The 144179-nt window shown below is 44.9% G+C and overlaps 1 long non-coding RNA gene across 1 annotated transcript; it reads left to right on the top strand.

The window, feature by feature from the left end:
- The first annotated feature begins 89486 nt into the window (after nt 1–89486).
- LOC117095288 lies at nt 89487–132890 on the top strand. The gene is made up of 5 exons (XR_004441898.1): nt 89487–89723; nt 125194–125379; nt 128498–128592; nt 129119–129183; nt 132434–132890. It is a non-coding gene; the product is annotated as an uncharacterized LOC117095288 (long non-coding RNA).
- The last annotated feature ends 11289 nt before the right edge of the window (nt 132891–144179 follow it).

Here is a 144179-nt window from a genome sequence, read left to right as displayed (position 1 = left end):
GAGAGACTGCACCGTTCTGTACCCTCTGGGACTGGCATTAGTCCAATGCAGAATTTCCTAAACTTGGTTCTGTTGAACGGTCTTCTGGGATCCATCAACAGATGGCTTCTCCACTGTCACTACTTAACTCACATGCAAAGGATCCTTGTGGTCAAACAAGTCTGGAAACGGGATGTTCCATTTACCTCCCTCAGCTTGACTGTGCTCATTAGCACACTGAAAGCTTACAGCAATCCTGCAGCGAAGTGTTTACCTTTCGGTTACAGGAGCCTTCTCGAACTTTTCAGAGCCAACATACTGTTTTCCATAGCACCACAGTGAGCATCAACTCTTCTGCAGACTCCAGTGTGGGAAACACTGTTGGAACGCAATCCATGTTCCACTCCCGTGTCCTAAAAATGTTGTTTCTCCCATGAAATCTAGTCTCTTTTTCTTTTTAGGGTATATTAGTTTCAACTGGGTGAAAGCCTGGAGTTTCTTGGCATTTGATAATTTTTAATTTGTTCAATATTTTACTTTAAACAGCATATTACTTTTTATGCTCCTATTCACTTATTGGGAAAATACAATTGTCCTTGTTATTTCATGGGGAACACACAGTTCATTGCTGAATGAAATAAACTCATCTTTGTTAATCTATCAGACACTACCACCGCGATGACAATAGTTTTTTTGTTGTTGTTGTAGTTGTTGTTGTTTTGAGACAGAGTCTCGCTCTGTCACCCAGGCTGGAGTGCAGTGGCCTGATCTAGGCTCACTGCAACCTCCACCTCCCGGGTTCAAACAATCCTTCCGCCTCAGCCTCCCAAGTAGCTGGGACTGCAGGTGTGCACCACCACGGTGGGCTAATTTTTTTATTTTTAGTAGAGATGGGGTTTTGCTATGTTGGCCAGGTTGGTCTTGAACTCCTGGCCTCAAATGATCCATCCACCCCCTCGGCCTCCCAAAGTGCAGGGATTACAGGTGTGAGTCACTGCACTGGGCCTGATAATAGTTTTCAGTCAGCTGGAAATCTGTGTTTAGGGGCATGCTTGCGAGGGGGCTTGTGCTATTGTAGGCACAGGGAGGGAGGGCTGGCTGGGCAGGCATTTGGAGCCCCCTAAGAGTGAACAGCACACACCGGTGTGGAGCTGATTCCGGCCTGGCCTTCCCTGCTGAGCCCCGAGGCACCTGTCCATGGTGAAGTCTAAGAATGCCTAATAGTGGCAGAAGGGGTGGCTGAGGGTTAATAAAAGAGGCCCAGGACTACACAGTGCAGAGGAAGATGGCGATTTGGGACAGGGGGAGGAGCGCTTGGTGACTGCTTCCTCCCCCCAGGTGCCCACTGCCATCTCTGCTTCCCCAGGCTCTGCGTGGAGCCGGGCATACAGTTGATTAAACTAATGTGCGGATCATCAGTGCAGTGCCGTGGGTAGAAATACAACTTTTTAAGCCAGACAGACCTGGGTTTGAACAGACAGTTCCCCACAGTGAGACCCTGGGTGAGGTCATGGGACCATGTGTAGCTCTGTTTCGGCATTTACAGCAAGTGATAACTTCTGCCTTGCAGGTTATTGTGAGGAGGAAATGGATGTTACAAGCCTGGGCGTCGTGATGATGGGGCACACGGCAAGACTGACTATGTGGCATCTCTTCAGGCTGGGGCCTTGGGGAGGGTTTTCCCTAGAACATCCTTGCCTCCTGCTTGGCCTCCTCCTGGGCAGGGACAACAACCAGGCTTTGAAATTCCTACCCTTGGTCAGTGCCTCTGGCTGCTCAGTTTATGGATCAAACATGGGATTGTTGGGCCCAGAGGAGACAGTTGTTCAGCCCAGCACGGGCCATTACCTCTTCTTTCAGTTGGAAAAGTGCTCCTGGGTTTAATTAGGGCTGACATTGAATATTACTCAGAGACGGGTATGAGGAAGGTTAAGCACAAATGATGGCACATCAACTACTTCACCAAAGGCAGAAAGGCCTTGGAATCCGGGGACTGGCGCCCCTCCCCGGCTCCACTGCTGATGGGCAGGAGACCAGGCTGAGGCCGCCTGTCTCCTTAGGACCATCCAGGACCTGAGCACATGTCACCAACCTTTTGATTTTATTTTTAGCTGATTTCTAATTGCTTTTATGTCGCCCCAGTTCTGTGTGTATTTAGAAGTGTCCGTAGGAATGACACGGCTGCTATTTTTGGAGGGCTGGTTTGGCTTTGGGTGTGACGTCCTTCACCATCACAGTGGCCAGGCACAGTAGTGGCTCCCCCATTTGACAGAGGAGACTGTGGCTCAGGTACACATGCCAGGAAGTGGCAGAGCCAGGGCTCGACCCAACTTGGAGATCATTGAATGCCTAGAATATTGACCACTGCCTGTAGCAGAGGTTCTTGGCCTGCACTGCGCAAGAGAGTGGCCTTCCTGGATGCTCCCCACATGGGGAGCTCCATGCTCTTCCGGTGACCAGCGGTGGTGCTGGCAGTGCCAAGGGTGAGGGGGTACTGAGGGGCCAGGGCCAGGACCTGTCCACCCAGACGCCAGGGAGAAGGCAATGAGGCTGAGCTGGCTCTCAAGGGCGCTGGCCCTGAGGAGGGGAAAGCCACGCCAGCCTCGGGGATGGTGAGTACCGTCAAAATGCCCCATGCACCTGGAGAGCATGTGCAGGGACCTGGCCATGCCCAAAGGGGGTCCCTCTCCGGGACGACTTCATGTGGCCACAGGACACCTTCTTCAGGTGGGATCTCAGGTAGACGTCTCTCCTTTCCCACTTGAAGTACAGAGTGAGGGGCTGGAGCCCCATCCATCAGCTTAGGCAGATTCCGACACTCTCCCGACCAGGGATGCATGTGCGGTGTGTTTGAGATGTGTGTGAGTGTGATGTGTGTGGTATATGTAGTATGTGTGCTATGGGTGTGTGCATGATGTGTGTGTAGTATGTGATGTGTGTGGTGTATGCAGTGTGTATGGGATATGTGGTGTGTGTGTGTGATGGGTTGTGTGTTGTGTGTATGTTTTGTGTGTTCTGTATATGTTGTGTGTGTGGGATGGGTGTGGGTGTGGAGGGGTGTGCATGCATGAAGGGGGTGTGTGGTGGGGAGTCCTCCAGATACTACACAGAAGCCCTCAGGCCCCAACAAGCAGCCATATTTGCTGTGCTGAGAGGCCATGGAAGCTGCGGGATCCAAGGCTGTGAGCGATTATTCTATTCAATATTAACTTTTTTTCTAGAGTTTTCCAAAGTAGAATCTTACTCTTTTATAAACGAAAAGGCCCCTCTGTTACTCATATTCTTTTGTGTTCTTCCCCTCCTCTTACTAGATGAAGCTCAGAGGGTGCTCGCCGGGGCAGCGGCCGGATGCCCAGCGCGTCGCCTTCCTTGTCAATCAGTTCGCCCTTCCTAGACGTTGGTCACGGCAGATCCTTACCGGTACGCATTACATTCATTTTTGTATACATTTTACACATATATCACTCAATGTATATTTTAGATATTGGTAAAGCTTAATTTCTTGTTTGTAAAAACCTAATATTTTTCCCATACCCTGGAGAGTTACCTTGTGCCTGAAGGGTGTTGCTTCTTATTTGGGGGCCACTGGCCCAGGAACTCAACTTGTCCCGTGTTGTTGCTTCTAATTACATCACCTTAGATTCATGTGCACTGAATTTTCACCTCCCAGCCAGCAGTAAATATTGTTAAGTAAAATGCAAATAACATATCTCAGTCCAGACTATTATTAAAAAAACCTACAGTAAAAATCACCCTGGCCGAATCCTTTGAGTCTAACGGCTTCAGAATCGAGCTCTCCAGCTCTGGGGAGTTGGCTGTCACAGAGACACCTGCAGCTCCTGGGAAGGTCACATCACCACCTCCTCCTGCCCTCTGTGCATTCTCCTCCTTAGTGGATGAGACGCTCGGCTAAGAGGGACCCTAAGCTCTTTCTCCTTCCTCATTCCCTCTGTCTGGTTAACCACTGAGTCCTGATTAATTTACTGCCTCGATATTCTTCAGGTGACCCCATCATTACCAGCATGACGTTAGTTTCAGATGCCAGTGGTTCTAGCCTGGGTACCCAATGCCCCAGAATCCTCCATTTGTGGACAGAACCAGCTGGTTTACAGAGTTTTCTCCAAGAGCCGACACGACTTTCCAGCTGTGCTGGGGTCCCCTCTAACAGCAGAGAGTGACTGTGACCATTCACAATGCAGGGAGGCCCCACAAACTCCACTGTTTTGGACAGATGACCCTGGAGCCATCAGATTTGCATCATAGAGCTCGGTGCCAGGAAGGGACTCTTGGAGACTGGTGGATGTGACCAGAGGGAGGAGGGGCCGAGGTTGCCCCTCCAATGAGAGTCATGTCTCCCAGCTCGTCCCATTCCCCCTCCATCGTGGCAGCACTACGAGTGCTGGAAGGAGGGCACATAGTGGTTTCATCCCACAGACATGGACGGGGCATCTTTAATGTCCTTCCCCAGAGTAAAGAGTCAGGTGGTTTTTGTGTTGACTGATTCCGTTTGGAGGGAAGAGCTCCTTTGGGCCTGAGACAGCACACACTGAGAGGCCGGGCGGGCACAGGCATGGGGGCACCTTGCAGTGAGCAAACAGAGAGGTGAAGCCATTTGTCTGGGCCCACGTGGGATAAAGGCCCTGCCAAGGCTACCATCTTGGGTAACCATGCCAACCCACCCTCCCTCTTCTGAGGGCAGCGCAAAGGCAACCCAGCCTCCTGTGGGCTCCGTTCTCTCTTGGGCCTGCATTCACGTCCAGCTGGAGAGTGGGTCAAATGCAGACACCTGGCGTTTTGGGGAGTCCCCAGTGTTTGGATGCAGCTCAGTACTTTCACATGAGTTTGGAGAACGGGGTCTTTTTGTAAACTTTTACTTTAGGTTCAGGGGTACACGTGAAGGTTTGTTACATAAGTAAGCTCGTGTCTGGGGGTTTGTTACATAAGTAAGCTCGCGTCATGGGGGTTTGTTGTACAGATGATTTCATCACCCAGGTATGAAGCCCAGTACCCAACAGTTCTCATTTCTGCTCCTCTCCCTCCTCCCACCCTCTGCTCTCAAGTAGACCCCAGTGCCGGGAGAACGCTGTGTTTACAAACTTGATGTGTGCCTGGCAGGCATTAGTGCTTTCTTTCTCTCTCCGCTTTCCCCAGCCGAAATGCTGACCTGGAAAACATCAGCCTTGCTCTCACAGAAAGCATCTTTTCCAGGACTGACATACAAAGCTCTGATGTAGAAATTGAAATTTCACACTCTGGAGGGCCCGAGTGGCTTCAGAGGTCAGTGGGCGGCTGGACCCACTGGTGAGTCATGGGGAGAGATGCCACCCCAAATTACCATCAGCAGACACTGTGCGTCAGAGGTTCTGTGCACTCAAAACGTTTGGTTGACATCTGTGTCCCCCGCAACCACCCACCCCAGCACACACTCAACTCTTTTAGGCCGAGGGGCACGTCCCACTCATCTGGTGAATACATCAGCTGAATGCAATCTGCTCGCACAAACAGATGTCCCAGGAGGGTGGGGGTGAGGGGGCACAGTGAACACTGGTGAGAAGTTGCTGGAAGGCTTTTTATGAGGTTCTTGTTTTGTGGGGTGGGGAGTAGCATGGCCAGAGAATTTACTTTAATTGAAACACACCTAATTTGGGTGCTTGAGCTAGGTATCTAAAAATGTTTTTCAAGTCCTCATCCACAAGCAGGGTTTCTGTTTCCCATCTGCTTATTTTCTCTGTCTTCCTGAAAAGACCAGGAAGAATTGGAGCAGGATCAACATGTGACCCTGGCCAGCCTGACAGGCGAGGCCAGGCCCACGGCTCATGGGACCCTCTGAGGGAGCTCAACTCCACGCACGCGCATGGAGCTACTGCAGCCACTGTAGACGGAGAACACTGCCATGTGGCATGGCGGCTGCTTGCTTATCCCTGCCTGTTGGTTCCTGTTTTGTTTCAGGCCTGCAGGTGTAACAGCTACACTGTGTGAGCGATACACACAGCATTGGCATGTGGTGACAGTGGCCAGGCTGCAGCAGGGACATCTGCTCCCCAGTGGAGGCAGCCAGTGGTTTCCCGGACGCTTGCTTTATTGCTCACATTCTTTCTGTGTTAGCAACTTTCCCCTCCTTTCTACGAATCTCAGATGTCTCAGAGGAATGTTTAAATTATTATCAGATCCCAGGAGAGATTGCTATTTCCTATGCAACTTTCCCCTGCCTTGCATGACTCCCATGTAACGCATCTCCCTCCAGGAGCGCCCAGCTGAGCCTCCCGTGACTGTCATTATCCATGCAGATGTGCAGCAGAACAAGTGACACAAATCTTAGCCCTCCATAATATCTCTATCAGTTTAGAGCTTTCAGAAAGCAAAGTATTGGGACCCGGAATGAGCGATGTGCTGTAGCTGAGAAGGGACAAATGGTGCTGGCTTGGAAATGATGGAGAATACCGACTCGTCTCTTTTGGCAGGAGGCAAAGTGACATTGAATTAGAGATACGGCAGTAGTGCTTCTTTAGAGGGGTGCGATAGAAGGGGGTGCTTAGATTTCAATCCCAACTTTGACTCCAACAAGATCTATGAGCTGTAACAGGTGCTTTCACTCCCATTAGCTTCAGTCCTCCTGTCTAGATGGAGGGGGCGGACTCCATCACTTCCCAGGCCCCTCCAACTTTCCGGGTATAACTCTGTGGTCTTTGAGAGCTTGTATTCCAGAACACCCGTCAACCAGGAAACACCCAGAAGACCGATGAAACCACCGAGAATACCTCATCCAGGAAGAACGGTGTGGTGGGTGTGCCCTAGGGTGCCCCTGGTCCCTGCCTCCTTGTGTGATCTCCTGTGCTGGGGGGTGAGGGTGACCTGCAGCTTGCTTCTGACCCACAGATATGGCACAGGGTTGGCAGGCGCCTTCCTCTTGTTTCTTCCATGAGACTCTGCCATAGCTGACTTCTGGGAGATGTTCACCTGCCAACCTGGAAGAAGGAAGCCACCACATTGTGGGGTGTCTATGGAGAGGGCCATGTGGCACAAGCCATGCCCATCCTCTGGGAGATGTGCCTGCACTCCTAGACCAAAGGAACTGTGAGACAAGTGTGTGTTGTTTAACGCCATTGAGGTTGTGGTGATTTGTTACTCAGCAAAAAATCCCACTGATCCAATGGACACTTGGTCATGCCCACAGTGGCCCTAGTCCAGTGGCAGCCTGGGCAGAGAGCCACTCTCTCAGGTGCACTTCATCAGGAGGGCTTATGCGGTTCAGATTGAAAAGGACATCACCGGCCAGGCGCAGTGGCTCAAGCCTGTAATCCCAGCACTTTGGGAGGCCGAGGTGGTGGATCACAAGTTCAGGCAATCGAGAGCATCCTGGCTAACACAGTGAAACCCCGTCTCTACTAAAAATACAAAAATTAGCCAGGCGTGGTGGCAGGTGCCTGTAGTCCCAGCTACTTGGGAGGCTGAGGCAAGAGAATGGCGTGAACCCAGGAGGCGGAGCTTGCAGTGAGCCGAGATAGTGCCACTGCACTCCAGCCTGGGTGACAGAGCGAGACTCTGTCCCAAAAAAAAAAAAAAAAAAAAAAGAAAGAAAAGAAAAGAAAAGGACATCACCGAAGCTCCTGCCATGTTGAAGGCAAGGTGTGGAGATGGGAGCAAAAGAATGACGTCCCCACAGGGCACGTACGCCAGAGGACTGGTTATTGTATTGGCCGAAAGTGGGGACCACGATGGATTGCTCCTGGGGCAGCGAGGGCAGCCTGCTCCTCGGGCAAGCCCTGAAGCAGAGGGGGTCGGGGGTGGCACAGATCATCCACACATTGGCAACAATAGCCCGGGGGTCAGGCAAGGGGACAAGGTTGAACCTGGGAGGAGGGACTGCAGGGGAGTTCTGGGACACCAGGAGTAAGGGACTAAAGCAGGAAAATGGAGTCGCCTGGAATTGAGGTGCACATTTGGAGGGCAAGCGCTGAGCCTGGGGCACAGAATGGCCTTTGCACCCAGCTGCCAGACCCAGGGACACCCAGGATCCCACATCAAGGGTGGAAGAGGTGTCTTGAGGTGGGTGCCCCAAGTCCCGCCAGCAAGAGTCAAAGTCCAGTGGTGTCCAGTGGGGCAAGAGGAAAATCAAGATGACTGTCAGAGAGTGCCCCACACACTCGGTCAAGTGAGAATGGATTGGAAAGACATTGACCGCCTGCCCATGGATCATTCTGCCTCTGGCCGTGCCCATGTGCGCAGGCAGCCGAGAAGCCAGGGCAGCTCCCCTAACAGGTCTACACGGGACACAGCAGTGTCATGGGCAGTTTGTTTCCAGGATGAGCTTTGGGTGAGGAGCAGTGGACAAAATGCTGCCTGATGGCCATGGTGCTTTAATTTTTATGTCTAAATTACTTAAATCTACAGACACACCTGTGTGAGAGGTGTCTTGGCTCTAGAATTCTACCTGCACTCGCAGTGCTTTACTGAGTGTGTCTGTGGTCGTGATTCACAAAATCGCATTGTCTGTCTGTGGGTTTGTCCCTGGCATGAGGCCGTGTCGCTGCAGGTGGTTAAGCCTGGTCTACCGCTGCTTGACCTGCATTCTAAGAAAAGCAGAGCCTGCAAGGCTGGAATTTCCTTTTCTCCAATTGAGCTTCCAAATACATTCAAGTCATTCAATATAAAAAAAAATGAAAAGAAACCCCAGAGGATCTTTTTGTGGTCCAAGTCGCAATTCTCCAGGCCTTTCACCTACAGCGCCCTGTGTGAGTCCCTTGCTAGCCTGGTGGGCCGGTCTTATCCTGGGAGACTAGAGCCTGAGGCTCAGACCAGTAACTTGCCCAGGGTCTCAGAGGCAGGCAGTGGCGCCCCAAGACGACCTCTGCAGCCCAGTGTGTTTCGGTTCATTTTGGGCCCACATACTGCTTTATGGTAAAGCCGTGTGGCATGGATGAAAATACACATCCCGCTTGGCATTCCGTGTGAGATGGGCACAGAAGCAGCACACTTGACTTTCGAAGACTTTGGAAATCTGTCCCCTGAGCCCTTTTTGTACTGACAATGGTCACTTGGACATGTGACAGTCATAGGTGGATGTGAGTAAGTGTGATTTAGGCAGCGCTTGATTGATAGGCTCGATGGTCTGTAGCTGGTGCTGCCTGCCTCAGTGACCTTTGAACGTCTTCGGTCTTTGGAGAGCTGACCCCCCGCGAAGGAAGGGCGGCTGTGAAATATCAGGAGACAGCACTGGGCGCTGTGTGTTGGGGATCACAAAGACGGTGTGGTTTCTCTGGGGAAGCTGCAGGCACCACGACGCAAGGTGTCACAACCTGTGAGCAAAGGAGTTTCCAGCTCAGCCAGGAGACATTTGACAGGCGGGATCCAGGACGTGGCCCTCCCCTGGGTGCAGGACTTGCTTCTGCCCGAGGGCAGGGCTGTCTGGCAGGTCCCAGGGAAGGGGTGGGCAGCATCCTCTATGTGTTGCCTTCACTGTGGGTTGGAGCCTACATATCTGAAGGCCGGAAGAATGCCCGTTGTGAGAGACCGTGGCTGCAGATGCCTCACAGCCTGCAGTCAAGTGCTGTTGCTGGGTCCGGGAGCCTTTAGCCAGAGCAGCGTTTGCCAAGGGTCGTGGCGGCTGCATTCCGTGGTGAGTCCATGCGCAGATGCAGCGTCGCTGGTGCCACACAGCGAAGGAAGGTGTTCACCCACTCTGCACCTCAGTCCACGCCTCACCTGAGGCGACTCATGGGTGCTGATGGTTCCAGAATGACTATGCCGTGACTCTGCGGGTGAGGAAGAGGGGCCCAGAGATGAAACAAACGGCATCGCCAGATGGCTTAAGCAAGAAAAGCAACATTTCCGTCCCCACTGGAAGGACAGCTTTCCCATTCTTTTGAGAAGCTCTGAGCATATTAGGAACAGTTCAGAGCTGCCTTCGGATTACCTGCTTTTCCTTGCCTGAGGCCTCTGGCAAATCTTCCCTTTGAGGCTCAAATTTTCTATACTTGATCTCACTCAGCGGTGAATTTTCTTCAATTTTCTGTTTGTCTGAATGAGATGTGCTCAGCTTCGTGGTGCAATTGAGAATAAGAACAAAGCATCTCTTTGTCTTCAGAGCGCTTTCCCTGGCAGCTCTTGACAGCTCAGGTTCTGAATATTAACTTTTCCCAATGCTTCAGTTGTTATTAAAGTAGAATTCTTGGTCCATCTCCACCTTGAATCTAATGTTTGTGGAAAGATTCATGTTAGCCCACGTGTACAACTTGATTTATAGGCAAGAGACCTTGAAACTCTTTGAATTCAAATGTTGGAAGCCTTCAATGAAATGGAAGAAAAAAGTGAGGACATTCTTTTTTTTTGAGACGGAGTTTAGCTCTTGTTGCACAGGGGCTGGAGTGAAATGGCACGACCTTGGCTCACTGCCACCTCCGTGTCCCAGGTTCAAGCGATTCTCCTGCCTCAGCCTCCTGAGTAGCTGGGATTATAGGCACCCACCACCACACCTGGCTAATTTTTTGTATTTTTCGTAGAGATGGAGTTTCGCCACGTTGGCCAGGCTGGTCTCGAACTCCTGACCTCAGGTGATCCACCCGCCTTGGTCTTCCAAAGTGTTGGGATTACAGGTGTGAGCCACCGTGCCAGGCCAAAAGTCAGTACATTCTGTTTTTAGGAGAAAGAAGAAGAGCATGAGGAATCAAATTTATCTTGAGGATTCATTAAAAGAAAGAAAACTCTGACACGTTTAGTCCAATGTCTACATCTCTGTAGCTGCCTGGCTGGTGCTGTGGGAATGTTTCTTTCCCTAGTTCTCTGGGACCACTCAAGATATGTGATTATAAAATAAATCCTTTCCTTTACAAATCAAGGCAGAAAAGTGAATTAAAATATTTTAAATGAGAAAGTTGAAAAAAAAAAGTTTTCTGGGTAGCTCCACTTTTCCAGAAAATTCTATCAATCTGTGACCCGCATGTCCCCAGGCACTGTGCTTTCTGGCACATTTGTCCATCTGTGGTTGGCTTGCAGTCGTGAGCCTAAGGACGTGGAAGATTTTCATGGTCTTCCTGAGCGTCTGGGGTCTCTCTAGTGATGCATGGGATGCTCTTGGCTTCCTTACCAGACTGGTCAGTTTTGGTGCTTAGAACTGGATGGGTCTGTCCTTAGAGCCCTGCCTGGAATGAGGTGCAGGGGAAGGGCACCACTGAATCCCAGGAGCCTGCCCCTCGGATCACCTTCCAGATGCAACATCCCGACAAAACGCCACTAAGGTGGTTGTTTCCTAAAAGCCAGGAAGCATAACTTGCTCTTTGTGGTCATCCCACTTCTGGTCGGTCACGTCGTGCTAAGTACTGAGTAGAAAAGTAGACAGTTTTTTTCAACACATATGCCCCTTAAAAAAATTCTCAGCAAACAAGAACACATGGAACATCTTAGAAAATTAATTAATTCACCTCAAATCCTCCTCCTCCGATGCATATGTAACACTGAGCACCAGTTGCTAAAAATCAGACGAATGCACATGTTGAAGATATAAACCAGTAGGAGACAACTTTGGGGAAAAATTTTAAAACAAAACATATTCTGATGTGTTTGAATTATGCATTGTGAAGATATTCAGACTTTCCATGACTGAGGTAGCCATGATTGCTGTTTGTTTTTAAGGGCAACACACATGTTTCAAAGATTGTGTTTTGTTTTGTTTGTTTTTTCTACAGAGCTAGGATTTGCAAGACAAATATGGCTTATACTTTAAAGGAATGGGATTTGAAGATGGAGAAATAAAATGCCAAAATCACAAACAATTTATGAATGTCATTTCTTTCTGATTTCATGATAATTCTCATTACAATAAAAATAATCCATGAGATGATTCCATTTCTGGTGAGCGGAAAGTACCAAGCAACTCTCCCTCTGGAGGAAGGTTGAGGTACAAGGGCAAGCTTCTGTACTTGGATTTAAAAGAGAAGTTCTAGTTTTAAATTCTGGGTCTGCTGTTAACCAACTGTAAATGTTGGGAAGTCATTTTCTTCATCTGTAAAACGCTTAAAAGGAATACTTGTCTTACAGGGTTTTTGCACTTTGAAATCCAACTATGCAACTCATTATTTCTTTCAACTGTGGCCACATTCAGGATCCCACAGTGTACTAAAATCTCTTTGAATCAGAAAGCAAAGAAGAAGGAAGAAACATTGGCGTTTTCCCTGTCCCCAGCATGGCTACAGGATGCAGAGTGATTGAAAATGGACATTTATTAAGATGATTAATGTGTGCCTTCGGTTCTACCAGATTGTCTGTATAAATTGTCTTTCCCTATTCAGTCTTTGTAATTTGTGCCTTCTCTATTTTTCGGTAGGTATTTTTACATTTGGGGAGGTTTATTTTATTTTTTTGTAAAGTTTGCCTTTATACTAAGACTTTCATACAATACATTTGTATTAGACGAAGGCCTAGTCATGAGAAAAATCACATCCATTAACTGACCAGGGAGCATTTACTCTAATTATTAACTCGGAAAAGAGATGAGCTCCTAATAGATAAAGAGCGCACGGAACAGCAGTGCAGGGGGCAAGTACTGCCACCAGGGCTGAGGCAGGGCCCTGGGGAAGGAACACACTGAGGAAAAGCACCCCGCTACTGGTACCCCTCGGAAGGGATGTGGCCCAGGGCCACTGCATATTCTGTTCTTAGAGGCCAAATCAACTTGCATGTAAAAATACATTGGAGGGGCCAGGCGCGGTGGCTCACACCTGTAATCTCAGCAGTTTGGGAGGCCAATGTGGGTGGATCACCTGAGGTCAGGAGTTCTAGACTAGCCTGGCCAACATGGTGAAACCCCATCTCTACTAAAAATACAAAATTAGTCGGGCATGGTGGCAGGCGCCTGTAATTCCAGCTACTCTGGAGGCTCAGGCAGGAGAATTGCCTGAACCTGGGAGGCAGAGGTTGCGGTGAACCGGGATCACACCACAGCACTTTAGTCTGGGTGGCAGACTCAGACACTGTCTCAAAGAAAAAAAAAAAATACAGGAAGGAGAGAAAAAGAAAATGGTTAGGACATCTAAATAAAAACACACAGAGAAGAAAACATACGCAAAACTACTTGTTTCTGTATTGGTTATGAGGCCATAGTTGACATATTTGGCTTCCTTTGTCAATGGCTTGTTCTGCATTTCCCCAGCTTTAGCTAGAAACTCCACTCGTGCGGTCCTTTGCCTAGTGTAGTGACCCTAACATTCATTCATAAAGTGTCTGGATCTTTGATCCTGCTGCCTCTTCTTTGGTTGCTGTAATTTTATATCACCCTTTGCTGCAGGGCATGGAAGTGCTAAGAGGCACGCTAGAGAGCATCCTGGGCTCCAGACATGGTCCCTCTACTCGCTGGAGAGAGAGTTTTTCACCGAGATGTGATGGGGCTGCTGCCCCATGGTGGGCACGCAGGTGTCATTAAGTTAGGAGTTTTCCAGTGAGACCACCCTGTGCAGGGAGGACTGGACACCAAGGCCTGGATCTGGGTTTAGGAGGAGAGGCAGCCACTCTGTGAAAGCCCCCAGCAGAGCCGCTTGTTCCAAGGCTGCTTCACCAAAGCCACGCTGCTACGGGGTGGGGGGGCCTCATTTCCACTGCTCCTGCTTCCGGGGGTCTATCTTGCTGAGAAGCCTCCCAGATGCACAGTGTCTGGCAAGGTGGTGTCGGGGATCCCTGCTTGTGGGGAGCGCCACCCCACTGAGGGCCGGAGTCAGGAAGTGCCGATGGCCTGTCTTGTTCCAGGTTGCTTCTCAGAATCGGAACTTTCATTCCATGTGCAGTTGTAGATACCTGTGGATGCCCGAAACCTCCGAGAGTACCAAACCCTACGTGTACTGTGCTTTTTCCTATATGCACATATACCTACGATAAGCTTAATTTATAAATAGGTACGGTAAGGGATTAACCATAACTAATAATAAAATAGAATAATTATAACAATGGCCAGCACCATCACTCTTGTGTTTTAGGGCGATTATGAAGTAAAATAAGGGCCGCTTGACAATCTGATCACTGAGACACCTGCTAAGTGGGATCTAGAGTGTGGAAGAGCTGGGCGACGGGACCATTCCTGTCCGGGGGATGGAGTGGGCGGGGTGAGATTTCATGACACTGCTCAGCATGGAATACCATTGAAAACACAGGAACTGTCCATCTCCGGCATTTTCCATTTACTCTTTTCAGGCCTTGGTTTACCGTGGGTAACGGAAACCTCAGAAAGTGAAACTGTGGATGAGGGCTGCTGCTGTGGAAGGCAAGGTTCCACTGGGGTTTGGGGGGACTCTTAGAAGCCAGTGATGATGTGGACTTGCTCATTGATTTTTTTTTTTTTTTTTTTGTAAACTGAAAGCTACGAAGAGCCACAAATGAAGTCGACTGAGACAAATACGGGACAGTCCACCTCAGGAGGCTTGGCACGTTGGGCCTCTGAGTGCCCCTGGAGGGAGACTCCCTTCTCTGTGGGGTTTGCTCTGAGTGGTTAATAATCCGGGTAGAAAATCCGCTGGTAGTGGTAGTGCAAGATGGGAAGAGACCTAGGCAGGAGACTTTGGTCCAGGTCCTAGAGCAGGTTCCAGTGTGACTCCAGGAGACAGATATCCAGGGGCCATCCCAGACTATGCTTCCTGAAGTCTACTTAGCAGCCTCCTCACTCATTGGATAAGGAGAACAGTGGTTTCCTCCTCACTGAGCTCTCACCGGTGCCTTAGGCTCCACTGTTGGAGATCTAGTTGTTTTAGTCATTCTGTTGTCTCATGCTGGAGAGAAGCGACCCTTCACGTGGGAGTTAGTCACTTGTCTACGGTGAGTCGGATGCTATCAGCTGCCCTTGGTGACAGGAGGCTATGGATGGATATTAATGGCTGGGAGGAGGGTCAGGAGGGCGCCAGCAAGCTGAAGAGAGGGGCTTGGAGAGGTGGCAGTAAGTCCTAGAAGGAGAGATGAGCCTGGGAATGTCTGACTCCATCGGCTGACAGGGCTGACCTGCTCCGCACCTGCCGCATGAAAGGTACATTAGTCTGTCAGGTCCCGCAGGGCCCAAGCACTCACATGGACTTCCTGTTACTAGGGCTGCAAAGAGCTGCTGCTTCCAACTGGAAGGGGCTCTGACCACATTCACAGCCCTGGACCAGTCTTTCTGTTTGGCTTGTAGCAAACTTGCACATTCCTGTGATGGTAAACAAGATTTATTTCTCACTGAAACATTCGCAGAAGAATCAGATTCAGTAATTATTCCCAACTTCACTTCTCTTTTACTCTGAATTGCTTCACAAAGACGCACACACACGCACACACAAATGAGTCATATGTTAAGCTTTCTGAAAGTCAAAGAGAATAAGCAGATGCCGCAGAGGAGATGGAAAACTGGCATTGTTTTAATAAAAACTGTGAAGACAAAGGAAGGAACAGAAACTTAGAGATTTAAAAGAGCAAATCCCAATGGTGGGCGATTCAAACATCTTTCCAATTCCCACTCCCACCCCAGGAAATGCTCCCTAAGCATGAAGGAGGGAGGTGTCTGCAAGCTTCTTACTGACATGGCCCAGGACAGGCAGAGTCCAAGAACAAAGGACTGGCTAAGAAAAGCATGCAGATCTAAAATACTTAAAAATATGCATGGGGCCGGGCGCGGCGGCTCAAGCCTGTAATCCCAGCACTTTGGGAGGCCGAGACGGGTGGATCACGAGGTCAGGAGATCGAGACCATCCTGGTCTACACGGTGAAACCCCGTCTCTACTAAAAAATACAAAAAACTAGTCGGGCGAGATGGCGGGCGCCTGTAGTCCCAGCTACTCGGGAGGCTGAGGCAGGAGAATGGCGTAAACCCGGGAGGCGGAGCTTGCAGTGAGCCGAGATCCCGCCACTGCACTCCATCCTGGGCGACAGAGCGAGACTCCGTATCAAAAAAAAATTAAAAAAAAAAAATGCATGGGTATGAAAAGGGTTAGACGGCTAGACAACAAAATGCAAAATGTCACCTCTGAGTAGTGAAGTTCTGGAAGATTTTTATTTGCCTTATTTTATATACAATTTATAACAGGGGTCCCCAACCCCTGGGCCATGGACTGGCACCGGTACCTGTCTGTGGCCTGTAAGGAACCGGGCCTCACCGGGCCTCACGGCAGGAAGTGAGTATTGGGCAAGTGAGCAAAGCTTCATCTGTATTTACAGCTACTTCCCATCACTCCCATTCTCACCTGAGCTCTACCTCCTGTCAGATCAGTCACAGCATTAGATTCTCTCAGGAGCATGAGCCCTACTGTGAGCTGCGCATGTGAGGGATCTAGGTTGCATGCTCCTTATAAGAATCTAATGCCTGATGATTTGTCACTGTCTCCCATCACTCCCAGATGGGACCGTCTAGCTGAAAAGAAACCAGCTCCCACTGAATCTACATTATGGTGAGTTGTATAATTATTTCATGATATATTACAATGTAATAATAATAGAAAGAAAGTGCACAATAAATGTAATGTACCTGAATCATCCTGAAACCATCCCCCTTCCCCAGGTCTGCGGAAAAATTGTCTTCCACAAAACCTGTCCCTGGTGCCAGAAAAGGTTGGGGACTGCTGTTTTATAATATACCAGGATTGCTTTGTTCATCAGAAAAATGTACAGATTATTTAATAAACAGCTAGATCACCAGCCTCATTTGACCACACAGTGTAAGTAAACAACTTACCCTAGGTCATCCAGTGGGCACACCAGTCAGGCTGGTGCCAATTTTGTGCTTTGTCTGCTGTACCATCCATCGTAAGTGCCACCACCCTCACCCAAAGATGATGAGCTTTGCCAGCCAGAGGGGAGAAAAATCACTTGAAATGATTTTTACAACAATTTATTGAGGTGAAATTCACATGAAATAAAACTAACAATGCTTACAATTCAGTGGCAGGGAGTACAGTCACAATGCTGCACAGCTACCCCCTCTACCTGGTTCTAAAACATTTCCATCGCTCCACAGAAAAACCTGTTACGCATTAAGCAGTTTCTTCCTATTCCTAATGGCAACCACCAATCTGCATTCTGTTGATAGGATTTTTCTTTTTAAAGTAAACATGTTAACCTTTCTTTTGCAAAATAATTTTGGAAATGACTCATACTCTGTTTCAACCTCTGTAGAGGGAAATATTCTGCCATAGTCCAAAAGTGATGGGATTTATGAGCGACATTTTCTGTGTACAGTCTCTTTGGTGTTGGTGGGATTTCTGGCTGTCGGAGGCCAGAGCCCTGAGTCCAGAGCCCAGCAGAAGCCTGGTCTGCCAAGCTTGTCACAAGCACAGGCTGTAGCACTCTCTATTATATTTACTTTTGCAGGAAACCTCTGGATTATTTAGCTCTGAAACGCTCACTGGTGAGTTCAGCACTAACAATCACTCCTAAGACAGTTTGCGCATGTCAGACCATGGTTAAAAACGGACAGTGCTAACAATTTTTAGGGTTCTGTCATATCCCCAAGAAAGGCTTCAGTGTGGACCATTTCACTCCAGACAGGCTCCAAGGGGTTTGGAAACACCATCAAGAGGACATTGCATGTGAGGAATTTTTGAACCAACTGAAGGACTTTGAAAGTGAAATTTCCTGACAGATTTAAACTTCCACATCAAACATTAGCATCTTCAGTAATTTCAGACAATGGGACTATAAAGTTTGCAGCTGGCTTTGGAAGGAATAAAGTGAAACAAGTTCATCTTAGCAATTGAGGGAGAGGGGAGCAGGGAGGCGGGAGTGAAAGCGGTGGGTCCAGGAAGAGACAGGTGGGGCTGGCAGCCCTCATGCCAGGTAGTAAGCCTGAGAGCCTCCAGGTCTGGAAGCCTGAAGTACACGGGGGTTCCACTAGATGCTTGCTATATCCTTATGGCCTCACCACATCTCCACCAGTCAGGTGAGAACTGTATTATCTCTGCTTTAGGGATAGACACCAAGACTTGGAAGGGTCTACGATGTTCTCATAATTTAGACTGCACCCTTGCTTGGATTTCTTGTCCATCAGTCCTTCCACAACACCATGATCGACAATTTCAAAATGCTTTCCAAAGCCCAATTTGAGTACATCGTCTATCTAGTACCCTTCAGCCCCATTCCCTCTCTCCCCACTTAGGCCATCACAAGACCACCATCTTGGCAAGAGTCGAGTTGCTACTGAGTACAAAGTGTACATGTTGGACTTTTTATTTCAATGTTTTAAAGAAGAAGAAAAGATGTACCAAAAAGAGAAGAAAAAGCAGGCTCCAAGCTGCTAAACCTTGACCTGGGGACTTGTGTGTCTAGTATGATCTGTGGGCATGGCAACGGACTCACGCTTTGCTTGTTAGTTGTCTAAAAGGAGTAAAGCAGAATCATTATAGAAGACTTGGAAAATGCAGAAAGATTATAAAGATTTATGAGGATAGCTATGAATACTTTGGGGAATCTCTACTGGTCTTTTTTCTGTGAATATAATAGTAATGTATATATTTTTACATTTTCTGAAAATGGGAAGTTATATTTTATGTTATGTTATAGGTTATGTTATGTTTAGATTTACATTATGTTTCTTGGTGACTACCATTTTTACTAAGAGAACTATTCTGAGCATTAATGATGATTTGAAATATTCTCCCAAATCAAATTTTAAAAAATGATTCTATACAGTTCTATCACCTGAATTTACCAAAATTAATTATTTAATCCTTTATGTCTAGATATTTTGGTTGGTTTTGTACATGCATCTTTCCTTTCAACCTTTAGTGCTGTATCTGGGGATTTTTATATCCAAAAATGTTATTATTGAATTTCATAGCATAAGCAACCTGTTTTCCAAGAATAATTGTAATAATTTTATTACTTCTAATAAATATTCTAATGGTATTTATTTAAACTCATCCATTTTTGAAAATTGCTTTTATTGATCTCCATTTTTTAACTTTTCCGTATTTTTGAACTCTCAATATTGAATCTTTTTTATTCAACTATGAAAATGTTTAAGTAATCTTTAGAGTACGTATATATATGTGTGTATAGATAGTTTTTGAGTCTCCATAACCAAAAGTGTCTTCATACTATCCTCATACTTGGTGGAAAGATTCTCTGGTCACAACTTTTTCCCTCAAAGGTTTTAAAAAAAATCTGAGAGTGTAAAAATTTCAGGCACTTAAGTGATATTAATCAGGAAAAGTCTCAGGTAGCTTGATTTTTTCTTTTCTTTTGAAAAACACTTTCTAGTTAAAATATGCAAATACTTGGTTTAAAAACTCAAACAAGGCCAGGTGTGGTGGCTCACGCCTGTAATCCAAGCACTTCGGGAGGCTGAGGCAGGTGGATCACCTGAGGTCAGGAGTTCACGACCAGCCTGGCCAACATGGCAAAACCCTGTCTCTACTAAAAATACAAAAATTAGCCAGGCATGGTGGTATGTACCTGTAGTCTCAGCTACTCAGGAGGCTGAGACAGGAGAATCGCTTGAACCCGGGAAGCAGAGGTTACAGTGAGCAGAGATCACGTGACTGCACTCCAGCCTGGGCAACAGAGTGAGACTCTGTCTCAAAAAAAAAAAGTCAAACAAGATTGTTCTACTTTTTCCATCGCTCATTCCTGCACCCAGAGTTTTTGGGTTTTGGGCTGTTTTGAGCTGTTTTCTTTTTGCAGAAAGATTATAAAGATTTACAAGGATAACTATAAATACTTTGGGGAATCTGTTCTGGTCTTGTTTCTGTGAATATAATAATGTATATATTTTTACATTTTCTGAAAATGGGAAGTTATATTTTATGTTATTTTATAGGTGGAATTAAAATTTCAGGCATTTAAGTGATATTAATTAGGAAAACTCTCAGGTAGCTTGATTTTTTCTTTTATTTTTAAAAACACTTTCTAGTTAAAATATGCACATACTTGGTTTAAAAAGTCAAACAAGGCCTGGCGCGGTGGCTCACGTCTGGAATACAAGCCCTTGGGAGGCTGAGGCGGGCAGATCTTTTCTGTTTGAAAAGTTTTTTTGTGTTTTCTTCGATGCTAACCCCATAGTTCTAAGTGACATGCTCATGGCTTTTCTCTTCTGGCTTCGACTGATTTCCTACTGTGGAAGAGAATGAGTCTCCTTCTATTACGCCCCATGCCCACCTGCCCACACATCCCGTCACCACTAAGTACTCCCCACTGAGTCATTTCATAATTGTTGGCTAAATCAATATTCGGTGTTTTTTATTACTATCGTATAAATATTTTTCACAGTTAAGGCACATATTGTACCAAAAACATGTAACCGTTTTTTGGGAAGTCAACTCTGATTTTCCTGAAACTTTCCTTTCTCTTTGAAAATACGTTTGTCTATTTACCTATTTTTAAATTCCACCTCAAACTTTACAACAAACCTAAACCCCTTTCAATGTCACATTCTGTGACTTTCTGTTTTGGGATCATCCCTCCTAGTGTCCTCCAGCTCCTGCCTTAGGCTGGGCACCCCAGGCCACTGCACAGTGGTGACCCCGGGCTTCTCCTCACCATCACCCTGGGAATTCCTTGTGCTTTTCCACTGGGTGCAATTCTGTTTTCTGGATTTCCTATCTTCTTTCTTTGAGGATGAATTCCTTATTTGACCATGGAAGACGTCCTTCAATATTACGTAAGAAAGGGTCCACGTGAAGTGAGCTCTCTGATGTCTGAAAGTTTCTTTGCTCTGTTCCCATAAGTGATTAAAATGTGGTTGGGCATAGACTTCTAGGTGGGAAGTCATGCCATCTTGCATCTGGTCTCAGGCCACTCTTAATTCCAACCTGCCCATGGGCATGGGTGGGCAGTCAGGTAAGGTCTGGAGAGAGGTGGTTCAGTGTGAATGGATGGCAAAAGTGCTTGGTCAGGGGACCAGGGCAGGCCAGCTTCCCTCGCGAGGAACAGAGCCAGGCTCCATGTGCGGCTTCCGGCATCCTGGTGGAGCGGGCAGCTGGCTGAGGGGTTCCAAGAGATGATGTGGGGCTGCCACTGGGGCCAGTGTATCCAGGCCTTGTACCCCACAGGATCAGCTAGGGACTGAGCAGGAAACAAGGCTCAACCCGGGGTCCAGCGAGGATTCCTGTAGGAAGGGCAGGGTTAAGGGGGCCCACAGGGAAGTTGAGGCACCCAGGGACTGGCAACAGTGGGGAGGTGCTGCATCCCCAGGGCTGAGGCCACAAGGAGAAGTCTCCTGGCAGAAGCTATAGCTTGGGTGGGGGAGGTTAGTGCAGCACCAAAGCAGGACGGTATGAGAGAAACATCCACCCTTCTGCTCCTGCTATGCCTTCCCCAAGCACAACCCAAGGCGAGCAGCCCCAAGGGAAAGGGGGACAAACAGGGTAGGGGCATGGGCTGAAGAATGTGCATTGTCCTCAGGACCTCAGGACCCCAGAATGCATTCCTGTCCTTTGTTCAGATGGAGAAACTCCCAGTCCCCTCCCAGGAGACACCAAGGCTCACTGGTCATCCCATCATTGTGAGATGATGTTAGGCAGTTGTTCCTCTGCCCAAACCTGACACCTGGTTCCACTGGTGCCCATCATGTAGGATGTAGCAAAGAACAGGATGAAAGAAAAAAATGCATGCCTGTCCGCTCCAGCCACCCCCATAGCTGGCCATCTTCCTCTGATAGCTGGGGAACCCCTTACTCCCTGCCATAGCTGGCCTTCTCCTAGCTCCCACCATAGCTGGTCGTCAAGTCAACATATATCATCATAGCTCCCTCCTTCTATCACTCACTCCTGGAAACCTGTGACTGCCACTCACAGCCCCAGACCCCTCATGAGGTTCAATCTTGGCCTTCTGTCTTTGTGGCCTCTCGTGGTCAATGTGTTGTGCCCTGAGGGTGGGCAGTGCCAGGAGAGGTCTGCCCGGCAGAGGAGTGTGTTATCACTGCTATGTTGTGGATCTGCCATCACATGGCCATAGTACAAAGCAGACTGCATCAGTTTTATTCTTATTCTAAATTATCTGCCAAAAAAACCACTCCCTTGTTGTGTGCACCCAGCATGGGAAACTCCCACCGTCCCTGCCTCCATCCATCCCTGATGATAACTGGACTTGCTTCACCTCTGGGGTGAAGCTCCCATTAGTGAACCCACCATTGTCGGAGGGATCAAGCCTGGCAGCCTCACCCTCTTTGCCCACCACCTGCATGCCATCCCATGCCAACTCAACAATTAGGGTGACTGTGACCCCACTGCCTGCCCAGGTTTCCTGGATCCTATTTTCCCCGGTAAAGGGTCATCTGTGCCTTCATCAAGGATCTGAGTAGCCTGGCCCCAGAAGCCCATTTTGGGGGTCTGTTTTTGGATGCTTCCAGCTAGTTCCCAGAAGATATCAGAATTCATCTCTGCCGTAGTCTGTTTTGTGTTGCTACAAAGGGACACCTGAGGCTGGACAGCTGATAAAGAAAAGAGGTTTATTTGGCTCACGTTTCTGCAGGCTGTACAAGAAGCATGGCACCAGTACCTTCTCCTGGCGAGCCCTCAGGCTACCTGTGCTCATGGCAGAAAGCCCACGGTGTAAGCGAGTGTAGAAATCACACCACAAGACAGGACACAAGAGGAGAGGAGGGGCCAGGGTCTTTCTAACAACCAGTTCTCACCAGAACTAAGTGGGAGCTCACTTGTCACTACAAGGAGTGCGCTAAGCCACTCATGAGGGCTCCACTTCCATGACCCAGACACCTCCCACCAGGCCTCACCTCCAACACTGGGGATAAATTTCCACTTGAGACTTGGTGAAGTCAAACAAACCGTATCCAAACCATCGCAGGCCCCAGGGGTTCAAACGAGGAGACTCTGATGACACAGTCACTGGAGAGGAGTGGGCAGTGTTTCCGGACCACAGGCTGGTGCACACCACTGACTAGCAACAGTGGGGAGCCATTTCCACCCTGGAGCTACAGCACAGGGCCAGGGACTAGGGAGAGCACTCTGCCTTGGAGAGCTGCAGCCCTGTGGGAGCTGGGGCACCTCTGCTTCTCCTCATGGCTCCCTGTGGTTGAGTCTAACCTGAACAGAGCCTGTGGTGGAGAAGAACCAGCACAGCTGCCATATGAAGGAGTCTCAGCTTTACCTTCTGGGTAGTGGGGCGCCTAGAGAGAGACACAGTCAGCTCAGTCGTGGGAAACCTCTGTGATGGGACTGGGGGTTGCCCAGATGCGGGGGAGCAGTCAGGAGACTACCACCAATGTAAACAATGAAATTCACTTCCTGAGCCCTGGCGGATGGCCGTCACCAGCTGCCATTCATGGGCGGGGAAGCTGAGAGGTTAAGGTAGAGTGACCTTCAGTCTGCCTGGCCCAGGACTGTCCTGGTTTATGCCGATGTCCTGGTGTCATTATTGATGATGCCCTTTTCGTTTTCAAAAGTGGCCCAGTTTGGGAGATACATGATGGGGTCTCCCAGGTTACTGAATCAGCAGTAGTGGTGATTCAGGGGATTCTCACCTGGCCAAAGACTGGGCAGTGGCAACAGCGGGGAGGAGAGAAGTCATCTTTGAGATGTGAATCTTGATAGAAGGGAGAGGTCATGTGCTGGAGGCTGGGGGAGGGGAAGAGCACAGAAGGAACAGACCCTGTGGGGAGAGAACAAGCTGCTTGGGGCACATTTACACATTCATGGTCCTTGCAGGTCCCAGGATGCAGAAGAGCATCCTGCTGGGAATGGGCAGGTTTGTCCTGTGGTCAAACGGGCTGCCTCTGTGGCTGTGGCACGTCATTGGTCCTGGCCCATGCTGCCACGGGCTGCCTCTCTGACCGTGGTGTGTCACTGGTCCTCTGGTCCATTGCAGAACCAGTGACCTGACATGGCAAGGGGAGATTGCAGATGTGATTCACTTAAGGATCTTGAGATGAGAGATTATCCTGGGTTACTCAGGTGACCCAAGGTCATCCCAGGGTCCTTGAAAGTGGAGAGAGAGAGCAATGGGAGAAGAGTAGAGAGAAGTGACATGATGTGATATGGGAGGCTTCAACGCCATGCTGCTTGTTCTGAGATCCATGGGGCAGGCGTCTGACAGCCAGCAGGGTGACAGGCCTCAATCCTGCACCTGCCTGGAGCTGAGTTCTGTCAACCCCTGAATGAACAGGAAGTAGATTTTCCCCTGGGGCCTGCAGAAGGAACACAGCCAGATTTTAGCCCAATGCGAGTGACCCTCTCACTCTTCTGACCTCTGGAACTGTAAGGCAGTTGGTGAGACAGTAGGAATTTATCACGGCAGCCTTAAGACACCAATGCACTTGTGCTGTCTAAATTCGTCTACGGGCACCAGAGAGGTCACCTGTGTCTGCTCAGATGACACACCGCAGAGGCAAACCTTCAAAGGGCCATCCTGCACCTCTTGAAGCAAGGAGGAAGCCATCAGGTGACTGTGGGTGGGGGGAGGATGGGAGCCTCTGGTCATGGCAGTCTTCAAATCTCTCCCTCTACCCATGATGGCACTGGGTGCTCGAGCTCTGCCAGGCAGTGATGGTGATGGCTCTGGCCTGCTCTTCTTCCATGCAGCCTGGGGCTTCTGTGGGTTGCACACAGCTGTGTGGTGTGGGGGCAGCCCGTGTCTGGGGGATGCTGGCTAAATAGCGAATGCCTTCTCCCCACGGTATTGCCACAGGGTTGCAATCAAGGACTTTATTTCTCTTCTGACCCGCCGTTGTTTTGTTTTTTTCATTTTCCTTGTGAAATAAGGTCTAAAGTAATCAAACTTACTTTACAAAAACCTCTGACAACCAAATGAAACTGCCCAGGCTTGATGCCCTGGCCAACGATTTATATGTAGAGTACAGCTGAGCTTTCCTTTCAGCAGCCCCTTCTTCCACCTCCACCAGCCCCCATTACACTCCCCAAACCCTCACTGTTTGCAGCCAAAGTTGCTTTCTGTTGGCCACCCTGTCCTGCCTGCAGGGAAGCTGCCCGGCCCTGGGGTTTTGGTTATGGTAAAGGAGTGGACGTATCTAATTAAACTGTGTTCATTTCCTTACCTTTAGAAAAAGGAGTAAATGCATGAGAAAGAAGCTGACTTTCAAATTGTTTCCCAATTGAATTTCAACATTCACATTTTTTAGTAACAATTTCTTGGCCCCAGGAACCACGTGGGGGTTGGGATGTGGCAATGCATTGGAAGCAAAGGCGAGCTGGTGGGGCATCTGTGACATATGAGCCCTCCACTGGCTCACCTACTGGGGTCCTGTGCCTGTGCCTCTCCCCCATTCCCATGCCAGCCCCCAAGTGACTTGGTTCAGACCAGAGGGTGTTTTCCCAAAGGAAGACCAAGGATGAATGAGGGTCCGCCCCTCTGCCAGAAACACTAATGTAAACCCAGGACAGCCCACCCTTCTGCCCTCAGCCCAGGGATTTCCTGATAAAGATTCTGAAGGAAAATCTGGAGGCAATTCAGGATGCTCTGGCATCAAAGAAAGCTCCTACTGGGCTTCTTTTCCATGTTTACCAAAGCTTGGAAAGGAATCACACAGTTTTATAAGATTTCCAATAGCAAAGATCAAGACAAAAGAGGACTGGTTTCACCTTTTTGTCAGAACATTCAGATAATGAGAATGCAGCCTCCCCTGAGGACCAGTTAATTGAGAGTTTGCTCTTCCTCAGGGCCTCTCGACTTCTTGAGAGCAGCCTGCAGGGCCCCACGTTTGGCTGTTCTCTCTGCTGTAAGCCATGGCCAACTAGCAGTCACTTGTTCTCCACCATGCCCATGTGGGGACAGGCGTGCTGGGTTTTGCCCCAGGAAGCAGCCACGGTTTGCATGTTTCCTCTCATCTCATCCTCCAGGGAACCTGATACTCCCTACTGCCCATCTGGACTTCAGGTTTGAACAGCTTGTTTCTAGCACTGTCCCTCTTCAAGGGGCAGCAGGGGCCTATGACTATCAGGATTACTTTTCACTAAACACCCATAAGGTGCAAGAAGCCTAGAGCTGGGTTTTGAGGTCTCGCCAATCAGCTTCAGCAATGCATATTTTAGAAATATGTAAGCACTCTATGAGGCACATTGGCTTCTAACTCCTATCAAGAGTCCTAAAAACCAGACCAAAAGATGACCTCTGAATCCTTAGCCATGCTCATTCGTTGAACAGATGAGACTCTGAGACACACAGGGATTAAATCGCTTGGAGAAGGTCACCAGTAGACCAGTTCCTAGTTCCTGTGTGACAACTGTCTACTACATTATACACCCTGGCACCTCACTCTTGTTCTTTGCCTATTCTGTGAAGTTGGTGTGCTTTAACTGCTTCATTCCCTGTGAGGACCTGGGTTTACCGTTGTGGGGGAAGACCCACAGTGTCACAGAGAATGGCAAGGAGAAACAAGACCTCAGAAGAGGAGTGTAAGGCAGCCACAGGTTGCCTTCTGTAACTCCTCCAGCACCAAAAATAGACAGGAACACTCAGGCATGCGGGCACAGCAAGTGGTAACAGCATCAGTAGGGCGCCACTGGTTTCTGGCCCCAAAGTCAAACTCAAGAGTGGACATTCATTTGCTCATGTAATTCGTCAAACACAAAAGCCAAATGCTTTAGGGTTTCCCCATTGCTAGGGGTGGCTAAGTCAACCAACAGTGATTGTGCAGCATTCATATGGGTGTTGGTGGTGCCTGGGGCTTTGAAGGCAGCTGAGACTACTGCCCCAAAGATTTAGAATCATTCTGGAGTGATGATGCAATCACATAGGAAGCTGAAACAAAGAAACTGATAACCCAGTAAAGAACATGGGATGTTTAATAAAGTTAGAATGATTCCTTGATGTGCAAATAAAATGTAGTGAAAAGGCTCCACTGAGACCAGCTGTGTTCTCTGGGCCTGCCCTGCTCTGGCCTCATCTCCCAGCCTGTGGGTACAAATTCCTCCCTCCTGGCGTTCCTGCAGTCTTTGCCTGTAACCTGTCTCTCTGTTCACCTGCCCCACCCCCAACTAGACCAGGAGCTCCTCAAGGGCAGAGACCTCATAGACCATGTACCTGGAGATTGAGCCCTCAGTATGGGCCTGCCCCAGAGCGGGTACACCACGAATGTAATTTGAATGAACTTGAAGGTGTCAGAGACACATAAAAGCCAATAAGCACAGACCCGGAGACACCCAAAAGCCAATCAGGACAGACCCAGAGACACACAAGAGCCAATGAGCAGAAACCCAGAGACACGCAAGAGCCAATCAGGACAGATCCAGAAACATACAAGGGCTGATGAGGACAGACTTTCCACAAAACTCATGGAAAGGAGTTTGAAAGAGAGAAATGTCATGGGTGGATTGGCAAAAGGTGAGGAGAGGGTCTTAACTTTGCCTCCTTCTTAACTTGACTTCATAATTAGAATGCATTTGGCTGGGTTTTCCATGACAGACCCTCAAAATGAAAATCCATAAAACCTTAAGTCCATTTTCTTCAAAGACGCATACTTTCACCTGCCATCCTTCTCTATTAGTGTGTGTGGAATATGCATTGTCAGGCCTGTGACTACCCATGTGGCACTGTGGTCTGAGTGGGTCACTGTGGGGAGAGAAAAGCCAGGGAGACACTGACATGTCTACTGCGGGAAGGTCTGCTTCTCTGTTCATGGTGCAAGAGCTTCACAATTAAAGTCCGTTATGTTTCCTACATTTAAAAAGGTTCTAGAGAAGCACATGTCTCCAAGTGTCATTTGATTTAATAGTTCAGCACAAATGGCCTTGTATTCTACATGGTTATGTAATCTGGTAACCAGCATGCACACAGGCAATGAAGTCAATATTAAAGTATTTGTTGATGAATAGATTTTATTTTTAGCTGAGAAGTTGGCCAAGTGGGAGGCCACATGGAGGAGATTAAGGTTTCACAGGAGCCATCTCATCAGACTGTTGCAGAAAATGATTATGAATGCTAATAGGAATCCCATGCGTGCCTGTGAGATGTGGGGCTTTCCCTGGAAGGATTTTACAGTTTGAGAATAAATCTCTTTGGTCTTAATAATTTGGAACAAACAAATGTGTCTTTCCATCTTCCAGGCTTCAGCCAGCTCAGCTGGAACCTCCTGAGTGTTTGCCGAAATCTCTTCGCCCCGTCTCTGGCCCTGTGACATCCCCATGTTCTGAATTCCTTGTTATAGCAGAGCTCTTCCCACTGTGAGCACAGAGACTCACATCACATTGGCAGAAGCTCTTCCAGCAGAGGGCCCAGGTGGGAGGCTGTGGGCTGGATGGGATCAGGGTTCTCACTTTGGTGATCTCCTCTCTGCATGACCCTACTGCCTGAATTGTCTCCATTGTTACACCTTAGAACTTCCAGAGTTTTAGGTCTCTTTCAAGTAGCCCTTGCAGGGAAGACCTTGAGCCTCCATCAGCCCACACAGGCCGGGAGAGGCTCCGTACAGCACCAGGGAGCCCAGTCACTCTGTGTGCCAGGTCATAGGTGCCCCATTGACTTGTGCAATGCAACAGCCCTGCCTGGGGAGGACTCAGAGTAAATGGGACGAGAGTTAAAGGGACACTTTGTGCTTCCGATGATGCGAGGGGGACTGAGAGAGATGATGACGAAACGGGCCTTGGAGAGGCAGCTTGTGCACTTCTCCTTTTGCTGTGTTGTTCCGGGCTTAGTTGCTTCCACACAGGTCGCAGGAGGAGCTTCAGATGGTCGATCACTCTCTTTGCAGGACAGCTGGCACACGGAGAGCTCCGGTGACTTTTTGTGTCCTTGCAAAGGGGACCTGAAACATGTCTCACATCGAAAACAACTTTGGGTGCTGCGGGAGGGCCCTCTTCTCCCTGGAGACTGGAACATTTGAATGTGCACCCCAGAAGTGCTTGCATCTATCATAGCGGGCTGGCAGCTTGCTCTGTTTGTCTCCTGCGGGTTGAAGGCAGGGGTTACAAGAAGAGAAAGGTGCTGATTATGCAGGAGGAAAAAGTGCCCAAGACACTTGGGGCCCAGGAACGAGGAGGGCACCATTTAAGTGGTAGGACCAGATCCAGGGTTCTAATTTATGAGGTCTAGGATTGAGCACAGGCAACGGCACATACTGCGCTTCATGCAGTCTCTCCTAGGATGGTTCTCCAACCAGGCTGGCTGACTCTACCGACGAGTGTCTGTCCTTTCAAAGCTCCACAGAAACTAGCTAGGACAGGGTGAGGAGACTTTCTGAGTTCACCTGTGAAAGGAGGTTGTTCGGGAGCCTGGGTTGGCTGCTTCCGTGTTCCTCCTGTGGCCTCCATAGCATGCTCTCCTGGACACACTGGGCCTCACCACCTACCCCAGCTGCCCCCACCCTGACAGCCCTGTCACCTCCAGGTCCCCTCCCCTCCATGCCAGCTTTCAGACCCTCCTTGCCTTCTAGCTTTCTTTCTTTCACACCCAATGCCCAACTTCAAACTCTCTTACTAGCTCCCTAATTCCAAGGCTTCTCCCAGGCGTGGGTGAGAATCCACACCCAGGTCAATCCTGGCCGTTCTCATGGTGGACGTGCCGGGAGAACTGAGTTCTGTTGGAGAAAGTAGCCTCACTTGACTGACTGGTGCCTCCACCACTGTTTTCTCACATCCTCTGGGCCTGGCTGCAGTCCATCCATTGGGGTCTTGATCCTGGTCACGTTCCTCATGGGTGCTGTGCTGAAACATCACCCCTTTCTTTGAGAACTTGCTTCATCCCTTCCTTCTGGCCCTCAGGAGGTGTGGTGCCCTCTTCTGAATAATGAAGACAGTTGTTGGGAAAAGGGCTTGTGTGGTGCCTCCATAAACTAGCCATAAAAATATGGGACAATAAGTTGTGGAAAGCCACAAGAGGCCTCTGATGAGGAAAGCCTTTTTATGGCCATTATGTTCCCATGCTCTGAGCGAGGCTTGCTCTCTTAACCATAAACACTGTGTTCAAGGAGAAAGACACTCCTTTGAAGCACTGGAATATGGCCAGACATGCAGGCTCCTAGTTAAGCCCCCTCCCACTAGCTACTCTCCAATAAGTTAAAGATACACTGCTTGAGCACAAAGGAAATTCATTTAAACCGCCACTACTATAGATTATACGTGTGACGCACTGTCTCCATTTCACGGTTTCACCCTGAACTTCTGCTTCTTAGGTCTAAGTGACTGTACTCAATAAATAGTGTGGAGACCAGAGCTCTGGGTCTTTTGCAGCTTCCATTGTGCAACTGGCCCCCTGGCTCCCACCTTTATGCACTCTTAACCTGTCTCTTCTCATTCCTTTGTCACCACCGGACTCCGGGTTCCCTACGGGAGATGTTGAGGCTGGTCCCCAACAACAGCAGTTTAAAAAAATAGCTAAAGATTGGCAGTTTCCTTGAAATGAATCTGAAGCTGGACAGGAGGGTGTGTTCTAAGGCTGGTTGGATGGCCAGTTGCCTGTACGTGTTGTGCATTTTATGGCTTGCTTGGAAAATCTTCCCTGCTCTACAATCCAGATTATATTCCATATTTTGTTGTAGAATTTTTAAAGTTTTGGTTTCACTTGTCGTTTGTTGATCCATTTGAAAATGATATTTTTCAGGATTATAATGATACTTTGGTGAGTGGTATAAGGAAGAGATCTATTGTTTTCCTTCAATATTCCCGTCACCATCATTGAATAACAGCCTATTCTATCCCCATTGATAGGAAAATGATATCTTCATGCTAAGTTTTCAGATATAGGAAGTTCTGTTTCTGGCTTTTCTCTTCTGTCCTCACATCAGTTCATCTATCCTGGTACTAATACTACAGTCTCCATGTTTCCAAATCAGCCCTGAGATCTGGCAGGACATATCTCTTCTCTTCGTTATTCTTTTAAATAGTCGTGGCTGTTCTTAAACTTTGGTTCATCTTTGCCCTTGTTACGTTCCAGGAACAACCTGCAAATTTTTAGGAAAAAAAAACTCTTTGGGATTTTGGTAGAAAGTGCATTTAATGTACAGATTAATTTCTGGAAAACTGATATCTTTGTGATATCATGTCTTCTTATTCATGAATATGGTGATACTCATTTAAATCCTCTTGTGTCTTTCAGCAAAATGTTATACTTTTCTTTGTGTAAATCTTGCACCAATTTTGCTAGATTTTTTCTTTATACTTTTATTGCTATTTTGAATAGCATGCTTTGATTTTTATAGCTTTTAATTGGTTGCTGCTTATGCATAAGAAACTGTTAATTTGTATTGGTTTTGCATTCTTAGATTTTTCTATATATAAAACCATATATGGAATCATATTACATGTGAAAAATATTTTCTTTTACAACTCTCATTTATCTTATTTATTTTTCTTGTCTTATTGGATTAGACCTACACTCAGAACATTGTTCAGTAGATGCACAGGAGGTATTTCCTTATTTTGTTCATTTAAAGATAAGAAAACATCTCCTAATTTTGAGCCACTTTTAAAACCTCAGAAAAGTGAAAGAATGAACACATACAAACGTTTTACCTAGATTAATCTATTTTTAACATTTGACTTTTTGTTCTCTCTTATTATTTTTAACCACTGAGGAATAAGTTGCAGACATTGTGATATTTCATCCTAAATATTTCAGTAATTATAGACAAGAAAAAAGGCATTTTTCTTCTATGTAAACAGGATTGAGAAATTTAACAATGATAATACTATTATTTATTATGCCATATGTATTCAAATTTTATCAACTGTCCTAACAAAATTATCTATTAGCTGTTTTTTTTTCTTGATCTAGGATCCTGTCAAGGATCACACATTGCATGTAGTTGTCATACTTCAATCTCCTTTAATTGAGAATAGTTCCCTAGACCCCACTTTCTTCTTCTTTGTTTATTTGGGATCTTTTCGAAGAATCTAGGGCAGTGATTTTTTTTTGTGGTGTGACTCTCAATTTGTATTTTTAAAGAGAACACATTATTGTGCCCCCATTAGAATATCTCTTGAAGATTTTCATTATATATCTATTAATAAACTACAAAATTACTTTCTATTCCTATGTTGTAAGAATTCTTTTCTATAGGTTTTTGGCATTCATTTAGATGAGCATATGATTTTTAAAATCTGTTTTCATGGCAAGCTGCATTACTAGATTTGCTAATATTAAGCCATCCTTGCATTCCTAGGATACATTTAACTTGGACTTATATTTATTTCCCACGCATTTTAGGATTCTATTTGCTAGTATTTTATTTAAGATTTTTGACTCTGTGCTCATAATTTTCCGTTTTTTTTTTCCTGCCTTACCTTGTTTTGTTACCAGAGGTATGCCATAGGAAAAAGGAGATAGTTTCCCTTCCTTTTCTAGTCTTTAGAACTTAATAGATCAAATAGAAGCTTCAGTAATTTAATTTTTAGGAAAATCACTTATTGTAAATACAATTTCAAATATATTAGTCCAAAAATTGTTCATTTATTTTTGTTTCTTAATCACTATTTATAAGTAATTATTTTTATTTAATTTTGAATATACTTTATTCATGTATTTTTTCTTGATAAACCAAGAAAATAAGAAGTTTGTCTTTTTTTATCAGTTCTTTGTAAAGAATCAACTTTTGATTTTTTTATTTCTCCCTATTGCTTTTTTGTTTACTATCTCAATAATTTTAACTTTTCTGCCAGCCATGGTGGCTCACACATGTAACCTTAGCACTGTGGGAGGCTGAGGTAGGAGGATCCTTTGAGCATGTGAGTTTGAGACCAGCCCGGGCAACAAAGCAAAACCCCATCTCTACAAAAAATGAAAAATAAAAATTATGCAAGTGAGGTGGTACTTGCTTATAGTCCCAGCTACTCAGGAGACTGAGGTGGGAGGATCACTTGATCCTGGGGGATTGAGGCTGCAGTGAGCTATGATCATGCCACTGCAGTTCAGTTTAAGTGACAGCAAGACCTTGTCTCAAAAAACTTTTTTGAAAAAGCTTTTCTTTTTTTTTTTTCTTTGGCTTTACACTAATTTATTTATCTAACTTTAACTTCTTAAATTGAATTTTTAGCTTATTAATTTAAAATCTTTTTGTTTTCTAATACGTGCATATATTTACTATTTTAAATTCCCCGTAATATGCCCTTCATGTACAATCCACAGCTTTTGTGCATAGTTCTTTTGTTGTCCTTCAGTTCTCAGTGCTTATAATTGCCATTACAATTTCTTCCAGACCCATGAATTATTTAACAGTATTATTTAGTTTCCAAATGTATGGGTGAATTTTAGCTGACTTTAAAATTTTATTTCTAAATTCACTGTGGGCCGCATGGTTTTGAATCTTTGGATGTTTTCAAGACGTCTTTTGTGATCCATGATGTATGTGGCCAATTAGAAAAATACTCTGTGTTTGAAACAAATATGTAGTCTGTATTTGTGGGAGCCTGGGGATATATGTATATATATATATGAAATGGTATTTTTATATTTTTTCTTCTTCCTGATATTTTGAAAGCTTAATTTGTCTGTTAGCAGGAGATGTGAGCTACAATTTCTTCCCCTGATTATGGTTATTTCAACTTCTTATAGTTGTGTCAAATTTTTCTTTGTGTGTGTTGAGGCTATACTGGGAGATGTGCGTAGGTTGAGGACTATTAATCTTCCTAGAGAGTTATTGCTTTTATCATTAAAAATGGCCTTTTTCATTCCTACCAAGACTTTTTGCCTTAAAACCTATTTTGTCTAATATTCATAAAGCCATCTAAATTTTCTTTTGCTGAGCAATTGACAATATCTTTTTCTGTCTCTTTACTTTCTTTTTTTTTTTTTTTTTTTTTTTTTTGTTGAGACGGAGTCTCGCTCTGTCGCCCAGGCTGGAGTGCAGTGGCCGGATCTCAGCTCACTGCAAGCTCCGCCTCCCGGGTTTACGCCATTCTCTCGCCTCAGCCTCCCGAGTAGCTGGGACTACAGGCGCCCGCCATCTCGCCCGGCTAATTTTTTGTATTTTTTTTAGTAGAGACGGGGTTTCACCGTGTTAGCCAGGATGGTCTCGATCTCCTGACCTCGTGATCCGCCCGTCTCGGCCTCCCAAAGTGCTGGGACTACAGGCTTGAGCCACCGCGCCCGGCCTCTGTCTCTTTACTTTCAGTCCCTCTTTCCTTGTGTTTGGGGTGTATCTCTATTCATAAAGTGTCTACAGCCGAGTGTTGTATAACTAGTATGTGGAGTGAACACAATTCACGCTGTAATTAAAGCATGACTTAATTTCTGTTCTCTGCCTCTTTAAAGTCCATTCATCGGTGGTAATATTGCTCAGTTTGGGCTTGGACAGGTCCCAGCCTCACCCCAGATTACCGCCTGACATCCTTAAACATATCTCAGTTCAGAAATCAAATAGGGTGTAGCCTGAACCATTAATCGAAACGTCTTATTTATTTACCATCTCCTTCCCACACTAGCTAAGCCTGTGGCTGGTGAGGCTACAGCCCTCAGGGAGGCTCTATCTCCAGCCTAGCTGGCTGACAAGGGCTTCTGTCCTGGTCCCGCAGGGCTGGATGTGAAGAGGAGAGAGGAATGGGTAGGTGTTTCTGCCCTGCAGGCCTAGCAGATGTTTTTAACTGACTTTCTCGTGGGCCACTTTGGAGTCTTTCAGAGTTGCTTGTGCTCTTATAGGTACCCTTGGGCTGTGCCTTGGGGGGTCCATTCCCCTGGTTACTCTGCCTCGGAGCCGGGATCTCAGGGACCTGCTCTCTGAAGGTTCTTCTACTTAGAGTCCTTAGCCCATTCAGGTGGTCCTCTGGGGCAGGACCTAAAACGTCTTTCTGTGTGTTTGTGTGTGATCTGTTTCTTGTCTGTATCTTGTCTCAGTCTCTTTTCCACCCTCTGGTTCTATCTTTTTTATGTGGCCCATATCTGGTGCAGGAAAACCTCTCTGGCTTCCTCATGCCTGACCAAAGCAATCTCTATGTAGCATTCTTTAAGGAGCATCCCTCTTTTTCCACACCTGACAAAGCAGCTAACCAACCCCTCTTTTTAGGGCAGGATGAAGTCATCAGCCTAGAGTGATACCTCACAGCATCAAATCTATATCAGACTCTTTTTTTTTTTTTGAGATGGAGTCTCACACTGTCACCTGGGCTGGAGTGCAGTGGCGTGATCTCGGCTCACTGCAACCTCCACCTCCTAGGTTCAAGCTATTCTGTTGTCTCAGCCTTCCAAGTAGCTGGGATTACAGGTGCCCGCCACCAAGCCCAGCTAATTTTTTGTATTTTTAGTAGAGACAGGGTTTCATTATATTGGCCAGGCTGGTCTTAAACTCCTGACCTTGTGATCCACCCGCCTCAGCCTCCCAAAGTGCTGGGATTACAGGTTATATCAGGCTCTTCCAGGGCTAGAGCTGAACTCATTTGCTTGAGGTAAAGGAGATCTGGCCCCTCTCACTCTTCCTTCTCTGGAGGGCTTGAGATATAAGCAACACTTTCACCAAAGACACCTCCACAATTTCATGCTCTGTCTACTCTTGTAATTCTATCTTCTTGAATGAGTGCAGGTTCAAAGGCAGGAGACAGATTCTTAACCATTTCCTTTGTAAATCTGGCACTTCGTTTAGCATTTTTACATACCTTTAAATTGGATTCAAAACTTCAATTTTAGGATCTGTGGTAGTTAAAAAAATCTGTGCCTTAATAAAGGTAAATTTAATTCATTTACATTTATTGTGATTGTTAATACATTTGAACTTACTTTTAGCATTTTTTTGTTTTTTGATCATTATTTTCCTTGTTTCTTTTTTCTTTCCTGATTTTGCTAGACTGAAAGTTTTCTTTATTTCTCTGCTCTACCATTTAAGAATTAAACATTTTTTATCTGTTCATTTAGTGTTCACCGCTAACTGTTCATGTACTCTGAATTCTTTTAATAAAGGAGATAGGAATCTACAAACACTTTAATTTCCCTCTGAACTTCCTACTCCCATGAGTTGGTTCCATTAACTGTGCCTTACTGCAATAGATTTTAGTCAAGTGTTTTATACTTTTTATTTAAAAGCTCACGTTACCTGGGAGTGCACTAAGGACCTTGAGCAAATTTGTGTGTAATTCTGTAATTAAAGAAAAAGGAAAGTTGTAAACAAACACCAGTGAAAGATGAAGGTTAATATCTAATGTCTTCATTGAGAGAATGGCTCATGCAAGTAGATAAAGAAGTGAGTCCCCAAGAAATTCAAAGGGTCACAGACAGAGCATGTATTGCAGAAAATGTTTAATAAACAACCAAATTATTTAACCTCACTGAGTCAAGAATTGCAAATTAACTTAAGACAACAAGGAATACTTTTTATACCCATTAAATTACAAAAAATGAAGCAATGATAGTATTTAATGTGGGTGAAGGTTTATGATACCAGCACTCTTACTGCTGGTGGGAGTTTAGCTTTTCAAGATAGCAATCTAACAATGTAATAATGCCAAGGACGGACTTACTGAGCACTTACTATGTGTTGAGCTAAGTACATTATTGGCATTACACATATCTATCAAGAGCCAAAAATGTTTCATCTTGGTGAATTTTATAAATGTTCAACAAAAGGAGGCTGGTTACTTAAACTAGAATACATTTTGTTTCTGAAGAGTTTTCTTGGTGGGAAATGCTCCTGAAATACAGAATTTTAAAACAAAACAAGTGGCCTCTTAATAATGACAAAATGTGTGTAGAATATCAACTGGACAGAAATTTCTGTGTGTGTCAAGAGCAATTTCTTTGATGGTAAGATTGGGGCAGATCATTTTTATGTCTTTTTGTACTTTTATGAACTTATCACATTTTCCACAATGTGACATTATGACTATAATTAATATAGAAATGTTAAGTAATGGAAGGCAGGGCTTTCAGCAGTAAATGTTCTGTGGAAAGGCAACATTTTTTGCATGCCCATGCCAGTCATCTGACCTGAGGCATAACTAGGTGCCATCCTAGCCCTTCTTCCACCTGCTGCTGGCAGCCTTGCTACCTCCGCATCAATCTGTCCTGGGTGGTTTCTGACTCTTCTCTTGCACACATCTCAGGCAACTAGTTCCATCAGGCAGCTCTGTCTGTTAGGAGGTTCTTCTTTAAACAACTTTGCAAGTGTATTTGGTGATATTGATTATTGGATTTATTGTAAAACTGTCTTTGAAGTCTTCCTGGCTCTGATGACAGCAGGTGCTGTCTGCATTCAAATCTGAAATGCACAGCCAATGTCCAACTACATGCTTACCTGTGTGGTTTTGGCTGCTAGAGGACATTTGGCAATGTCTGGAGACATTGTTGATGGTTACAGTGGAGTGTGGGGGTTGCTGTGCCTCTGGCATCCAGTGGGTGGAGGACAGGAATGCTACTAGACAACCTGCATGCACAGGACAGCCATGCACAGCAAAGAACTCATCTGGTCTCAAATGTCAGTATTGCCAATGTTGACAGACCCTGGCTTAGACACAGAAGTATTTAAAAACTCTCACTTACAAAACCCATATACTTTTGTAATTGTTTTTCATTTTTTCTGTTTATGAAAAAGTACTATCAATGCCTTTTATGCCAACACATCACTTTTAAATTGATTTCTTACAATAAATATTAAGCTTCAAAATGTTTTTGTTAAGAAAAAACAGCCTTGAAAAACTTATTAAAAGACTTGCAAATCTTTAATTATCAGAGACAGTATATCTTAAGGACAAAAGGAAAGGAATGGCATGCTTGGAAAGTCTTTGTGGATATCTACCCTACCTTCCTGAAAATGACAGTCCACAGATTCAGGAAGAAAGGCTCTGGGATCATGGTCCCCAGCAGTGCGGTCCCCCTCAGTGAGCTCCCTTTGATACCTCATTCTCTCTGTTTGGATCATTCTACAAAAGATCACTGGAGTAGATGCAAAGCATGCTCACGCAGAAGATTCTCCTGCAAGGGGCAAAGTGAAGACACATGTTCTGTCTTTGTTCAAAACAGTAACACATGAAAGTCTGCCTAATTTACGTCATTTTGTATTTCCGTTAGCAACATTCTCTGCATGAAACCATAAGCGAGTTGGAGATTCCTTGGGATTGTTCCTTTGCCCTATTCCAGGGGTCAGAGAGATGACCTGGCAGTGGGAAGGGTCCTTGCGAATCCAGAGCCTCAGGGTCAGCCACTAACAAGCAATGAGACTTTGAAAAAGTCATTTCATCTCTCTGTCTCAATTTTTTTATCTGTCAAACAAAGAGATTTTATCAGAGCATCCTCTGCTTTCTTTATGTCTCTAAAATGCTAGGATTTTAGAGCATTGTCTAAAACTGACATACATTGCCAATTAGCAGTGCAGTACATTTTATAAATTATTCTTTCACTGCTGTTTCCTCTTCAAATTTGGAGATGGATTCAATTTTCTTTCCACCGTTTTTCTTTAACAAAAGCAGTCTGACTCACTAGTAGTTAATGTGAGTTTATTGGGATGATTTTAGAAGGAAAACAAGTTCAAAGAATCGTTTGATAGGAAGCGAAACCATAAGTTAGTTGCATATGGATGTTGAAAGTAAATTTATAAGCTAAAAGGTATGACACATTTCTGTTCTACCCACCATTTCTTTAAAAAAAAAGATGCTTCAGAATGAAAGAGTTTGAGCTCTTCACATTTGGTTGCTGCATTCTCATTTAATTAATAACTGTCTTTGGCCATTTTTCATCTGGTAAAACAACTTAACCAGGAAATAATCAGGAAAACATTACTCAACATATTGCCAATAAATTATAACATGGCAGCTGAAGACATCTGAGTTTGGTTGGTCCTTGATCTTTTCATGGACCATTAGATATAATTTCCACAGGGTTCTTGCAGGTGGAGGAAAGATCTGGAAATGCTGAAAACTTGAGTCTAACCAATAAGGCAGAGCAGGGAAGTGGTTATGCTTTCATTGAACTACAGCTGCTTTCCCCCAACTAGAATCAAGGTCAAATTCACTGTTACCTGGAGATCTAGGGAACTGTCTTCCCTGACTTCTGAGGACCTTTTCAACACTAAGCACAGCTATAACCGTGTGGTGCTGTCTGTGGACCAGGCTTTAGGTTTTTTGGGGCTGCTTTGGGGCAGTGTGATAGGTGAGATCATAAGATGACCCCAAGATCCCGCCCTCGTATACACACCCTACTTAGTATGAAACCATGTGAATAATGGATTTTACCCCCACAATTAGGAGGTTACACAGCACAGTTGACTTTAAGAAGGAGAGATGACCTGACCTAGTACATGACCATTGTAATTTGGTTCTAGAGGTCAGAGACAAAGGAAGTTAGAGAATTGAGACATGGGAGAGATTACACATGAGAGAGAGTCTCTGTTGCAGTATTATTGAGGGGACCATGTAGCAGAGCATGTGGGCTGCCTCTTGTAGTGGAGGAGAGTCCCTGGCTGACACCTGCAAAGAAATAGGGACTGTGATTGCACAGCCATGAGGAACTTAGATCTGCCAACATGAATGAGCACAGATGTGGATTCTTCCCCAGTGGAACCTCCAGAGGAGAGCCCAGCCCAGCATAGGTGACACCTTGATTTCAGCCTTTGAGACCCTGTGAAGAGAACCCAGTTACATTTGCCTGGACTCCTCACCTGCAGAACTATGAGTTAAAAGTGGGAGTGTCTTGAGCTACTGAGTTTGTGGTGATTTGCTACACAGCAACTAAAACTAACACAGCAGCCATGTACATAGGATGAATGAAAACAAGTTCTAATTTCAGAGACGGTAGGAAGTGTTAAATCAAGTTTAACCTGAAGGTGCCTTCTTACATATTTTAAGTTCAGCCTAAAGGTTTCTCTGTACATAGTAAACTGTAACCTAAATGGTGATATAAACAGACTGTAATCTACTCTTGTGGCAATCACCAAGCTTTGGGCAATCAAAGGGGGCCAACTGTTCAAACCATGTTCAAATAAGGTAAATGCCAAGCTGTAACCAATTTGGCTGCTTCTGTACCTCACTTCTTTTTTTCTGTAGGTCACTTCTTCCCCCACTCTTCCCCCACATGGCTGTGCTGGAGTCTGTGAGCCTACTGTGGCTCAGGAGACTGCCCGATTCATGACTTATTCTTTGCTCAATTAAACTCTGTTAAATTAACTGTTAAATGTAATTTGGCTAAGTTTTTTTTTCTTTTCTTTTTTTTTTTTTTACAGGAGATACCATCTCCACATACTAATGTCACCCCTGTCACCCCTTACTGGACTCTTAGCATCTTTAGGATGAGCAACTCCTTACAGCATGTAGTCTATCCTCCCCAGCATTGTGAGAGTCTGCTGTGTATTGTAAAGGTGGGAGACTGCCCTGAGTTGGAAATTGGGGGACATAATTCTGTTGTTGTTAGCTTTGCAATTGCTTGATAGCATTTGATCAAGTCATTTTACTTTGGGACCATAGTTTGATTATCTGTTTATACATATTTGAATTAGATGATACCTAAAGTCTAAGAGGCTCATAGGATCTGTTATGGTTTTGTGATTTTTTATGCCCCACCTCTCCAAGTAGTTGATTAGTCCGTGCTTGAACATCTTGAACAGAAGCTAATAGAAGTTCATTCCAACTTTGGACAGCAGTGATGTTGGCCTGTTCACTCATTCATTCCACATGTGGTGACTAAGTGTCCTAACCAAAGAAGACCAATTATAACGTGGAGAAGGGAGAGAGAGAGTTAATTCAGAGCTAAGGCCATGAATCAGTGTGGGTGAGAAGATGGCTTTTTTCATAGGATACTTGGTGAATAGGGTTGGAGTGAGAAGTGAAATTTGAAAAAGACCCATGCAGGGCAGGACTCCATCCATTGGCCAAGACACTATGTGGTCTTAAAATGGAGCTCTGATGACATGATGAAAGTAGGCTAAGTGAAAGAAGCAGGATGTGAAGTAGCATGTATTGGAGAATTAGATAAAATTATTCAAATTGGGTGTGTTCATCCATTCTGCCTCAGGAAATGTCTGTTCCATAGCAGAGTAAGTGTTGGTGCCATGTGACCTGGCTGGTTCTGCAGGTGCACTTTGCATCAGAATCACCCCCAGCAGAGCAAAAGTATATCACAGATTACTTGAGTCATCTAATAGTTCTGTTATTGCCAAACATATGGATAGCTTCTTTTTCTGTTTCTTTTTTCAAGTTTTAAATTGTGGTAAAAAACACATAACATAAAACTTGCCATTTTAACCATGTTAAGTGTACAATAATATTAAGAACATCTGTGTTGTTGTGCAACCATCACCACCATCCATCTCAAGAACTTTTTCATCTTGAAAAATGGAAACTCTATCTCCATTAAACACTCACCCCCCATTCCCCTGCCCCAGCCCCTGGCAAGCACTATTCTACTTTCTGTTTCTATAAATCTGACTACTGTAGGCTCCTCATGTGAGTGGGAATCATGGTATTTGCCTTTTTTGTGACTGGCTTATATCACTTTGCATAGTGTCCTCAAGATTCACCCATGTTGTAGCGTGTGTCAGAATTTCCTTCTTTTTTAAGGCTGAATAATATTTCATTGTATGGATGGGACACATTTTGCTTATCCATTAGTCTTTAGGTGGACACATGGGTTTTTTCCTCCTTTTAGCTATTGTGAATAATGCTGATGTAGACATGAGGGTACTTCTTTTCTTTTTTAATCACCATTTTGTTACAAAGTGCATGAATTCCACGTATACAGTTGAAAGAATTCTCACAAAGCAAGCACATCCATACAACCACCATGCAGATAAGGACATAGAACATTACCAGCACCCCAGAAACCCCCTCATGCCCCTTCTATTCATCTTCCCTATGTGCTTCCTCAAAGGTAACTGCCATCCTGACTTTTAACACCATCTATTAGTTATACCCATATTTAACATTTGCATGAGTGGAGTTATACAATCCTTATGCCTGGCTTTTTCTGCTCAACATGGTATTTGTGAGATCTATCCACGTTGTTGTAGAAGACAGTGATTCAGTCATTTTCTTTACTATGTCATAAGTATTCCACTGTATAAAAATATCTCAACTTACTTATTAATTCTATGGTATGATGGATATTTGGTTTGTTTCCAGCTTGAGGCTATTTTAGATAAAACTTCTGTAGATGTTTTTATACATGTTCTTGGTGTCTATATACACTCATTTTTATTGGGAATATACCTAGGAGTGGGATTGCTAGATCATGGAATAAGGGTATAGTCAGCTTTAAAAGATACTGCAAAATAGTTTTTCAAAAGGGTTATTCCATTTGTACTTCTTTTACCAACGTACGAGAGTTCTAGTCATTCCACATCTTCACCAACACTTGGTGTTGTTTTTCTTTAATTTTAGATATTCTGGTAGTAATTTTGTGTTATCTCATTGTGACTTAAATTTTCATTTTCTGAATAACTTAAAGAGGATGAGCACCTTTTCTTATGTTTACTGGCAACTTGGATATCCTCTTGTAGTGTGTCTGTTCAAGTCTCTTGCCTAGTTTTTAAATTGTGCTGTCTTCTTCTTATTGATTTGTAGGAGTTCAAAAATATTTCCTGAATATGAGACCTTTGCAAATTATTCGAGTTTATAATTCTTTTCCCCATGTTGTGTGGTTGGATTTTAAACTATTTAAATCTTTTTTTTTTTTTTGATGAATGAAATTTGACAATTTGAATGTATTCCAATATATCAGTCTTTTCCTTTAGGATTAGTACTACTTTTGGTATCCTGCTTAAGGAATATTTGCCGACCACACATTTATAAATACACTCTCTTATGGTGTCTTCTAAAGACTTTACTGTTCTTTCATGTTTAGATCTACAAAGTGTGGAGAATTCAGTTCTTTATGTAGTATGGAATATAGGTCTAGATTCCTTTTTCTTTTTATGAATATCTAGTTAACCAGCACTATTTATTTAAAAGATAAGCCTTTTGCCACTGCTCTACAGTTTCCTTTTTCATTAATTAATGGTATGAATATGTGTCAGTGTCTTCCTGAACTTTCTGTTCTATTCCATTGGCCATTAAAAATTTTTTTTATGTCAATACAACTGTCTTCAGAATTTCTTCTTCTTCTTGTTCTTGTTCTTGTTCTTCCTCTTCCTCTTCCTCTTCCTCTTCTTCCTCTCCTTCTCCTTCTCCTTCTCCTTCTTCTTCCTCTTCCTCTTCCTCTTCTTCCTCTCCTCTTCTTCCTCTCCTTCTCCTTCTCCTTCTCCTTCTCCTTCTCCTTCTCCTTCTCCTTCTCCTTCTCCTTCTCCTTCTCCTTCTCCTTCTCCTTCTCCTTCTTCTTCTTCTTCTTCTTCTTCTTCTTCTTCTTCTTCTTCTTCTTCTTTCTTCTTTCTTCTTACTTCTTCTTTTTTTTCAAAGAGATGAGTTCTCACTGTGCTGCCCAGACTGGATTTGAACTCCTAGGTTCAAGTAATCCTCTTACCCAGCCTCCTGTTAACCACTCTTGCTTTATTTTATCCTGTAATGTAAGTCCTCCAAGTTATTCTTCTTGTATATTTTATTGACTGACTATTCATGGCCATTTGCATATTTGCATACATTTAAAAAATCAGCCCATTAAGCTTCTCACCAAAAACATGTTGAGGTTTTTGATAAGGCTTGTATTGAATCTATAGATCAAAGGACTGACATCTTTTACAATATTGGGTCTTTAAATCCATGAACGTGGTATATCTGTTCATCTGTTCCCTAATTACTTTAAATAATATAGTGTAGTGTTCTAAGTTTTTTAGAATATTAAGTGCTATTGTAATAGTGTTATTTTTATTTCAATTTATAATTGTTGCTTGTATATAGAAATGAATTGTTTTTGTTTATCTTGTACTTAGTGATTTTGCTAAATTAGCATATTAATTCTAATAGCATAGAGTTAGAATATTTTCTTTTTTTTTTTTTTTTTTTTTTGAGACGGAGTCTTGCTCTGTCGCCTGGGCTGGAGTGCAGTGGCCGGATCTCAGCTCACTGCAAGCTCCGCCTCCCGGGTTTAGGCCATTCTCCTGCCTCAGCCTCCGGAGTAGCTGGGACTACAGGCGCCCGCCACCTCGCCCGGCTAGTTTTTTGTATTTTTAGTAGAGACGAGGTTTCACCGTGTTAGCCAGGATGGTCTCAATCTCCTGACCTCGTGATCCGCCCATCTTGGCCTCCCAAGGTGCTGGGATTACAGGCTTGAGCCACCGCGCCCGGCCTAGAATATTTTCATTATGTATTGAGCCATCTGCAATGACAGGTTTCTTTCTCTGTTTATAATCTACATACCAGTTATTTCTTGCATTGTTCTCAAGGACTATATTTTTGCCTTATTTTTTGAGCTAGGACCTGGATCTGTAGCACAATATCAAATGAAAGTAGTGACAGTAAATGCCTTTATCTTTTCTCATTTTAAATCTATGAAAGTTTTAGGTATTTCACAATTAACTATAATGTTTACTATAGATTTGTGTAGATAGTATTTATCAGATTAAGGACAGTAAAATTTTTTATTATGAATTGGTATTGAATGTTCAAGTACTTTTGAAGCATTTGTGAGATAATCTTATAATTTTTTTCTTTTAATCTATGTGGTGAATTACCAACCTCGTATTCTTGGAAAGAAACCAACTTTATCATGATGTATTGTCCTTTCCACATATTGATGGATTCTATCTGCAAATAGAATTTTTATCAGATTAAACTGTTTTTAAGTAAAATGCTCCATCAGTGGTATGTATTTTCATCAAGAGGCATACAATGTTTGGTTGTGTCTCTATTTGTTATGTGAGAAACCAGTCGTGATTATTGTCTAGATCCATTATTTCAATTTTTTTCTGTGTGCAAAAAATGTGATATTCTAATTCTATTGTTTCTTCTTCAATTGTCAGTGTGAACACTTTCATGGAGAAAAGTTTTCCTTATTAATTTTTTTTACCCTGAAATACAGTCCATATAGAAAAGACGGAATATGTACTTTATTGTTTCCCTTCATTTATAAATTTTCTTTAAATATTTTTATTGGTAAATAATAATTGTACATATTTATGGGATACGTGTGATATTTTGATACATGCATATAATGTGTAATTATCAAATCAGGGTAATTGAGATATCCATCACCACAAACATTTATCATTTCTTTGTGTTGTCAACTTTTAAAATCTTCTCTTTTAGCTCTTAAAAATATACAATAAATTATTGATAACTAGTTACCCAATTGTGCTATTAAACACTAGAACTTATTCCTTTTATCTAACTGTATTTTGTACCCCTTAACCTATCTCTACCCCACTGCCTCCCACTTCCCAGCCTCTGGTAACCATGATTCTAACCTCTACCTCCATGAGGTCAATGTTTTTAGCTTCTACGTAGGAGTGAGAAAATGTGATATTTGTCTTTCTCTGCCTGGCTTATTTCACTTAACATAATACCTTCCAGTTTCATCCATGTAGCTTCAATTGACAGAATTTTCTTTTTATGGGTGCATAATATTCCATTGTGTATATGTACTACAGTTTCTTTTTTTCTTTTTTCTTTTTTTTTTGAGACAAAGTTCTGCTCTTGTCGCCCAGATTGGAGTGCAATGGCGCAATCTCAGCTCACTGCAACCTCCGCCTCCTTGGTTCAAGCAATTCTCCTGCCTCAGCCTCCTGAGTAGCTGGGATTATAGGCACCTGCCACCATGCGAACCCAATCTTTGTATTTTTAGTAGAGATGAGGTTTCACCATGTTGGCCAGGCTGGTCTCGACTCCTGACCTCAGGTGATCCAGCACCTCAGGCTCCCAAAGTGCTGGAATTACAGGCATGAGCCATCACACATGGCCACCACAGTTTCTTTATTCATCTATTGATGGACACTGAAGTTGATTCCATATCTTGGCTATTGTGAATAGTGCTGTAATGAACATGGATGTGCAGATGTCTCTTTGATAACTGACCTTTCCTCCCTCCCTCCCTTCCTTCCTTCCTTCCTTCCTTCCTTCCTTCCTTCCTTCCTTCCTCTTCCTTCCTTCCTTCCTTCCCTCCCTCCCTCTTTTCTTCTCTTCTCTTCTCTTTCTTTCTTTCTCTCTCTCTCTCTTTCTTTTTTCTTTCCTTTTCTTTCTTTCTTTCTTTCTTTCTTTCTTTCTCTCTTTCTTTCTTTCTTGTTTTTCTTCCTTTCTTTCTCTTTCCTTTCATCTTTCCTTTCTTTTTTTTTCAGAGTCTCACTCTGTCACCCAGGCTGGAGTGCAGTGGTGCAATCTCAGCTTACTGCAACCTCTACCTCCCGGGTTCAAGTGCTTCTCCTGCCTCAGCCTCCCAAGTAGCTGGGATTACAGGCATGTGCCACCATGCCTGGCTAATTTTTAGTAGAGACAAGGTTTCACCATGTTGGCCAGGCTGGTCTTGAACTCCTGACCTCAAGTGATCTGCCTGCCTTGCCTCCCAAAGTGCTAGGATTACAGGCGTGAGCCCCCACACCTGGCCAACTGATTTTCTTTCTTTTCTTGTGGATATATACCCGGCAGTGGGATTGCTGAATCATATTGTAGATGTATTTTTAGTGTTTTGAGAAATCTCCATAGTGTTTTCCATAGTGGCTGTAATAATTTACATTCCCACCAGAAGTGTCATTCCCCTTTCTCCACATCCTCGCAATCATCTTTTTTTTTCTGTCTTTTTGATGAAATCATCTCACTGTTGTTTGATTTGCATTTCCCTGGTAATTAGTGATGAGCATTTTTTCATATACCTGTTAACCCCTTGTGTATCTTGTTTTGAGAAATGTTTATTCAAATCATTTGCCCAATTAAGAATCAGATTACTATTATTTTTTTGCCATTGAGTTGTTCAAGTCCCTTACATATTATGATTAATAATTATTTGTCAGATGCGTAGTTTGCAAATATTTTCTCCCATTCTGTAGATTTTCTCTTTATTCTGTTGATTGTCATTTTTGCTGTGCAGAAGCTTTTCAGTTTTATCTAATCTCATCTGTCTATTTTTGCTTTTGTTTTCTGTGTTTTTGAGGTCTTACCCAAAAAATCTTTGCTCATCCAGTGTTTTGAAATGTTTCTCCAATGTTTTCTTCTAGTATTCTCATAGTTTCAGGTCTTATATTTAAGTTTTTAATTCCTTTTGAGTTGATGTTTGTATGTGGTGATAGATAGCAGTCTAGGTTTATTTGTCTGCATATGGATACCCAGTTTTTTCAGCACCATTTATTGAAAATTTTCCACTGAATGTTTTTGGTGTCTTTGTCAATAATCAATTGACTGTACATACATGGACTTATATCTGGGTTCTCTATTTTGTTCCATTGGTCTATGTATCTGTTTTTATGCTAGTACCATGCTGTTTTTGTTATTATAGTTTTGTAGTATGTTTTGAAGTCAGGTAGGTGATACCATCAGTTTTGTTCTTTTTGCTTAGGATTGCTTTGGCATTTAGGAAGCCTTCTGTGATTCCACATGTGGATTTTAAAACTGCTTTTTCTATTTCTTTGAAGAATGTCTTGGTATTTTGATAGCTATTGCATCAAATCTATGGATCGCTCTTGGTAGTATGGTCATTTCACAGTATTAATTTTTCCAATCCATGAGCATGGGATGTCTTTTGTGTGTGTGTGTGTGTGTGTGTGTGTGTGTGTATGTGTGGCCATTCCAATTTCTTTCATACTGTCTTAAAGTTTTCCTTGTACATATATTTCACCTCTTTAAAAAAATTATTCCTAGGTATAATTATTATTTAAATTTTTGTAGCTATCATAAATGGGATTGCTTTTTGATTTTTTTTTTTGCTAATTCATTATTGGTGTATAGAAATGCTGTGGATTTTTGTAGTTTAAAATTTCATATCCTGTAACTTTGCTAAATTTGTTTATCAGTTCTGAGAGCTTTTTGGTGAAACTTTTAGGGTTTTCTATGTGTAAAATTATGTTATCTGCAAAGAGGAATACTTTTATTTCCCTTTTTTTTTTTTCCAATTTGGATGCCCTTTATTTATTTCTCTTGCCCAATTGCTCTGGTTAGGATTTTCAGTACTATGTTGAATAAGAGTGGTGAGAGTGGGCATCCTTGTATTCTTCCAGTTCTTAGAGAAAAAGCTTTCAGCATTCCCTTTTATTATACTTAATTTTTTGAGTTTTAAAATCATGAAACAATGTTGAATTTTATCAAATGCTTTTTATGTATCTATTGAGATGATCATTTGGTTTTGTTTTTCATCCTTTTGATGTGATGTATCACGTTTATTAATTTGCATATGTTGACCCATCCTTGCATTCCTGGGATAAATCCCACTTGATCAAGGTGAATAATCTTTTTAATGTGCTGCTGGATTCAGTTTATCAGTTTTTGTTAAGGATTTTTCCATCTATGTTCACCAGGGACATTGGCCTATAGTTTTCTTTTGTTGTGTCCTTATCTGGTTTTGGTATCAGGGTAATGCCGGTCTTGTAAAACAATTTGAAGAAATTCCTCTCTTTTCAATTTTCTGGAAGATTTGATAAGAATTGGCACTAGCTCTTCTTTAAATGTTTGATAGAAATCAGCAATAAAACCATTAGGTTCTGAGCTCTTCTTTGATAAAATACTTTTATTACTGATTCAATGTCATGACTTGTAATCGACCTGTCCAGGTTTTCTATTTCTTCATGGTTCAATCTTGATAGATTGCATGTGTCCAGAAATTTACCCATTTTCATTAAGTTTTCCAATTTGTTAGTGAATAGTTATTCACATATAACTGTTGGTAATAGTCTCCAACAATCCTTTGTATTTCTGTGGTAAAAGTTGTAATGTCTCCTTTTTGTTTCTGATTGTATTTACTTGGGTCTTTTTTTTTTCTTGATCAGTCTGACTAGTAGTATGTCAATTTTGTTTATCTTTTCAAAAAAACACCTTTTTGTTTCATTGATCTTTTGTATTTTTGTAGTCTGAATTCCATTTGTTTCTGCTCTGATCTTTATTTTTTCTTTTCTTCTACTAATTTTGCATTTGGTTTGTTCTTGCCTTTCTAGTTACTTTCAAAGCATAATCCCAGAATTTTTGATATGCTCTATTTCCATTTTCATTTGCTTCAAGACATTTTTAAATTTCCTTCTTAATTTCTTTATTGACCCATTGGTCATTTACAAGCATTTTGTTTAATTTCTATGTGTTTTTACAGTTTTGAAAGTTCCTCTTGTATTCATTTCTACTTTTATTCCATTGTTATCAGAAAAGACACTTGATTTGATTTAAATTCTATTAAGTTTGTTGAGACTTGTTTTGTGACTTAAATGTGGTCTATCCTGGAGGATCTTCCATGTGCTGATAAAAATAAATATGTATTCTGCAGCTGTCACATGAGATGCTCTGTAAATGTTTGTTAGGCCTCTTTGGTCTAAAATGTGGTTTAAATTCAGTGTCTCTTTGTTGATTTTCTGTCTAAATGCTCTGTCCAATGCTGAGAGTGTGGTGTTGAGGTCCCCAACTATCATTGTATTGGAGTCTGTATTTTTTTGAGACAGAGTCTTACACCATTTTCCCAGGCTGGAGTGCAGTGGCATAATCATGGCTCACTGCAGCCTTGAACTCCAGGCTCAGGTGATTGATCCTCCCACCTCAGCCTCCTGGGTAACTGGGACTACAGGTGCACACCACCATGCATGGTTAATTTTTAAATTTTTTGTAGAGATGGTTTTTCACCACGTTGTCCAGGATGGTCTCAAACTTCTGGGCCCAAGCAATCCACCTGCTTTGGCCTTCCAAAGTGCTGCAATTGCAGGTGCAAGTCACCATGTCCAGGATATCTCTCCCTTTAGATCTAATAATAATATTTGATTAAACTAGCCGGGTGAGGTGGCGAGTGCCTGTAGTCCCAGCTACTTGGGAGGCTGAGGCAGGAGAATGGCATAAACCCTGGAGGCGGAGCTTGCAGTGAGCCGAGATCCGGCCACTGCACTCCAGCCTGGGTGACAGAGCAAGACTCCATCTCAAAAAAAAAAAAAAGAATTTGATTTATTTATATATCTGGGTGCTTCAGTGTTGGGTATGTATGTATTTACAATTGTTATATCCTTTTGCTGAATTGATTCCTTTATCATTATATAATAACATGTTTTGTCTCTTTTTACAGTTTTGACTTAAAATCTGTTTTATCTGCTATAAGTATAGCTACTCCTGCTCACTTTTGGCTTCTGTTTGCATGAAATATCTTTTATCATTCCTTCACTTTCTTCAATCTATATGTGTCTTTACAGGTGAAGTAAAGTAAGTTTTAGTGAAAGTGAGTGAGTATAGTGAGTATAGTATAGTTAGTAAAGTGAGTATAGTGAAATTCACTACAAGTGAGTTTCTTGTAGGCAACATATTGTTGGGTTTCTTTTTAAAATCCATTCAGCAAATTTATATCTTTTCAGTCAAAAATCTAATCCAATTGTACTTAAGGTTATTATTGACCAGTGAGGACTTACTCCTGTCAGTTTGTATACTGTTTTCTGGTTATTTTGTATGTCTTTCATTCCTTTCTCATTGTTTATCATTGCAGTTTTGTTGTTTTCTGTAGTGAGAAGGTTTGATTCTTTTCTCTTTCTCCTTTGGGCATCTACTCTACCAAGTGAGTTTTTAAACATACTTTTGCATGTTTTCATTATGGTAATTATAATCTTTTTTCTTCCAGAAGTAGGACTCACTTGAGCATTTCTTATAAGGCCAGGTGACAAATTCCCTCAGGTTTTGCTTGTCTGAGATATTTATACATTTTCTAAGTAGTTGTTCATAGTATTCCTCAAGGATGACAAATAACTCTTTTTAGTAGTGTAATTATGAATTCATGAGATAGAAACATGTTTGATATGTTTCAATCTATTTCAATCATTATTATTACTCATGCTCAAATTGTCCCTTCTTTGGCCAATAGAAGCTTTTTCAAGTTGAGTCCTGAGACCACTGACAGATCCTAGTACAACCTGATACCCTTCTTGCTTTTGGTATGAAAACATGTTCCTGGTGCATTCTGTTTGTTGCTGCTCCAGACTTGGACTCAGCCATTTTCCCAAGGAGCTATGGTTTCCTTTAAAAGGAGACGATATAAAGAAAACACAATTTGGGCTGTAGGGGTGCTCATTGCTACTGGGATTTTCCTCATTACCAGATGTTTCCAGTGGACAGAACTAGGAAATACACATTTTTTAAAAGACAAAATATTTCTTGAGTTAAAAATTTTACTTCCAACTCAAATTTAGTACCATTACTTTTTACTAAACTTGATTGATCCTCATGCATCTCCTTTCTCCAAAGCTCAAAATCCTGGTTCTTCATGACATCAACATAATTATTTGTCTTATCCTATAGAATAAACAAGATAACCTCAGGATAAAAGTACAGCCCAGTACAATAAGTGTTAGCAATATAAATACTGAAAACATTAACTTTTTTTGTATATGTGCATGCGATTTCCTGCGGTTTATTTTACTAGGAATGACTAGTCAAATCATTAGGTTTAGAAATCACTTCAATAGCAGCTTTCCATTTTGCTTATCAGTCACCTGATACACATTGAGGTTCTTTAGCTTCATTTTGCTTTTGATTTTTAGGAGTTGCTTCATAATTGATTTTTATGTTATAATTATTTACATAAAACAATGTTATATTCAGAGAAGTCCAGCTTCTCTCCCTGTCCCCTCTATCTTCCTACAGGTAATTTTGTGAAAATGTATGTTTTATCCTTCTGTCTCAAAATAAAAGCAAATATTTATTTTCATATTCTCCTGTTTTTTTCAACACATGGTAACATATCAACTTGAAGATACCACAGTTATCCATTTTGTTTTTTCTTTTAAGAATGTGTCCTAAATGTCACATCAAAGCAGTATATAGAAATATTCTTCATTGCTTTTTATAGTTGTATAATACTCTATTGTGTAGATATACCATAGTTTATTCAGCTAGTATTCTTTGATAGACCTTTAGGTTGCTCCTAGTCTTTTGCTATTTTAAACAATGTTACAGTGATTCATCTTATGCATATATGTTAGTGTATTTTTCCAAATGTATATTTTGGGTAGGTTTCTAGAAGTGGAATTGCTGGGTCAAGGGTTAAATGAATTTGAAGTTTTGCTAAGTATTTTGAAATTCCTCTCCAAAGGGGAAATTGCATTTTGCATTCTCATCTACGATGTATGAGAGTCACCATTTTTCCAGCCTTGCCAGAATATTTTGTCCAACTTTGTAAAACCCAACACAATTTCAAATCCAACAGTTTGATCACTGTGCTTTGAAAAACCCTGGAATGTTTGATTTAACATACCTACAAGCTTTTAATATACAAATAACTAAATAGCTTGTGACTTGAACGAACACTTGATTATAGAAATTCACAAGTTAATGAAAAGGACAGGAACTTTAAACACATAAATTCATATAAAACAACTCGAAGAATGACATACACTTTCCACCTCCATTGAAGGCGTCGTTTCTTATAGCATGCTGCCCATCTTGCAACTGTCCTTGTTGTTGGATCCAGTAGATGCCTTACTTCTGACTCTTTACAGCTTCCCCTTGCAGCTGTTTACGATTATCACCTGGGAGCCTAATCCTTTCCTTAGCAGGGTCCATAATCACTCCTTTATTTGCGAATCTGGACTTGGACCTTCTGATCTTTCCACTTGTCCAGATTTCCTTTTGTCCTGCTGTGCACAGCCCCAGGCTTTCTGCTCTACCTTCTCCCTTCTGCCATCCCTTGCTTCTTGTGCCATTCTGCCTTGAACCGTAGGGAGGGCACAGGAGACACCCAGATCCTGGGGACTCCAAGTCAAGAACATAAGTCAGAGTAGGAATATACCTTACCTCCCTCTGTGGTTCTGCCCGTGCTGATGTTAATTTCTACCTTAGCCTATTTTAGACATCTATCATTTCCACCGTCAGTGTTTTCACTTAAAACTCTGTGTTTTTCCTTTATACTTATTTCCAGTATCAATTTAAGATTACAAAATGAATTCATGGTCATTATAGAATATTTGGAAAATAAAATAAAAAATTATAGAAAAAATATATGAGTGCAATGACCAGATGTGGCATTTAATATCTTGCATGTTCTCTTCTGAGTATTTTCTATGCTTTTAAACATAATTGAGACCATCGTGCACATGCATATTTTTATTCTTCTTTTTTGTCTGTTTATTGCTGTTTCAGAGAACACATGGCTTTATTTATTAATGGCACTCTTCTCTTTCATAATTTCTTGATTTATTTTTTATTCCTTATTATTTCTTTCCTTTTGTATTTTCAAATTAGAAATATTTGTCCCCTTTTTTACTGTCTTAGTTGAATGTATAGATGATTTATTGTTATTATTTTTATTCAAAATGAAATTTCCGAACTTAATTTTCTTACCTCCAAAGTAATAGATTTTTATTGAAGTCAGAAAATACAGTAGGCCAAACCAATGATAATCCCACTCACTGAGAAACAACTGCTGGTAGTTTTCAGAGTCTATTTATGTATGCTTTCCCACTGCAAGTTTAACTTATGATTTCACCTCACTACATTTTATGAACATTTTCAATACCAATATATGCCTTGCTTCAACGTTATTTTAATGGCTACATACTATCTTATTGTGTAATTTTTTTTACTTAATTGAATTCATGTTTCTAGATGGTTGTTTCTATTCTAATACTTCCTCCTTAGAAACAGCTTTGTTATTAACATCTTTTGAGATATATTTTTTGGACATGGCTTACATTTGGAGAAAAATAATATTAAATTTCTAGAAGTAGAATGGGCCACTTCATGGGTTAAAGCAGTGGTCCTCAACCTTTTTGGGACAACGGATCAGTTTTGGGGAAGACAATTTTTCCACAGATGGGGCCAGGAGATGGTTTTGAGGTGATTCAGTTGCATTACATTTATTATTAGATTCTCTTAAGGAGCATGCAACCTAGATCCTTCACATGTGTAGTTCACAATAGGGTTTGCACTCCTATGAGAATCGAATGCCACTGCTGATCTGACAGTAGGCAGAGCTCAGTGTCGCTCGCTAGCCCAACATTCACCTCCTGCTGTGCAGCCATGTTCCTAACAGGCTGTGGACCAGTACCGGTCCATGGCCCAGGAACTGTGGACCCCTGGGGTAAAGGGCCTGTTTTTGGAGCTTCTACTGCAGGTGCGTATTGCCAGTCTTCGGTTCAGAATAATCTTCGTGTCTACCTAGTCTTCAGGATAGTACTGATTTGCCTTCTCACATTTTTCACCAATCTGGGACACTACATTTAATAGGCCTTTCCTTTATGGTAGGAAAACATGTCATTTAAAAACATTATTAGTGAGATTAAACTTTCTCCTACTTTATATAGTATGCATATTCGTGTTCTCAGCACACCCTTACTCTATGGCTTATTGAATTTTAAATGTAATCTCTACATGAAGACCATTAACAATTTGTATTTATATTGTTTCCATTTAATAATTTCCCTTTCCGTTTCATTGTTGATGTAAAGAAGTCTTACATGTTTAGGTTGACTTATCTATCAATTTTTCTCTTTATAGTTTTCGCCTTGGGGTCACTCTTAAAATTCTCCATCCCATCTATGGTCATATAAATATTTGACTATCATCTATTTTAAGAGTTTTATAATCTTTTCTTTGATATTCAATATGTTAATCACAATGGAAATAATTTTAGTTTAAGACATAGATTAATTGTAAATGTTAGCTACCTAAACTCCACTTAGTAACTAACTCATGCTTTCCCCATTGATTTGCAATGCCACCATTACTGTGCATTTACTATTACTGTGCATTTACTATCTTTTCATAGATATAGCATATGAAGCCCTTGGAAATTAAATAACAAACTTGAGTCAGAGGTGTAAGAAGTAGCTGTGAAGTTTCACCTGCCATCATCTCTGGGATTCAGGATGCATTTCCTCTGGGAAATGCAGGGCTACTCTCTGAGTGTCTGTCATACCTGGGGCAACTCTTCCTGGTCCTCAGTTCTTCCTAGTCCTCAGGGCATGGACAGTTGTTGCTCAGTTGGTCCTGGCTCCAGCCTCTTCATCTTCAAGCCATTATCAATTATCTTTCTTTTTCTTCTTCTTAGGTTTAGATTTCAAGATTTCAGATGGTGAGATTCAGTTTTTTTTTCTCCCACAACCTAACCACCCAATGCATGAATCCCCTTTCTTAGGATGGGCTCCCCCAGTAGCAGGCCCTGAGACAAGGATTTGAACACAAGTAATTATTTTGAGGGTGATTCCAGGAAGCACTGATGGGTGAATGCAGAATGAAAGAAGGGAAAAATGCAAGAAGGAGCATCACTGACTGCTGTGGGGGCTGGGGTCAATCCCACAGGGGATCTCTGGCCAATTATAGAACGTACACCAGAGGGGTAAGAAAGTTGGGGTCTTTAGCCACCAATTCTTGTCAGTCACGGTGGGGAGGGTTGTTCCCAGGGGTGCCTTTAACCCCCTGGTATTTCTGACTTGATCCTCCTTGCAGAGAAAGCCTTAAGACAGAGCTGCAAGCACCTCTAGTTGGAGGCCATGGGGGCCTATGGGCAGATCACGAACTATGACTGCTGAAGTCCACCCCTTGAAAGCATCCCTGACTGACTGTTGTTCAGGTCCCACTGAAAATGCTTTCAAGGAGGGATAATTCGAGATGGACTTTGGCATGGGTGGGCAACTCTCGTTAGAAAGTCTTTCCCTACACTGAGCCCAAAATGTTGCTCTTAAATCTTACACATGTTGTTCAAATTCTGCCCACCTGGGGGAAAAAAGTGCCAAAAAATATTTTCCAGCAATATTTGAGAAATTACTCAGAAACACCAGACTTGACCCTCTTGCACAAACTAGGGCATAGTACTAAGTTGCACAACTCTGAATGTCTGCCTCATCTTCTATGTTTGTCCATTGTTGTCATTGCTTAGAACAGCCAGGATGACGCTCGTGCGGGTGGAGGCTAAGAAAAGGCAACTAGATTCCACTTCAGTAGTGTGGGTGAGGAGAAGGTCAGCTTAGCCAATGAGCACCTTGATTATGTCAGTTGCTCCAGGGAGTTGGGGAAAAACATATACTGTCTGACTAATCCATGAGTCATATGAATGTTTATTCTCATTTTCAGATTTTTAAAAACTCACAAATGCTTCCCTCTCACAAGCAAACAGTTGCCATTTTTGTTCTAGAAGACTATAGACCACCAATTCTATCATAATTTTAATCTCTTACCACATACTAATGGAATACATGTATTTAATTTGGCCTAGAGGAAGATGGGCTCCCAAGGCAAAATCTGATTTGAATCTATCCCCTTCCTTGCTTCACAAGCAAATCCCAGGAGGGAGTTGCAAGGAGCTTAGCACTCAGAGCCACCCCTTGACAAGTTCACAAGCCAATGATGCTGGGAAGGAATTTATACTTTGCATTCGCTGGCTTTTCTTCAAATATTTGGGTGGAGCACTTGCATCTCGTATTTTAGTGACAGGGAGGGTGATAAATGAGATCATAAACTAAGTTCTGTTGTCATCACTTTACAAAAGTTGAGTAGGATTAATTACAAAGAATCTGAGCTGAGAGTATCCCTCAAGGTCAGAAGTTGAATGCAGTGGCCTTCAGTCTTGCAAGACGTTCCATGAAACCAGCAGAATCTTGTTTCTACCATTTTAGTTGGCTCACATTCGCAGATCAGCAGGGAGACCTGAGTCTGGAATTAGGAGTTAATTTCTGGCCTAGGAGTTAGAGGCCAGGCTGCACAAACCTACAACAGGAAGATCTGATTTATAAAGGCAATCCCATCCTTCGTGGTGGTGTGCACCTGCATCCTTGGCCCCTAACACATGTGTTCCCAAGGCCACCTTCTCCATGAGCCCTCGGACTCTCCATAACCCCACAGCTGGGCACTGCTGCTGGCTGGATCTCCAAGCTCACTGGACTAAACAGGGCTGGGATGGCAGTGTGGGCACTGCTCAGAAAAATTGCAGAGGTGCCCTGAACGTTCTTAAGTTCCGTTCATGAGATTGGCTGCTGGCTTTCAGAGAACTGAGAGTTTTCATTCATGTTGTCAGTCTCATTCATTATCTACTTTTTTATTAAAAAATGGAAATTTCATTAACTCAAAATGAAAATGTCCATTGCCATACATTATTGGGGACAGATGTTCAATTTCAAAGTATGCATAAATGTACTGTATTTTCCAACAGGGTGTAGGAGCCAGACACTCCTAAGAGCTCTTGCCAATCAGCAGTGCCCTCCACCCCATACCCACTACCAACACACACACTGTGGCCAGATTTGCTGTCATGGAGCCCAGAGTCCTGGGATCTAAAGGAGACCATCTGCCTGGCCTGACCTCAAATCCTACCCTGATGTTGTCCTCAAGAACGGGTGTTCTCTGAGGTTCCTTGTCTGTCTGTCTCTGCCCTGGCTGCCCTTTCTCCCTCCACATCCCCATCTATCTCCTGATGAGCACTTTCCATTACATTTGGCCATCCTCCTCAGCCTCAGCTGACAGGATGGGGTGCAAGGGAGAGGACACAGATAATAGATACAGTCTGTTATATCTCAGCTATAACAGATAAAATTTTCACAATAATGACCCTCTAAAGTGTGTGACCAGCCCCTAGGCTAAGGTGATCTTGGGCCAATGGCACTAACAGCTGGCAGGCAGTGAGATGGGCTACTTCTTGATCTGGAAACGGTGTCACTGCATGGATCTGTGATGCCTGCATGGCAGGCACATGACACCTATGCAGCCCTGGCAAACAGCAGTGTCCTCAAGGGCACTGTCTCTCTCTGGGACATCCAGGTAGGGGCACCGTGACACAACAAAGGGACTGGCACCCCATGAGAGCAAAGGATGCATGTAGGCTCAGCAAGGAAACTCACCGGTGTGACCTCAGTATTCAGACAGCAAGTGCGAAATCGGCTTCATGAGCTGCCTGAGTCGAGGTTAGCTCAGGTCTGATGGGCGCCCATGCACCAGGATGAGGTTATCTAGAACAGAAAATACAAGTGTAGCTAGAGATGACAGAAGAAATAAGAAAACACATATGGGAAGGACTGCTAAGAGGCAGGAAGAGATACAAAGGGAGCTTGGTGTGAGGAGGAAATGCAGTTTTGAAGTTAAAGACAGTCACTCCAGAATTTAAAATCCTGTCAAGGGCAAAACAAGCCCTTCTGGAAGCTCCCTCATGATGTGAAGGGCAAGCTTGGAGGCCTCCAGAATGCATAGGGATGAGGCAAAAGGGTGGATGGGATTTTAAACAACAGGAGAATAAAAGGATACTGCATATGGGGGAACGTCTGAACTATGGGTGTCCCCAAGGCAGAGCCAGACTCAACGGGATGAAAACGATATTCAGAGACACAACAGGGCAGTAAGGTGGGTCTGTTAAATCAATAGAAATAGAATACAGAAAGAAACACATCCCTCAACATATACCAATAAAACACTTGAGCTGCAAGGAAGAAGGGATACTTCAAACGATTGGGTCAAAAAACAACAGCACCACAGGGAAAAAGCTCTGAAGGCCTGAGGCTTCCCCTTGGCTGCACACAGATGCATAAGCTGCTGATCACATGAAGCAACAGGAAGACCGCCTTTGGTGTACAGGCATTAAGAGGACTGGTGGCCGCTGCTAGTCCTCGTGTCTGCTGATGAAAAGGCATAGCAGAGAAGAGATCGACCCAAGTGACCCAGGAGTGAGGCTCACAACAAAATCCCCATTTATAAGACAAGAAAAAAACCAAGCTATGACACAGAGGAGACATCATTTTCATTATCTGAGGGTGATCTGAGTTATTGTCTTTCCAGCAACAACTTAAAAATGACTAGAATGGATATGAGTTCAGGAGGTGGCTGGTTACAAAACATCCATGTCTAAGCATCTGTGATTTTTCTAGATGCTCCATGTATCAGCAAAACCAAGTTTAGATCCTCAGAGTGGAGGATCAACTCAGCTGTCTGTATGTATGCGTGTATGTGTATACTTATCTCGTATACATATATACCTGTTCACTTATTATTTTTTTCTGAAACTGGAATGTTTTCATGACCATTGCATATATTGAATATAATAGCCCCCCTTTTCTTTTCCTGAAAAGGTGACATCAAGTTAATGGTGCATTTTCTAATCAACATTGTCTTTGAATGAAGGAAATGCGACTCAGTTGAGAAAATGCATTTGGCCGGGCACGGTGGCTCGTGCCTGTGATCCCAGCACTTTGGGAGGCCCCAAGGTGGGCAGGTCTCTTGAGCCCAGGAGTTTGAGGCCACCCAGGGCAAAATGGTGAAACACCGTGTCTGCAAAAATTACAAAAAATTAGCTGGACATGGTGGTGGGCGCCTGTAGTCCCACCTACTCAGGAGGTTGAGGTGGGAGGATCACTTGAGCCCAGTAGTTTGAGTCTACAGTGAGCTGAAACTGTGTGATTGCAACACTACACCCCAGCCTGGGCAACAGAGCAAGACCCTGTCTCAAAAAAAAAAAAAAAAAAGAAGAAGAAGAAGAAGAAAGAAAAATGCATTTTATTTGCAAGAGTTACAGAATGATGAAGTGTAGAGTGTCATAAATCAGGAGGTGCGTGAGAGCAGTGGCAGAGCCCTCTTCAGCGTGAGACCTGGAAGGGATGAGGCAGCCCCTGCTCTGGGCAAGAGCTTCATGTTTAACATGGCAGGTCTCTGGGGAGGGCACGGTAATGTGCTGTGGATAGAATTCCAATTAAAATTCCAAAAGTCTACTTGGGGGGAACAAAAGCATGTTGAGTTCACGTGGTAGAATGACTGTGCAAGAACAGTACGGAGCCTGGAAAATAACCACGTGAAGTGGCGCTGGGTCTGAAATATCAACACGCCTTAGAACCAGAGTAATGAGAGGGGCACGACATTGGTGCTAACAGAAAATAGAATCAGAGCGAAGCATTGATGGTTCAGAAATGACTCAAGATACGTAAGTATTTATCACATGAAAAGGGAGAATGAAATCCGTGTGGAAAAGACGAATTGTGCAATAAATGTTACTGGCATAGGTGGTTACAGTTTTGGGGGAAAAAATCAAAGTTGGATTCTTACCTCACAGTGCAATAAATTCCAGATGGCTTAAAGAGATAAGTGTAACACAATGAAATGGTAAAGGAATTTGAGGGGAATATTGGTGAATATTTTTACACTCTAGGGGTGAAAAAGGCGTCTCTTAGCATAACACCTAAGTTAGAAAACAGAATGGAAAAGTTATATCACTCTATATAAATGTGAAACTTCCATATGTGACTTGCAAACGCAAATGAAACACTGACGTCACTATTTGCAGCAAGAAACGAAGAAACAAAGAATTTCTACCTTTAATTTACAACAACACGGCCCTTGCCCTCAGCCAGCGCTATTATCGGTGCTTTCTGTAGTTGTGGATTTAATCCTTCAGCTCACAGGGGGCGGTGAGTCCCACTGCTCAACGAAGAGCCGGAGACATGAGCACATTCAGGAACTTGCCTAAGAGCTCCCAGAAATCAATGTTAAGACAGACAGTCATTCACAGGTGAATCAGCAGCTCACAACATAAGAAGGACAAAGGAATCTAAGAAGGAAAATTATTCAAATTCATGGATAATCAAATAATTGGCATTGAGATCACAGTCAAATGTTGATGGATGGATTCAAGTGGATGGTCAAAAACATCAAGCACTGTTGAGGAATGGGGCCACTGCTCCCCTCTGCCCTTGCCACGATCCTCGGGAGGAGGCCAGTGTGGCCAGGCAGCCCAGTGATACATGGAGCAAGTCACTTACCACTCAGCCTCCTCCTCTGTAGCCTGAAGGCAATCATGGCATATTCTTCAGGCTGTTGCTGTGAAGATTATGTGATTAATCCAAGATCCTGGCTTAGAGACTATGTATTAACATGACAGCTTCCATATGCTGGAACCGGGCTCTCAGGGTCCTGACTGCTGACTTTTTCTTGGAAGTCCATGAATCAGGGAGGCAATAGGAAGGTCTCAGAGGCTGTCCTAGGAAGCAGCACAGTTCATGACAGTGTTCACATACTGACACTTAATAGACAGGTGCAGTTAATAGACACCTGGTCCAGCTATTTGGGGATTGCAAAATGGAATAAACCTCCTAACATCATCCAAAGGATTGGTTTCTTCTGCTTTCTTTGGAGATTTGAAGAAATCTCTCAACTCTTCAGAAGAGAGAAAGAAGGAAGAAAGGAAGGAGTGTAGGAAGGGAGGGAGGAGGGGAGATGGAGAGGAGTCACCAAGTCCTGCCCGAGGGGTGATGGCAAATCCAAGAGCCGATAGCACCGGGAATCCTGGGGGTGCTTAGGATTCAGGGCACCCATAGGTGGGCTCAATGGTGCTGAGCCCATGAGCCTTCCGTATTTGGGATGGACCTTCCAGAACCTTTCTGGTTCCTTAGTCATCCCTGCCTGGGGCAGTTGGCCACAGCCAAGGGGAGTGGATGAAGGGGGCAGGTGCGGACACCCCAGGGTAGTCCCTGACGGGCTCCTCCTCTATCTCCTCCCAGCGGTGCTGTCATGCCTCCAGACCTCTCTCTCTGTTGTACATTCTTGAGTCCTTGGAGGCCAAAAGAAGAATCCTCCTCTCCTGGGGGCTGTTTTCATTTCCGAGGCAGATGCTGCTAACTCTGCCATCCTGGGGCAGCAGCCCGGGCCGTCTGTGCAATGGTGGGAGCTGCCCCCTTCCCCCCACTGGCCCTTCCAGTCACTCATCCTTGCTCTTGTCTCAGGTGCCTCCTGGGCCTCATCTTCCTCCTCTGGTGAGAACAGTGGTCTCCACGCACCGTGACTTTATCTTTCAATGTCACAGTCTTAGCCTGGTCCCACTGAGGGCAGAGACTGGGAAGAGGCTCCATAAATGAATGAGGGGACTGATGAGCTGGGGCAGGACTGAGAGATGATAGGGAGGAGAGAGAGTCAGTGCAAAGACATTATTCTTGTAGGGCCTGGGGCGTCCCCGCCAGACCCCCTGAGAAGGAACATGCTGACCTCGTGAGTTGCCATCCCCCTTGGAGATGGGCGGCCCCTTTGGAATCAACCCCTGCTCCAGGCTCCAGGCAAGGTGACCCTGAAGTGTGGCTGTGTGAAGCCGACCACTGCCTGTGGGAACTGGTCACTGGTCACTGCAGCAGAGGCTGGGGTGAGGCGGGGCTGGATGTGTCACACAAGAGGCGTCTCTGCTTGCAGACCTTGTCAAATGACACCTTCCCCATGGCCTCTCTATACCTTTTGCTGACTCTGGACCTAGTAGTTTCCAGAGAGTAAGTTGTAACTGGCTGTGCCACTGCAGGCTAGGTATACACAAGCTCTCGGTGTGTACACGAAGGGTTTGTGTAGGTTCTCTGAGTGCACAGTGAATTGCAACTGCCCTGGGCTGCTGTGAAATGAAGCTGCATTAGACATGTAGCATCCACAAGGGAGGGCATAATCCAAACCTGTCCATATCCGTCAGACCCTCCCCAGAGGGCAGAGTCCCCCTCCCTTTGTGCCTTTAAAAGTGTTGGATTTTACCATCCTCTTCACTCTGCTTCTTGAGATACAAGGTCCAGAGAAGCTCGGGCTGCAGGTGAACCCCACGTTCCTGGGCGGAACCCCTCTCCTGGGTGTGGTCGCGTTTGTTAGTCTGCAGGGTGAAGGGCAATGTAGAAAGGCCTACTGGTGCCCTCCCCTTTCTCCCAGGCCGGACACGGGGGTAGCTCTTCCCTGTTGGTCTCTTACCTGGGACTCCTATCCCTGCCCCAGGTCCCTCTCACCAGAAAACACCCCCAAATCCAAAGACAGAGAAAAATTAAAGGGCTAAGTCTACAGGATCCACCTGGCCTCCGAGGGGCAAGATTTCCCCAGTTCACACTCCCAAAACCTTCCCAGGTCTCCTAGTCTGGTGAGCTAACCTCCCTCCTCCATCCCGGGCATGGCCCAGCACTTGGGATGCCAATGTTGGAGGGTTCAGAGTGGCCCTAGATACCCCAAATTCATCGTGTGGCCTATATGTATTAATCAGGCATTTCCCAGCTCTCCCCAGTGCACCCTCCCTCCTGGTCTGGAGGCCTAGCAGGCCAGGAGGAGGGCGTCAGCTGGGCTCCCATGCACCGTGCAGAGCTGGATGGGAAGAGCCTAGGGGAGAATGGGGTCTTGTGAGTGTGATGTGACATGAGGCTCAGCATCCAGACCCTTCCGTGAGGACTCTATGGGGCCAAGGCCTCAGTGCAGACCCCAGGAAGACCCTTGGGAGAGTCAGCAGTGTGGGGGTGACGACTGGCATGTGAGGAGTTTGAGTCACTGTGGAATGGACACTTGAAGGAATCCTACTAGGAGAAACTCACTCTCAGGGTGTAGCTGGTGACTGACCCATGGCCTTTAGAGTGAGTGGTTGTGTCTATAAGTTAAATTCCTTCTCTATTGAAACTCAGGCATTGGAATGGTCAACCCCAGCCACTTCATCCTAGGTCAACGACAGAGACCGTGGCTCTAAAACTCATGGGTCCTGGCCCTCCAAACCAGACAAAGGCAAGGTGGGCTCATCCAAGGTCTTAGAGAGATAATGTTGCCCGTCTCCTTGGGCGGCTGACATTTGGCATCCACGTGGGAATGGCCAGGCCTGAGTAGAAACACATGTGGAAGCTCGGGGTTTCCAGGATGATTCTGTGGAGGGAACAATTAGGGGAATTCATGGTTCTGGGATCAGTTACATTCCTTGGCTGAGGGAGCTGATGGACCCAAGGTTCTGGGGCCAATCGCCCAGGGCACCCTCAGTGCCTGCCTGATCCAGACATCCAGACAGAAGAGTGGGTGGTTAGACAAGACAAGGAGGATTTAAAACTAAACTTCATTTCTTATAAGAGTTCTAACTTTACAGAACAATTACAAAGATAGTACAGAGAGTTCCCATACACCTCACACCGATGGGGGACCTTAGTGTCCCCTTGGTCACTGTTCCAGCAGGAGACACACGTGTCCAGGGTGGCCCAGATGCTAGCCTGTTGGGGATGGACCATCTTGTGAGATTATTCTCGTGTGGTTGTTCTGTTACCATGTCCAGTGTTACATCTTCATAAGCCCAGCTGAGGGTCACGTGGCTCTCATGGGCCTGCAGTGAAGCTAAACACATCACAAGCGGACATCAGTGCGTGTCCAACTGAGAAGGGAAGGGTGACAGGGAGGGAAGCACACAGGCACATTCATGGGAGCTGAGGGGCACTCTGTCCCCAGGGACCACGGTCTATGGAGCTGAGCTCTCCCGGGCAGTTGAGCTGGGCTGGGTGGTTCCACTCCCTCTTCCAGGACAGCCATGAGCATCAGCAGAGAGCTTCCCAGGTTCTTCCACTCTTGCCGTCTGCAGCAGGTGCATGGCCCTCTCTGCCTCAATGGCTGACATTGTGAAATATTATATATATATAATAATTTATACCTTACATGGTACTTACAGTGAGGCAAGCCCTATTAATCAATGAATATTCCCAACCACCCCATGAGGTAGGGGGCATTGTAATACCCATTTTATAGATGAGGAAACAGGCACAGAGAGGGAAGTATCCCACTCCAGGTTAGAGAATCTGTCCCGAGACTCGGCAGCCACGTGGAGAAACAGAACCTCGCTGAGCTGGTTCCAGCCACTGTTGTTCCTTTTCGGTCATGACCCCATTTAAATCCCTGTGCAGAGGGCAGCAGAGCAGCCGAGGAACAGAAGAGCTCCCTGGGAGGAAGGAGGCCTGCCTGGGGTTGGGTTGTCCTTTTCCTGAGGACAGCCTCAGGAAAGCCTTTCACGCAATGAAAGATGCTTTATATAAATCACATTCCCCAATAGCCTAGCATGTTAAGATGCAGTTTGTGCTTCCAAGAGGAACCATGTCAAAGTCAGGGAGGCCTTGGGCTGTGCTGGGGAGGCCAGGGCCCTCTGGCAGGCTGGAACTCACAGTGTGGCTCCTGTAGCTGGTGGTTTGTGGTGGCAGTGTGGCAGCAGGCAGCCTGAGAAGCACTGGCACCCTTGGCTTTCTTGTGCTTGTCCTGCAAATGCACTCCACTCCTCTGTGCTTCTGGCCATCCTGGCAGATGTTACACACAATATAAACAATGGCAAATAGCAGGATGTGGTAGGGACAAAGCCCACATGACCAAATGTACCGAGAACCAGGTAGTGGCCATAGGGGATACTTGTGCCAATGGGCTCCAGCCTTTACAGCCCTGGGCTGGGGGTTGGTTTAAAGAAGCAGGCGCATGGCTGGTGTCTCCAGGATAGGTTTTCTGACTTGGGGCTGCAGCTGTGTGAGCAAGGTTCTGTCCTGGTCTCCTTTCTCACCCCCACCCCTGTACTCACTGTACCTCTGGCACAGGTAGGTGACAGGCTAGTCAAATAACGGGATATCGGGGGACCTGAAAACTCCTGAAGGAGGCCCCTCAGAACGCCTTGGGTTCTACAACTGCGTTTGAAGCCATGGGAGTCTTTGACCCTGTGAGTCACCTACAGACACGGTTCCCAAAGACCCACCTCTTGCCTGCTGCCTTCTTCTCCCACATACAGGTATAGGACTCAGTTCCCATATAGTCATTAGCACCCTCGAGAGTCGTGTTTGGGAAGCAGAGCGAGAAGGAGAGAGGAGGAAGAGGGAGAGGGAAGATAGGAAGAAAGAAACAGAGGGAAAAGAGAAACAGAAGGGGAAGACAGAGATGGAGGGACAGAAAGGAACAGACAGAGAGAAAGAGGCAGAGAGAGGGAGAGAGAGACAGAGACAGAGTCAGAGAGAGAGAGAGAATCAGAGAAAGAGAGTCAGAGAGAGATCAAGCGAGAGAAAAGTGCAAACATCAGCCTTGGAAGGTAATTCCAGTTCTGATGGCTAATGATTTTATTTTTGTTGTGTTTCCAGTTTCATCTGGGAGCACTTTGCAGTGAAGCTAATTGCGTGTCTTCCTTGTGCTGCTCAATCACGGGCCAAGGTTCTCCTGCTTTTGTTGTGGTGAGAGGAGGTTTCTTCCAAAAGCTCTCACAGCCAGCCTTTCCTGAACAAAGGAGGATGGAACACAGACACGTCTTTTTGATCAAGAGATGGGTTTTCTGTATTTCGGGCTAGAGAGACCTGGTGGAGGCTGCCCAGGGCTTGTGCCCCGTCCATCTCTCATGGAGATGGTCCTTTTCTGGCCCAGATGCTGCACAGGCTCCATTTAAAGTTCTTCAGGCACCATCTCAGGGCTCTTGTCTTTATCTCCCTTTCTCTAATTTGTATTTGTCAAAAGGTATTGGACACCTTATTATACATCTTAATCATCTCCTGACATTTCTTCCTGGTTTCCCACGATTCCACTAGATCCCGAATTTCTTGGGGGCTTCTCTTTCTATCAAAAGTGCCATCTCTGTGTTCTCTCAACCAAGCTGCGATTAGCTCCTGGGGCAGGGGAGAGAGCCCAGATGCCGCTGAGCTGCCGGCCCCATCTCCTGCACCCTCCCTGCCCTCTCCTCCCACTGCAGACACTGTTAGCATTATTTATTTGCAGTCGATTTTCATTTTGTAAGATCTTCTGGCTAAGAAATACCAATGAATACCTAAGGCCATGCCTTTGCCCAAACCCGAGGAGTTACAGCCCTGTATCAAGTATCTCAAACTCTGAAACAAAACCCGTAAGGATCACAAAGCCTCACCTATGGTCTTGTCTCAAAGAGGAGCCGCATGTGTTAGGAGCCATTTAGTAGCCAAGGAGAGAAGACCCCAAAGTGCTGTGAAAACGTCTGTAGGGCTGACCAAGAGCACTGGCCTTGAGCACACTTGCCCTGGGTGGGGCTGCAGGAAATGTTTAAGGCCCTCAACAAACGTCTTACACGAAGTCAGACCATTTATGCTTCATGGAACTCATGTATCTAGTGACTAAAGTATTTATATTTAAATGCTGGCCTGTGGCTCCAAAACATAATTCTAGGAAGAAGGACATTTTTACTTTTGGATACATATTGCACTTTCTCCACAGTCAGCTGGAACCTGAAGAGAACACATCTTGGCTCTGTTCTGCAACAAATCCTGGAGTAACGAAACTCTCATTAGTTGCCTTAGATGGCCCACACAGTATGGCACAGCCAGCTGGCAGAGAAACACTCACACCAGCAGAAATGCTTGTTGTACTGTTTGACTTAAAAAAAAAAAAAAAAGCAGAAACTGACTCACTTAAAAAAAAAAAAAAAAGCAGAAACTGACTCCTATTAAGTTAACCTGTCTGTGCAGACCACAGTGGAGCAGGCCCGGTGACTTTTTCTTTCAACTGTTACCCTCTAGGACACAAATTCCCCCACGAGGCACACTCTGGTTGGGCCTCAGTCACTGGAGGGTAAACATTTGGATCTTTGTCAAATGGCTTTTTCTTAGGTGTTCAATAAACAACAAAACATCTGACAGAGAAGGAAGGAAGCATTTTCCTCGCTCAGACAAATAAAGTCTCAAACTTTAAAGCTTATTTTAAAGCTGGAAAATAAAGATTGTGTAAGTCTCATGATAGAGGCATTTGAAATAAATTTAAAAACTTAATCCAAGCCTCTTTCCTCTGCAAGCAGAAGGAAAACATATGTCTCATCAAGCTTGCTCTAGCTGCTCCCCAGAAAGTCAAGGCTGTGTGAGAGCCCGCCCTGCTCGGGGTGCCGGGAGGCAGAGTCTCAGGCCCTTACTGCAGCCCCACAGCCCCCCACAGGCTCTGACAAAGGGCACCACAGAACCTAAGCCATTCCCAAGTCGCCAAGGGTTGTTTTCCCAAATGGAGCTGAGCGGCGGTCACTGAGCATGAATGCAATCTTGCTGCCCATAGTCAAATTGGGTGGAACAAGTAGCTTTTTCTGGTTCCAGGCTGCCCATAAGACAACCATGACTCCTGATCCAGAGAACAAAGCTCTGTGGGTGCAGCTCATTTTCTGCCAGGGCCATAGGACCTTGTGGCAAAGTGGGTAGAGGTGGAAGAGTTTCAGGAGGGAACACATCCTTCCAGGTCAGAGCCCAGGCCCTTCTCCCTCCCAGAGTCTCCGTCCTAACCCTCTGCTCAGAGCTTGCCCTAACCCTCAGCCCCCTTGAGGACGTCTCTCAGTCCAGCCCACAGGGAACCCCCAGCTCGAATATGAGTATTGTTCCACATCCTCCCCCATCCAGTACTTCATTCAGTTTCACAGCTAAGATTAATCCTAACCAGCTAATTTACACTAGTGTGTAAACAACTAATAGATCCTTACCACTCATGGAGGCCTTTGCATTGTTACATGGGATGCTTTGATAAATTAATTTCTACTTAATGAATTTGTTAACACCTTCCTTTTGAACTAATTTTTAGACTCAGAAGAAGTTGCAAAAATGACACAGAAAGGTCCATGGTCCATCTCCCAGCTTCCCTCAGTGGTGACATCTTGCATAAGTAGGGTACATTACCCAAATCAGGAATAGTTAACAGAATTGTAGGTTGGGTGACTGAGTATGGTATGAGCTTGCAGTGGTGCGAACACATTGAGGTGGTGTGAACACACTGAGGTGGTGTGAACACATTGAGGTGGTGTAAACACAGGTGCAGGGGATGCGGGAACACTTCCATGATCGGTTCTCCAACCTAGTCCTTCTCCTCTGGTTCCAGAAGTTCTCTCAAGGCTCCCAGCATGTTTGTGATCTCCTCTGCCCCCCCAACTTCTGCGACCCATGGATCTCTACCCCTTCCATTATTTGGAGTTGAGGGCTAAGCCCTGGGATCCTGGCAGGAGGGTCACCCTGCTTCCTTCCTGGGCCAACATGTGCCACTTCCACTCCAGCTAAATGAGCTCTTTGCTGGGCGGTGGGGCTGGGCATGCCTTGGAGTTCCCCCTCACCATGGGTTTCCCCACTGGAATGGTCCCAATCTGGCTATCCCAGGCTGTGGTCATCACATCCTGCTGCTCACCTGAGGCTGAACACCCCATGGCACCTCTTGTTCTGCACAGTTCCAACCTGCCTGTGTGTTCTTCTCAGGGCAGCTCCTGTGGGCTCTGCCTCAGTTGGGGCACCCCCTTCCATGCATGCACCCCCACAGTAGGTGGGCCCCACGGCCTTCTGGGTCTGCTTCCCAAACAGGACAGGCTCCCTGCACTTCCCCATCAGAGCCCTGCTGTGCTGGCCAGGGCCATGCTCATTCTTGAATAGTGCAGAATCTCGGTATTGTCATCCCAAGTGACCTCCCTGCTGAGGATGATGCTGTCATCCACCCAAAGCTGTGGGCAAGCGTATCGGTGAGTTAGAAATGTTAGGAGTTCCCATTCGGAAACCTTCCCAAGGTCTTGGCTGAACACTGTTGTGATATCAGGACATTCTCGTGGGCTTCAGTGGGTCTCCTCTTTGGAAGGTTGCAGGCCTGGGCTTGTCAGGTTAATGGCCCACAGGATAAGGGGCTGTCACAATGCCACAACGCACCACACACCTCCTCCATCATCTGGAGGAATGCAGCACTAACAGCTCCAAGTTGGCTGCGACGCTAGCAGGTTCTCCTACGGCCAGGCACCTCGTGGCGGCTGCGTTGGCCTCTTAAGCTGTCTCTGAGAGTCATGCTTCACATGCTGTTGGCTCACAGCATTTGTATCAGGAAATGCTGGCCCCATTTCCTGCCTTCCTCTTTGAACTTGACTCTGCTGCCTATTGCATTATTATCTTATTTATGTTATTTGTGTTTGACAGCACAAACCTTTACCCATCTTTTTATTTTCAATGTTTCAGGGCCATTCTGTGCTTATGGATGTTACTTTCCATCCAAAACAAAGCCTTTGTCTGTTAATGAAGGCATTTTCCTTTTTGATTTCGGCACAGCTGTTCCCATCTCTGTCCTCTTGCTTTTTGTTTTCTGTTTGAATTTGTTCTTTTGCTTTTTTGCCGTTCCTTTTCCTCTCTTTTTATATGTCCCATACTTGGCTTGCTTTTGTCCTCTGCAGTGAGACAGCAGCCTTTCTATTTTTATTCCTGCTGACGGCTACGTTTCTGGGGATAAAATGTCTGGTCGCATCTGTACTGTCATGGTCACATCCAAAGAGATGGTCTTTATGGGCCTGTGTGCATCAGGTGCCTGGCATGAGCTGGTGTGGGTGTGACACACTCCGCCTTTCAGGCCTGGAACCAGGGTGGGCTGAATGCCCCACTCTGCCCTGGACCTTGAGTCTGCAGGCCTTTCCTTGAGAGCTCTGTGGTTGGAGGCAGGGCCATCTCTGATGGACCCCCTGGCCTGATACTGGCCAGCAGGATGGGGAGGCAGTGCCACCGTCGCCGCCCATACGCACAGGGATCTGCAGCCCGACAGGTGCTGTCTCCCCTTCATCTCCATCACTGCCCTGGTCAGTGGCTGGTGCAATGTCAAAGGCACCCAGGGCCTGGTCAGAGGATGGAGGAAGCTGGAGAGCAGGCACAGCCGGGATGGTCTCTGGGCCGGTCCATCACATGGTGGCCTTTCACGTGCACTGGGGCCCTTTTGGAAGCACAGAGCAGACGGCTACATCCTCCCTCCTGCCCGCCACTGCTGACCTTCAGTCTCCTGTCCCCTTCGCACCTCGTCTCCGGGCTCCTCTGAGCTCCAGTCCCCAAGGGCAGGTCACCTCTGGGCATGGATGGGTGAGGCGCATGGACTTGCTGTCACTCTGTGACCCCGCAGTAGGTCCTCAGGGTGGGGACTCCATGTGTGCCCAGGGTCTCTGGGACAAAGCTCAGAGACCTCCTACTCAGCGGGCCCAGCCCTCCCTGGATGGTGCCAAACCTCCTGCACACTCTTCCTGGAGTGGGCGGGGTCCTGGCTGGACTTTGCCTCCCACAGGAGTCCCTGGGAGGGTAAAGAGGAGGAATGGGGACTGGCTCCTTCATGAGGCTTATGAAGCTTCCACACATGGTGAGATGAATACCCGACCTTGAGCAGCTCATGGAGAGCAAAGCTTTTCTAGGAGTTGACTCCCTCCGCCAGGTGAGTGGGTGGTGAGGGGAGAGGGTCGCAGGGGTGCTCAGAGTGCAGCTTGGTCCAAAGAAGCCCCTTTCTGAGCCCCAGTTCTTCTTATACACAGACACCTGAATGGGGCTGGCCTCCTGCTGCCACGGTGAAGATTCTGGATCTGGAGCAGGGGATCAAACAGCACCTTACAGGGTCCTGTCCCCAGGAGCCTGGCCTCTGCTGGGGACCTCAGGGCAACACCATCACGACACAGGGCACATAGGGCTCACTTCCACCCAGTGACACTTCAAAAATGTCTCCGAGTCCACATGCAGAGTCACGCACCGGGGCACGCCTGAGCAAAACTATGGCCCTCACAAAAAAACAAACTCAAAAGTACAAAAAGAACCACAGCCAGGACTTCCCTCCTGTACCAAGCAGAGTGGGGATTGGTGCTGAAATGGCTGGGCCAGCATCAAAAGGTGTGGAGGTGGGAACGCTGAGTTTACCAGACATCTCAGAGAGGTGAAGTGGCCTGGCCCTGAGCAGGGTCCCCACATAATGCATTTTATAAGGAGATTTGACTGTTTCGAGTAAATTCCTAAGCACAAGGGAACACTGAAGTACTGTGACAAAGTCTGGAAGCTCTTAAGCACACAGACCCTAGCAAGGTTGGTCTATCTGTGTTCCTGGCAAGACAGCGGCCGTTGGCTGCTTGCATCATCGACTCTGATGACTCGTCAAAACAGTTCTCTCCAGCTTATCTACACTGTGGATGCACAAACACGACAGGAACGAGCCCTGCCTGGGACTTTTAGGACCCCATTCTCGGCATGGGCGTGAAGCTGTGCAGCTCCAGGGCCACGTCTGCCCGGGGTCTTTGCGGCTCACAGTCACCCTGTCAGCCTGGTCACCCCGGTGTGGCACAGGAGAATGAGAGGGGCAAGCCTGATGAGGGTGCAGGCACCGGTGTAAATGCTGAGCAGTGGGAAGTGGAAAAGCGCTTTCCTCATCGACGCTGCCCCACTAGCTAGTGTGTCTTCTGTGCCAGCTTGATGGCTCCCCCACCCCTGCCTACTAGATTAATAAGTCCCCTCAGAATAGTGGACACAGCCCAAGAAGGAGCCAGCCAGGGCCACAAAGTGAACCTGGGAGAACTTGCTGGGGGACCCGCCCTCCCTGCACTCAAGGTCTCCTTGAGTGAATGGGACACTTGAGTGAGACAGCCTGTGACTCTGTCTCACCCACAGATACAGGCAGCATGTCCATGTACATGCACACAATGCAAGCAGCAGGGCTGTGTACATATAAGCACATGCATCATGTCTGTGTACATGCAGAATATGCGGGCAGTGTCTGTGTACGTGCAGATGACGCAGGCAGCAGAGCTGTGTATTTATGGCACATGCATCATGTCTGTGAACATGCAGAATATGCAGGCAGCATGTCCGTGTACATGTAGATGTAGATGACACAGGCAGTGCATCCGTGTGCATATAGACACATGCAGCAGATGCAGCGCCTCTGCCCAGCTCCCCAGCATCACTCTCCCTGGTCCCCAGCGTCTCTCTCTTGGCTTCTGTGGGTGTTTCCTCCACTGCAGCACCTGCTGCTCCTCAGAGAACTGCTCTTGAACTATTGAAGCCAAAGGGCCTAGGGGTTTACACTCCCAGCCGCCTGCGGGCCAAGCATCCCAGCTCCCTGGCCTCATGAGGACAAGCTCTGCCACTGAGGGTGGGATGAGAGGGTAGCTTGTGTCCCAGTGCTGCCCACAGGGTCTGGCTGAGTGGGGCCTGTGCTGGAAATCACAGCCTGGCTTGGCTTTCCCCTCCCTGACCCCTCCCCAGCCTCCCCTGGGAGCAGTTTCTCCATGGACACCTGTACGAGAATCCCGCCTCATGCCAGTGTCTGGGGTGCGTGACCTAAAGTGAAGCCCCCTGTGGGGCCACAGGTTGAACATCCACACTGCCAAGCTCCACCGGCCTCTAGCCCACACAGCAGTGGCTTCCTTCCTGCCTGCGGCCCGCCCCACCTTCTGCCAGCCCTGCCTAGGCAAGCGAGAGTGGGCAGGGCACCACGCGGCCTCCCCAGATGGGCCCAGGCTACCCTCATCCCCATTTCCCTCGAGCTCTAGATACTTCCGAGCAGATGTGTTTGAGAGGATGTTTACACGTGCATTCCAGCCTTCATGTGCGTCTTCCACTCTGTCGACAATGGGGATTGCTGTGGGTTGGAGGGCGCTGTCGTGAAAAGCAGCACAGAACTAAGGGCCAGTCACTGCTCGAGTTTTCCCCACGTGACCCCGGCTGCACATGCCTGGACTGTCTGTCTATCCAGAGGATTGGCATCCTGGGGCCCGATCTGGGAAGTCCCTTCTGGCTGTGGCCTCTCTGGCATTTTCTCATGCCTCATCCAGCCTTGTGTGAGCACTGGCACGCTGCAACACCCAGGTGGCAGGTGACACTCACACCTGGCAGAGTGTGCCCTAGGTTCAGTTCATAATAATCAGGATAATAATCAGAGTTCCTGTAATCAGTATGGACTCACAGACCCTGGAGGGAAATGGCATTGCCGGGAGGAGGAGCACTTGACAATGAGAGGTGGCTGCTGCTCCAGGCGTGCACCAACCCGTTCAAGGCCCTGGTGGTTTAACACGAACGAGGTATCCTGAGCTTTGATGTGGAGTTGGGGGTTAGGAACATCTGGGCAGCCAGAGAGGACCTGAGAGAGTTAGCATTTGGGGATGGGGAGAGGAAGGCTGAGAAGGCCTCTCGTACACTTTTTCCAAGGTCTGGCTTCAATTGGATCCTGTTCCTGTAAAAATAAAAGAAATTCATAGTAATGTAACAAAAACAAAAAATCTTCCAGTGAGTCTGCCTGAAAACAGCTCGGGGGAGAAGAAACAGCAAAGCTCCCAGGAAGGAGGCAGCTGGGCAGACGCATGTGCGCCCCAGCTGCAGCTGCAGGCCAGAGAAGACAAGGCCCGGATGTCGGGGGAGGCTGGCCCTGCTCAGGACGGAGGACAGGGACCGGGCGAGACTGACCCGCTGTGGAGTGCTGTGGCCTGTCTCCAGGCTCCTGGGCAGTCACTGGCTTCTGGAATCTGCCCTTCCTTTCGGGACAGACAGCGTACCCTGAGAGGCTCCTCCAGCCCTAATGGTTTTCCTGGGATACAGACCCACCTGCTGGGTGCTCCATCTGAGGGTCCGGGCCCTTCCTGATGCTGACACCCAGTCACGATCTTCTAGTGCGAACCTCTCTCCATCACCGAAGGTGACCCATGCCTCCTCCACCCCTGCCCTACCTCTGCTCATAGCCTGCAAAGCCCTCCACATGCATCCCAGGCAGCACTGGATGCCTGGCTCCCATCCCACTCTGCTGCCCGGGCCCTTACTTCATTGCCTCCCGGTGGGTTCCAGCCTCTGATGTCCCAGGTCTCCACCACACTCCTTCCAGAATCATTGTTCAAAGAAGCAGCTGGTAATCTCCGTACTGCCGCTGGTAATCTCCGTACTGCCGCTGGTAATCTCCGTACTGCCACTCTACCCTTGAAACTTCCCACTGTTGGTAGGACAAAGGCCACGCTTTGAGCCTGGCCTTCAAGGCCCTCATGAGCTGGTCCTCGTCTGCATCTCAGCCTTGTACACTGCAGGTGCGCTGGTATCCTTCCCCTAAACAGCCAAGCAGGACACACTGGGGGCTCAGCCGGGCATCACCTGACCACTGGGAAAATAAGGGAATGGGGCGAGGACAGGGCTGGGGAGAGGCCCACTGTGAAAATTGGCTGGTTCTGAGCCCACACATTTTGCGGGTGACCTGAAGGTCAGTCACCATGACCATGGGGGGTCAGCAAACACAGACTTGAGCTGAGATGGCCCCAGTCCTCAAGGGCACCTGGTGGGAAGGGTGTGGCTTCAGGCGTCAGGGGGCAGACACAGTAGAGTCCCACCATACCTCAAGTCTCCCCTCATTTCCAGACCCCCAGGTCCTAATGCTGTACCTTCTGGATGACTCTAGAATCTTCCTCTCTCTCTTCCCTGGCCCTGTCTCCCAGGTGTACAGGAATAGGAAGCACAGATCCTGTGGGTGGGCTGTCCCTGCTCCCGCACCTTGCTTCCCGGGACTATACTTCCTGCCCCACTCCCCAGCACCGTGCACCATGGACTGGATGTGAGTGTGGCATGTGCTGGATCCCAGAGGTTGGTGTCTGGCTCCAAGGGTGTCTTCTCCAAGCCCATCTTTCAGTCTCACCACTGCATTCCATTCTCACCCCTCATTTGCTGGAAAATGGATTTCTGGGTCTGCAGTGAGGTTATGCCAAATCCCATATGGGTAGCTTGAACTCTCCCTGAGCTCTCAAAGATTGATGTTGGCTGGGGGCTGCAGGCTTCTGCAGAACAGCCAGGGGACCCATGTTATGGCAGAGGGCGGGACAATTATAACGGGCAAGACCTTAGATGGTTCTGCTGTCCATCCACATGAATGCCAACTGTTTCTGATCCTCCTTTCTGAGAATTGGAACGGGCACACTCGCATGGTCAGAGCCTGCCTCCTCGCAACCTACAGCCACGCTGTTCTGCTCTGGCAAAGATACTATGTCTGGCCCAGCAGCTGCAGCTGGGGCTAGGGCTTGGTTGGGTCTGTGGGAGCCCACGCAGTCCTCGAGGGTGTGAGCTTCTGGAGGGACTGGACTGGTGGGTTCAGTGGGGTCTGAAGAGGTTCACACTCCTGATCTTTTAGGTATTTGGCAGTGGCAGAAATTTCTGTGTTCCCAAGATGCAGTACAATTTTTGACTTACTGTCTTGGCTGGGAAGGGGGAACATTTTGAAGGCTTCTACTCACTGTCCCTACGCTGTCACAGCTGTTATCCATTGGCCGAAGAGCGGGTACGAGGTGGTACCAGTTACCAAATATGTCCATTCCAGTCGTATGTTTGAGAAGGAGGGAGGTGACTCTCGGTGACCTGAGAACCCCCCTGTGGTCCATACCTGGGCCAGGACCTCCCTTATGATCTGGCCCCCAGGTGCTCTCACTTGAACAGATGAGCGTACTCAGGTCCCCAGGCATCAATGTCAACCCAGACACAGAGTCCCACAGCCCTCTACGTGCCCGACATTCCCCTTTCCCACATTGCTTTGAGGTCTCGGTGCCTCCACGCTGTCTCTGTTATTTCATGACTGTGTCATCCCCATTGTATCAGAGCCTCGTTCTGCAACCAACACCACCTCCTGCCGTCAGCCCCCCCTGAGCTTCTCAGTGAGCTGATGCCCCTTGATCACTGCATCCCTTGTTGCTTTGGTCAATGGGATGTCCCCAGCACCTTCCTGCCGAGTATAATCAGTGGGGACTTTCTGGCCTCGAGTAGCAGGTCCCCTCTGGCATGGCCATTTTGCTGAGTTTTTTGATCCCTTCTTCCAGCCTCTGGCACTGTGGCTCTAGATTTCCACTGCATTTGGTATGGGTCGTAGCTTTCTCCAAGCTCCCAAGAGCCAATACAGCAGAATGCTAGCACCGTCTCCTGGGGCCTCGCCAGGATGCTAAACCCTGGATCAAGGACAGTGCTCCCAGATGAATAAACTCTCCCTTGGCTGACCCGTGTTCCCCTGCTCTGGATCCAGCACCCTCGGGATCTGTCTTCCATGTCTTCTGCTGACCTTGCTGGTACCTAGGGGCTAAGTTCTGCAGCTCCTTTAGGCTAGAGTTCCTTTCTTCTCTTCGGGGATCCAGCCCAATCCTAATAGTGCAATTTTGTGACTTATCCCTACTCTGATGAACCAGGAATGAGTTAGGAGAAATATATATATATATTTAAGGCTAAAATATACCATGACTGATTGCTTCCATGTGAATTCAGGTCTATAGGGCTCTTAATCTTATTGATTTTCAATCTGTCTCTTCTTTACTTCATGTTGAAAATCCTAGTTCCCGCCAGTAGTAGGCCTTTTGTTTTATCTCACGCTACATATCAAGAGTCTCTGAAGAAGTATACCAGCACTGCGTTCAACAATGCAATGACTGAACGGACTTTAAGTCTCTGCATTTCTTTTTGTCCTTTGAACATGGATATTCAAATTGTAGTCTTCATTCTCTACATTAGCTTTCAGCATTATGAGTGGTTAAGACAAAAATCCCAGAACAATGTATTGCTCCATTTGTCCCCAATTCGACTTTGTATCTTTTAGGAGTATTTAAAGGTTTCTGTCATTTTGGACATTTTTGTTAAATTGTCCTAAATTTTATCTTTTTCGTTATTGTAATTTTCTGTATATTTATATTTTCTGATTGTTGTATGTAAGTAAATGTATTAATTTTGCCTGATATATAAATGAATCCTTTTATCATCTGTGTTTGTTTTATTGTTGATACCCTTGAGCTTTCCAGGTTTACTATTGTATCATCTGCAAATAAAGATGGTAAGTGGTACTATTAATCGTTATTTTCTAATTCTTAAGCATCTAAATACTACTGTGATCTAATTGTGTTACCTAATACTTTTCGATGCACTGCCATGCTGTTGTGAGCTAGAGGACACTCTTGCCTTTTCTCTGATTCTGGGGAAAATGCATCCAGCGTTTGTTTGTCCATTAAGTAGATTGCTGGACTTGGGGGCTGATAGTACATATTTCATTGGTGGCTATCAATGTTGTTTTTCATAAATCTGGGCCTGGTGGCTCATGCCTGTAATTCCAGCACTTTGGGAGGCTGAGGCGGGCAGATCACATGAGGTCAGGAGTTCGAGACCAGCCTGGCCAACATGGTGAAATTCAGTCTCTACTAAAAATACAGAAATTAGCTGGGCGTGGCAGCGGGCACCTGTAATCCCAGCTTCTCGGGAGGCTGAGGCAGGAGAATCTCTTGAACCTGGGAGGCGGAGGTTGCAGTGAGCTGAGATCATGCCACTGCACTCCAGCCTGGGCAATAGAGCCAGACTCTGTGTCAAAAAAAAAAATTGTATTTTATAAACATAATTTGAAAGTTGTTTTTTCTTTTTTCTGTGTCTAGAACAATTTAAGCAGCATTAGAATTATCTGGTCTTTGACAGTTTGGTGGAATTCCCTGCGAAACCATCAGGGCAGGCCTGTTGCTATTTTGTGGTTTAGTTCTTTGATAACCTGCTATATTTCATCTGTGGAATGGCCTGTTTAAACCATCTCTAATAGGATTAATTTTGATAAATCATAGTTTCATAAGAAGTTATATCAACTTTGAGGTTTTCAAATTTATTTGCATAGAGTTTTGCCAAGTAATTTCATTTTTAAAAAATTATTTTATTCTTTGGGAGGCCGAGACGGGCGGATCACGAGGTCAGGAGATCGAGACCATCCTGGCTAACACGGTGAAACCCCGTCTCTACTAAAAAATACAAAAAATTAGCCGGGCGAGGTGGTGGGCGCCTGTAGTCCCAGCTACTCGGGAGGCTGAGGCAGGAGAATGGCAGGAACCCGGGAGGCAGAGCTTGCAGTGAGCTGAGATCCGGCCACTGCACTCCAGCCTGGGCGACAGAGCGAGACTCCGTCTCAAAAAAAAAAAAAAAAAAAAAAAAAAAAATTATTTTATTTTAATGGCTGTTTCAACCTTATCATTTCTTATTTTGTGTGTTTTCCTCCTTTTTCATGATTAGGCTAGCTTGTGGTTTGCCTTTTTTTTTTCTTTTTTCAAATAACTGGTATTTAAATTTATTTATTAGTTTCTTTTAAAATTTTTTTCTTAACTAATTAATTTTGGATTTTATCTTTATTATTTCCTTCTTTCTACTTTCTTTTGAGTTGCTTTTTCTCATTCTGACTCACAGGATAGAATATTTAATCTACCTCTTTTTCACTATTTTAGTGACTTAAGCATTAAACTATGAGTTTTTTTCTGATTACTGCTTTGATTTTTTTCCTATTGATTTTACTGTGACTTTTCCATTATCATCATTTTTTAGAAATTCTCCAATTTAGGTTTGTTTTTGCTCTTGGACCCTAGCATTTTTAATTGACAGTGTTTTCTAATTGGTAGAAAGGCCTTTTTGCTATTAATTTTGAGTTTTGTTTCAATGCAAGCAGAAAATATTGTTTGTACTAATTCTATTTTCTGAAATTGACTGAGCTTTGCTGTGTAGCAAACTTACCCTTCAAGAATGGCCCTTTTTCAAGAACGTTTTGCGTTCACGTGCCTTCTCTGCTGCCGAGATTGGGATGTTTGTACATCTGATTGAGTGGACTCTTCAGGATTTCTGGATCCTTATTGATTTGCTGTTGTTCGTTTAACCTATCTTGAGCAGAGAATAGCATGTTAATGCTTTTGAGTAAAATAGAAACATGCTAATAGAAATTTTATATTTATTTGCTTCTCTGTCTTTCTCCCTGCCTCTCCTGTAGTTTCTAATTATGAGCTCTGCCACCTCGTTTGGAACATAAATATTCAATTGTAGTCTTCATTCTGAAAGGTAGCTTTCAGCATTAGGAATAATCATTTTTGTCTAATTTAAGGCTTTTTGGCCTGAATTCTGCCCTCCTCCTGTATCAAGAGCACAACCCCCACTTTCCTTCTGTTCGCATAGTCCCTTCTGTTTTCAGCTTTTTAAAATCGTGTTCTTTTAGGCATGTATTATATACAGCACAGAATGGGCCTCTGTTTTGTGAGCTAGTCTTAAAATACTTTTCCTAGAGAATTAGTGAATTAAGCCCTTTTAACGTATCGCCGTGACCAAAATGTTTGGCTCCAGCTCTGTCCTGTTATTCGATGTATATGTACCACATGAAATACATTCTATGTCCTTGAGCTCTTTTACCATGTTATCTGTTTTAATTTGTTTCTTTTGTTTCTGTTTTGTTATTCATTTAGTATCTAGGAAAGACAGTATTTTCATATAACTTTGTGGATACCTTTATAATTAAATATTTATATAATGTGTATATTTACACATTTTATACCTTCATATCATGTCTGCAGCTCTCCCCTCTTTTCTTATGTAGGCTTCTAGGAGTTGGTTTGTCAGTCTTAATTATATGTTTTGATTCCCACCTATTAACACCTATTTTTACCTGTAAGTCAGTCAATGGACTTACTCTCTTTCTTCTCCCAGTGGTTTTCTACTTTGTAGAAGTAGATATAACTTAGATACTATTTTTTTGCTTTTATTCCCACTACTTTTTGTTGTTGATAGACTTAAATCTATAGGGTATCCACTGACTTGAAAACGAAGATATATTTTGGTTTCTACAGATTAAATGTCCTTGAAAACATTGAATACATTGTCTATGCTTTCAGACTTTTTGGAGATCCTATGCAGTTAAATACAGTTAAATCCTGTATTTGCTGAAGTTCTGACAGTTTCTCTCTTTTCTTCTTCTGGGGACACATTTATATCGTAGATATGTTCACCTTGTCCTATATGCTTTTTCCTTTATTCTTCCTTTTCCTTCCCTGTGTTTCAGTTTAGAGGTTTTCTTCTGCTCTTTAAGTTCTCCAATTTTCTCTGTAGCTGTGTCTAATGTATGATTAAATCCATCCATTGTTTCCTTGTGTTGATTGTATTTGCTCATTTCTATAATTTCTATTTTTAAAAAATTTCAGGTTCTTTGCCAAAATGTTTATTTTGTCTTTCATTACTTAAGTGTATTAGTAATAATTATTTTAAATTTTATGTCTGATTGCTCCATTATCTGAATCCCCTTTGGGTCAATTTTTTTCTGTCTGTTGTTTCCCTTGGTTTCAATCACTTATTATTATTAATTTTTGTCTTCTGATAAACCTGGTTACTTTTCATTGTTTTCCAGATATGGTACATGAAAAACTGGAAAGATAATTGAGATATAGGATTACTTTTTTTTTTCAGAGAAGATTTACATACATTTCTGGAAGGTGTTAGCAATCCCAGGCTATCTTTACCCTATTAGGATTTGAGATAAAATTGGGTGTGATCCTTGCCAGAATTATTTATTTCTGGTTCACTCATACTCTATAATCTTCAGATTTCCCAAAAACTCCCTCCTTGGCAGACTGTAATTTGTCCTCTTCACAGGGGCAAATCTAAAGCCCTGCTCAGTTTCTTATCCTTTTCTTCTGGAATTTGACCCTGGAGAAAAGCTGGGCTGAGTTTCTTTCTTTTCCTGGATCTGTGCCTTACAACGTTTCTTTGCTTTGTTAGCTGTCTGATGTCTTCCAACAAGTTTTTGGGTCCAACTTTTCTACTTCTTAACTGAAGGGTTGGCAGCGGCGCTTTATTCTACCATTCCTAAAAGTGGAAATTTTAGATAATATTATACTATTTGGTATTTTCCTTTTTTTTTTTTTTAAGACACAGAGTCTCTCTTTGTCACCCAGGCTGGAGCGCAGTAGCACAATCACAACTCATTGTAACCTTGAACTCCTGGTCTCAAACGTTCCTCCTGCCCCCACCTCCCGAGTAGCTAGGACTACTGGCACACGCCACTATGTCCAGCTAATCGTTTCCCAAGTTTTTGTAGTAAACATGTACTTATCGATAATTAAAGTATTGCAAATAGTAGATAGGTGTGGAGGAATTTCTATCAGAAGATCATTGGTGAGAATCCCTAATCACCGCACTCTGTATTTCATCAAAGAAATAAAAAGTCATTGATACACTGGGGAGTCTTCCATTCTACACATCATGGGTCTCTAATTGTTCATTTCACAGGGAGAAACAGAATGACCGGAAGACTAAAAACATTACAGGAATGTATACTTGGCTTCTCTGTCAACCAGATGTCTGTACTGCTGCCCTAAAATATACTGGGAACCTAATGCCTTTCTGAAAAATCAGTCTAATGTTTGTAAACAGGGAAGTTGCAATACGGACAGTGAAGTCACCTGAATTGTTTTTTTAAATAAATATTTCGAGTATTTCTTTCCACATATCTTGATCTTTCACCTCATTTTTGCTTAACTTACTTTTTTTCTTTTTTGCTTTTGGATCCACTGAAAAGCCCGTCTAAGTTTACAGCATTAATAGCATATAGCACTGCGATATTTTGCAACTTGAAGCCAAGTTAAACATATGGACATTTTAACGTTATTTTGTTGAAAACCTCTCTTTGGAATGCCTTTTATTCACTTTTAGGCAGATCTAATTATAGATGGATTTTTAGCTTGCATGTTAAGCACATGATTTGGGATGTCTGAACATGCAAGAAGGGGCCAAATCTCTCCTGTGGGAGCAGGAAAATCCTTGGGTTGCATTGGAATTTTTAAAAAATATTAACTATTGCTCCAGTAATAATAGTCATTCTCTTGGGCCTCCAACTATCTTACTTATAGCACATTTTTATTATAATATAACTTAATCTGCAAAGTTAAATGTATAAAATTAAGCTGACAGTCTCAATTTTTATGTTTATCATCAACGTAACTTTTAAAGGAGATAGAGTTGCCTGCAGGATGCTCCAGTAACTCTTGATAGTGTCACTCTGCACCCTGCCCACCCAAGGGTCGCAGGTGACTTCTGCAACAATTCAGGCAGCAATCGTTAATTGGACACCTATTGTACGTGTGATCCAATGCTGGGGCCTCTGGAGGCTGCAACTCTTAAATAACATGCAGTCCTTGCAATCATACTAGACGGAAAGGGCCATGCAGCACTTGGCTGCTCCCCCATAGAACAGCATGGAAGGGTGAGTTTAAGGGAGACTTTATACAGGCAACCAGCCTCCCGAGCTTCGCCCATGACAGTCTCCACATCACAGAGTTGTTTTGGGAGTCAAAGAAGATAGTATATGATAATAAACTTAGTTCATTGTCTGGTTCATAGAAACCTTTGAGATATCTGTTGATGTTTTTCCTATTATTGGAAATCTTGAACTGTTTTCCTCATATGACCCAGAAAAGATGCTCGAACTCTTCGCATTTTCTTCCTGACTCCACAATATTACATACAAAATTATAAATCTAAGAAGTGCTTTCCTAGAAGAAACTTTGTTAGAGACAGAGAGCACTGTGGGGGTCTTTGATTTAACACAGGGTTGTGGTAGGTGCTGGGGTAGGTGCCTCTTACCAGTGGAGATGGTACAGAGAGCCAGACGGTGGTGGCCAGGAGTCACTGTGGAAGCCTATGAAGGTCAGTGTCAGGAGAACATATGAGATCCCAGAGAGAGAATGGAGACTGCCACACTGCAGGTAGGGCACCTGGAGGAGGACCGTGGCATTGACCAGCAGGAGACGCCTGGAGCGAATCAGAGTCAAGACCACTTGGACTCTCCCTGTGGGTAGACAGGCTGTCTTCACCAGGATGGGTTGTAACAGAATGGACAGGTATTGTTTCATTCAATAAGAATTCCATTTCCAAAATTGATTTGACTTTTATTTCTTCAATGAGAATTAATCCTATGAGTTTATCTGCTCTCCTCATTCTTATCAAAATGACAAAAAATGTGCAAATGAAAAAAAATCTAATAAGGGTGAGTGGTTTTAAGCTCCAGATATTTTCTTAGAAACTTTTGGAAGATAGGAAGAATGGTGATCACATGGCAGGACAAGCCAAGCAGTGCCAACTATCTATCATCTGTTTCAGGTTGGGAGGGAGCTATCTGTGAAGTGGGCAAATCAAATGACCCAACTGATGGGGCCAGAGAGAAGCTGGCCAGTGCCTCCACCAAAGTGGGGCTGCCATAGCAAACTGGAAGAAGATACACGGGCATCTTAGTCCGCTTGTGTTGTTGTAAAGGAAGGTCTGAAGCTGGGCAATTTATACAGAAAAGAGGTGGATTTGGCCTGTGGTTCTGCAGGCTGTGCAAGAAACACGGTGCCGGCACCTGCATCTGGTGATTCAGGCTGATTCTGGGGTTCAGGTTGCTTCCACTCACGGTGGGAGGTGAAGGGAAGCTGATACGTGCAGAGACCATATGGTGAGAATGGAAGCAAGGAGTGGGGGTAGCACCAGGCTCTTCTGCATAATCAGTTTTCATGGAACTAATAGAGTGAGAACTTGCTCCTTACCTCAAGGACTGCACCAAGATGCTCATGAGGGATCCTCGCCCATGACTCAACCAGGACGTTCATGAGGGATCCTCACCCATCACCCAAACACTCCCATCATACCTCACCTCCAACATTGGCGATGAAATTTCAACATGAGGTTTGAAGAGGACAAATGTCCAAGCTATGTCAGTGGGTGGTTGATATGTTTAGGTGCAATTTAATAAGTCTTCATTGTGCCGTGCACTGTAGGGAGTGGTATGGAAAATGGCAGAATGGTCTCCGCGTTGCCCATCCCTTCTGACAGTGCAGCTCCTGATCCACTGCAACGCCTGGGAGAAGGCGGCTCTTCACCTTTAACTGAAGTGCTTGGAGATCCAGATATGAAATAAATGATTTCAATATCTTGTTGCTATATGTAAGATGTTTACTCTTTGTTTTGAAGCTATTTTTTCTCTGTATAGAAAAATAATCCACAATCCTACAAAAATTTCAAGAAGCAAATAAAGTAAAAAAATGAAAATCCTCCTTGCGTCACAAACATCCCCTCTCCTGCCTGCAGGCACCACTGTTTTAATAACTTGGCATACAGAGACTCCTCCCGGAGGTATTCTGTATGTGAATTCATGTATCTGTAAATGGACCTGTATGTGAATGCACACACACACACACACACACCACACATACACACACCACATACACTACACACACATACACACACCACACACACACCCCCCCACACACCACACACACACATACAAACACACACACCACACACACACCTCACACACACTGCACACACATACACACACCACACACACACCAGACACACACACCAGACACACATACACACACACCACACACACACAAATACACATACACACACCACACACACATACACACACAGACACACACATCACACACACCCACACACACATACACACACACCACACACACACACATATACACACATATACATACACACCCCACGTGTAAAGCAAAAACAGAATTTATTCTTTACGTATCTTTAACTTGCTTTTAAAATTTATTATGGACATCATAAATGCCTTCCCATTTCAAGAAGTAGAAGTCAGTCTCTTTCTTACATATGCACACACCACACACACACATACACACATATCACACACACACACACACCACACACATACACACAAATACACACCACACACACATACACACACACCACACACACATACACACACCACACAAATATACACACATATGCACACACCACACACATACACAAATGAGAGTGGATGAACAGCGAGGCAGCCAGAGGTTGCATTGACCCGTTTCCGGGCTGGGGCTGCTGGAGGTGGTGCTTTGGGCACACAGCTCTGAGGCTGTGCGGTTGCCGGAAGACCTGAAGACTCCGCCCCAGCAGCAGGGGCCTTGATTGCTAAGCTCAGGGTCTGGCCTGGCCGTGAGCCAGGAAAAAGAGAGATGCATGCTCAGGTCCTGTTCCAAATCTACCAGCGAGAACTCGGGCTTCCTTCTCTGGGATTGAAGAAGGGCAGAGACATGCCAGGACTGTTACCTGAAGCAACCTCTGTCTACACAGAAACTCCAAGGAGCGAGAAAGGAAATTCCCCAACACATAGGATTCCTGAATATGAGCAAAATGTATGTGACCATTCCCTAAAGACGGACACTTGGAATTTTTCCAACCTTTGTTTTTTTCTTGAGATGGAGCCTCACTCTTTTTTCTTGAGATGGAGCCTCACTCTGTCTCCCAGGCTGGAGTGCAGTGGTGCAACCTCCACTCACTGCAACCTCTGCCTTCCAGGCAAGCGATTCTTCTGCTTCAGCCTCCGGAGTAGCTGGGACTACAGGTGTGCGCCACCACCCCCGGCTAATTTTTGTATTTTTAGTAGAGATGGGGTTTCACATGTTGGCCAGACTGTTCTTGAACTCCTAACCTCGGGTGATCTGCCCGCCTCGGCCTCCCAAAGTGCTGGGATTACAGGCGTGAGCCACCATCCCTGGCCCCTTTCCAATGTGTTTTCATTGCCACTCGTGCTGAGGTTAATATCATTATGCCTTCAACTTCATCCACTCATTTATTATTTGTGTATAGTACATTCCTAAATGTGGAACTATTGGATTAGAGTATCTCCACATTTGAAATGTTAATAGGTATTGCCAAGTTAATTTCCAACATGGTTTTATTGATCTATGATCCTACAATCCTATGTGAGAGAGCACTTGTTTCCTACTCTCCGGTCACCAGTGAATATTAGCATTATTTATACATTTTGCTAATGGTACAGGCAAATGTATAGATGTGTATGGTATGTAGCTACATATACATACACACATACACACATATGTACATGTATGTATGCATGCACATATAAAAACATAGATGTAAATACAATAGCTGTTCAAATCTGCATTTCTTTAACTAAAAATAAGGTTAATTTCTTTTCACATATTTACTGGTCATCTGTCTTTTCCTTTCTTCAATAAAATGCTTATTCATATCCTTCGCCAATGTTTTGAGTTATCCTTTTTCTTTGGATTGTTGCAGTTTTTTGTATAAATTGTAGATACTGTTTTTTTCTTTTATATATTGTGAATATTTCCACAAAAGCTGTCATTTGTCTTTTAACTTTATTTTAAAAATCTGTTAAAAAATTTTTCGTGTGTATGTAATCTGTTAAACCTTTCTTTTTTACCTTCTGGAGTTTGTGTATTTAGGAATTTTCTCTACCCCATGATTATTAATATATTTATTTACCTTTTGAGTACCTATATAGAATTTATTTATTTATTTTTAACATTTGGCTCCTTAGGTCATCTGGAATTTATTTTTGCCTACCATTATGGCAGAGAATGTAACCTTGTTTTCCTCCAAGGAGTTAGCCAATTAGCTCATCCTCTGCTCACTGATTGGATGGGGTGTCTTGTTTCAAATATCAAATCCTCATTCATGCTTGAGTCTGTTCCTCTTCTCAACATTTCTGGTGTGTGCTGTCACCCTAAACAACAAACAGAGAGAGACTCTGTAAGAGAAAATGATACTTATTTGGGAATAGAGTATTGCAGTGGGGATATGCATGCCTTAGTAAGCTATGTGCATACCCAGGGCGGTGAGGAAGGACAAAGGTTCGTAAAGGAGAAATGGAGAGGATTACAGCATTGTTTTGAGATCATCATCATTGCCTGCAAAGGTCAATAACAAGAATAACAAGCGTGGCACCGGTCTGAGGTTGGACAGGCAGTTGTCTTTTTTCTCACATGGGAAAATCATTATATCATTGCCCACTGCACAGAACTCCCCCAGTTCCTGGCAACCACCATTCTACTTCTTGTGTCTAAGAGCTTCTCTACTTTAGATGCCTCACATGATCAGAATCACGTAGAATATGTCCTGTGGCTGACCTGTTTCCCTTCGCATAATGTCTTATGTACAACGAGATGGTTCAGTCTTAAAAATGAAGAGAATCCTGTTATACGTGACAACATGGATGAACATTTTCCTCTTCATTCAAACATTTCACTAGAATAAATGCAGGTGGGGCATTCTATTCATTTTACCTGGTGCCCTGTGAATCCTTTATGACCTTTACTCAGCTTGGGAAGCCCTTTTCCCCAGCATCTGATCTCTGACCATGGGTTCCCACTCGACCGGACCCTTTGTGCACCGATGCCCGAATTCTATCCTCCTGGAATTTTATCTTGCTTATTCCATGTGCCTCCAGTCTTTCCTCTCGGCTTCTTCGTTTCTTCATTCTGTCTGAGTTCTGGGGGATTTTCCAAGCTTGTCTGATCTGATGCATTGTCCAGGTCTCCATGATGATAGGTGTCAGGTGAGTAATGAGAAGCAGTGAGGAGGAGTGGCAGGTGAGCAAACAGTACGCTGGAGTTGAGGGTCGGGGGTGGGGTGAGAGGCAGCACCAATGGAGGAGCCCCTGAAAAGAAAGAAGTGTGTCCAGGGGAGCAGCGGGGCCATGGGACCAGGAGACCTCCCCGGCAAGGCCCCGTGATCAAGGAACAGTGCTTCTTTCTGGAACACAGAGAGAGACTCTGTAAGAGAAAGGTCCTGTTCCTTTCACATTTTCTCTTCTAAGGTCCTGTTCCTTTTGCATTTTCTCTTTCTAAGGTCCTGTTCCTTTTGTATTTTCTCAGCCCTCTCCCTCCCTTCTTTTGCCTTCCTCCCCCTCCGTCCTTCCCCCAGGGGCTCCTTTACCATTTCTTTCACACCACTCTTTGCCCATCTCGGCTGGGCCCTAGATAAGGAGGGATGGGCAGAGCAGGCGTGACTCCGGCCTCCTGGAGGAAGGCCTCAGTGCTTCAGTGCGGGGATCAGCATTTCAAGCTGTGTTTTCAGTGGACGGTGACAGTGACTGGGGCAGGGACCCTCCGGGGATGGTCAGAGCAGGAGTCCTCATCAGCCCCTGGAAGGGCAAGAGGTGGCTCTGGATGGGAAGGACAGGAGGGCATGGGGAGGGACGGGAACAGGGTTCACAGCAGGAGAAGCAGCACAGGCCATGGAGCCTCTGGAGCCTCTGGAGCCCAAGAGGATGATGCTTCTTTACAGTTCTGCTGGCGGACCAGGGCAGGTGGACTCCTGAAGGTCAGGAATATTTTTCTCAAAAGGAGCCTCTAAGAACTAATTATTTTTTAAAAATTACTAGAAATATTTTTTAAAAATTATTTTTCAGGTAAACATATCACATATGATCATTTTAAAGAAAATTCAGTTAACTTTTAATATTCTTAAACCAATAAAGGGATTCCAGACCTTGAAATGTTGCACTGATGTATATTCAACATCACGTGAAAAACTCATATGTCTAAACCCCCAGCACATGCATACAAAATCTTCCCCAAGAGCCTCACAATTTCCGGAAAAGCAGTGACTTCTGAGGCAATATTGTGTGTGTGTGTTTTTTTTTTTTTTTTTTTTTTTGAGGTAGGGTCTCACTCTGTCACCCAGGCTGGAGTGCAGTGACATGGCTCACTGTAGCCTGGACATCCTAGACTCCAGCGATTCTCCTGCCTCAGCCTCCCATGTAGCAGGGACTACAAGCATGCTCCACCACACCTGGCTTATTTTTACATTTCTTGTAGAGATGGGGTGTCACTACACTGGTCTCAGGCTGATCTCAAACTCCTGGCCTCAAGCGATCCTCTTGCCTCGGCCTCCCGAAGTGCTGGGATTACAGGAGTGAGCCACCATGCCTGGCCGTAAGGCAATACTCTAATTAACAAGTTGGTTTGTACACACTCACACATGTTTTGCAGTATATAGGTTACTGTTTGAAGCTTTGAGAACTCTCCAGTTTCTGGAACTGCTGAAGAATCCAGGCCTCTACCTCTCTTGCTCAGATTCTAAACAATAGAGGTGTGTGGGTTTGGCTCAACAACGCTAAAACATTTAGTAAAACTGGACAGCAGCTAAAAGTGCCGAAAGCTTAATGTGCAAGATAGGTTGAATTTGCTAAAGGAGCAGCTTTTTGTGGCGCTGGAGAAACTGGGCATGTTTTGGTGTCTGCCTGGGCTGCACGTCCTCATCCTGTAGGGTCCCTGTGTGTCTGGGTCTGGGCAGAGGCGGAGGCTTTGGCGGGCGCCCACCGTGGGCAGACACATCCACGCGGGGGAGGGGCAGCCTGGTCCTCACACATCCGGGCGCCCCGGCCTGTCGCCTGGAGACTGCAATTACGCACAGAAGATGCCAAATTGCTGCGTATTTCCAAACATTTGGAATCCTAATCCCTTCAGGAAGGAAGTGTTTCCCTGGATGCCACACCAAACCTAAATGGCAGAAACAGTTCCTGTGATTAGGTGCAGGTTGTAATGTAACGGGAAAGAACCCTGGAAAAGTGACCTGTGTTTCGATGTGAAAATTTAAAGGCTTCAGGCAAGATGCTTTGGTGATTCGGCCTCTATCTCCTCAACACAGAATGAAAGGGATGAACCGAACAAGGCCTTTTAAGCTCGAGAGGGTCTGAGGAGAGAATACGCTCTCTGTAAGTTTCACGTCCGCTGAAACTTGGAGGAGACACCTGTGCCACCGAACAAATGTTTCTAGGGAAATGGCAAACGGAATGCTTCGGAGTAACCTGTCGGTGTGCACACTCCCCCGGCCCCGCCACCAGAGGGCGGTGTGACTAGCAAATGACGTGCAGAAGACGCATCTGCCGTGGAGGCTGCAGGGGACAGCGGCTGATGAAGCCTTCTCATGGGACAGGGTAAGCTCGAGACGCTCAGCTCCAGGTGAGGTGTTCTCTTCCCTCTGAAGTGGAGCCTCACGTTCCAATGCGTAGGAGGAGGTCGAGTCATTAATGTGGACGTGCTGCCCTATCCCAATGCTGGGTTACAAGCACAGGGTCACCAAAATGGTAGGTGAGTCACCACCCTACTAGTCCATACTTGTTGCGTCTTCTCAGCTCAACACTCAGAGGAGGGTAACGATTTCTATTGTTTCTATTGTGCAACCCAGTATTACACAGGAGAAGGGCGCTGGGAGGTGGTGTCTCCTCCAACTCAGAAGAGATGGAATCCTCAAAGCATGAGGCCAGGCAGGAGGGGCAGAGGGCCAGGGAGGAGGCATAGCATTGCATGTTCTGCATCTGTATCGGCCAAACAACAAATGAAAAACCTACAGAATGCACTGCATTCCATAGTGCTTTGGAGACCCTGTCTCCATTCTCTCCCACCTGAGTCTGCTGGAGCTAGAAGAATGCCTCTCAAGAGCTGAACAGGGCAGGGCTGAGCACTGCAACCTGTGTGCATGAAAACAACTGAAAAGCAGTTTTCAGGCGAGCAAAGGCTCAGACACTGCACCACTATTCCCCATTCCCGAGTTTCTCCAAACCTGCACTGGACCATCGGGGGCAAGTAAAAATCAATGACCCCCAAATGCAAAGTCCTGGGATAGGACTAGAAGTGGATATTGAAGTTAGTAAGCATTAGGGAGAAACCAAAAATACACCAAAGCAAAGATGAGTATAAAATGGAAGGACAAAGACGAAAATAATTTGAAAAGTGTGCTTTACATGAGAAAAATATTTAATAATAAAGAGTCTGGATATTTAAGTCTGGGTAAATTATAGAAGATGGAGAAAGAGTGGGGATCATTAGAGAAGAATGAGAAACTTGCAAAGCGACTTATTCTATATAGGGGGAATTAAAAAAGAGGGTTTTCTTTTGGTTCTTAAGTGTAGTTGTCAGCAACAATATCATTATAGACCAGTGACTTGTTCCACAGATATTTACTGAGCATCTACGATACACATAGCACTGTTCTGGCACCAACAACTTAGAAGACACAGAGTACAGAAAGCTGGAAATTAAAACAAGCAAAATGGCTAACTGGTAATTTGTCAATTAGCCGATTTGCCCAAAAGGCAAACGTCTTTTGGCAAAGGCAATTTATCCAAAGGCAAATTGGAAACTGGGCCAAATGATTTATTGTCATAATAGCATTATAGTTATAAATAGATATTTCACTCTTTCTAATCAAAATGCTGACAATCTCAGATTTGGTGAAAAAACAAACAAACAAAACAACAAAAACATCTCCAGGCAGCATGGGACACAGCAAGAGCTTTGGAACCAGATAAATTTGGGTTCGAATCTCAGTTGGCCACTGATTAGCTGTGAGTCTTTCCCCTGCTGCTTAATTACCTGAGCCAAAAAATGGAGCTCGTCGCTGTGCCTTTGAGGATCGTAAACATCAAATGAACCAAATAGTGCCAAGCAAATCGATGCTCAACACCATATCAAGAAATAATATGAGGAAGAAGAGGAGGGATTGCTTAAAAGTAACTCTTAAAATGTATTAACATGTAAAAGGAAAAATTGAAGAGTGGGGAAAAAGTTCTTCTAGTTGACACAAATAAAAAGCAAAAATTTAAGAATTAATGTTTTAAAAGTATTTGAAAAGCATCAAGTGGAAAAAAGTTCGTGTTATAATAAAAGATAAAATTCATGAATATAAAAAAGTGCTAAACTTTGTTGACTGACTACTATGTGGCTTTAAAACGGTTAGAAATATAAGGTGATGTAGAAACCCAAATAGAACAGAAGATTTCAAAATACCATGGGCTTTTGCCACACAAAGTGGATGAAAAACAATAAAAAATAACATAGTTTAATTTCAACAAAAAATAATATAGTTTAATTTCTCAGTGTCCCTCAGCAAGGACAACCGCTGAGTACACATCTATAGTTAAGCAAGTCGGATTTATCGCTCAGCGTAACAAAGGAGAATGTATGCTGCGGTGATCTGGGCTTGTGCTTGGTGATTTGGGGGAAGAGTTTAAGAAAGTGGGACTTTTCTCTGCAGAGACAGTTCTCTGATTGTGTAACCTAACAAAACTTATGTAGGGGAGGAAAGTCAGAGTGAGGCCGTGATGGGCAAGGAAGCACCTGCCGTTCCTCTTAGATGGGAGAAGGGCACTTTTTGGTATTTTCACCTGATATTGGTGTTGTCTCTGCTTAGATGAGACTCCAGAGTGGTGCTGTTTGCTGCCTCACTTTATCATGGTAATGAAAGGACTTGTCTGATGTATTAGTCCATTTTCACACTGCTGATAAAGACATACCTGAGACTGGGTAATTTATAAAGAGAAAGAGGTTTAATGGACTCACAGTTCCGCTTGGCTGGGGAGGCCTCACAATCATGGCAGGAGGCGAAAGTCACGTCTTACGTGGCAGCAGCAAGAGAGAATGAGAACCCAGCGAAAGGGGTTTCCCCTCTAAAACCATCAGATCTCATGAGACTGATTCACCACAACGAGAACAGTATGGGGGAAACCATCCCCGTGATTCAATGATCTCCCACCAGGTCCCTCTCACAGCATGTGGGAATTACGGAGCTACAGTTACAGATGAGATTTTGGTGGCAACACAGCCAAACCGTATCATTCTGATGTTATGTTCTGTAAGATTGCTCTTGCTCAACAAGGCACACCAGGGCTGGGCTGTGAGTGTCCAGCCTGCTGCCAGCGTCAGAGGCTCTTTTTTCTCTTTCTCAGACTCCTTCTCAGATTGGTAGCTTGAAATGTGCATGTTCAAAGACAGAATGCACCTTACTGGAAGCATCAGTGGACTGTCTACAAAAATGATCTTATATTTGTCATTTTAAAAATCTCATTAGTTTTTTCACATGAGTTTGTTAAGGATCTTTGCATTCATGTTCACGAAGGACGTTGGTCTGTACTTTTCCTGTCATGATTGCTTTTTGGTGTTGTTTCAGGATAATATTGACCTCATAAAATGAGTTGGGAAGTGTTCCTGTTTTTTGTTTTCTGAAATAATTTGTGTAAGAGTGGTGGTATTTGCTCCCTGAATATTTGATAGGTTTCTAGTGAAATGATTAAGGCTGCTGTTTTCTTAGAGGGAAAGTCCTTAGTTATGAGCTCAAACTGTTCAAAAAGAGAAAGGACTATTCAGACATTTTATTTCTAATAATAATTAGCTAGCAAAATACTCTGGTGTATAGTACATAGTAGTACTAAAACATATTTAGTACTAAGTTGTCAAAAGAAACCTGCTAATGAGATTATATATCTTGATGCAAAAACTATGGTGATACTAAAGGGAAGCACAGGGGGAAAAAAGAGATATGTTTAAGAATTAACAAGGCATAGCCCCAAATAAATACTGGATGTCAGGTCTACAAGAGAAGAATGTTTAGGCCGCCTGCCGAATTTCTGGCTTCTGTGAGCGTGCTCTTGGAGGTGTAGGCAGGAAGAGCAGCAGGCTCAAGGGACAGAGACGCAGCTGTTGCATGGACTCATGGGATCTGAGATGCCTTTCTGGCATTCAGGTGGATAAGTTCCATCAGTAAGGGCTCCGTGGCAGCAGCTTGGAGGAAGATGGGGCAGGAATCAGGTTAGGCATTTCCAGCAAAAAGAGGGCAGCTGGAGCCTGTGGTGTGAATGGACTCACCCAGGGGACGGACAGAGAGTTCACTCAGAAAGGACCAGAGAGGATCAGGAGCCAGGGGAGACTTAGAAGTATATGTTTTGGTGTATTATTTGCTTTTTAAGGTAGGTGTGTGTGTGAAGTGTATTCATGCACTTTGGCTTAAGGGGCTGGATAGGAAGGAGATTCAGAAGATAGAGGTGATCACTGATTAAATAGGTTTTCAATGAGAGTTTCAGTAAATCCAAGGCTCTAAGGGTGAGTTTCTCCTTAGACAAGAGGACAGACACCTTATCCTCAACGAGAAGGGAAGGAGGAGGACAGAGTAGGAAAAGGCTCCACCATGGAGCTCTTGGGCATCTCTGCACAGGTGAGTCTCAGCCACAGTTGGACGCACGTCTTGGCAGAACATTCTGTGATCCTTCCTAGGATTCAGCAAACAGGGCAGTCTCTTGAGGGTCATCTCCAGGTCATTTTCCGTCCACTTTCCTGTCCTAGAGGAGGCTCCCTGTCTTGTGAGGGGCTGCCACAAGACACTGTCTTATCCACTTCTCTGGTTCCAGTGAGAGGTGAAACTTTTCACATGCCCCTCTTAGGGCCCAGCTGCAGCTATAAAGGTGCTTGGTTGTATTTTAGAGTTAGATATCCCAAGGCGGAACCACCCACTGCTCATGTCTGTCATCTGGTTTCTCCACTTTGGTGTCATGCTAGGGATGCAGAAAGCTGATATTATGATGATGTTGCTTATGCTGTTAGTGTAAGTGGTAAACAGTCTAAAACCATCTCCATATTGACCAAATCTATATGGTCTGAGTGTAGGTTTCATGTTGAAGCATAATACCCAATGCGATGGTATTAGAAAGAAAGCCTTGGGTGGTGATTACCTGAGGAAGGCAGAACCCTCATGAATGGCATTGGCGCCCTTATAAAACAGACCCCAGAGAGCTAGCTGGTCCCATCCACCCAGTAAGGACACAGCAAGATGGTGCTCTCTGTGAGCCAGAAAGTGGGTCCTCACTAGACACTGAATGCATCTTGACTTTGGACTTCCCAGGCCCCAGAACCATGAGAAATCAATGTTTGTTGTTTATAAATACTCAGCCTGTGGTATTTTGTTATCGTAGCCTGCATGGTCTAAGGCATGTGGCCACTCAATTTTGTGATGAGGTCAGTGGTGCTGCTGGGGATAGTGTCAGGCTTGACAGGAAGTGTGGGCAAGGGGCTGGAAAAGCTGGTGCTCATTCTGTCTGAGAAGTAGGCAAGGTGTTCTGGGGCAGTGGTGAAGAGAAAGTTCAGGAGATGGTGAATGTTTTGAGTGGAAAGTTTAATATTTTTTCAAATTATTTATTTGCTTTTTTTTGAGAGTGCATCTCACGTTGTAGCCCATGCTGGAGAGCAGTGGCACCATCATAGCTCATTGTAACCTGAAACTCCTGAGCTCAAGCCATTCTCCTGCCTCAGCCTTCTGAGTAGCTGGAACCACTGGTGCATACCAGCACTTTTGGCTACTCTTTTCTTTTATTTCCTGTTCTTCTTTTCTTTTTTTCTTTTTTTGTAGAGATGGGAGTCTCACTACATTGCCCAGGCTGGTCTCAAATTCCTGGCCTCAAGTGATCCTCCTGCCTCGGCCTCCCAAAGTGCTAGGATTACAGTCATGAGCCACTATGCCTGGCCTCGAATGGAACAGAGGTTAGAACAGACCGGCATCTCTGTGTGTGCCTGTGTCCTGTAGGAAAGATGCAAACTCTCTGGAGGCCTCACTCCCAAGGAAACATGAGCCTGGCCGGCTTCTGGATGTGGGGAAGCCTCGCGCAGAGAGCAGGGCTGCCCATCGCTGTATTAACCTCTTGTCCTGAAAGAAGTAATGGTCTCATTCTGGGATACCCCATATCCCTCATGAACCCAAATTGGGCCCTGCATAGCACAGACAGAATTGAGGAGGAATGTCTCAGTCCAGAGGGACCAAACTTCACCTAGAAATGAAGCAATACCTTTCTCAGAAGCTGTTCACTGAAAAAGTAGCGTGCCTTGGCTAATGGGAAGGGTGGGGTCCCAGAGGTGAGGCCTCCAGAGGTTCTGGTGGGAGAATCATGTGGGATTTTGTGAAGCACAGTTCAAGAGCCATAGGTCTGCTGCAAACCTGCACTATGACTGTCTCGTGGAAGAGCAAACGAGGACATGGAGGCTCTGAGCAGGAAAGCAATATGCCCGGAAGCAGGCAGGCAGACGGGGGCAGGACCAATGCTGACAGCCGGTTTCCGAGCCCTGAACCAGTTCCTCCTCATCCAAATCAGGTTTGTTGGGGAAATGTCCCAAGTAGGTGGCAGGAGGGCACAGGGCCAGGTGAGACGCATGCAGAGCAAGGTGGGATGAGGAGCAGGGCCAGGTGAGATGTGTGCAGAGCAAGGTAGGATGAGGGCACAGGGCCAGGTGAGACGCATGCAGAGCAAGGTGGGATGAGGGGCAGGACCAGGTGAGATGTGTGCAGAGCAAGGTGGGATGAGGGGCAGGACCAGGTGAGATGTGTGCAGAGCAAGGTAGGATGAGGGCACAGGGCCAGGTGAGATGCATGCAGAGCAAGGTGGGATGAGGGGCAGGACCAGGAGAGACGCATGCAGAGCAAGGTGGGATGAGGAGCAGGGCCAGGTGAGATGTGTGCAGAGCAAGGTGGGATGAGGGCACAGGGCCAGGTGAGACGCATGCAGAGCAAGGTGGGATGAGGGGCAGGACCAGGAGAGACGCATGCAGAGCAAGGTGGGATGAGGGCACAGGGCCAGGTGAGACGCATGCAGAGCAAGGTGGGATGAGGGGTCCCGGAGGACAGCACTTGGGTTGAGGTGGGAGAAAAAGGGAGCCTGTGCCAAGCTTTTCTTTCCCTTAACAAATGTTTACTGAGTATCTCCTCCATGTCGGTGTGACATTAGGTGCAAGGGACAAGGCAACAGGGACTGTTTCTGCCTGCGTGGCACATCGTGTCCCGTGGAGAGAGACTCCCAGCAGGGAGTAATGCTTTTGCATATAACAAGACTTACACGTGACTATAGATTCCACTTGCACCATGCTTTTCGTGGACTCATTTGTGCAGGGATGTGGATGTAATTGACATTCCATTTTACTAAGCACATCGTGTTATTCCATTCTCATGACAACACTCGGTTTATGGATGAGATATCTGGAGGTTGCGTGGTTTACGTAACTTGCTGAGGGTGTCACAGCTGGGAAAGACAAGAACCAGGGTTCCTACCCAGCTCTGTGGGAGTCAAAAAACCCAGGCCCTTGGCACCTGCACAATGCCTCTGTGTCATTTCTCAGTGAGCTCTTGTTTTGTCTCTTCTCTACCCCTGTGCCCTCACGCACTGTCATCTCCTGCCCTCCTTTGGAAGCATGAGGCTGGGGGTCACAGAGGGAAAGTGGCCCCTCTGGAGTGGTCCAGGTCTGTTCAGTGGATGGGAGGGGATTGGGCTGCAGAGCTCAGCCCGCCCAGGGGTGCACATCTGGGAGCCTGTCAACCACAGGGTCCGCCTCTAGACCCAGCCGACAGCATCGCCACAGGAGCCAGCCTTGGTCCGGGACATTCAGTCAGAACAACTCATTTATTTGGCAAATTCCACTCCCGAGGGTCTAGTTGGAAGTCATGTTAGGATTTGCTCATGGGTGCAGGGTATTTCTGGAACATTGAGTGCAGATGAAAAATGAAATTCCTCCCTGGAGGGCACCTAGGAGAACTTTCGGGCTTATTAAAATCGCAGCAGTGGGGAGATCACTTCACTTCACAAAAGCAAACAGCAAGGTCACTTAAAAATTGTTGCCTCTTTTCTCTCATGAAAAAAAAAAAAAAAAAAAGGAATGCTTGCTTGGAGCTGGGGCTATCTTGATTTTCAGCCTGCCAGGCAAAGGGATGATCACATCATGGACAATTACCTGATTGTAATCCACGAATTCAGAGAAGTTTCTGGGTAAAATCACAGTGGGAAAATAGAGTTTTTGGATCTGTGTCTTCAGTACGATGCAGTTAGGTAGAGGGAGGCGCTCCTGGGCCTGTGCCTGCCTTGCAGCGCTGTTACTAAAGCTGGAGAGTTCAAACTCTGCCGCTCCGTGCAGATGTAAGTTTTCAATTAGGTTGCCCGGGTCCAAGATTAGTCAGAAACGCTGCAGTAAAACTTAATCCAATCATTTTGATTCTTCTCCAAACATGATTTATCTTATGATCATCAGTGCTTCGATGAAAGGGGAAAGGCCAGTTCACTTTTTTTTCCCCTTGCTGTGATTCATGTGTCCATTATCCCAGAATCTGAGTCCTGTTTCAGTTTGGCAATAGCTTCCTTTGGCATTCTATTTTTGTGTGATCATTAGCATTCCTTTTTTCCTAAGCTTTCATAACATTCAAGTCAGCCTTTTATATCCTTCCCCAGAAGGGCTCGAGATCTTGTAGGCTCCCGCTGTAAGCAGGGCCTGCCTAACCTTAAATGTGAAACATGTTTTAGTGCTGAAGTCATGCCTCAAAAAGCAACGTGAACTTGGGAGGCTGTGGCTCGCAGAATTCAAAGTGCTCCATGGAGAGGCTGCTGGGAAGGACAAAGAAATTGGGACCTGACTGAGGCCATGAATCCGGACACATGCATGAGCTCCTCTCCCGTGCCAAGGAAGCCAGTGGGACAGAAGGTGTCACCCTGTCTTTAGGGCCAATCAGTCAGGTGCAGAGCTTGGAGTTCAAGTCCTGCCTCCATTGCTAATTAGCCAGGAGGTCTTGAGCAAGCAGCCCCACCTGCAGTGCCTCAGTTTCCTCATCTCTCACACGAGTCTTCCTCATGGGTGGTTTTGAGACTCAAACGTCATAATGAGCATGAAATGCTGAATATCTGACCAGACAGGTTGGATACTTTTGAGCCCCTTAGTGAGCACCTAGTATGTGCTAGTCCTGGAGGTGCAGGGATGGAAGGTGTGGTTGCTCCCTCCTGGGAGCTCCCAGTCTAACTCAGCAGTTGCCAGTTGGAGCTATTCTGCCCCTAGGAGACATGGGACATCGTCGAGAGATATTTCTGGCTGTCATGATTTGATATCAGGGAGTTGCTGCTGGCATCTAGTGGGTAGAGACCAGGGATGCCACTAAACACCCTATAATGCACAGGCCAGCCCCGCCCCCACAGCAAAGGATTATACAGGCCCAAGTGTCAACAGTGTTGAGATTGAGAAACCCTGGTCCAGCTAAAGGGCTGCATGGGTGAACAGGCCATTGAAATTCAATATGATGAGGGTCTTAGTAACAGGATGAACTCAGAGGGCAGAGAGATCGCCCCTTGTTTACTCTGTCTTAGTCATTGGGTCAAACTTAATATGACACCCATGCGGCTCCCAGTCCCTGCCCATTTTTTCAGGAGAGCTGAGGTGGTCCAAGCCCAGTTTAGCTCACAAGAGGGTTCCTTCCAGGACCCCCATACCGCCATCTAAGAAAAATCTACCAAAATGTGTGCAAAGTATAACAGCTGCTATGTGCCAGGCACCAAGCTAGCACTGCTCCCGCCCCCGCCCCCACCCCTCCCAGTCAATAGCTGGGGCGTGGCCAGCCTGGAGCTCCTAGCCCCTGAAGCCTGAGCCTTGGCCGTGATCCCAGGCAATGTCTCCATGAAGATGCCTTAGGACCTCGCTGCCTAGGCACTTTTCTTACCCCAAGTCTTCCAGAACCGTGGATCAGGAAGAGGTACCCAGAGCCCTGAGGAAAGCTCCTGGGTTGCTGAGTTCTGGGAAACATTCCTTCCCTCCTCAGTAGGGACCTCAGACAGAAGGAGACATGGATGGTGGCTCTGTTAGCTGAGGCTTAACACAACCTGCTCCTCCCTACATCACTGCTAGGACCCAGCTTCCTGCAACACAGCGGTTTCAGAGTGGGGTTTCCCAAAGGCGGTACCAGCATCACCTGGGGACCTGTTAAATATGCAAAATCTGAGACCCTAAGACCTACTGCATCAGAAACCCTGGGAACAGGGCCCAGAAGCCTGTGCTGTGAAGAGCCCTGTGGGTGAGTCTGATGCGGGCTGGAGTGTGAGAACATGCCTGTGGAAGGCAAGCCCCCGTGGGCGGTCAGGTAAGTCCTTTCACTGCTGACAGTGTTGGGCTGAACGCAGCCGGGTTCCCTGGGAGCCCTCAGTACAGCCTCTCCCGCCTGCCTGGGAAATTCACCTTCAACTCCACGAAGCCTCAGCTTCCCTCTGCAAAAAGCACAGAATTTCTCTGAAGATAAACCATGTGGCAATCACGATCATAAAATTGTTTGGTTGTTGCAAAAACTGCGATTACTTTTGCACCAATCTAATAAATTCAGCCCACTTAATCGAATGCTCTAAGTTGAAGAAGTTTACTATAGTTCCTCTGTTTTGGTAAAAAACAACATTGAATCAATGCAGGCAGCAAGTAGGCAACATTTAAAATGGACCCAGTGAGTCAAGACCTGGAGCGCTGAAAATGCCCGGACTGCATTGGAAATGTGCATAAAACTTAAAACAACAGAGATTAGAAAGATGCATTCTATCTCCACCTGGCAAGTTAAAAAAATAAAAAACAATAACCGGAATGCTGGTCGTGGTATATCTTGAGTTTGCTGATAGTTACAGGAGTTTATTCATTTGTAAAAATTCATTGGGATGAATGAATGCACTTAAGATTATATATAAAGAATATAAATTGGCCAGGCATTGTGACTCATGCCTGTAATCTCACCACTTTGAGAGGTTGAGGCTTGAGGATGACTTGAGCTCAGGAGTTCAAGACTAGCCTGGGCAACATAACAAGGCCCTATCTCTACAAAAAATTCTAAAAAAAAATTGCTGGGCTTGGTGGCGCGTGTCTGTAATCCCAGCTACTTAAAAGGCTGAAATGAGAGAATCCCTTGAGCAGAGGAGGTCGAGGCTGCAGTGAGCCATGATTGCGCCACTGCACTCCACCCTGGGCAACAGAGCAAGACCCTTTCTCACAAAAAAGAATATGAATTATGTCTATATGTCTATAAACATTGAAAAAACTCTGTACTTTACAGTTTGTATGTTACACTTTAAAGTATTTCAAGTTGACAAAAAACAACAGATAAATGAATTTGTGATGAAAGAGCCAGGAGACTTTGAGACTTTCAGGAAGTAGCACAGGTACAATGCATGCTGGAAATGGAACGGGCGGGTGGAGAATGGCCTTAGGAAGCACCATGCAGTCTGCACCACTAGTGATGAGTTTATAAGTGTATGGTCAAGGCAGAACTAAGTATGGACTTGTGACATCCCTATTGACAGTTCCAACATAGCCCTGAATTTGAGAAAGCCAGAAGGAAGTCGTCGTGAGGACTTCTTGGGTGAAAAGGAGCACAGTAACCAGACTTCCACACTTTTATTTACAACTGGGCATTAAAGCCAACGCTTAGTCTCAGAAGGTTGTGGTGTGAATTAGAAGCCACTTGGGAGTTGAGCAAGACTGACTCAAACTCTGGTTCCAAGCCCTGGGACAATCTAATGCTGTCTTGGAAAGTCTATAACTTCCTCATAAAGTTTCTGGGTTTTTTTCCCTCCTTTTTAAAACTTCTTACAAAATGAATGGACATTATTTTTAGAACAGTTTTAGATTTACAGAAATACTGACCACAGCCTTTTCAGACTGGCTTCTTTCACTTTGCAATATGCAATTAAGGTCCCCCCCGTCTTCACAGTTCTGTGGTTTTCTTCTTGTTGCTCAATAATATTCCATTGTATTGATGTACCCATTTGCTTGTACATCCACCTATTAAAGAACATCTTGGTTTCTTCCAGTTTTTGGCAATTATGAATAAAATTGCTATAAACATTTTCATGCAGGTCTTTATATGGATATACATTTTCAATTCAATTGGGTAAGTACCTATGAGCACAGTTGCTGGATTGTAGGATAAGACTATATTCTTTGTAAGAAATGGCCAGCTGCCTTCCAAAGTGGCTGTACCATTCTGCATTCCTAACAATAATGAATGTGAATTCTTGTTGCCCTGAACCCTCATCAGCACTTGAAATTGTCAGATTTTTGAATTTTAGCTATTTTAACAGGTGAATAGTGGTGTCTCATTGTGTTAATCACAATTCCGTAGTGACAAATGGGTACGAACATCTTTTTATATGCTAATTTACCATCTGTACATCTTATTTCATGAGATATCTGTTCAGGTCTTTTGCCCATTTCTAAATGGAGTTGTTTTCTTAGATTTGAATTTTAGGAGTTCTTTCTATATTTTGTTCTTTATAAGTTATATATTTTGCAAATATTTTTCTTTCAGTTTGTGGCTTGTTTCTTCTCTCTTAATAGTATCTTTAGCATAACAAAATTTTTAAATTTTAGGGAAGCCTAAACTATTAATTTTTCTATCATAGATTGTGCTTTTGGTGTTGTATCTAAAAACTCATTGCCAAACCCAAAGTCACTTAGATTTTTCTCCTATGTGATAGTCTAGAAATTTTATAGTTTTACATTTTATATTTAGCTATATGACCATTTTGAGTTAATTTTTGTGAAAGACATAAAGTTTGTGTCTAGATTTTTTGTTTTTGCATATGGATGTCAAAATTGTTCCAGTATCATTTTTGAATAGAATATGCTTTCTCTATTGAGTTGCCTTTGCACTTTTGTCAAAGATAAGTTGACTATATTTGTGTGGGTCTATTCTATTTCATTGATCTATTTGTCTGTTCTTTCACCAATACCAATTGTCTTGATTACTATAGCTTTATAGTCAGTCTTGAAGTTGGGTAGTGTCAGTCTTCTGATTCTGTTCTTCTTCAGTATTATGTTGACTCTTCTGAGTGTTTTGAATTTTCATGTAAGCTTTAATCACTTTATTAATATCCACAAAATAACTCACCGGGAATTTGATCAGGATTGCACTGAATACATAGGTCAAGTTGATAAGAATTGAGATCTTAACAATATTAAGACTTTCAATCCATAAATATGAAATATATCTTCATTGATTTAGAACTTCTTTGATTTCTTTTATCAGATTTTTTTGTAGTTTTCCCCATATGGGTCTTGTACATATTTTGTTAGATTTGTACTTAAGTATTTAGTTTTTATACCCATATAAGTTTTTTAGTTTTAAATTTCAAATTCTAATTGTTCATTGTGGGTATATGGGAAAGCAATTGATTTTTGCATATTAACTTTATATCCTGTGACCTTGTTATAATCATTTACTAGTTCCAGGGTTTTTGTTGTTGATTCTTTGGGATGCATTATTTACATAGACAATCACATCATCTGAGAATAAAGAGTTTTACTTCTTCCTTCTCAATCTGTGTATCTTTTATTTCTGTTTCTTGTCTTATTGCATTAGCTAGGACTTTTGGTTAAAATGTTAAATATAAATAGTAGTAAGAGAAGACATCCTTGCCTCGATCGCAATTCTGGGGGAAGCATCCAGTTTCTAACCATTAAGTATCATACTAGCTGTTGGATTTCTGTAGGTGTTCTTTATCAAGTTGACAAAATTCCCTTACATTTCTAGTTTGCTAAGAGCTTTGATTGTGAATTGATGTTGGTTTTATCAATAGCTGTTTTTTTAATCAATTGATGATTATATAATCATTCTTCTTTAGCAGTTGATATGATGAATTACATTAAAACAACGTTTTTAACGTTGAACCTGCCTTGAATACGTGGAATAAATTCTGCTTGATTGTGATATGTAATTCATGTTATGCACAGTTGGATGTGATTTGCTAAAATTTTATTGAGAATTTTTGTGCCTATGCATGGGAGATATTGATCTGTAGTTTATTGTAATTCTTTATTTTTGGTATTAGGGTAATGTTGGCTTTATAGAATAAATTAGAGAGCAATTTTTTTCTCTTCTATTTTCTGGAAGAGTTTGTAGAGAATTGGCAGTAGGTCTTCCTTAAATGTTTGGTAGAATTCATCAGTGAAACCAGCTAGGTCTGGTGCTGTCTTTTCAGAAGACTGTTATTTATTCATTCATTTAAAAATATTTATACGCTTATTCAGATTATTTATTTCTTCTTGCGGGAATTTTGTTGGTTTGTGTCTTATAAAGCTGCAAAACTCTGACAAAACACATTTCATCTCAAGTATCAAATTTGTGGGCAAAGAGTTGTTCATAGTATTTCTTCATTATCCTTTAATGTGTATGAGATCAGTGGGGATCATCTTCTTTTGTTTATGATATTAATAATACGTGTCTTCTCTCTTCTTTTTCTCGGTTAGCCTGACTAGAGGTTTATCAAATTTATTGGACTTCAAAGAACCAACTTTTGGTTTTGTTGATTTTCTTTATTGATTTCCTATTTTCAATTTTATTAATTTCTGCACTAATTTTTATTATTTCTTTTCTCCTTACTTCGGAATTCATTTGTTCTTCTTTTCCTAACTTCCTAAGGGGGAAGCTTAGGCTACTTATTTTAGGTATTTCTTACTTTCTAATATGTGCATTAACTACTATCAAGTTTCTTGTGAGCACTGCTTTCCTTGCGTTCCCCACATCTTGATGAGTTATATTTTCATTTATTTCAAAATATTTCTCTTTGGACTTCTTGCTTGACTCATGTTATTTACTCATTTATTTGTTAGCTGACTTATTTATTTGTCAGCAAGGTTGTTGTCTTTATCTTCAAAGTCCTTCTAGACAATTATGGTTTGGTTTAACTGTCATCTCAGCAGTCCACTCCTGGGCTCTAAGGAAGCTTGCCTTCTTTTGGGCTACCTGCCCTTTCTTCTAGGCAAGGGATATTGTGGAATGGTTCCACCTCTTCTTTTAACTTCTTTCTTAGGCTTCTCTTAGACTGTATTTTGTCATATAGCAGTGTGAGTTTTCTTATACATCTCTTGCTGTCACGTCTGGAGTTAATGTTGTTCTTGATGTATTGAAAGGATTGTTTCTTGTAAGCATCTTGATATTCTTTGAGTAGGTAACACATATCATCTGCAATGTTCTGACCCATGAGACACATATGTTGTTTGGAGGTGTGTTGTTTGATTTCCAAATATTCTGGGATTTTCCAGCTATTTTTTTTGTTGTTGTTGTTATTGATTTCTAGTTTAACTCCCTTGTGACTGGAGAACGTACTTTGCAAGATTTCTATTTTTAAATATATGTTAAGGTGTGTTTTGGGGCCCAGACTGTGGTCTACCTGAGTAAATGTTCCATGTGAGCTTGGGAGAAATGTCTATTCTGCTGTGGTTGAATGAAGTCTTCTATAAATGTCAATTAGGGCTGGGCACTGTGGCTCAAGCCTGTAATTCCAGCACTTTGGGAGGCCGAGGTGGGCAGATCACCCGAGGTCAGGAGTTTGAGACCAGCCTGGCCAACATGGTGAAACCCCATCTCTAATAAAAATACAAAACAATTAGCCAGGCATGGTGGCTCACACAGGTAATCCCAGCTACTGAGGAGGATCAAACAGCAGAATTGCTTGAACTCAGGAGGTGGAGGTTGCAGTGGGCCAAGATTGTGCCACTGCACTCCAGCCTGGGCAACAGAGCAAGGCTATGTCTCAAAAAAAAAAAAAAAAAAAAAAGGTCTATTAGGTCCAGTTAATTAATTGTAGCTCAGTTCAACTATGTTTTTTACTGATTTTCTGTCTGCTGGATCTATCAATTACTGAAAGAGGGATGTTGAAATCTCCAGCTGTATTAGTGGATTCCTATGTTTTTCCCTACAATTCTATCAGCTTTGCCTCTTTCAGGAATGTTAGGAGAATGGATCCCTTTATCATTATGTAATGCCCTGATTTATCCATGTTAATTTTCCTTATTATGAAGTCTACTTTGTTTGAAATTATTATGGATACTATTGCTTTCTCTTCATTTATGTTAGCATGGTATACGTTTCTCCATCTATCCATTTATCTGTGTGTTTACATTTAAAGTGGCTTTCTTTCAGGCAACATATAGTTGGGTCTGGTTTCTTTTTTTTTTTTTTTTTTTTTTTTTTTTTGAGACGGAGTCTCGCTCTGTCACCCAGGCTGGAGTGCAGTGGCCGGATCTCAGCTCACTGCAAGCTCCGCCTCCCGGGTTTACGCCATTCTCCTGCCTCAGCCTCCCGAGTAGCTGGGACTACAGGCGCCCGCCATCTCGCCCGGCTAATTTTTTGTATTTTTTTAGTAGAGACGGGGTTTCACCGTGTTAGCCAGGATGGTCTCGATCTCCTGACCTCGCGATCCGCCCGTCTCGGCCTCCCAAAGTGCTGGGATTACAGGCTTGAGCCACCGCGCCCGGCCTGGGTCTGGTTTCTTAATCTACTCTGACAACCTGTCTTTTAACTGGTGTATTTAGATCACTCACATTAAGAGAGATCATTGTTGATATAGCTGGATTAATATCTACCATGTTCATAATTATTTTCTATCAATTTAGATGTTCTTTGTTTCACTTTTTATCTTGCTCTCTTTTTTGCTTTCTCTGTTTTAATTGAGCATTTTGTATAATTAAGTGTTCTTTCCTCTCTTAGCATGTCCATTATATACTTAATTTTTTTTAGTGGTTGCCATGGAGTTTGCAACATATATTTATGATGGATCTAGTCCACTTCCAAATAACACTATATAGCTTTGTGGCAGTGTAGGTGTCTTATAACAGAATATTCTCAATTTCTCCCTCTTATCCCTTATAATATATCTTTCATCTATTTCAATTCCCTATGTTATAATCACAAACTACATTATTAATTATTACTTAGAGCAAACCATTACCTATTAGATCACTTAAAAATAGGAAAGAATAGGCAGTTTTATTTTATCTTCATTTATTCTTATCTAATACTTTTTTCATGTAGATCTGAATTTTTGGCCTATATGATTTTTCTTCTCCCTGAAGAATTTCTTTTAGGATTTTGTGGAGGGCAGGTCTACAGACCTCTGTTTTTGTTTGCCTGAGAAAGCCTTTATTTCTCCTTCACATTTTAAGGATAACTTCTCTGGACATAGAATTCCAGTTTGGTGGTTTCTGTCTTCCAAAGCTTTATTCTCCTCTTCTCTTACTTACATGGTTCTGAAGAGAAGTCTGATGTAGTTCTTCTGTTTGTTTCTTTATAGGTAACATGTTTCTCTCTCTCTCTCTCTCTCTTTTTTAACCTCTGGCTTCCTTCAAGATTTTCTCCTTGTCATTGGTTTTCTGCAATTTGAGTGTGATATGCCTAGGTAGACATTTCTGGTATTTCTCCTGCTTTGTGTTCTCTGAGCTTCTTGGACGTGTGGTTTTGTGTCTTTCATTAACTTTGAAACATCCTCAACCACTATGACTTCAAATAGATCTTTTGCTTTTTCCTGTCCTCCTGGGATTCTCATTCTGTGTTTATTACACCTTTTGCAATTGCTTCACAGTTTTTGGATTGTTCTGTGCTTTTAAAAATTCCTTTTCCTCTCTGCATTTCCCTTTTGGAAGTTTCCATGGACATTTCCTCAGCCTCACTGATTTCCTTCCTAAGTGCTCAGTCTGCGGGTGAGCCCAGCAAAGGCATTCCTCACTGCTGCTATGGTGCATTTGACTCCTACCATTTCCTTTTGGTTCTTTCTTAGAGTTTTCATTTCTCCGCTTACAGGGCTGACTTGTTCCTGTGTGTTGCCTACTTTTTCCATTAGAGCCCTTACCATTTCAATCATCCTTCTGTGAGAATTCCAAAGTCTGTTGTTCTGATGCTTTATTTGTCTTTTTAGACTCTTTTTTCTTGCCTTTTAGCATACCTTGGAGTTTGTGATGATATCTCTAGTTATAGGAATTGATGCAAACAGGCCCTACTGTGAGGTAATCTCACTAAGTTGGCTAGAAGCTAACTGATGCTGAATGTTTGCTGTAGCTTTCGATGCTATGAACATATGAACATGATACATATGTACATATACAAGTGTTCATGTGCACATATGTTTTCATTTTCCTTGGGTGTATACCTAGGAGTGGAATCTGTGGTAACTCTGTGTTGAGCCATTTGAGGAACTGCCAGACTGTTTCCTACAGTAGTTGCAGCATCTTATAATCCTACCTGCAATGGATAAGGTTGATTTTACTCTTCTCCCTTTATCCAGGTCTAAAGGTAGTAGGTCTTAAGGTAATAGGTAGTAAGGTAGTAAGACTCTTTTCCATGGTCTTAAGGTTAAGTTGTTAATTCGGGGTCCGTCCCTCCTCTTTCCTGGGTTGGATTCTTAGAAGTATGAAGAGAGGAAGATGCATGCAGACAAGGGACTTGGGCAAATCAGCAGGTGGGTGGCCAGGTTCTGGCATGCCTGTTGTTCTATTACTTAGTTCTCCCATGCCACTGACAGTGTTTGCCTTTCTCCTGGGATCTCACTGACACTTTACTAGGAGGTTGGCGTGGCGCTTTCGGATGCTTTCCTCTGCCTAGGCTGAAGGCAACCCTGCAGCAACCTGAGCTGCTCTAACCGCACGTGGCCTTCCAGTGCTTGTCTTTCTCTTAACTCAAGGTGTTTTTCTTATTACACACTTTGTATTCTTTTCTTAGAGAACATGACCTGAGCTGCATGACATAAGAAGAAATAACAGGTGGGTGGGATGATCTCTGGAGTGGTGCCGACATAGTAACTAGATGCATTTAACAATGCCACAGCATTGTGGAGAGTAGGACTTCTTCCTGACTTCTTTTCTTTACCCTTGTTATCATTGGCATTGAAAAATAGGAAGGACAGCTGAGTGCTGTATGTGTCTCCCCAAACCCTCTCCTTGTCAAGGGATATTTTCACAGGGCTCTTCCGTCACAGCAGGACTTCTCAGGATGTGGATCCTGCCGGAGTAAGCATCCTAAAATGGATCTCCACCTCGACATCCATCCTGGAGACTGGGAGCCCTGGTCTGTGGGCAGCAGGGCCCACTCCTGGCCCCATCTCCCATGGAGCCAAACCTGCTCAAGTGTCACTTGGCAGTCAGGGCTAGCTGAATATCAGACCCCTTGTTTTGAAATCCCTGCTGTTTTTGTTGGAGATTAACGGAAGGTGTCAGTTTCTTGGAGATAGCAGGGGTGATGTGGAGGACAGTTCAATAATCTTGAAAGGAATCATTGTTCAAAATCTAAGTAAGCAACAAAGGCCATTTCCCCCACTGCAGATCTATCTTCTTTTGCATATACATGGTTACCTGGATTGCCCATGAAAGCGTCTAGAACAAATTAGGTGATGTTGGGCAGTGTGTGTTGTGGGAAAGTTACACTTGTAGTCTTACTAGCTGCATTAATCTGTTCTCATGCTGCTAACAAAGACATACTTAAGACTGGATAATTTATAAAAGAAAGAGGTTTAATTAACTTACACTTCAGCATGACTGGGGAGACCTTGGGCAACTTACAGTCATGACAGAAGGGAAAGTAAACATGTCCTTTTTTCACATGGTGGCAGGAAAGAGAAGTGCCAAGCAAAAGGGGGAAAAGCCCCTCATAAAACCACCAGATTGTGTGAGAACTCACTATCACGAGAACAGCAGCATGGGAGTAACCGCCCCTGGGATTCAATTATCTTCCACTAGGTCCCTCCCACGACATGTGGGGATTATGGGAACTACAATTCAAGATGAGATTTGGATGGGGACACAACCAAACAATGTCAGTAGCCAATCCCAGCTAAGTTGTAGAGTGTGTTCTAGAGACAGCGCCCTCTGGAGCCTGGGAGAAGGTGCCTGTCTTTGTGATTCCCCCCTTGTTGTTTGATTAGACCAAGCACAGTGGGGTGGGGTTGGAGCTCAGGCTCTTGTAGATGAATTTTGAGTTTGCAGATTCTGAATTTTTATTCACTTTGATTCAAAGAGTGCACTTAAAGCCCCTGGGCCAGGGCAGGAGGTGGAGGAGGGCTTGCTAAAAGGCTTCTCATGTGGACAGGAGAACTTGCTACCCTCAGACCCTCTAGAAGGGCTGCTCCAGCATGAAGTACAGAAAAAAATGGCCACCAAGGCCAGGCAGTGTCACGGCAGGCAGACTTCCCAAGGCCGGGGAGCCAGAACAGGCAGAAGGAAGCCAAAGTCACACTGAGACATTCACTTCTCTCTCCCTCTCCTAGATTTTTGTTTCCTCTAAACCAACCAAGGCTGCATGAACCTTTCCTGAAAATAAAAAAGCAGTTCTGCTTTTACCATGTGGGGGCCTGAGGCAAGTGTTCAAATAGAAACCCTCATGCCAGTCTATTAAATGAAGCTACTAAGCTAGTAAACAGAATATGTCTGGTCCTCTCACCTTCCTCTCTGCTCAATAGTATGCCTCTTAACCACCTGCAGGCTGGGTCTACTTTCTGCCTTTCTTGCCACAAGACCTTGTCTTGTGCCCAGAGGGCCTCGGGCATGTGCATGTGGACACCACATTCCCATCCACTAGAATAGCAAGCATTACAAAGACTGTTTAAAGTGTTATCAAGGATGTGAAGTAGCTGAAACCCTTAGACACTGCTGGTGGGGATGCAAATGGCACAGTCACTTTGGAAAATGGTATGGCAATTTCTAATGAGGTCCCACAAGCAGCTACCGTGTGATCCAGCAATTCCACTCCTAGGCATGTGTCCAAGAGAAATACAGACTTATGGACACAAAAACTTGTATGTGAATGTATATAGCAGCTTTCATCATAATAACTGGATACAATTAAAACTGGATACAGCCCAAATGTCCCTCACCTGAGGAACAGATGAGCACCCTGTGGTATCTCCACACAAGGCAGCACCACTCACTCAGCAATAAAAAAGAACAAACTGCTGACCCATGCAACAACACGAGTGCATCTCCAATGCTCTGTGTGAAGTGAAAGAAGCTAGATCCCAAAGCTAAACTGTATGTTGTTTCATTCCATTTATACGACATTCTGGAAATGGTGGAACTATCGGAGCAGAGAGCAGGTTAGTGGTTAGCAGCAGTAAGGGGCAGAGTAGGGAACATTTTGGGTGATAAAACTGTTCCATCTTGACTGTGGTGGTGGGTTCATGACTATGCACTTGTCAAAACACCACAAAGAATGAATTTTACTGTATGTTAATAAAACATACTAAAAAATATCAGGTTGCTCTTTGGATAAAATCCAAAATCAGCTGCTTGGCCTCCCCAGATGCTCACCAATGACTCAGCCTGCTGGCCTCACCTGCATTTCTTTCTCTTCCTCTCCAGCCACTCCAGGCCTCAGGGCCTTTGCACGTGCTGCTTGGTCTACCTGGCTGGCCTCTTGTTACTTTCCATTCTACAGTATGGGCCTACTTCCACCCATTCTATAGACACCTTGGTGTTCTCAGATCAGCAACTGCCAAGCAAGGTCAGAGCAACCTCCTGTTGCTCCCTTAGCCTCTCTGTTTCTCCTCTGTGTCCGGATTACACAGGTGAAAAACTCTTGAATGCTGGACTGCCTCTAGAGCCTAAGCGCCATGAGGACAGGGATGACATCTTTCTTTCCCACCACCAAACCTGGCTTCCAGGGTGCCTTGCACAAACTCCATGCTCAGTAGATATTTGCTGAGGGGATGAACTGATGAATCCATCACTCTATAGACAAAGGTCCTCCAAGGCCGGGTGACGGAGTCAGGATGATCCCCCTGTCTCCAGGCCTGCTTCCCATGTGCTTTTCCTCTTGCACAGCTGCCTCTCCAAGGAAGGGGCATGGAATGAGGATCCTGCCTGATCAGAAGGGGATACAGCCCTTAGGAACTAGAGGCAAAAAAGGATGGAGACTTGAACTGTCTCAAGAGCTTCCCCACACAAAGCTGAGCACCAGATTTTGGACTTCAAGAAGTTCAAACAAAGGAATTCCAGAAGTGCATAATTGCAGGCTTGGACTACACATGAAAAGGAACAGAGGCAGAGTGGAATTCAGATTCATAGGAGGGAAAATGGAGCTCCAGAGATGTTAACAGACCATTGACAGAGCTCCTGTGGGGAAACCCTGGTGTCCACATACCCAGCACTGTGGAAGTATGCAGCTGTGGGTTCACACCAATCCGCCTTCTCCAGGCTGAGCCAGGGACCCACGTGGCTCATCTGGCCCAGGAAGAGAATCCGGGTGAGACCACAGAACAAAGCAAAATTAACCAGCCTCAAAATTACATCACCAGCCCAGGGTTCTAGCAATCGAGATAAGCAAATGACCACATTCAGGCAAAACCCATACCAAATGAGTGGCAAATTCCCACCTAACAGATGGGGACACTGAGACTTAGGCAAAGGGACTTGCTCAGGGTCACACCACTGGCCAGTAGCTGAGCCAGGCTGGAACCAGGTCTCCTGGGTTCCACTTCAGCATGGCCTTGTCTACTGCGGGCACCAGGATCTGCCCGGTAGAGGCCACAGTTGCTGACTACCAGCATGGCCAACAGGCCACCCTGTGTAATAAGCCACCCCAAAACTCAGTGGCTCACAATGATAATTAGTTATTTATTGTGGTCATAAGGCTTGACAGGGCTTAGCTGGGCAGCTCTCACTTGAAGCATCTCACTGCAAATGCAGTCCAATGGGGCTACCTAAAGGCTTGACTGGGCTGGACATCCACTATGGTGCCTCCACATAGCTGCCAGTTGACTCTGGCTGTCAGCTGAGAGCGCCCCTGGGGCCATCACGTGACCTCTCCACGTGGCATATGCTTCTTACAGCATGGTAGCTGTGCACTGAGAGGAAATGCCACCAGAAGTCAGTGTTCTAAGAAGCAGGAAGTGGAAATGGCCAGGCCAGGTAAGGGCTATGCCAGGGATGGCCGGGCATCCTCTCTGCTGCGTGCGATTGGTTAAGACAGCCCCAGTACCAGCCCAGGGCCAGGTAAGAGGGAATACATTCCACCCCTTCACTGGGTGAGGGACAAAGTCAACTTTCAAAGAACCTACGTGATGAACGATGATGGACAGCAGTGTTGTGGCTGTCTCTGGGAAAACACAATCTACCACCCTAGCCATGGCAACCAGACCAGGCAATCCCTGCAACTGGACCCTTGGGAGAAAGCGTAGAGCTCCTACCAACCGCCCTAGGGGGGGCAAGCCAGGCCCAGGTGCCAGCCAGGCTGGGAGTGCTGTTGTGGTCCAGTGGAAAAGCCTGGCTCTGGGAGCAGGAGGCGCCCCCTAGAGGCCTGACCCCGCCCAACGCTTGCTCACTTGGGCCTCAGATCCTCACCTGAAACGGGGGACCAGACCACACAGTGACCCCTCTGGGGACGTCCGGTGAGTCCGCTGAGTCAATGGACTCATTGCTCATGCAGACACAGCCACCAGCCCGTCACACAGCGGGTCAGCAGTATCTTCCAAGTCACTGATTTGAGTGGATATTGAAGGAGGCCATGAAGTCCTCAACAAAACTGACATCCCAGCCAAAGGCCTGACCTCGAAGCCCAGGGCATGTGTGAGTGGAGGCTCTCCACTTCTGCTGCAGAAAGGGGGAGAAGGGGGAGGTGGGTAAGGGTTGGGGGTTCTGGGGGAGCAGATCCTAGGCTGGGCAGTTCTGGTTAACGTGCAGAGCAGGAGAGCAGTGGGGTTGCATGTGAGGTGTTAATGATTTCCTCAACCGCCGCGGGGGAAGCAGAGGGGCCGGAGCCCAGGCCTCGGCAGATAAGTGGCTTGGCGTGGTGTTAAGTCCTGTATTTAACAGCTTGATTAATGGGCCGGAGGAGAGCGACTCAGCTAATGAAATGTGCAGGTGGCTGCTGGCGGGTCAGGGGCACTCATGCAACAACGGACATGGAGACATCAAACAAGGGCATGCAGGAATGCCCTGCACAGACGGCCCGCTCCAGTGTGAAGACGACAAAGCCAGTCACTGTTTTGTTTTTGTTTTTGTATTTTATTTTTTAAAATTATTTTATTTTATTTTTCCATGAGTTATTGGAATACAGGTGGTATTTGGTTACATGAGTAAGTTCTTTAGTGGCGATTTGTGAAATTTTGGTGCACCCATCATCCGAGCAGTGTACACTGCACGGTATATGTAGTCTTTTATCCCTCGCCCCCTCCCACCCTTCCCCCGCAAGTCCCCAAAGTCCATTGTATCATTCTTATGCCTTTGTGTCCTCATAGCTTAGCTCCCACATATCAGTGAGAACATACCGTGTTTGGTGTTCCATTCTTGAGTTACTTCCCTTAGAATAATAGTCTCCAGTTTCATCCAGGTCATTGCAAATGCTGTTAATTCGTTCCTTTTTATGGCTGAGTAGTATTCTATTGTATATATATGCCACAGCTTCTTTATCCACTTGTTGATTGGTGGCATTTGGGTTGGTTCCACGATTTTGCAATTGTGAATCGTGCTGCTATCAACATGTGTGTGTAAGTATCTTTTTCAAATAATGGCTTCTTTCTTCCGGGTAGATACCTGGTAGTGGGATTGCTGGATCAAATGCTAGATCTACTTTTACTTCTTTGAGGAATCTCCACGCTGTTTTCCATAGCGGCTGTACTAGTTTATTCATTCCGGAAAGTTTTAATGAGCACTTAGGACGGCTGTGCTTCCCAGAAGATGGCTGGAGCAAGGCGTGGTGAGATGGTTCCAAATTTTTAGAAGCTCACAGACTAGTGACCATATCTCAAACTAAAAATGCTAGAAAATAACTGCTTTGTAATTAAAAGTGCTTTTCCAAAAGATGTCAAAGAATTTCAGAGACTTGCACAATCCCAGGTGCAGCGAGGAGAAGCTTCCGACCAGCCCGTCCATGGATTCACTGAAGGCATCTGACGATTGAACTAAGAGCAGAGGGAGCTTCTCCTTATCCCTATCAGGGTGGTGCTGTTCTCAGACTGATCCTCCCAGGCCTCCAGGTCCTGATCTCAGAGCCCCTGGGAGTCTGCACCACTCTCATAGCCTGATTGGTTGCCTGGACTTCAAGACTGTCTTCTGCACTATGGTCGTGTGCTTCCCCCTTTGGCCTTCTGCCACTCTCCCACTTTGGACTCCAGTCTCATCTCAACAAAGAAATAGCCCCTGTTGGCCTCCCCACTGTGGTGCTTCCCTGGGCACAGTGCTGTTCACGTCGTCCCCTGCTCTAAGGTGCCATGTGTCTCCCCGTGACTGTGGGACCTCGTAGTACCACCCTCCATCATTGCCCACACTTCCACCTTCCCACCCACCCTCGCAGCACAACCTGAAGCTTACCCAAACTCTCCTCCTTCTTTACTGCAGGGTATGCCCCACGGGGGTTCCTCACTCTGCTGCCTGCTATCCAGGCTCCTTCAGGATCCCACACCAATTCCACCTCCTTCCACCTCCTTCCTGAATCATGGCTGATGCTCCCAGTAGTGAGGAATCCTGGTTACATAAGGGACAGGAAGAAATGCCAGCAAGGCTCCCAGAACAGTCCCTTGGAGGGGAGGAGGGACTCGGAGCTGAGACGCACCAGGCTCAACCTCTGGGATCCCGCAAGCAAGTGGACTGATTTGGTTCAGGGCTCCAGATGAGGAAGGACCTGCTGCTGAGTTTTGCAGGGGTCTTTTTGAGAGAAGAGGGGAGAACACCCTGCTCTCAGCATTCCAAATGAACTGAGACGGTGACTGTGAGGAGGGCTCCCAGGTCCCAGACATGGCTCAGAGACGCTCTGTGTCTGCACCGTGATGCAGCGTCTCAATGAGAAATGGACTGGCGCTTTCCTTATTGTACAGTCGATTAGGGTAAGTAGGAAGGGGAGAAGCTTGTGCTGGCCACACCGGTGACACTCAGTGGGAACTCTGCAGCCAGACATCAAGGTCCAGGCTCATGGCCTGAGTGTGTTGAGTGACATGAAATACTCTGGATTGGGAGTTGAGGGAGCTTGGGCTCTGTTGCTGCAAGTCATGCCACGGAGGAAATCATGGAAACCAACAGCCCAGGCAGACCTGGGGTCTTATCTTCCCGTCACCCTCCAAGCTCACTGCCCAGTGCTGCTGCACCTCCCCTCCTTTCCCACACACCTGCCTCTGCCAGGGACTGTAGCTGCACCTATTCTATTGCACCAGTGTTCTCTGTGGCCTGAAGTCTGGTCCTGCCCCTCCAGCCTGTGCCCCCCACTGTGACCAAATGATCCTTCCAAATGAATAACTGGTCCTGTCCCCGCCTTCCCCCTCATGCACCTTCCCAGTGCCTCCGGGATGACAGTGAGAACTTCTGATGGCTCTGGGTCCCCTGCAGCCTCCTCTCTGACGGCTTCCCCCTGCCCTGATGCTATCTGAGCCAGGCTGAGTTCCCCACGCTCCTGAAACAGGACCCTGGCTCTTGCGCTGCCTGCTGGGTCCCTGAGCATGCAGGCCAGGCTGGTCAGCACTCGCTCCCCACCCCTCCTCCCTCTAAAGCCAGCTCTTCTCATCCCTCTGATCTCAGGTGGGCTCTTGATTCCTCTAGAAAACCTTCCCTCACCCCTGAGACTGGCTGAGGTGTCTCTGCTCATCCTCTATGGTGCCTGGCACTGCCGGGGTCACAGGATGCACGGCGGGTGTTGCTTATGGAGCTATTTGTTCCCCACTGGATAGCGAGCCTCCCAGGGCAGGGTCTCCTGCCTTGGGATAGAGTCTGCAAGCCGGGCTTGGATGCAGCTCTGGCCATGCATGGTCCAGGTGAGGGTTCCATCCGCACTCCAGGGAATCCCTGTGCTCCCTCCTGTCTGGTTTGCTGATGCACCTTCACCAGTAGTCACAGCCCCTATGCCAGGCACTGGAGCCATGCTCAGAATCACTGGCATGCAGAGTTGGCAAAGGCCTTCCCTGACTTGGGTGAGAGGAGCTGACCTGGAGAGGGCAGATGTGGTGGGAATCATGGACATGACCCACACCCTGTGAGCTCTAGCCTGCCCTCCTGGGTGTCCGCAGAGCCTCTGCTGGTATCACTGCCCACCAGAGAGCTCCTCCAAGGCCACACGCTAAGAGATACGAGAAGATCTCGGCTGGGTTCCCTGTTACTTTGGGACAGGACAGATTGTAAAGCAATGCGTGAAGTTGTTCCTCCTCCGTGAGTGCTTCTGAGTTGCAGTGGAGCAGGGCAAAGGGCGCTGAGTCAGGAGCCGAGAGGGCAGATTCTGCCTGGTCCTGCCCTGTTATGTTATGACCTTTAGCTTTGTCCCCCTGCCTCGGTCTGCAAGTTCAAGGCAGGAAGCAACAGGCTTTTCTGAAACTGAGGACTTTGCTCCTCTCAAGGGCCCAACCCCATGCTTTCCCACAGGCGTTTGCAAAGCCATTGATCTGGTCGTACAGCATGGACATCTGCTGCACCCTGTAAAGCAGCAGCACTTTCCAATCACCCAGACATCACTCTGTAAATCTACACAACCGATGGCTCGGCGAGTTGTGAGGGGACGGCAGCTTTACGAGGTGCCACCTCTGTGACTAATGGGGCCAGGAGGCTGTGCAGGTGGGAACGGGGGGTTGGAGGATGAGAGAACAAACACTGGTGTGAGTGCACACTCACACATCATATACACACATGCACACACACACACATAGATGCATGTACACACACACATATATACACATGTACAATGCATACACACACATGTACCTACACATTCACATGCACACACACATATGCATGCATACATATGCATATACTTACACATATACACATGCACACACATACACATGCTCAATGCACAGACACATATGTACCTACACATTCACAAGCACACACATACATACACACATATGCATATACACACACATATACACACATACACACATACACATACATATGCGTGTACATGCACATACTTATATATATGCATGCATACATATATACACATACACACATGCACAGACACATATACACACATACACGCTCGTGTATACATACACATACACACATACACACTCATGTATACATACACATACACGCCCATGGGATTTCAGGCCTTGCCAGATTATGCCAGGGACATTGAATGCGTTTCCTTTCAGACTTTACTTCCTGGGCTATGTCAAACCAGTGCTAGAACAGACAATTAAAAAGTGGGGAAATGTAATTGGAAATCCAGACATTTACCTTTGCATAGATGACATGCCCACTGTATATTATTTTCTCTATGTTGGAATTTTGTTTTAGGTATTTGGGCGCTAAATAGATACACTTTGAAAAAATCTATTAGACATTGCTCATAATAAGAAAGCAGAGGAAAAGGAGTGGACGTCACTTTTACTGAGCACCTACTATGTGTCAGAACCCCACCCCACCATTGTTTTACATTTGTCATGTCTTTTAATCCTCACAGCTACTCTCTGAAAGAGGCATTGTCTGCCACATCTTCCAAGTGACCAGAATGAGGTTTATAGCATTATGAGGCTTATAGCATTCTGAGAATGAGGTTTATAGCTGGCCAACTTCAGTCTGCTGGGTACCACTGACCCTTTACTGATTCATGCCCTTCATTTCACTGATGGTGACGACCAGAGTCCTTCAGGCCACATGTTGGCTTATTTCTCCATAACCTTAAACTTGACAATTGTGCACCCACTTATTTAATCACAAAATTGAGAAGAATTTATTTTATTCATTTATGGTTTTATCTTATCATTCTTTTATTAACAAACATCTGATGAGTATCTTTAGTGTGGAGCTTCGGGTTGAGGTTTGGGGAAGTCCCTAAGCGGAATCTCCCAGCTTCAATGGTATAAGCTATGAAAATTAAAGAAGTTGAATAGATACCATGAATTGACAGCACCCTCCAATTAAAATTAAATGTTGTCAAGAGAAGGATTTTAAACAGTTAACATTTTCATGATAATTCATATCCTTTGTAAATACTGATTACATTTTGAAGGAATTTGTTAAGCATGTAGCCAAGTTTTGCTGGCAGTTTAATCAACACCTGTTACAACAGTAGGATGTGCTAGACCAAGCACAGACACTGGCATCAGCAAGCAAGTTTGGCTCCAGGCCTGCCGCTGCCATCAGTATGGATTCAGCAAGAGGCAGGGACTCATCCTTTTGCAGACAGCGGACAGCCGTTCTCTTACAGCCTGGTGTTCAGGCAATACGTAGAGGTCACTATCTGCAAGAGACAAGATGCTGGCAAGAATGAGAAGGGCATCAAACAATTCCTCTGGGAACAGAAGGAAAGTAATGAGCTGAAGGACACAACCAGAAGGTGGGGGGCGTGGTTAGGAGGATTTTGAATCCATTCATGCAATGGAGCATGAGGTTGTGGAATAGCAGAGACAGAGGAAGAGTGGGGACAGGCAGACAAGGAAGAAAGACCAATACGAGTTCAACTCCAAATGTGTGTGAGGGGCAAGGAAAAGTCAAGAATGACTCCCAGATCGTGATCTTGGTTGATAAGGTGAAGGAACAGCAGACTCTTTCTTCAAAAGATGGAAAAATGAGGGAAAAGAATATGGTCACAGAAACCAGGGAAGGAGACATGCTCAGAAAGGGAAAAATGAACTACACTGCCAATATCACACCTAGAAGCAAAATTTTAGAAATACCAAAACATGGAAGCAGTGATTCTTCTATTCCTTATCATGTTTGGAGAAATTTCCACTGGAGAACACCTAAAACAATGGATACGGTATAGAAAGAAAACATCTCCTATGCATGGCTGGGCTAGTGGGGAAGTATGGGAAATTGTCTGATCCTGAAACAAGGAAGCATGAATCGGGAGAGGTGGTCCAGCAGCTGAAAACAGCCCTTTGCTGGGGACATCTACCCATCCCTGGTGGCCTAGATCATAGATTTAATAGTCCACTTGCTTAGGGACAGAGCACAAACCTGGGCACCTGAGCCAAGTAGCAAGTCAAATTGGAAAATCTCAAATTAGGCCACAATCCTTAAAATGTGATACTTCAAAAAGTACAACTTGCAGTGGGTTGGGGGGAAAACACGCCCTGCTGAAAGAGATGGTCTGGCTCTAGATTGACCTGAACAAACAAAGGGTATCTCCAAAGAATTCCTAAATCTCATACTCACAGGAGCCTGGGACTGGAATTCATACTACTTGTGTGGGGATGAAGAACTTAAAATTTAGTTGAAATAAAGCCTCAGGTGAGTCAAATCTCCAGGCAAATTTGGAAGAAATAAACTTTAAACTCAGGCTTTAACAGATAAAGTTCTATGGAACATAAGTTAACTATCAAACAGCACAATCCACACAAGGAAATAAGCCACCATGAGCAAGAGTCAGCAGAAACTACAAAACATAGAATGTGATTCAGAAAAACCAAATCAGATGCTAGAATACAAAATAAATCTCTTTTATATGTTTCAAGAAGTAAAAGAAGATTTTGAAAGTATAACGGTAAGGAATTATCAAGGAAATAAGCAGGTACAAAACAGAACCAATAAAAGTACTAAATATGAAAGATATAATGACTAAAATCAGAAACTCAATAGATGAAGTAAACAACAGATTAAATACAACTGAAGAGAGACTCATTAAATTTGAAGGCAGATCTGAAAACACACATAAAGCTAAAGAGAGACTAAGTAGATTAGAAGACAGATCTGAATAATTTAGGTAAAATATAAAATATAAAGGAGATGGAAAACATGAAAGAGATAAAGTGATGGACAGACTGTGAGAGAGGAAATATCTGAAGAGATAATTGAAGAGAATTTTCTATTATTATTGAAAGACTATAATATTCAGATTAAGAAACTAGTGAACACCAAGCAGAATAATAACAATGGTAAACACTCTACAAGCATCATAGCGCCTTGAGGGATACCAAAGATAATAGGAACATCTAAGAATGGAGAGAAAAAACAGGTTACCTAAAGGTGAACAGTTTCATAGACAACATTTCAACAATATAAAAGCCAAAAGATGGTAAAATAATATCTTCAAGATATTGTGAGAAATCATTCTTAATCTAAAATTTTATGCCCAGAATATCTATTCTCCAAGAAATAAAGACTCCTCAGACAAACAAAAATGGAATTTACAGCTGACACACTCTTTTGAAGATGTGCTTTTGACACACCTTTCTAAAAGAGTGGAGGAAGAATAGTTTCAGAAGAAAAATCTGAATTCAAGAAGAAATGATGAGCACAACAGTAATAAGCATGTGGGTAAATCTAAACATTGATTTAAAACCCAGTAATAATAATGTATCATTTGTGGGATAAAATGAAATCAGAATAGCCAGAAACTAAGAAAGCAATGGCGTGTAAACTGAGACGTGATTATCACAGTTAAAGCCTTCTAAAGTCCTTTTGTTTTTAGAAAGGTGGTGATTTTTTTTTAATTAAGTTAAAGTTTGAAAATAAAGGGATGGAAAAGGGCAAATACTCGAAGGAAAGCTGTTACAACTATATTAATATCAGATGAAATACAGCGTAAGGCACAAAGCATTCCTAGAAATAAAGAGGGTCACCGTGCATTGACAAAATGGTCAATTTACCAGGAAAATGTGACAATTTTAAAAGTCTTTTGTAACCTGCTAACATAGCTTCAAAATGTATAAAATCAAAATGGACAAGCAGGTACAAATTTAAATTTGTTGTTCCATTATAATAAATTATAAAAAACCAGTGAGAGAAATGGACAAAACACCGACCTATTGAGTATGTTAACACACCACTCCTAGTAATCAATGCATCAAGAAGATACCACCCAGCAAGCGTATGTCAGATTTAAACAACATAATTTAAAATCTGGGCCCAATAGGCATACGTGAAATACTGCACGCCAAAACTGGAGAATACTCAGTCTTTCAAGAACACGTGGGGCATTTCCAAAAAGTGGCCACCAAGAAATTGACTCAAAAATTGACTTGGCCCAGGCAACATGGTGAAACTCCATCTCTACCAAAAATACAAAATTAGCCAGATGTGGTGGTGCGCCTGTAGTCCCAGCGACTTGGGAGGCTGAGGCAGGAGAATTGCTTGAATCCAGGAGGCGGAGGTTGCAGTGAGTTGAGATCATGTCATTGCACTCCAGCCTGGGCAACAAGAGTGAAACTCCATCTCAAACAAAAACAAAAACAAAAACAAAAAAACCAACCAACCAACCAAACAAACAGAAAACAAGATTTATGGTATTGCACTAAACACAATGAAAAGTACAGGAGAACTGCAAGATATCACTTTTTACTGCAATACTCCATTTACTGGAAAGATGAACTGCTCAGGTAGAGGTAGTTAGGGTCACACTGGTTTTCTGCAAATTCAATACTTGAATTCACCAAGGTCAACAAGAGGTGGCTACAGAATCATTCCAGTAGTGGAGTATGTACTTCAGTTTGTCAGTGTTTGAGTGCATAAATTTTGATAAATTTTAACTTTTTGTAATAGGTTTGTATATATTTTATGGTAGTAAATGATAAAACAGACTAGTATTTACATATATTTTATGCATTCATGACATATGTTTTTCTTCATTTTTTCACTGTTTCTAGGCTACACAGTTCACCTCTGTTTTTTCAAATTGTGGAAAATCCCCCAAAATGTTTCCAATATATTTATTGAAAAAATCTGCATATATGTGGACCCATGCGGTTCAAACCCATGTTGTTCAAGGGTCAGCTGTGTGTCACTGATAGACTGACTCTTTTTATTTTTATTTTTGAGGCATAGTCTCGCTCTGTCACCCAGGCTGAAGTGCAATGGTGTGATCTCGGCTCACTGCAACCTCCACCTCCCAGGTTCAAGTGGTTCTCCTGCGTCAGCCTCCTGAGTAGCTGGGGTTACAGACATATGCTACCACGCCCGGCTATTTTTTTTGTATTTTTAGTAGAGAAAGGGTTTCACCATGTTGGCCAGGCTGGTCTTGAACTCTTGACCTCAGATGATCCATCCGCCTCAGCCTCCCAAAGTGCTGGGATAAGCCACTGCGCCTGGCCCCATCGACCAACTCTTTTTTTTTTTTTTTTTGAGACAGAGTCTCACCCTGTTGCCCAGGCTAGAGAGCAATCACGCGATCTCGGCTCATGGCTCACTGCAACCCCCGCCTTCTGGGTTCAAACGATTCTCCTGCCTCAGCCTCCCAAGTAGGTAGGATAACAGGTGCCCACCACCATGCCCAGCTAATTTTTGTATTTTTAGTAGAGATGAGGTTTCACCATGTTGGCCAGGTTGGTCTCAAACTCCCGACATCGTGATCCACCCGCCTCAGCCTCCCAAATTGCTGGGATTCCAGGCGTGAGCCACCATGCCTGGCCCTAGACCAACTCTTAAACCATCACTTCCATTGATGGACTAGAGGCAACCTTTGGCTCCAGTTTAGACTGGCTGTTCTGGCTGCTTGCAAACTGCTGTTCTTGAATCCTCTCTCACCGTTATCCTGCTTAGAGGGTTCTTCCCTTTGTCACACACTCAATCAACAAATACTTATCAAAATCTCTGAAATGGAAAATTCTCCCACGTTGCCTTCTGCCTTCTTGTTTTTCTATAGCTCACAGGTGGGACTCTGCACAGACTTTAATCTACCCTAGGGCCTGGGAGCCATTTGTCCCACTCCGCTGTTTCCTTTCAGGGCCCCAGGTCGGGAGGCTCAGCAGGCTGCCTTCTGGCATTCCCAGGGGCAGGTGCACCCTCTGCTCTCTAAGAGGAATTACTCACAGGCTCCCACTGCCCAACCTCTCAGAAAACTACCATATCCCATTTCTACCCCAGGCTTGGGGCAAAACAGCTCCAAGGCTTTCTGCTCTCAGCTACAGTTTATAAGCAGGTTCAGTGAAGACACACAGAGTTAATCTCTGCCTGACAGTGAAGTGCATGCCTGCGATAGCCCATGCTGCAATGTCCATTGAAACAAAAGAAAACATTCCCACACTCTATGTGTGGTTATAGACCACATCTTCTGGGTCTGTAGAAGTGAGGTATGTGTTGGCGGTGGGTGGGGTGGGTGGTGGGTGGTGGTGGCCCTAATGAGAGACCACGTATGTCCATAACACAGATTCTTATTCCATTGCATTTTGATTTATTTGCTTGTTGCTTTTCACGTTTTACAAACGTTTTTTGCAAGTTTATTCCTTCTACATTTACGGAGGGCCTGCTAACTCTGGGCTCTAGTGAGTTGAATATGGAAAAACAGGGTTTCTTGTTCTTGAGTTTAAGAAGAGCTCAAGCTCACAGACTGAAAGGCGGGAGGAGATGGATATGGGGCAAAGCAGTCAGTAGTGAGAAATGCTCCCTAGGGGCTGGTGCAAAGGGCTTTGCAAGCCCAAAGTAGGAAATGAGCAGCCTCATATGGGTGTGGTTTGTGTGCCTGCATTGACATAGACTCTGCAGAAGCAGCAACATTGTGTGGGGTCCTGGAGGGTGACTAGCAGTTTTCTGGGTGGCAAATGGGGAGGACCTGCTGCATAAAAGGCAGAACTGAGGCAAAAAATAAAAACCTGATTTCACAACCATTGCATGTTTTAATGATTTCTTCCCAGAGCAGGGTCCAGCAACTACATCATTGTTGATCAAGCTGGGGCCTACAGAAGTACTGTCTAGCTGAATTGTGCCTTTGTGTTCTGGACCAACTAGAAGGCCAACTGATCACCAACAGCGTGGTGTCATGTCAGTCCCATGTTTGCCTTAGTATTCACGGTCAGGGGGAGTCCTTATTTAATTGCCCGAGGTGAAAGAGGAAGAACAAAAGCCGACTACAAATAAGCCATGCATTTATACCAGGTGAAAACCAGAGGTGTCCGTGGCTCAACAAGGAAATAGTCATGAGAGAAACAGCCTTTCCCAAAGCACCATGGGTGTGCAGAGCTTACAGGAACAGGCAGCAAGTCACTTAGTGCCACATTCTCTTTGCAAGATACAGATGGATCTCAGCAAAATCATATGATCCTTTGCATTCAATTGATGCTGTCAACATGGGCTCATGGTTTCCATTGTATCTGTTCCTATTATGTATATTTCTTTTCATTTTGCTGCAAACGAGTTATTGTAAAAGGCCAACACTTTGGTTTATATTTATGCATATTCAAATGACATTAAAATATAATAAAAGTAACGTAAACATACGTAAAGTAATGTAAAATATAATAAAATAATGTAAGACAATGCTGGGTGTCCATAAAAATGGTTTTTCCTTCAATGGATGCATATATTCTTCAAGTTTGAGAAACGCTGATTATTGTATTTTCTTTTTAAAAATAATTACATCTATACACCGTAACACTAACATTCCATAACATTTTGCCTTTTCCTTATTTTTTCAATGTTTAAAACTCTGCTTTTCATTATCAAAAAAGGCAGGCTAGTCTATCCTCAGATCCACACTGTAAAATAAATAACATGACATTCCACTAAATTAGCCTTCATAAAATGTTGCAGTAAGTTTTTAAAAAGATGATGAAAAATGTGAAAACATCAATGACTTTTTATTAGAGAAATTTCCTTCACCTCTGAAAAAGACTGGAATTAATTTACGTAGCCCTGAAAATAGAAACGGAGGGCTGAACTGGCCACGTTCTTTTTCAAACAGCAATACTAAGCCTCTCAAAGGTGCATTTTTCTCGTAGTTCTCATGCTGACAAAAGTAACCTCGAAGATCCATCCCATCCGTTTGCATTTGGACACATCACTCAGCTGTCAGGTGAATTGCTTGTGTGGGGTGTGTTTGAACACCAGCTTGCCCTGGGTCTTGAGCAGCCTCCACTTAGAAGTCATCCCAACTTTTCAAAAGCAGATTGCCTCCCTTTGAAATTCCCTTATAGGAGAAATTCCACCTCTGCTTTTTATTATACTGTTGCATTAACTCTTATATTAGGATAAAAAGAAACACATTCTCTTCTTCAAACAATAGAAAAAGGAAATGTCACTCTCTCCAGTCTTTTCTTTTTTGAGGAATTCTAATCCTTTTATATCCTCAAAGGCATTTTCATTCTTTGGGGAAGATTTGAAGGCCAATTCTTGTTAGCCCCTTGGAAATAGTGTTAAGAGTCTTCCTTTCCATGCCTTAAAAACCACCCATGTCCTTTCATTTTTATCTTAATAAAGACACAGACGCCATTTAAGAAGCTTGAGATCCACGTGGACTGGGGCCAATGCTGTTGAGGTGGTTCTGTGCAGAGTCATCTGGAAGGAGAGACTCTGTGGCCCACGGGGACCTGCTTCACCAATGCTGCAATAGTCTAACCTAGAACTACAAGATCTTTGGCTACCATGATTCCTCCTTCACTGCCAGTGAGCACTGGGTGGTATTGTGAGCATGTGGGGAAGACAGTGAAAATGCATCATTCTGTATTGGCTGGGGGTAAAAAGTTCTTACTAAGTCAATCCTGATGTTCTTGGAGTGAGGGCTGAAGCCTTCAGCATGGGGTCTTGATTATTGTTCCAAGAATAAGCAATAACTTTTTGAATTAGAAAACATAGTTTTGAATAGGAAGCTCAGAGTATGACTGAAAAGAACAGCGAGTGATTTAATATTATTCTTTTTCTTTTTTTCTTTTTTTTTGAGACGGAGTCTCACTCTGTCGCCCAGGCTGGAGTGCAGTGGCCAGATCTCAGCTCACTGCAAGCTCCGCCTCCCAGGTTCAAGCCATTCTCCTGCCTCAGCCTCCCGAGTAGCTGGGACTACAGGCGCCCACCACCTCACCCGGCTAGTTTTTTGTATTTTTTAGTAGAGACGGGGTTTCACCATATTAGCCAGGATGGTCTCGATCTCCTGACCTCGTGATCCACCCGTCTCGGCCTCCCAAAGTGCTGGGATTACAGGCTTGAGCCACCACGCCCGGCCAATATTATTCTTAAGTTACTGTTTTACTGGCAATAACACACTCTTTACTTGATTTTCAGGAGTGGCTTTCTATATATTTTATATCTTCTAACCATGCTTTGCATTTCCATTGTAGTTTCTAGAAATATTTGTATTGAACATCCAGAGTGCAAGCTAATTATCAATGTATTCTTTTACCTAAGTATATTATTTATCATAACATATGTAAAATATCATAACTTATTTTCGATAAATTCATTTAGCATCATTATAACAAGGAGCATCAGCGTTCTAGGTCCATTCTCAGATCAGCTCCAGGGTGGGATTCCTGCACCTGATTGAAATGTATTTGATGAAAGTTGTATTGTTGCATCAACTGACCTGTGGAAATTTACCAGCCAATAACTTTCATGTGATTCATAGATTACAAACCCATTTATCAGCTTTATTACAATCCCACGAGTCAGCTAGACTTCATTATTATATTGGCCTACTTTGCACATCATAAAGCATAAAAGAGATGATATGGATATAATCTGCAAAATATAACAGTTCCATACAACAGCAGCAACAAAACATTTTGTCTTTTTATTTATCTCCACCTTCCCATTCTGCCCTTTTTTATTATTCAGTGAACAGTGGAGAGCATCTGCCCAACCAACTTGTTATGACTTGTCTCCTCTCTCACTTATGCTAATTATAACAAGGATGGGACTGGCACCAGACAAGTTATTCCTTGGCAAATCAGCCATATATTATAGTCAGGTTTTTGTTAGAGCAGTACCTAGGTTAGGTCTAATTTATAAGACAGTATATAAACAACATAACTTTAGGAACTGAAAATACAATATCTGAAATGAAAATTTCACTGGATGGGCTTAATAGCAGACTTGCATTGGCAGAATAAAGATTGGTGAACTTGAGGCTAGATAAATAGAAGAGATTCAATCTCAGGAGTAAAGGAAAAACTAGCAATTAACAGAGTTCAGTGACCTGTGGCATAATAAATCTATTAATAATCACTTCTAACATCATTCTTTTCTATTGACCACACTTAAATTCCCTTCTTTCCTTCCTTCCTTCCTTTTCTCTCTCTCTCTTGTTTTTTTTTTTTTTTTTTTTTTTTTTTTTTTTTTTTTTTTGAGACGGAGTCTTGCTGTTGTCACCCAGGCTGGAGTACAGTGGCATGATCTTGGCTCACTGCAAGCTCCACCTCCCAGGTTCCAGTAATTCTCCTGCCTTAGCCTCCCGAGTAGCTGATATTACAAGTGCCTGCCACCATGCCCAGCTAATTTTCATATTTTTAGTAGAGATGGGGTTTCACCATATTGGCCAGGCTGTTCTCAAACTCCTGGCCTCAAGTGATCCACCTGCCTTAGTCTCTCAAAGTGCTGGGATTACAGGCGTGAGCCACCGCGCCCGGCCTTTCCTCTTTTTCCTACCTGCATGAGACCTTCATAATAAGGACTGGATTCCAGCTGCTCCTTGTAGCCTCAATACCAAGCTTAGTACATATATTAAACACTAGACAAATACATAGGAAATAAACTCATGGGTATTGTTTGCAGAATCACTTATAAGTGTAAAGCAATCCAAATTCCCCAATATAGGAAAATGGTTAAGTAGATCATATACATCTAGATGATGCAACAGATACAGACATTGAAAATTTTATTTTTGAATAATATTTAATGACATGAGAAAATTTTCCTGATATGGTAATACATAAAAATAGAAAAATATATAACTTTTTTATTACTTGTTTTGAGATAGGGTCTCACTCTGTCACCAAGGCTAGAGTGCACTGGCATGAACATGGTTCACTGCAGCCTCAAACTCCTCGGCCCAAGAAATCCTCCTGCCTTAGCTTCCCAAGTAGCTGGGACCACAGGCATATGCTACTATGCTGGGCTAATTAAAAAAAAATTTTTTTTTGTAGATATGGGGTCTCACTACGTTGCCCAGGCTGGTCTTGAAGTCCTGGCCTCAAGTGATCCCAAAGTGCTGGGATTACAGGTGGATATGCAACTTTGTATACAACATGGTCTTGCTTTTCTTTACAAATTGTGTCCTTTCATTCATTCATTCACTCAACAAATGTTTATTGATGCACATTATTGCCAAGTTTCACTGTTGAAGATTCTAGGGGTGTGTGTGTGTGTGTGTATGTGTGTACACAATACAAATCTCTGTCCTCATAGAGTTTATATTATAGACAGGGTAGATAAACAGAAAACAAAATAAGTAAGTTCCATATTTTATTAGGTGACATATACTGTGGGTAAAAACAAGAAGTGTCACGTTTTTCCAAGGGGTCCTTTCCATAGGATTATGAGGAGGACCATGCAGTCATTGGGCAAAAGCTTGAAGAGTGTGAGAAGCAGGCATTTCAGAAAGAATAGGAGGCGAAGGGCTCTGAGCCCAGAGTGATGCTGGGGGGTTTGGGACCAGGAAGAAGGCCCATGTGGCTGCACCAAAGGGAATGAGTCCAGGAGTGGCAGGCGATGACCTCAGAGGGTCCTGGGGAACCAGCAGTCAGCACCTGGAAGGTCGTTGGAATGACCTTGGTTTTTACTTTTGCGTCAGGTGGTTTTTAACAGAGAAGTGACATGATCAGACTCAAGTTTTGAAAGAATCACCCGGGTTGTGCTGAGAAAAGACTGGGGCCAAAGCTGTACACTGTGAGTGAGAGTGTGTGTGGGTGTGCATGTGTGTGTGTGGGTGTGCGTGTGTGTGTGTGAGTGTGCATGTGTGTGAGTGTGCATGTGTGAGTGCGCGTGTGTGAGAGTGTGCGTGTGTGTGAGTGTGTGTGTGTGTATATGGGAGGAGTGTGAGAGTGTGTGTGTGTGCACATATGAGTGTGGGGGATGGGTGTGTATGTGGGTGTGAATGTGTGTGTATGTGTGTGTGGGTGTGCGTGTGTGTGAGTGTGCATGTGTGTGTGCGTGTGTGTGAGTGTGCATGTGTGAGTGTGCGTGTGTGCGTGTGTGTGTGTGTGAGTGTGTATATGGGAGGAGTGTGAGAGTGTGTGTGTGCACATATGAGTGTGAGGGGATGGGTGTGTATGTGTATGTGGGTGTGAATGTGTGTGTGTGTGTGTGTGTGTGTGCACCTGCCGACCACCATGTGACTCTGGGTAAGGCGTGAGGCGGCTTCATAGAGGAGGCCTCCATCTCCTCAACTGTGAAGTGACTGTTGTCGTTATAGGGTTATTCTGAGCACAGCGTGGGGAAAGGATTTGAGAAACCCTCTACCACCAGTTACAAAACAGTGTAAGTGTTTGAGGGGTCTCAGAGTATTAGTAACGTATGTGGTTGAAGGGACACTACATTGATACTTCTTGAAATACTATGAATTTTTCAGTTTTTTTTTTTTTTTTGACATGAAGACCAAGTTGTAGGAGAGAGGGCAGCGGGGATGTGGATGGAAAATCAAAGAGACCTTATTTCAGGATCCAAACCACCCTCAAATATAGGTAATGATTCAGAGAACTTGTTGGAATCTACACTTTATTCTGCATTATAGCATTTCTTGTGCTTCCTCAACAGGCTGCAGGCTGTATGTGGATAGGAATTGGGTGTTCCTCGGTATTGTATATAGTAGGCACCCAATGTATTGTTTTTTTCATAGCTGTAATCTTGTTGCCAAGGGGAACAGAATAAGGGAAAAGTCTAACCACCCCTTATATGGTTTTGACAGTTTGTTTATTTCACACTGTTTCTTAGTCTACAGCAAATTGTATTTATTATCATTCCATTGTATTAAGAATGGTAAATTATTCTTCCTCCTTTCCCTCTTTCCCTAATCAAACACTTAAGTCTATAAACATCTTCATGAAGTTCCTTCTGTGAGTTTTAACTGGAGATTAAGCCTGCAGAAGGGGATTAGAATGACCTCAGTAAGTCTTTCAGTGGAAGGTTGATTCAAACTCAGAACTTTCATTCTGTCTGCCTCCCGTCATTGTGGGTCATCGTTAATAAAATAAGAAACCTGTGCCCTAGTTAAATGTGAATGCCTCAGTGTAACAGCGAACCCCCTGCTGCTGGACAGCCCTAAACTATTTCAGCCTGTGTGTCCCTTGATTTTATGGGAGGCTCTGTGAGATACAGTCCTGCTGATGGCCAAACCACAATGACAGTCTCTCCAACAAGGTAGGCGTTGGATTTATGGTCAGAACAGTGCTCTTGGGGGTCATTAAAGTGGCAAGGTATCAGTTTTGGCTCCTCGTTTTCAAGTCAGTATAAATTATGGATGATCCCACCGATCATTTTGAGCAAGCCCACTTATTTGATTATGATTTCTAAGGGCAGGTGGACCCAAACGCCACAGAGTGGCCATATCAGGGGGATAGCGTTCCCTCTGACTACCCTTCTGCAGTGGATCAGGCGGTCCTGGCCTGCAAACTTTGTCAGCATATCTTTTCTGAAAATCCAGTTGCATGCTCAGATCTGAGTGCCCAAGTCTTGCCGCTAGAGAGTAGTGCTGAAGAGGACAGCTCCCGCGGGTCCCTCAGCAGATGGCAGTCAACACCATCAGAAGCTTGGCGCTGTCTCCCTCACAGGGTGCAGAGGGTGAGCAGCCAGCATCTGGGAGAGGAAGAGCATGCTCAGTACCAGCTCTGTTTCCCAGGAGCTGAGATGCTGGCCCCGACCTTCCCCTGTGAAACTGGTTCTCTAAAATCAACACTCTCTGCCTGGCACCTGCTTACATCACCTTACTCGGTGACATCCTCATCTCAGGCTCTGGTCCCAGATCATGCACAGATGAATGTAAAAAATGACTGCAAGTGTCAGACGAATGACATCTGAAATACAAGCAGTGAGTGCATCAGTATTTCAGGATTGATCATGGTGCAGATACTGGTTCCTAAATGCCAGCCAAAGTCATGTAAATGAAAGGAAATGTGGAAACGTAGCCATTTCAACAATGGAAAACAATTTAAAGTTTATTTCAAAATAATATCCCATGAATTGGTGTACCAATAACTTGTATAAAATGAAAGCACAAATCAACATATTTTATAAATTATTAAGAAATAATTATGTCATTAATTTGAAGGCTATGAAAATATCTAGTATTTATCTTTGCCTTTTATTTATTTATTTATTTTTCTTTTCTTTTTCTTTTTTTTTTTTGAGATGGAGTCTCGCTCTATCGCCCAGGCTGGAGTGCAGTGGCCGGATCTCAGCTCACTGCAAGCTCCGCCTCCCGGGTTTACGCCATTCTCCTGCCTCAGCCTCCTGAGTAGCTGGGACTACAGGCGCCCGCCACCTCGCCCGGCTAGTTTTTTGTATTTTTTAGTAGAGACGGGGTTTCACGCTGTTAGCCAGGATGGTCTCAATCTCCTGACCTCGTGATCCACCCGTCTCGGCCTCCCAAAGTGCTGGGATTACAGGCTTGAGCCACCGCGCCCGGCCTACCTTTGCCTTTTACATTGGCTTTAGAAATTGAGATATAAGAAGTCTTTATAATAAGAACACAAGATTAACAGTATTTTTTCAGGGTAAATGGTCTTAAGGTTTTCTTCTTGGCATTTTCATTAGTCTTAATGCCCAAATCTTCTAATATAAATTATACTCATCCACCCAAAATGTGCTAAGACATCATTGAAAACTTTGAGCTGTGTAATTACAAGAGAAATTATTTGGCAATTATTATATGGAGTCACTTAGAGTCATAATCAATTCATTAAATGACTTTGATTTAAAAAGGAGAGAGAAGGAAAAAAGAAAGCAAAGATTCAGAGGTTTGAGGGATCTCTTAAGAGCAATGAGACAAGAACTTACTTTAAGAAAAGCAACAATGTACATGAGTTAATTGGCTCTTAAGGTTGGTGAATAGAGAATAGTAGCTAGAGAAGCATGGAAGAATGTTTGGATAAGTTGAGGGAGTTTGTAATATAAGTCGTTATTTTCTTTCTTTTTTTCTTAGAGACAGGGTCTCGCTTTGTTGCCCCAGAATGGAGTGCAGTGGCATGATCATAGCTCAGTGCTGCCTTGAGCTCCTGAACTCAATGGAGCCTCCTGCCTCAGTCTCCCAAAGTGCTGGAATTACAGGCACGTGTCACAACTCCTTTTTAATCTTTTATTTCTATTTTTTTGTAGAGATGGATTCTTGCTATGTTGCCCAGGCTGGTCTCAAACTCCTGGGCTCAAGCAATCTACCCTCCTCAGTCTCCCAAAGTGCTGGGATTACAGCCGTGAGCCACTGCACCCAGCCAAGTCATTCCATGTTCTAAGTTCCCAGCTGCCTGTACCTAACGATTTTGTGAATAAATGGTTTTCAGAACAACAAAAATGGGAAGCGATATCTCTTCCTAGCTAGATATTAGCTGATCATTGTTTGTGGTCAGTGTGCATGGAGATTAAATTAGTGCTTTAAATCCTTGGTGCCAGTGTTGCTCAAAGGGGGGTTCAGTTGACTTCTTAAGGCACCATGGAAATCCATTTAAATGAAGCCATTTATCTTTGCTGTTTGGTTAAATCTTATTCCATTTCTCCTCCAAATCCCTTCATCATGCAGATCTGACCACCCACCTCCCCTGGATAAAACGGGATTAAAGAAACTTTGAAGAAACGAGATTCGGCTGCAGAACAGCAGCTGTCAGACCCTCTGTCCTCTCTTGAGTGCTCTGAGCGGTTCGTGGACCCCACATCCCTGGCAGCAGATGGTGGAGAGAAATCAGTGAGGTTTTTGGGGGGCACAATTCTGCCTCGGTGCATTTACTCCTCTTCTTCATTTTCCTTTTCCTTTCCTCTCTTGCCCTCACTTCCATAAACTCACAGTACAATATTTTTTCTTTACATTTGTATAGTTCTTTAATATTTGAAACATAATTTCACTGGTACTTTTTGATTTGCACATCCTCATAGCAGTCCTATGATAGATAATAAAACTTTATTTTACGGAAGTTGAAAAGATTGAGAAATTCAAGTTCTCATTACATTCCCAAGTCATGGTATACTTTTGGGGTTTTTGTTTGCTTGTTTTTTGAGACAGTCTCACTCTGTCACCCAGGCTGCAGCGCAGTGGTGCAATCATAGCTCACTGCAACCTTGACCTCCCTGGCTCGAGGGATCCTCCCGCTTCAGCCTCCCAAGTAACTGGGACTACAGGTGCTCGCGGCTATGCCCGGCTAATTCAAAAAAAAATTTGCAGAAATGGGGGTCTCACTGTGTTGCCCAGGCTTGTCTCAAACTCCTGGACTCACTTCAGCCTCCCAAAGTGCTGGGATTACAGGTGAGAGCCATTGCAAACAGCCTAACAGGGCATACTTTTAAATAAACTTCTGTCTGACTAGAAGTTAGTTTTACCTTCACTGTGCAGGGGACATACGCTCAGGGGCTTAGCATTTTTCTATTTCGGGGGATTTTCCTATTTTCCTGTATATTTGTGTGATATAGTGCTTGCCTACTTGACTGGGGCAGGGAGGACACACAGAGAGGGACGGATGCATGTCATGCATGTTTCTCCAACACATGCATCTGCGACTGGACCAGGTGAGGGGTGAGACAGTGGCTTTCAAGGTCAAGGGTTTCACCATTTGGCCAGGCTGGCCTCGAACTCCTGACCTCAAGTGATCCACTTGCCTCGGTATCCCACAGTGCTTGGATTACAGACGTGAGCCACCACGCCTGGCAGCCTGTGCTATTTCTGAGCTGGTTTTGATTGGTTGATTTTTCTTTCTTTTTTTTTTTTTTTTTGAGACGGAGTCTTGCTCTTTCGCCCGGGCTGGAGTGCAGTGGCCGGATCTCAGCTCACTGCAAGCTCCGCCTCCCGGGTTTTTACACCATTCTCCTGCCTCAGCCTCCGAGTAGCTGGGACTACAGGCGCCTGCCACCTCGCCCGCTAGTTTTTTGTATTTTTAGTAGAGACGGGGTTTCACCGTGTTAGCCAGGATGGTCTCGATCTCCTGACCTCGTGATCCGCCCGTCTCGGCCTCCCAAAGTGCTGGGATTACAGGCTTGAGCCACCGCGCCCGGCCTGATTTTTCTCCTTATTATGGGTCATGTTTTCCTACTTCTTTACCTGCTTGGTCATTTTTGATTGGATGCCACACATTGTACATTTTACCTTGTGTATTTCTGTAAATGTTTTTTTTTTTTTATGACATACAGGTAATTTATTTGGAAGCAGATCGCTCCATTTGGATCTGATGTTTGAGCTTTTGTAGGCAGGACCAGATCAATGTTTAGCTGGAGGCTAATTTTACCCCACTTTGGAGACATACCCTTTCTGAGGACTCCCTCTGATTCCCCATGAACTTTGACTTTTTTTCCCCCACTTTGGCTGCTGGTAATAGGAACTGTTTCTGGCTCTGTAGGAGCACCACATATTTTTGTCGTTGTTGCTGTTGTTCTCCAAACTTTTCAGATCATAGTTTCTCTAAACCTGCCCTCTCATGCATATGCTGATTAGTGAAAGACTTAATCCATTCATGCCTGAGGTTGCAATTTTTTGAATTTTTGCAATCAGATCTTGGTGATGACCTTGAAGAGTAGGATATAAATAACTCCCACATGTTTAGCATTCCAATAATGGAACACTAGGCAAAAATAGGTTTTAAGGGGGACCCAGTGCAGATCCCCAGGGCATGTGTGCTCGCTCTCTTTCAAAGCTTTCTCCTCCACAGAACCTGCCCCACACAGGCTAACACCTTGGCCTTCTCAGGCTCTCAGCCCCATCTCCTCAATTCAGAGAGACAATTCAGAGAGACCACTGGGCTCCTCCTGGGCTTCCTTCCCTGCAGCACAGCCTGCAAATTCTCTCCAGGCCATAACCTAAGGCAATTATGTGGCTTAATTCATTGATTTCCCATCTCTCAGGGGTCCCTATCCTTTGTTGCCTGATGTTAAATGCTTTGAAAGCCATTTTTTTCCCACATATTTTGTCTGATATTTTATTTCATGCAAGAGAACAAATAAAGTCCCTCTTACTTCACCTTGGCTGGAAGCAGAAATCTGTCTTATTGTTTAATTTCTATGGATTTGACCTTAAATTATTTGCTACCCAAAATCCCAAGAACCCTTGGGATTACAGATAACAACTTGAAGAAAGTTCTGAAAAACAAGCATCTCGAAATTATCCATGGAATCAAGTTTAGAAAGTGATAATATCACAGTGATTAGGATATGTTTATTGTGATCAAGATAAATCACATTTTATAGTAAATAAAACAACATATAAAAACATGGCTATAAAATTAGTTTGGGGGCAAAGAAAATTGGAAACATGTCTTACTAAAATATTAGAATTTGAACTAGTTAGGAAGAATAAAGTATAAATCAACATGTACTCCATGTTTATAAATAATTACTTTCTGCTGGGCTATTAATATTTATAAAAATTAATTTGTTAGCAATTGAATCAAAATGGGTGACATAAAGACCTCACATCTTAAAAATGTTTGCATGAATTGCTTAATTACAATATTCTAGCAGAATGATGGTATGATTGAGGTATAAATCAATAATTAAGATGATGATGAAATGGTGCAGCTGCTATGTGGCTTCTCAAAAAATTAAACACAGAATTACCAGATGGTCCAGCAACCCCACTTCTTGGTGTATACCCAAAGGAACAGAAAGCAGGGACTCAAAGGGGCATTTGTACATCCTTGTTGGCAGCAGCATTCTTCATAATCGCCAAAAGGGGGAGGCAGCCTGAGTGTTCCCTGACAGATGACTGGACAAGCAACACGTGGTTTGTCCGCACCCTGGAATAGCATCAGCCTTAAGGGAAGGATTCCCTTTAATTAAGGACAGTTCTGCTCTGCAATAACCACTGTACTGTTTTGTTAATTTAAGTTTTTTTGTCATTGTAAAGCTGAAACCCTACAACTTATCCCTATGAAATGCTCTACTTTGTGCTTAAAAGAATAAAGCAACAACTGCCCAGGGTTGTGTGTGCTCAAGGCTCAGGAGCAACACCCATCGCAGGGAGAGAATGCTCAGGGGTTGCAGCTGATTCAGGCTCCATTTGAATCCCTAATGGGAAGGTGCTGCCAAGAAAAAGCTCACGGCACCAGCAGAAGTGTGAAGTCCGGAAGGGCAGGAGAGCGACAGCTCAGTGCGCTTAGTGTCCGTTCCTCTGGCCTCACACAGAGCCTGTGCTGAGTTCCAGGTCCTCACTGTGAAAAATGAGCTGCCCACAGGGGCGTCGGAGGGGAGTGAGTATGAAAGCCTCACTGGGCAGGGGAGGTTGCAGCCATGTGGAATGTTCTGCCTGGAAACCTGAGGGTGTCGGGGGATGAGGCAGGGGCTCTGTTTAAATAGCAGAGGGGTCACAGCAACAAACGGGCTCTCAACAGAAAATTATTTTTAAATCACAAAATAAACAGAGAGGGAGGAGATCTCAGAGTAAAAATCCCTTCCACTCTCCCCCTCAGTATAACTCCCAGGGGACTGGGGGAGCAGGTACTGGGGATAATAGCAGGTCCTGTCTCAGGATGAATTCCAAATCCAGAAATGTCCCATTCCTGTGAAGCGTTCAGTGGGCAGAAAGCTGGGGTTGACACAAAGACAGCTGGGCATGGTTGCTGCCCTAAAGGTGCTCCTGTTCAGCGGAAGAACTCAGACACCTTGAAGCAGAGTTAGCAACAGGTGGGAAGGACTCAGGGAGAGAAGGACAGGGCGCTGTGATGTTCTGAGGAGGACGAGCCTCTGGTGGGGGCGCGTTGTGGGCTGGGGTGAAAGATGGTTTTGTGGGTGCTGGCAAAGACCTGGCTGGAAAGACAGGAGTTGGGGGCTTGATGGGAAGGTAGAGATGGGATGAGGATTGTGGGGGCAGGAAAGATAGACTAGGACCCCCGTTAGACCACAGAGGGCTTGAGGGATGAGATGTGCACCCTGTGGGAATTCGGGTGGCCTGGCCCCAGCCTCGGCCTTGATGAGAAAGCTGATGTGGGAGCCACACACCTCCCCTGAAAGAGGCGCCTCTCACAGGGTCTTCACAGGCATGGAGGCCCAAGACCTGTCCGTCAAGGGGACAGTGCCACTACCTGTACACCAGGCAGATCCGTGGGGTGGGAGAGTGTGTCATGGCGGCCCCGTCTCCGGCTGGCTTTTGGGCACTGTTGGCTTGTGCAGGACCCTTGGGGCACACACAATGGCCAGGGAGGACTAGAGGGTCTGAAAAGAGGGTCCGGAAAGCTGACCCCGTCAGCTCAGGAGATGAAACTTCCCTCCAGGGAGTTCGCCCCTCCGGGACCACACTGCTCCTCCTGTCTCCTGGGGATGGGAGGGACCCCAGCCAGAAGGGTTGGCCACTTCTGCCACTTCTCCTGGCCCTTCTCACACCCTGGGCAGTCCGTACCTGGCCCCATCCTCCCCGCCAGTGCAGGAAACCTGGGAGAACAGCTCTGTCTTGGACACAGAGACCACTCTCTGCAGGCGGTGGGTCAGTCCTGTGGCCACTATAAGAAAATGGCCACAGCCTGGGTTGCCAACACAGAAACGCATTGCCCTGCAGTTCTGGAGGCTGCAAGTCCAAGATCAAGCTATGTGCAGGGTGAGTCCTTCTGAGGCCATGAGGGAGAATCTGTTCAGGCCTCCCAAGCATCTGGGGCTCGTTGAGGTCTTTGGCTACTTCATCATCCTGTGGTTCCCACCTGCATGTTTCTCCATGGGGCCATCTTCTCACACGGACACCAGGCACATGGGGCCAGGGTCCACCGTCCTCCAGTGTGACCTCATCTCAACCAATGACATCTGCAAAGCCCTATTTCCAAATAAAGCCACATCCTGAGATACTGGGGTTAGGACTTTGACATATGAACTTGGTGGGGGACACAATTCAACACATGACAGGTGGTGTTTCTGGCCTGGGAACAAGTTACTGAAGCCTTTTCATCTTTCATGTTCTCCTGCCATGGAAAGCTGTATCCACACCCTTCCTTCACCTTTGCTGCCCGGTCCACTGCTCCCATTCCGAGGGAGCCGCCTGGCTCTCCCTGCGAAGCAGGTAGGGACACAGGCTGCAGGTAGCAGGCCAGGGCAGCCATGAGAGGCATTCGGTTGTTCCTGTCCTTCCCCCTCTGCCATCGATCCGGCATCAGCACCTCTTTCCCTCTGCGGAAACCAGGCTGTTTTGTGATGTTTTTGCCTGAAGTTATCCTCCTAGCATGTAATCTCTTTATAGGAAGGCCAGCAAGCAGGAGATTTTCACATGCTTTTTAAAATAGACTCATTTGCTTCATGATTTCCACAAGCTTCCTACTATCTCCTGAGAAAGTGAATATGGTGAATGACCTCGCACCTCATTCCAGGGGGGAGACTCATGCTCCTGTCACCTGCGTGCACATAGTACTTGTCACTCAACCCCTGCTGGCCGAGGCCCTGCCTCCAAGTCCGCTATTTCCTCCAGTAACATAGGCCCCATCACTTCATTAACGCTCGTTACAGAATAAGAGGAATTTCACCTCTGACCTTCAGCTCCACCCACCATGTCTATCTTGCCAAATTCTAACTTCAGTTGCAGAAACTGCTAACCAAAGGGGGTCCCCACCCCAGACTCCTTTACAGTTATGAATACTTCAAAAGATCATAAATGTTTTCAGAAGAAATCACAGCCAATCAAGAAGCCATCTGCAGAGCCCTTGGGTTAAATGCTTCACACGCAAATGCCCAGGACAGCCATGCGCCCTCCAAACTCTGTCCTGAATGTGGCGGCCTGGCCAGATGTTGCAGGGGTTCCCTGCTGTATTGGTCCTTTTTTCACACTGCTGCTAAAGATATATCCAAGACTGGGAAGAAAAAGAGGTTAACTGGACTTCAGAGTTCCACATGGCTGGGGAGGCCTCAGAATCACGGTGGGAGGCGAAAGGCACTTCTTACATGGCAGCAGCAAGAGAAAATGAGGAAGAGGCAAAAGCAGAAACCCCTGATAAACCCATCAGATCTCGTGAGACTTACTCACTATCATGAGAATAGCACAGGAAAGACCAGTCCCCATGATTCAATTACCTCCCCCTGGGTCCCTCCCACCACACATGGGAATTCTAGGAGGTACAATTCAAGTTGAGATTTTGATGGGGATACAGCCAAACCATATCACCTGCCTTCCCGAGGCCTTGCCTCTGTGTCATGGATCTCTCATGCCTGGGCCCCTTGGAGTCTGTTTCCACACGGTGTGGACTGCACACACTCAGGTGGCTCTCAAGAAATCAAGCGTCACCCTGTTTCCTCAAGACAATTTGACCACTCAATAACCAAATCGGCCACAGCCCACAAAAGGCCTGCAGGGACCTCCGCCATGGTCTCCTCTGGCCACCAGCGTCTGGAAAGCAGACATTGGATTCTCCATCTCAAGGTGCTGCATCTCCAGTAGGAGCTGGAAAGTCATGAGTTCCTGTTCCAGGGCTCAACAGAAGAGCAGGGAGAGTGACCTGAGAGCGCAAAAGAGGACCAGGGCACATCCTGGAAGACTTCCTGGAGGAGGCAATCTGTGAGAAGAATTCCAATGCACAGAAAAATATGGGAAGAGATTTGAACAAACACGAGCCAAATTGCAGGGTACTGGACATCTCCAGACTTTTCAGGAATTCATTCCTTTTGATCAGTAAGTCTTCATTAGTGCTGAGGGCAGGCAGGGCACAATGCCAGTGCTGGGACAGAGGAAACAGAACAGCCCTGACTTTGTGGAGTTCATGCCTTGTGAAAAGAGATTGTAGGCAGTTAATAAGTAACCAGTTGGAATAAGTTGTGAGGGGCCCTGAGGCCCTGGGACCTGGAACACTGGGGTGGAAGATCTTCCTGAGACAGGTGGTTGCAGGGCGGCATCTGCAGAGTAACTCACAGAGGAGACCCCAGTGTGGGAGGCGGCAGCGTGGCCCAGGGAGAGCCAGGCGCTGAGTCAGGGCTGGAGTCCAGAGGGAGTGAGCGGGAGCTGGGTCTCAAGAACTCCTGTTGGAGGAAGAGAATGCAGCCATCCTCACAGCGTGGTGGGACACCGTTGGAGGGTCTTGAACACAGGAGTGGTGCAATCCCAGTTGGGTTTTGGGGATCACCCCAGTTGCCGTGGGTGTGGAGCAAGCTCTGTAGCAGGAGGATCGGCAGCAGTCAAGTGGCCCCCCAGAGGCCAGATTGGACAGGCTGGATGGGAGCAAGTGTGCTGGGTGTGGAGAGAAGCAGTGGGACTCGAGATGTCTGGAGGGGAAATGGGCAGGACTGGGCACCGGCTGGAGGTAGACGTGAGAAGGAAGGAGCGCTCAGCTGGCTTCCCAGTTTCTGTTCTGAGCAGCTGGATGGCGTGTGGACCTGGAGCGGTGCAGTCACGGACACATCGAGAGTGAGAGGCCGTGCAAGTGGAAATGCTGACACAACAGACAGATGCAGCAGGTGACTGAAGCTGGGCAACCCGGAGTTACCTGGGGCCTCTCCAGTAAGCCCTGAGGAAGGCGGCTGCTCACGAGGAGGGGAGTGGCCAGAGAGCGGTGCAGGGAGCCTGAGTGTGGTGGGGAAGGGGAGCTGTTGGCTGACTCAAGTCACCGTTAAAGATCACAGAACCCCTTTCTGAATAGAAACGAGCCTTTCTGCAGGGTGCACACCTCTCTGCAGCCGCCCAGAGAGCCATACCTGCAGCCTACTTCTCCTCACCTGGAGGCTGGAGTCCGTTCCCAACTTTGCTCCCAATTCCTGTAAACCTGGGCAGGTTCAGGTGCTAAGAGGAACAATTCCAACTTAGAAAGAGGAAGGATGTTTGTCAGAGAAGTCACTGAGCATAGAAGTGTCTTGAAGCTCCCCTTAGGCTATGGAAAGTTCCCCCACGTCTTTGATCTCCCATGAGGCTCATGGTCCCAGAGCATGGTCTAATTCCTGAGGCCAGCAGGCCTGGGTTCTGTCCCTGTGTCTCTGGGTTCCCAGCACTAAGTTGGGGGCAGGCTTGAGAGTGAACCCCTGAATGTCCAGAGGCCCAGAGGCCCGGAGACCCCGGACATGAGGCCTGCCTTCCTGCTCACCAGCTTCGAGGTGGTCTTGGGGCGTGGTCACCCCACAGTCTCTAAGGCGGACCCCCACTGTCCCTCTGAGGCCAGGTCTCCAGGGCCCAGTCTCCCCTCGTCAGGCAAATGGGCCTGCCCAATTCCAGGGCCTGGTCTGCCACTCCTGGCTGAAGGGTGGCCAGGGCCAGTTGAAGCCTGAACCTTCCTTTAGGCAGCATGGAACATTCCAGAGACTTAATCTGTCTGCCCTTTTCTCTCTCAGGCAGAGCGAGTGTTTTCTCTTTTTGCAGTCATGTGTCAGCAGATTGCTTTCTTTTAGGAAATGGTTTGTCTCACCGCGAGTTTGTGCAGAAGAGAGCAGGTGGGAACGCGGAAAAGCGCACATAAGATCCCGCCAGGCCCTGGAGGCCCCGCATGGCTGATGAAGAACATGCCTGAGTTTCCGGTTCATGTGGCTTCCTGTCAGGACAGATGAGCCCGAGTCCCTCCACCTTCCCTGGACCCTCACGGCCGGCCCTTGGGGGACATTGAAGCAGTAGCCCCAGCCTCACCACGAGGCTGCCCAGGGAGGAAGACTGAGCCCTCCGCTGTGCAGGGACCACGCAGGGCAGCTCTGTTTGAGAACTGATGGGTGGTTTTGCTAAATGGAGCAGAATGAGGAGCTCCAGAAGCTTCCATGTGAGGGGAGGGAGCTGCAGATTGGCACAAATCCATGGGAGGGGGCTTCTCTGAAGACAGAGCATGGCTGAGCTGGCACTTCTCTACCCTCATGGCTGTGCCTGGGACCCTCTCACTTCTACATTCTGAGGAAATCTTCACATGCCTCAGATGGGTCCAGAGATGTGCGCCCGCCACCCTGGCCCCACGCACTCTTACGTCTCACAGCAGAGAACAGAAGAAGTGCCTGTGTGGTTCGGGGGCCCCACCTCTCCAGTTGGGAAGGTGGGGTGGGCTTTTCAGGGCACCCCACTAGGCCACCCAGGGGTCCAGGTTCAGCATAGTCATGGTTCTGGCATAGAACCCTGAATAAAATGGAATTCTAATTTTACATTGAGTCCAAGACCAGCTCAGAGCCAAAGCCTCACTCATTTGCAAACGCTGATGTGGCACCTGCCATGGTGCCATGAAGGGCCAGAGGTCAGGCAGGTGGGGAGATAATGCCCTTCCCCAAGGGGTATGAGGCCAGCAGGTCTCACGGTTGTAGGGCCTGAATATCAGTCCTGCCTTTCCCAAGGAATTCAACAGTTGCACCCAGGGACAGCAGGGACACCAGGGCTTAGGGTACAAGACACAGGCAGAGGCCCCTGAGCTTGGACGCCAGCCCTAGCCACGCAACTGGGTGGCCCGAGCCAGCTCCCGAACCTCAGTCGCACATCTGAAAATGAAGACTAATTGCCCACTAAGGGTTGGGACAAACTGGGTCTCTGAATTCCTGGAAATGTGGAGACTTGTCAGGAGGCCACTGCAGGCAGAAATGTCCTATACAAGAAAAAATAAGTGGAAATACACCTGGTGTGCTGGGGGTGATGGAAACCGGTTGCAGGGGGTCCCGGCAACAGGTCTTTGGTGGCTGTGTGTCAAGCCAGGAGGAGCTGGTTCCATGATCTGGATGGACAGACCTGGCATAAGGTGCTGTTCAACTCTTCTATATCATTATTGATTTTCTGTCCATATGTTCTATCAATTATTGATGATATTGGAATCTCTGTTGACAATGATAGATTTGTCTGGTTCTTCTTGGGGTTCTATCAGATTTTGCTTCTTGTATTTTGAAGCTCTGTAATAAGACGCATGAACATTTAGGATTGTTATATCCTCTTGATGAATTGATCCCTTTATCATTATGAAATGATCATTCATTTCTTTATCCCTGGTGATATTCTTTGCTTTGAAGTCGACTTTGAAGTTCACTTTGATGAGTAACCGCTCCAGATTTATGTCTGATTAGTCTTAGCATGGTGTATCTTTTTCCATCCTTTTACATTTAATATTTTTTGTCTTTCTATATAAAGTGGGTTTCTTGTAAGCATCATAGATTGCTTTTCATCAAAGCTGACATCTGCCTTTTAATTGAGGCATTTAGACAATGTAGATTTCATATGATGATTGATATGGTTCAGCTTAAACCTATCATCTATTTGTCCCATCTGTTTTTGTTCCCTTTTAGCCTTCTTTTAGATTAATTAAATAGTTCCTATGATTCCATTTTATCCACTCATATAGCTTATTAGCTATAATTCTTTCTTTTCTTTTTCTTTCTTTTTTTTTTTTTTTGAGACGGAGTCTCGCTCTGTCACCCAGACTGGAGTGCAGTGGCATTATCTCGGCTCACTGCAAGCTCCACCTCCTGAGTTCACACCATTCTCCTGCCTCAGCCTCCCGCGTAGCTGGGACTGCAGGCACCTGCCACCATGCCCGGCTAATTATTTGTATATTTAGCAGAGACGGGGTTGCACTGTGTTAGCCAAGATGGTCTCAATCTCCTGACCTCGTGATCCGCCTGCCTCAGCCTTCCGAGGTGCTGGGATTACAGGCGTGAGCCAACGTGCCCGGCCCTATAATTCTTTCTTTTGTTATTTCAGTGATCACCTGAGGGTTTATAGCATGTACCTCTAAGTTATGACGGTCTGTCTTGAAGTAATGTATGACGTTAGGTATCGTATATTATGACGGTCTGTCTTGAAGTAATGTATGACGTTAGGTATGGTATAGGAACCTTACAATAGTATCCTTTCGCTTCTTCACTCCCAGCCGTGATGCTAAGGTTACCATTCATTTTATTTATACCTATGTTAGGAACCTCGTGCTCTGCAGTTCTTTTTGTTTAAATGGTCAATTTTTTAAAAAGACATTCTGTATAATAAGAAAACTATCAATATATTTACTTACGTGGTTACTGTTTCTGGTACTCTTTATTCCTCTGGGTAGATCCGAATTTCCGTTTGGTGTCATTTTTCTTCTAATGGGACTTTCTTGAACATTTCTTGTAGCGTGTCTGCCGGTGAAAAATGCTTTCAGCTTGAGTTCTTCTGAAAAAGGAAAGACTTTGTTTGACCTTTATTTTTGGAAGATAATGGAGACAGGTGTAGAGTTTTAGGTTCACGGCGTTTTCATTTTTGTGATTTAAATAGGTTACTCCACCATCTTCTTGCCTATATTGTTTCTGATGAGAAATCTGCTCTCATCTTATCATTCTTCCCCTGTGTGCAAAATGCCATTTTTCTCTGGTCACTTTTAAGATTGTCCTGTCCTTCACTGGCTTTGAGCCATTTGATTATGACCTGCCTTTGGTGTGGTTTTCTTCATGTAGTTTCCTCATTATTAAGGCTC

This window comes from Trachypithecus francoisi, unplaced genomic scaffold (assembly GCF_009764315.1).
Source record: "Trachypithecus francoisi isolate TF-2019V2 unplaced genomic scaffold, Tfra_2.0 Lachesis_group13, whole genome shotgun sequence".
Taxonomy (NCBI): domain Eukaryota; kingdom Metazoa; phylum Chordata; class Mammalia; order Primates; family Cercopithecidae; genus Trachypithecus; species Trachypithecus francoisi.
The sequence above is the reverse complement of the archived record's forward strand: the minus strand, read 5'-3'. Positions and strand labels throughout refer to the sequence as shown.